At 49.0% G+C, this 111,316-nt stretch overlaps 2 protein-coding genes across 3 annotated transcripts; one reads left to right on the top strand and one right to left on the bottom strand.

Annotated features, from left to right (window-relative positions):
• The first annotated feature begins 22,282 nt into the window (after window positions 1-22,282).
• Window positions 22,283-45,954, top strand: LOC145361569 (complement C1q tumor necrosis factor-related protein 1-like). Of its 2 annotated transcripts, none has more exons than XM_080217404.1 (3): window positions 22,283-22,323; window positions 35,881-36,142; window positions 45,095-45,954. In XM_080217404.1, the coding sequence occupies exons 2-3, from the start codon at window positions 35,887-35,889 to the stop codon at window positions 45,640-45,642; spliced, it is 804 nt and encodes a 267-aa protein (XP_080073530.1). In that variant the 5' UTR covers window positions 22,283-22,323; window positions 35,881-35,886; the 3' UTR covers window positions 45,643-45,954. The 2 variants fall into 2 exon arrangements, with proteins under 2 accessions (XP_080073530.1, XP_080073529.1); XM_080217403.1 differs by lacking the exon at window positions 22,283-22,323 and adding an exon at window positions 26,523-26,881.
• Window positions 45,955-67,184: 21,230 nt separating this feature from the next.
• On the bottom strand, window positions 67,185-97,953 carry LOC145361799 (somatostatin receptor type 5-like). Its single transcript, XM_080217779.1, has 2 exons — window positions 97,797-97,953; window positions 67,185-68,553 (listed from the first exon to the last, which is right to left on the bottom strand). Exon 2 carries the CDS (start codon window positions 68,525-68,527, stop codon window positions 67,328-67,330), a length of 1,200 nt encoding a protein of 399 aa, XP_080073905.1. The 5' UTR covers window positions 68,528-68,553; window positions 97,797-97,953; the 3' UTR covers window positions 67,185-67,327.
• Window positions 97,954-111,316: the final 13,363 nt, after the last annotated feature.

Raw genomic sequence — 111,316 nt, 5'->3', positions numbered from 1 at the left:
CGCTGCCACTCTATTAGAAACCAGCATTCTGTCTCACCGCCAGCGATGCTGTGGAAGATCTGGTTTATTTATTGTTAACCGTCAAAATAAAAACAAAATTGTTATCAAGGTGATGAATGGTGTGAAAAAAAAAGCAAACTACTGCGGATGCTGGAACCTGAAAAGAGAAAATGCTGGAAAATCTCAGCAGGTCTGGCAGCATCTGCGGAGAGAGAGTAGAGCCAACGTTTTGAGTCTGGGTGACCCTTTGTCATTTTTTTTGTTTGCTCAACTGTGTGTGTTTTCCCTTTATTCAGTGTCAATCATCATAGAATCCCTACAGTGCAGAAAGAGGCCATTCGGCCCATCAAGTCTGTACTGACAACAATCCCATCCAGGCCCTATTCCCTCAATCCCAAATATTTAACCCCCTAATCTATGCATCCCAGGACTCTAAGGGGACAATTTAGCATGGCTAATATTGGACTGTGGGAGGAAACCGGAGCACCTGAAGGAAACCCATGCAGACACGGGGAGAATGCGCAGATCCGCACAGACGGCGACCCAAGGTCCCTGGAGCTGTGAGGCAGCAGTGCTAACCACCATGCCGCCAACTTAATGTCAGCCAGCTTGTGACACTAATAAATAAACTTTAAAACTTGAAATTTTCCTCCTAGCTTCAGTGCATCTTCATCCATCTCCCCTGTGCCCCGAGGGAGAGCTACATTATTGGATTGCCTTCTGGTTAAGAAATTAAACTGAGGCCTCATCTCTCATGGATGGGAAAGATCCTGTGGGAATACTTTAAATCAGAGCAGACTCCTGGCGTTCCGACCAATATTTATCTCTTCATTAAACACATCTTTCCTTATAAAACTGAAATATACAATGGGGGGGGTGGATTCTAACCCAGCCTGCTCCAGCAGCGCGATGGGCCTCAGAGACATCAGTGGAGGCTGTTTCACAGCCTTTCCGCTGGGCTCCTTCGCCTGTCTCCGGACCCAGGTTTTCATTAACTCCAAGCCAGGAATCGCCGCACAGCTGATTTAAATAATAAAATTTCAATTTAAATATCAATGGTGTTACCGTCGCTGAATCCCCCACTGTCAACATCCTCGGGGTTACCATTGACCAGAATCTTAACTGGACTCACCACTTAAACACAGTGGCCACAATAGCAGGTCAGAGGAAAGGAATACTGCAGAGAGTAACTCACCTCCTGACTCCCCAAAGCCTGTCCACCATCTACAAGGCACAAGTCAGGAGTGTGATGGAATTCTCCCCACTTGCCTGGATGGGTGCAGCTCCAACAACACTCAAGAAACTCAACACCATCCAGGACAAAGCTTGATTGGCACCACATCCACAAACATTCATTCCCTCCCCCATCTCAGTAGCAGCAGTGTGTACCATCTACAAGATGCACTGCAAGATTTTGCCAAAGATCCTTAGACAGCACCTTCCAAACCCAGGACCACTTCCATCTAGAAGGACAAGGGCAGCAGATACATGGGGAACACCCACCCCCTGCAAGTTCCTCTCCAAGCCACTCACCATCCTGACCTGGAAATATATCAGCCGTTCCTTCGCAGTCGCTGGGTCAAAATCCTGGATTTCCCTCCCTAACGGCATTGTGGGTCAACCCACAGACCGAGGACTGCAGAGATTCAAAAAGGCAGCTCACCACCGCCTTCTCAAGGGGCAGCTAGGGATGGGCAATAAATGCCGGCCCAGCCAGCGATGCCCATGCCCCACAAATGACGACAAAAAAAATTAGTGGGCCAGGGACTGAAGTTTGACCCCGCATGGAGGCTCCCCAGGAGGTCGGGGGCAGGAGGGGGTTGCCCCCTGGGCATCGTCAGCCTGGCCAGGCCAGTTTGGCTCCCTGGAACTGCCCAAGGGACAAACTGGCAATGCCTAAGGGGGCACATTGGCACTGCCCACCAGGCATCAGGCAATGCCAAGGGAAGGGTGGAGCAAGTGGGGCTGAGGCCGAGTGGAAGGGAAAGGTAAGGATAAGTGGGAATGATCGGTGGTGGGGGGTGGATGTCTTGCTGCCGCCCTGTTTTTAGCATTGGTGGTGGTGGTGGGTGGGGGTGGGGGTGGGGGGTGTGTGTTGGGGGGGGGGAGGTTGGGGGTAGTGAAGTGAAGTGGTGATTGGATGTGGCCATCCCAGTGGGAGCAATCGGGGAGATTAGGTTGGCAGGGATAGGTGGGACATTGGTGCTGGGTGGACAAGTTTGGGAGGGCAGCGATCAGAGAGTTGGGGGTCAGAGGGGCAGTGACAGGGGTGGGGGGTTGCGGGGCTGGCCCGCGAACGAACAGGCCAGCAATCAGGAGAATGGCAGTGTGGGGCCAATGCACATGCGCAGACCCTGGCACTGACAGATTGGCGCATGCGCAATGGCTCACTCAGCAGTACGCTGCCGGCCTCTCCAGCAGGGATAGGCCCCACCCACAGATGATTCACGTGATTCATGCTGGTTTACTCTGCAGAGTGTGGGAAATTCATTTTCCAAATCCTGTAAAAAAAAACCCAGCACGGCTTACTCCCATTTTTACACAAATTTGGCACTTCAAATTTTTATGGGAGAATTGCCCCCAGTGTGTTGTAAGTTTAGTTAAATTTATTTATTTAGTGTCACAAGTAGGCTTACCTTAACACTGCAATGACGTTACTGTGAAAATCCCTGAGTTGCCACGCTCCAGCGCCTGTTCGGGTAACACTGAGGGAGAATTTAGCATGGCTAATGCACCCTGACCAGCACATCTTTCAGACTGTGGGTGGAAAGCGGAGCACCCAGAGGAAACCCATGCAGACACGGGGAGAAGGTGCAGACTCCACACAGACAGTGACCCAATCTGGGAGTTGAACCCGGGTCCCTGATACTGTGAGGCCGCAGTGCTAACCACTGCATGCTAATTAGTTTGGATTTTGATCACCTCAACATAGGGAACTCAAGCCAGAAATCGAACACAAGTCCCTGTTGCTGTGACACAGCGGTGATAACCACCGTGCCACCCTGGGCGCCAACTCAACAAATTTACCATTGCCCGTCTGCCTTTACGGTTTGGCGGACGGGCAGATTGGTCAGGTGGCCTTTCCCGTTTTCGCTGCATCCTTGGCCCAGTGGTGGGATGACCTGTCCGGGCTGAAATAAAATGAACTGGGGACTGAGGTCTGGGTGTGATCATGTTGCCCGGACACCCGTGGCATTGGTTTTTCCATTGGTATTTATTTCCCACAGGTCCCTGAGACAACTCCGCAGAGACCGCCCCCCTGAGGCAGTCACAATGGGAGTGGCCGGCCTGAACCCACCCCTTTCTCCATGCCCACTGTCCGTGGCAACGCTACTCCTTTCTCAGCGCCCATCTCGCACGGGTTGGCCATGCGGAATGTCCGGCAGAGAGAAATTGCCCTCCGAAGCCAGAAACACATTTTGCGACTGTTTCTAATATAGTCTGTGCTCCCGAGAGGGGTGGGGAGAGGATGAGAAATTTAGGCCTTGACTTAGTTGGGTTCAGAACAAATTTCCTGAGTTAAATCCCTGGAATTCAACCCAGCTGGAGAGAAGGGGCCAGAGTGGCTCCCACCCTGTCGCCCAGTTGGATGAAGCTTTCCTTTTCAGAAACTTTCGTTTAAAATTTTTTTTAGAAGTTTATTTATTAGTGTCACAAGTACATTAACACTGCAATGAAGTTACTGTGAAAATCCCCCTGTCGCCGCACTCTGGTGCCTGTACACTGAGGGCAGAATTTAGCAGCTAACCAGCAGATGGTGAGAGGAAACCGGAGCACCCGGAGGAAACCCACCCAGACACGGGGAGAATGTGCAAACTCGAGACAAGGCAGTGACCTAAGCCGGGAATCGAACCCCGGGTCCCTGGCACCGTGAGGCAGCGGCGCTAACCACTCTGCCATCCACCGCTTGGCACCACCTCCCGCCGCTCCCAAACTTTAGAAACGAACTTTTTGTGTCAGTTTCACCAGGTGGGCCTGGGATTCCAAGAACAACAGGAGCAAAGTAAGCTTTGTCTGCCAAAGAATCCAGGCCTGTCCCAACAAGGTGGAGGCCAATAACAGTTCCAAGAAGGAAACTGAAGGAATATCCATCAAGAGAGGATCCGCAGCGTTTACTGAACTCATCAGCCACAACTGGAATCGGACATGGGGAATCTGATCGGCTTGTTCACTAACAATAAACAAGGCTCCTGATTTTTCACCACCTTCATCACTTATAACAAGCTAATGCTATTTATTATCTACTCTGGTAAAGACATCAAAACCTTACACAGTTTTAATCCCCATTTTTCAAAAAAAATCATAGAATCCCTATAGTGCCCAAGGAGGCCATTCGGTCCATTGAGTCTGCAATGGTTCAACATCTTAGCCAGCTCCACACCCGCTGCCTGACTTCTGTGATCCCTAATCCACCTTAACCTACACATCTTTGACCACTAAAGGTCAACTTAGCATGGCCAATCCACCTAACCTACACATCTTTGACCACTAAAGGTCAACTTAGCATGGCCAATCCACCTAACCTGCACATCTTTGGACACTAAGGCAATTTACCATGGCCAATCCATCTAATCTGCACATCCTTGGACACTAAGGGACAATTCAGCATGGCCAATCTACCTAACCTGCACATCTTTGGACACTAAGGGGCAATTTAGCATGGCCAATCCCCCTAAACTGCACATCTTTGGACACTAAGGCAATTTACCATGGCCAATCCATCTAATCTGCACATCCTTGGACACTAAGGGACAATTCAGCATGGCCAATCTACCTAACCTGCACATCTTTGGACACTAAGGGGCAATTCAGCACGGCCAATCTACCTAACCAGCCCATCTTTGGACATTAAGGGGCAATTTAGCATGGACAATCCAAACAAGTTACACACCTTTGGACACGAAGGGACAATTTAGCATGGCCAATCCACTTAACCTGCACATCCTTGGACACTAAGGGGCAATTTAGCATGGCCAATCTACCTAACCTACACATCTTTGGATACTAAGGGACAATTTAGCATGGCCAATCCACCTAACCTGCACATCTTTGGATACTAAGGGACAATTTAGCATGGCCAATCCACCTAACCTGCACATCTTTGGACACTAAGGGACAATTTAGCATGGCCAATCCACCTAACCTACACATCTTTGGATACTAAGGGACAATTTAGCATGGCCAATCCACCTAACCTTCACATCTTTGGATTGTGGGAGGAAACTGGAGCCTTATAGCACAGAGAGGGGCCCTTTGGACCATCGCGCTCACAGACCCTCCAGCTTGAAAGGTTTAACCAGTTGGAGGGAGTCAGCCAGTAGCAGACTGAGGGGCAGGCACTCTCAACAGGCTTTGAGATCTTCTTCTCCTGCCTGGTAGAGGGGGATGCTTGGATTTATTATTGTCACATGTATTAACATACAGTGAAAAGTATTGTTTTGTGCGCACTATACAGGCAAAGCATACCGTTTATAAAGAAGGAAAGGAGAGGGTGCAGAATGTAGTGTTACAGTCATAGCTAGGGTGTAGAGAAAGATCAGCTTAATGCGAGGCAGGTCCATTCAAAAGTCTGACAGCAGCAGGGAAGAAGCTGTTCTTGAGTCGGTTGGTACATGACCTCAGACTTCTGTATCTTTTTCCCGACGGAAGAAGGTGGAAGAGAGAATGTCCGTGGTGTGTGGGGTCCTGAATTATGCTGGCTGCTTTTCCCACGGCAGCGGGAAGTGTAGACAGAGTGAATAGATGGGAGGCTAGTCTAATGTCCATTCAGGGATGGAAATCTGCCACCCTTACCCGGTCTGGCCTACATATGACTCTGATCCACAGCAATGTGGTTAAGTCTTAACTGCTCTCTGAAATGGCCTGAGTGAACCACTCAGTTTAGGGGCAATTAGGGATGGGCAACCATTGATGCCTACATGCCATGAAAGAATCCAAAAAGTGAGGTTAGAACTACTTTAAACAAGCATTTGTTCACCTATATAGCATCGGCCAACTTCAAACTCTAGTCTACAAATCCTTCTGTGGCACGGTGGCACAGTGGTTAGCACTGCTGCCTCACAGCGCCTGGGTTTGGTTCCTGGCTTGGGTCACTGTCTGTGCGGAGTCTGCACATTCTCCCCGTGTCTGCGTGGGTTTTCTCTGTGTGCTCCAGTTTCCTCCCACACTCCAAAGATGTGCAGGTTAGGTTGGTTGGCCGTGCTAAATTGCCCTTTAGTGTCAGGGGGACCAACAAGGTAAGTAAGTGGGATTATAGGGATAGGGCCTGGGTGGGATGGTTGTCGGTGCTGGCATGATGGACCGAATGGTCTCTTTCTGCACCATAGTGATTCAATGATGAAGCCAGGGCCAATAATGAAGAGGAGGCAATGGCCTAGTGGTATTACCACTAGACTATTAATCTGGAAACTCAACCAATATTCAGGGGACCTGGGTTCGAATCCCACAACAGCAGATGGTGGAATTTGAATTCAATATAAAAAAATCTGGAATTAAGAACTTATTGATGACCCTGAAACCTTTATGAATTTTTGGAAAAGCCCACCTGGTTCCCTTTAGGGAAGGAAATCTGCTGTCCTTACCCAGCCTGGCCTAAATATGACTCCAGAGACACAGCAATGTGGTTGACTCTCAACTGCACTTGCGGAACTAGGGATGGGCAATAAATGCCGGCCCAGCCAGCGATGCCCGTGTCCCACAAATGAATTTTAAAAAATTAAATTCCCGATTAACGGCTCAATAAAGGACAGGCCTACGTGTTCAGGATACGCAGTGATCCCTCATGTGAGGGAGGGATATGTGGCCAATTAATGGTTAGAATCATATTCGTCCACTTTATTGTTCCTTTGGAATGTGCAGGATGCTGAGTTGAATCAAAGGTCATCCCTCCACATGATCGGGATAACTTTACCAACTTGAGTTGATGAATCACAGAGGGATCTGATCTTTGATCATGAATCACAGAGGGATCTGGGTGTCTTTGTTCATGAATCGCTGAGGCATCTGGGTGGGCTTTGTTCATGAATTGCAGAGGGATCTGGGTGTCCTTGTTCATGAATCGCAGAGGGGTCTGGGTGTCCTTGTTCATGAATCGCAGAGGGGTCTGGGTGTCCTTGTTCATGAATCGCAGAGGGGTCTGGATGTCTTTGTTTATGAATCACAGAGGGATCTGGGTGTCTTGTTCAATAATCGCAGAGGGAGCTGGGTGTCTTGTTCATGAATTGCAGAGAGATCTGATTGACTTTGTTTATGAATCGCAAAGGGATCTGGATATCTTTGTTCAAGAATTGTAGAAGGATCTGGATGTCTTTGTTCATGAATCGCAGAGAGATCTGGTCTTTGTTCATGAATTAGAATCATAGAACCCTACAGTGCAGAAAGAGGCCCTTCGGCCCATTGAGTCTGCACCAAACACAATCCCACCCAGGCCCTACCCCCGTATCCCTATATATTATACCCACTAATCCCACTAACCTACGCATTCCTGGACACTAAGGGGCAATTTCTTAGCACGGCCAATCAACCTAACCCGCACATCTTTGGACTGTGGGAGGAAACTGGAGCACCCGGAGGAAACACACACAGACACGAGGAGAATGTGCAAACTCCACACAGACAGTGACCCAAGCTGAGAATAGAACCCAGGACCCTGGAGCTGTGAAACAACAGTGCTAACCACTGTGCTACTGTGCTGCCCAAAGGGATTGCAGAGGGATCTGGGTGTCCTTGTTCATGAATCGCAGAGGGATCTGGGTGTCATTATTCAAGAATTGCAGAGGGATCTGGGTGTCCTTATTCATGAATCGCAGAGGGATCTGGGTGTCATTATTCATGAATCGCATGAAGTTGGAATACAGGTGCAGCATTTAATAAAAAAGCCAAATAGGATGTTAGCATTTATTGCAAATAAAAATCCATAATAGTAGAAGTGTTGTTGCAATTGTATCGGGTGTTGGTGAGACCACATCTGGAGTATTGTGTCCAGTTTTGATCTCCTTACTTGAGGAAGGATGTGGTGGCATTGGAGGCAGTTCAGAGGAGGTTCACCAGATCGATTCAGGGGATGAAAGGGTTGGCGTACGGGGAGAGATTAAACAGTTTGGGCTTATACTCGCTGGGGTTTAGAAGGATGAGAGGGGGATCTGATCTAGGGATATAAAATACTAAAAGGGATTGATAAAGTAAATGTAGACCAAATGTTTCCCCTTGTGGGACAATCTCGAACAAGAGGTCACAGGTATGGGTCGAAAGGCAGTAGATTTAAAACTGAGATGAGGAGAAACTACTTCTCACAGAGGGTGGTGAATTTGTGGAACTCGTTGCCCAGTAGCACGGTGGAGTCTGATTCATTGAATGGTTTCAAGAAGGAGATGGATATATTTCTGATAAAAAAAAGGGATAAGAAAAAGGGGGACCAGGTGAGGAGATGGATTTGAGACCAGGGAGAGATCAGCCATGATCTGATTGAAGGGCACAGCAGGCTTGAATGGCATGTCCGCTACGGCTCTCACTAGATGCACCACAGAAGGCATTCTTTCTGGTTGTATCACAGCTTGGTATGGGCTCCTGCTCTGCCCAAGACCGCAAGGAACTATGAAGTGTTGTGAATGTAGTCCAATCCATCATGCAAACCAGCCTCCCATCCATTGACTTATCTACACTTCCCGCTGCCTCAGGGAAAAGCAGCCAGCATAATCAAGGACCCCATGCACCCCGGACATTCTCTCTTCCACCTTCTCCCGTTGGGAAAAAGATACAAAAGCCTGAGGTCACGTACCAACCGACTCAAGAACAGCTTCTTCCCTGCTGCCATCAGACTTTTGAATGGACCTACCTAAGTTGATCTTTCTCTACATCCTAGTTATGACTGTCATACTACATTCTGCACTCTCTCCTTTCCTTCTCCATAAACGGTATGCTTTAAGATCATAAGACCATAAGACATAGGAGTAGATATAGGCCACTCAGCCCATCAAATCTGCTCTGTCATTCAATCATAGCTAATATTTTTCTCATCCCCATTCTCCTGCCTTTTCCCCATAACCCCTGGTCCCCTTATTATTTGAGAACCTACCTATATCTTAAAGACACTCAATGACCCAGCCTCCACAGCCTTCTGAGGCAAAGAGTTCCACAGATTCACCACTCTCTGGCTGAAGAAATCTCTGTTTTAAAGGATTGTCCCTTTAGCCTGAGGTTGCGCCCTGGGGTTCTAGTTTTTCCTACTAGTGAAAACATCCTCTCCACGTCCACTCTATCCAGGCCTCACAGTATCCTGTAAGTTTCATTCAGATCCCCGCCTCTGCCTTCTAAACTCCGGCGAGTACAGACCCAGAGTCCTCAACCATTCCTCATATAACAAGCTCTTCATTCCAGGGGTCACTCTTGTGAACCTCTTCTGCACCTTTTCCAAAGTTTTGTCTGTATAGCACGCAAGAAATAATACTTTTTACTGTATCCCAATATATGTGACAATAATAAATCAAATCAAAATCAAATCAAATCAAATTTGCCTACTTCTGCTCCTAATTCCTATGTTCCTGAGTGAAGTATACTCGGATAACCTCCTGTTGGTTCCAATCCGACCATCATCTTCCAGTGGAATCTGTGTCCAAAGCTTGCATAATCAGATTTAGCTGCCAATGACCCACGTTGGCCTGTAGTGTGGGATCTGTCATGTACCCGTGGTGAGGGAAGGGTTCTCCAGAGTCCATCGCAAAAAAGACTCCAATCAAATAAACATTCCATCCGGGGAAAAGGCCTGTGATCTCAGTCCTGCTGGCAACGTGCATGGAGGCTCCAGCTGTCTGAGAATATTGTCCTCATCCAAACCTCCGGCAAAGCAACATTCCCCACCTCCCCCAGCCCATCCACCAGGATTTCTCGGAATCTCTGCTGCCCGTCAGAACCCGGATTGTCAAAGACCCCGGGGAGGGGGGAGAAGCTGACGGAGGAAACTCACCATGGTGTCGGAACACGTCGTCGTTCTACCCCCTCCCCCCTTCCAATTTCTAACTGAACCCTTTTCTAAACACTGTGTACTCCGAAAGCAAAAACCACACTCGAACCGCAAAGAAGACGGCTGTCTGCCAAGTGACAATACTTGTAACCTGAGTCAGATAACTCAAAGACTGACATCTGGGAAAGGTTCGAGAGTTGGAGATTGCTCGGGCTTCGCAGTTTCTTCAGGTCTGAACTCAGGACAAATCTAACTCTCCCGCCAAACATCTTTACCTTGATTGCTGATCAGGCAAGGTATTCAAAGTGGCCCATTTAACAACAACATTCAATATTTTGTTTATACTATCATGGGTGTCGCATTTATTGCCCATCCCTAGTTGCCCTTAGAAGGCAGTTGAGAGTCAACCACATTGCTGGGGCTCTGGAGTCATGGAATCCAACAGTGCGGAAGGAGGCCATTTGGCCCATCGAGTCAATCCAACCACAATCCAACCCCCAGGCCCTATCTCCATAACACCAAGCATTTACCCTAGCTAGTCCCCCTGACACTAGCATGGTCAATCCACCTAACCTGCACATCTTTGGACTGTGGGAGGAAACCGGAGCACCCGGAGGAAACCCACACAGACACGGGGAGAATGTGCACACAGAAAGTGACCCAAGCTGGGAATCGAACCTGGATCCCTGGCGCTATGGGGCAGCAGTGCTGTGCCGCCCACTCCTGTGGACGACTCATATAATCATAGAATCAGTACAGAAGGAGGCCATTCAGCCCATCGAGGCTGCACCGACCACAATCCCACCCAGGCCCTATTCCCATAACCCTCATTCATCCTGCTTATCCCCCTGAATAGGGTCAAATTAGCATGGCCAATCAACCTAACCCGCACATCTTTGGAATGTGGGACGAAATCCGCACAGACACAGGAAGGAAGTGTACACTCCACACAGAAAGACGTTTCCTCCAGGTTAAAGTCCAACAGGTTTATTTGGAATCACGAGCTTTCGGAGCGCTGTTCCTGCATCAAGTGAGTGATGGAGGGATGATGCAGGAACAGCGCTCCGAAGGCTCGTGATTCCAAGTAAACCTGTTGGACTTTAACCTGGTGTTGTGAGACTACTGACTGCGACCACCCCAGTCCAACGCCGGCATCGCCACATCAAACCCCACACAGACGGTGACCCGAGGCCGGAATTGAACCTGGGTCCTTGGCGTTGCGAGGCAGCAGTGCTAACCGCTGTGCCACCACGCCACCCCTCCTAGAGCAACTAGGGGTGGGGCAATAAATGTGGGCCCAGCCAGCGACCCCCCCCCCCCCCCCCCATCCCACCCCCCATGCCCCAGGGATGAATAAAACAAAATTAGGAAAATGTACAAAGTCTGCCTCACAGCGCCGGGGACCCAGGTTCAATTCCAGCCTCGGGTCACTGTCTGTGTGGAGTTTGATGTGGAGATGCCGGCTTTGGACTGGGGTGGGCACAGAATTCTCACAACACCAGGTTAAAGTCCAACAGGTTTATTTGGAATCATCAGCTTTCGGAGCGTTGCCCTTTATTTATCCGTCCATCACTCACCTGATGAAGGAGCAGTGCTCCGAAAGTTCGTGATTCCAAATAAACCTGTTGGACTTTAACCTGGAGGAGATGTCTTTCTGTGTGGAGTGCACACTTCCTCCCTGTATCTGTGTGGATTTCCTCCCACGTTCCAAAGACGTACGGGTTCAAAGTTGTCCTTCTGTTAAGTGCAAAAACCTCTAATTCAACATTATCTGAGGTGGCTACAATTAACAAAATTCCATCCCACAGCAAGCACGCAGGATCCTGAGGCGTTTTATGCAACATCTGGCCTAGTGCTTCATGTCGTTAGTGTGTGCCTAAACTGGACAAGATACTGGGCAAGACGACAGCTCAGTGACTATCACTGATTGCTGCGCAGACACATGGATTTGGGCCGGTGTCTGTGGGAGTTTGCGCATTCTCCCCGTGCTGGCGTGGGTTTTCTCCGGGTGCTCTGGTTTCCTCCCACACCCCAAAGATGTGCTGTTAGGCTGATTGGCAGGAATAAATTGTCCCTAAATCAGTTTTCCCTCAATCTGGATGGCCATAAAACATTAGATAGGGGTCATGGGTGGAGAGGGGGATTGGTGGTGTTGAGATGGCAGCGCGGGCTCGTTGGGCCGAAGGGCCTGTTTCCCGGGCTGTTTTTGTTCTTTGTTCATGCACCACAGCTGGGTGGTCTTATGGCCTTCCCGCATTTTGCCTTCATGGAGGCCACTCAGAGGTTTAGTGCGTCACCCTGGACCTTGGCATGTACCAGCCTGCAACACTCGAACATTGAAGCCCCACACTTGGTTACAGATATGGCATTGCCAGTGTGGCTGGGGCTGTGCCAAAGGGGTAGGGCCTGAGTGGGGGATTATGAAAGGGAGCTTATACAGGTGGGGGTGGGGGGGGGATCTATGCAGGAGGGGCTACGAAAGGGGTGGTTGTGAAGGGGTGGGGCATGAAGAGGGGATAGGTCATCATGTTGGGGGATCCATTGGGAGGGACCAATGCCCCGATGCTGTTTTAAGTTTATTTATTACATTACATTAACACTGCAATGAAGTTACGTTAACTTATATTAACGCTGCAATGAAGTTACTGTGAAAATTCCCCTCATTGCCGCACTCCGGCGCCTGTTCGGGTACACTGAGGGAGAACTTAGCACGGCCAATGCACCCTAACCAGCACGTCTTTCAGACTGCGGGAGGAAACCGGAGTGCCCGGAAACCCACGCAGATACGGGGAGAGTGTGCAAACTCCAGACAGACAGTGATACAAGACCGGAATTGAACCTGGGTCCCTGGCGCTGTGAAGCAGCAGTGCTAACCACTGTGCCACCGTGTTGCCCATGTCGGTGATCCGTGTTGGGGAGGAGTTGGGAAACATGCCACCGATGAGGGAGGCTTCCTGATGTCCATGGTGCGGAGGAAGAGTGTCTCCCAGTGCACTCTGAGATCGGGGCGCTCTTCCAAAATTGCACCCGATCACTTTGCAGCCAAGTTCACTGGCACGTTTAGGCCTCAGTCCTGTCAGAAGCATTGCAGGAATCGCCGTTTTACCAAACAGTGACTAAGTGTCAATGATTGTAGTGTGGCCTGGTGGACATCAGTCCACTTTCTGGCTTTAGAACACTGTGTCATTTTTTTCGGAAAGTTGCCTGGATTGGGGAGCATGCTTTATGAGGATAGGTTGAGGGAGCTCGGCCTTTTCTCCTTGGAGAGACGAAGGATGAGGGGTGACCTGATAGAGGTGTAGAAGGTGTTGAGAGGTATTGATCGAGTGGATGGTCAGAGGCTTTTTCCCAGGGCTGGAATGGCTGCCACAAGAGGACACGGGTTTAGGGTGCTGGAGAGTAGGTACAGAGGAGATGCCAGGGGTAAGTTTTTCACTCAGAGGGTGGTGGGTGCGTGAAATGGGCTGCTGGTAACGGTGGTGGAGGCGGATTCGATAGGGTCTTTTAAGAGGCTTTTAGATAAGTAACTTGGTAAGATAGAGGGTTACAGATAAGCCTAGAAATCTCTAAGGTAGGGACATGTTCAGCACAACTTTGTGGGCCGAAGGGCCTGCATTGTGCTGTAGTTTTTCTATATTTCTATGAACGTGGAACTGTTGATTCAGCAGCAGCCGGCCGCTATGTGAGTTTATATAACTCCTTGAGTAATTATCTCATAGGAGAGAAATGTTACAGTCTCCTACTTACATCTGGGGGTAACACCAGCCAGGAAGGAACTGGCTTCCTTATTGGGGGCTCCAGCTGTGCAAACCTGTGTTAACCTAATTACGGCCGTGTAAGATTAGAAGACGCCACCATAAATTATTCTTGAAGTATATACAGCGTTGTTAAACCGTCGAATGAAACAGCCAATCTTTACAATGCGACACTCCGGTGAATTGGATAAGTGGCGATCTGAACATTGCAGCACTCTCGGGAATTGGATGAGTGGTGATTTGAACACAACCAGCTCCTGCTCTCAGTACCATGGCTCATTGGTACCATTTTCTCACAGAATACAGTCTAGAAGGAAACCATTCGGCCCATCGAGTCTGTGCCGACCACAATCCCACCCAAGCCCTATTCCCGTGTATTTACCCTGCCCAACCCCCTTGACACAAGGGTCAATTTAGCATGACCAATCCACCAAACCTGCACATCTTTGGACTCTAAAGACCACTGACCACAATTTCACCCAGGCCCTATCCCCATTAGCCCATGTATTTACCCTTGTTAATCCCTCAGCACTAAGGGGCAATTTAGCATGGCCAATCCACCTAACCTGCACATCTTTGGACACTAAAGGACAATTTAGCATGGCCAATCCACCTAACCTGCACATCTTTGGACACTAAAGGACAATTTACCATGGCCAATCCAACCAACCTACACATCTTTGGACACTAAGGGGCAATTTAGCATGGCCAATCCATCTAACCTGTGCATCTTTGGACTGTGGGAGGAAACTGGAGCACCCAGAGGAAACCCACACAGACACAGGGAGAACATGCAAACTCCACACAGACAGTGATCCAAAGCCAGAATTGAACCCGGGTCCCTGGCTCTGTGAGGCAGCAGTGCTAACCACTGTGCCGCCCTTCGAGTCTCGCCCTCTGGGGCGAGCACTCCGATCTAAGCCAATTCTGAGTGAGTTGCAATGCCGAAGGGACCTACACAATGGTGAGCTCACCCATGTCTTCCGCATCCAAGCTCACATCGAGTTCCAGTCACCCATCATCCTCGTGCCTTGTGCTTTTTCATTGTGCTGTAGTGGCATGTGGGCAACATTTGTTGCCCAAGCCTAACTGCCCTCAAACTGGGTGGCTTCAGAGGATATTTCAGAGGGCAATTAAAAATCAACCATATTGCTGGAGGGTCTGGAGGGTCACCAACTGCGATTAAATGAATTCCTGGAGGGTTTGGCACATGACTTGTCCTGACGGCAAGCCAATAGTTGGCCAACACATCCATCCTCGTGACGTACTGCCTTCCTAGGCCAAAGCAAAAGGATTCCTTACCCAATTGGATGATGTTTGATTGACAAACAAGAATCTTCCGAGTTTCTCCAATAGCGTTGAGAACAGCCATTTCAATTCTTGGAATCTCGATTAGGTTCCACTAACCCCATCTCACCCCCAGCTCTCTATTATTTCACAGTAAAATCTTTGTTACTCGTTTCTCGGCCTTCTGGCTAAGATCAAGTGTGGTTCTGGTGTCTTGAACTTGGTTGTAGTCATGAGGTTACACTGAGGCTTCATTTGAAGCCACTTTTTAAAGACGTCTCGGCCTTTAGGCTAAGATGCAAATGAGATCAAGCCTTGGAGGAGGTGCAACGCCTGTTCCAATCAGCTTGGACTATAGAGTGGATGTGGGGAGGATGTTTCCATTAGTAGGAAAAACTAGAACCAGAGGGCACAACCTCAGGCTAAAGGGACGATCCTTTAAAACAGAGATGAGGAGGAATTTCTTCAGCCAGAGAGTGGTGAATCTGTGGAACTCTTTGCCGCAGAAGAGGACGGGTCATTGAGTGTCTTTAAGACAGAGATAGATAGGTTCTTGGTTAATAAGGGGATCGGGGTTATGGGGAAAAGGCAGGAGAATGGGGATGAGAAAAAAAATCACCCATGATTGAATGGTGGAGCAGACTCAATGGGCGGAGTGGCCTAATTCTGCTCCTATATCTAATGGTCTTATGGATCATGTAGATCAAGCCCAAGACAGGAAGTGGCCATCCTGTATTATCAGCTTGGATCTGGGATATCTCACTTGTCGAGATTCTGAATTGGATATATAAACAAAAAAAATCTTTATTATTTGTCATACATCGCTGGGGCCATTTAACAGAGATCGCCAATTATCAGTACGATACAATGCAAGACTGAACTAATATGCAGGTATTCAGTAACTAACGAACAATTCTTTTTACTTCCAATCTTTAACGTTAAAAGATAAATGAAAGTATCAGTCCAAAGATGTGTGGGTTAGGTGGATTAGCCTTGCTATATTGCCCCTTGGAGGATTAGCGAGGGTGAATGCATGGGGTTACTGGAATAGGGCCTGGATGCGATTATGATTGGTGCAGACTCGACGGGCCAAATGGCCTCCTTCGGCACCGTAAGGTTTGATAAATTAAGACGGTGTTCGGGATAACTTTGTTTCTGGTTGGTAAAGTGATGATTCCCATTCCCGGGAAATTTTCGGTTACAAGAGAGCTCCAAATGATAAAGTGCCAGGTAACACAAGGTTAGTTGTGTCAACCATCAGAAACAATCCCTAAAATTTTAGCCATGGAGTGCGGGCATCGCTGGCTAGGCCGGCATTCGATACCCATCCTGAATTGCCCCTTCTTAAGATGGAGGTGGTGAGCCATCTCATTGGTGTAACCGAGTGGCTGGCTAGGCCCATTTCAGAGGGGCAGTTAAGGCTCAACCACATTGCTGTGGCTCTGGAGTCACATGTAGGCCAGACCGGGTAAGGACAGCAGATTTCCCTCCGTGCCTGCCCCTTTAAGGGGTGGGTTCACAGCAGGTCATGTGACCAGCTTGGCCAATCGAGCTGAGTGCAGGTTGTGCCTTGTCAGTTTGGAGCGGTGGGCCCTGATTTTATGGGCACACCTGCCCTGGAATCGGGGCAAGACTCGCAGAACGGCATTCTCCATCAGCCTCGGGCACAGTCTTACGAGCCTCGGGCCACCATGCCAGTAAAATTCTAGCCACGGACTACGATAGACTTCACCTCTCTCTCTCAGTTCATAGTTACTTACCTTAATAGACTACTTAAGTTGATTTATTAGTGTCACAAGTAGGTTTACATTAACACTGCAATGAAGTTACTGTGAAAATCCCCTGGTTGCCACATTCCCGTTCAGGTACACTGAGGGAGAATTTAACACAGCCAATGCACCCTAACCAGTCCGTTTTTCAGACTGTGGGAAGAAACCGGAACACCGGGAGGAAGCCCACACAAACATGGGGAGAACCTGCAGACTCCGCACAGACAGTGACCCAAGCCGGGAATTGAACCTGAGAACCTCACGCTGTGAGGCAGCAGTGCTAACCACTTGGGCATTTATTGGTCTATTTGCTGCTCGCCAGTTTTTACAAGATGCCACACTCTCCCTGAAAGGACACTAGCGAACCAAATGTCTTTTTTAACAACAGTCCAGTAAATGTCATGGTCACCATGACTGAGACCAGCTTCCCATTCCAGATTTAGTTAATTCACTGAATTCCTTCAGCTGGGTGGCACGGTGGCACAGTGGTCAGCATTGCTGCCTCACAGCGCCGGAGACCTGGGTTCAAATCCCCGTTTGGGTCACTATCTGTGTGGAGTCTGCACAGTCTCCTCTGTGTCTGCATGGGTTTCCTCCGGGTGCTCAGGTTTCCTCCCACAGTCCAAAGATGTGCAGGTTAGGGGATTAGCCACGCTAAATTGCCCCTTAGTATCTAAAGATGTGCAGGTTAGGTGGATTGGCCATGCTAAATTGTCCCTTAGTGTCCAAAGATGTGTAGGTTAGGTGGATTGGCCATGCTAAATTGTCCCTTAGTGTCTAAAGATGTGCAGGTTAGGTGGATTGGCCATGCTAAATTGTCCCTTAGTGTCTAAAGATGTGTAGGTTAGGTGGATTGGCCATGCTAAATTGTCCCTTAGTGTCTAAAGATGTGCAGGTTAGGTGGATTGGCCATGCTAAATTGTCCCTTAGTGTCCAAAGATGTGTAGGTTAGGTGGATTGGCCATGCTAAATTGTCCCTTAGTGTCTAAAGATGTGCAGGTTAGGTGGATTGGCCATGCTAAATTGTCCCCTAGTGTCTAAAGATGTGTAGCTTAGTGGATTAGCCATGCTAAATTGTCCCTTAGTGTCTAAAGATGTGTAGGTTAGGTGGATTGGCCATGCTAAATTGCCCCCTTGTGCCCAAAGATGTGTAGGTTAGGTGGATTGGCCATGCTAAATTGCCCCCTTGTGTCCAAAGATGTGTAGGTTAGGTGGATTGGCCATGCTAAATTGTCCCTTAGTGTCTAAAGATGTGTAGGTTAGGTGGATTGGCCATGCTAAATTGTCCCTTAGTGTCCAAAGATGTGTAGGTTAGGTGGATTGGCCATGCTAAATTGTCCCTTAGTGTCTAAAGATGTGCAGGTTAGGTGGATTGGCCATGCTAAATTGTCCCCTAGTGTCTAAAGATGTGTAGCTTAGTGGATTAGCCATGCTAAATTGTCCCTTAGTGTCTAAAGATGTGTAGGTTAGGTGGATTGGCCATGCTAAATTGTCCCTTAGTGTCCAAAGATGTGTAGGTTAGGTGGATTGGCCATGCTAAATTGCCCCTTAGTGTCTAAAGGTGTGCAGGTTAGGTGGATTGGCCATGCTAAATTGTCCCCTAGTGTCTAAAGATGTGTAGCTTAGTGGATTAGCCATGCTAAATTGTCCCTTAGTGTCTAAAGATGTGTAGGTTAGGTGGATTGGCCATGCTAAATTGCCCCCTTGCGTCCAAAGATGTGTGGGTTAGGTTGATTGGCCATGCTAAATTGCCCCTGAATGTCCCAAGATGTGTTGGTTAGGGTGGATTGACCATGGTAAATATGTGGGGTCACAGGGATAGGATGCAGGGGGGGCCAGGGTCAGATGCTCTGTCACAGAGTTGGTGCAAACTTGATGGGCTGAATGGCCTCTTCTGCATTCTAGGGTATCTATGATTCTAAGCTGTGGTGGGATTTGACTAAGTCTCTGGATTTTTAGACCCAGTTTCTGAATTGTTAGTTCAGTAACTATGATATCATATCATATTGGTTAGATTCTAGCCTGTGACAGCACTTCCTTGTATCCATTATTTTATACATACATATATATATATATATAAAGTATTTGAAACCCTTGATTTGATTCCAACTCATGACTTGCTCCCAGATATCCTAAATAGAAACCATTTGGTTCTCACAGTCAGCCCTTCCGTTGAACTATATATAAACCAGCCAAATCTCTCAGTTTGAAGCAATGTCCTGCTATCCATTATTCGCAATAAAAAAACCTCCTGCTTCCTCCAGGCTCCAGGTTTGTCATCACTCCCAGATACCTTCTCTCGCTCACACACAGATGCGAGTTTATCTTTATTTTGACTCTTTTATGGAATTTGAGCCAACTTCGCCCATCGCCCTTGAGAAGATGGCCTTCCTTGACCTGTGGTTGGAGCCAAACCCCATGGACAGTAACACGTCAAGAAGGGCAGCCTTATAAATATCTCCCATTTTCCACAGGATTTCCGTATGACAACCCCCCCCCGCCACTCCCCCCCATCCCCCCCACTCCGCCCTGCCCCGGTCCATAGAGTCCTAGAGGTTTTCAGTATGGAAACAGGCCCTTTGGCCCAACTTGTCCATGCTGCCCTTTTTCTTGAACCACTAAGCCAGTCCCAATTGCCCGCATTTGGCCCATATCCCTCTATACCCATGTAACTGTCCCAATGTTTTTTAAAAGACAAAATTGTACCCGCCTCTACTCCTACAGCTAACAGCTTGTTCCAGACACTCACCACCCTCTGTGTGAAAAAAATGCCCCTCTGGACCCCTCTCACCTTAAATTGGCATACTGTCCTGTCTGGAGACAGTACACATCTCTTTAACCGATGCTTAGTACTATCTCCACTCACATTGTCTGAACCTTTAAGAATTGATTAGCTGTAAAGACCCATATTCTAATCAGTATTCTGTAAACTGAGTGTGTGCCTGTATGTGCCCTGTTTGTGACCAGAACTCTCCACTCACCTGACGAAGGGGCAAACCCCGAAAGCTTGTGGGTTTACTATCAAATAAACTTGTTGGACTTTAACCTGGTGTTGTGAGACTTCTTTCTACGACCTTAAACCTATGCCATCTACTCCTAGACTCCCCTATCTTTGGGAAAAGATATTGACTACCTAGCTGAACTGTGCCCCTCATTATTTTATAGACCTCTATAACTTCGCCTCTAAGTCTCCTACACTCCAGGGAAAAAAGTCCCAGTCTAACCAGCCTCTCCTAATAACTCAAACTATCAAATCCCGGTAGCAACCTAGTAAATCTTTTCTGCACTCTTTCTAGATTAATAATGTCCTTCAGTGCTTTCCATTTCTCTCTTCATGTTGGCATCTTTCATTCGCTCCCCCTGCAGTATAAATATCTCCCACTTTCTAAAGGTTTTAGCTTTGACAAAGGGTCATCTGGACTCGAAACATCAGCTCTTTTCTATCCTTTGCTGCCAGACCCGCTGAGATTTTCCAGCATTTTCTCTTTTGGGGTCACCACTGCCTTCTCAAGGATGGGTGTGTCTCTAACAACACACAAGAAGTTTGATACTATCCAGGATGAAGCAGCTCCGCTTAATTGGTGCACATTCACTCCCCCCACCACCAATGCTCAGTAGCAGTCTTTAAAGTTTATTTATTAATGTCACAAGTAAGGCTTACATTAACACTGCGCTGAAGTTACTGTGAAAATCCTCAAGCTGCCACACTCTGGCACTTGTTTGGATATACCGAGGGAGAATTTAGCACAGCTAAAGCAACTAACCAGCACGTCTTTTGGACTGTGGGAGGAAACCGGAGCACCCGGAGGAAACCCACACAGACACGGGGTGAACATGCAAACTCTGCACAGACAGTGATCCAAGTCAGGAATCGAACCTGGGCCTCTGGTGCTGTGAGGCAGCAGTGCTGACCACTGTGCTGCTGTGCCCACCTACAAGATGCACTGCAACAATTCACCAAAAGATCCTCAGACAGCACCTTCCAAACCCATGACCACTTCCATCTAGAAGGACGAGGGCAGCAGATACATGGGAACACCCACCCCCTGCAAGTTCACCTCCAAGCCACTCACCATCCTGACTTGGGAATATAATTGGCCATTCCTTCGCAGTTACTGGGTCAAAATCCTGGAATTTCCTCCCTAATGGCATTGTGGGTCAACCCACAGCACGGGGACTGCAGTGATTCAAGAAGGCAGTTCACCACCACCTTCTCAAGGAGCAACTAGAGATGGGCAATAAATGCTGGTCTAGCCAGCGACACCCATGTGCCATAAAATTAATAAAACAAAACGGCTGCAGTCCGTCTGATCTCGATACATGCATGTGACCCAACAACAGTGATGGAATAATAATATATTTCTGAGCCAGGATGGTGTGGGACTCGGAGGGGAACTTAGGGATAGTCCTTGTCCTTCTAGGCAGTTGAGGCTGTTGGGTTTGGAAGGTGCTGTAGCACTTCAGCCTCACAGTGCCAGGGACCTGGGTTCGAATCCTGGCTTGGGTCACTGTCTGTGTGGAGTCTGCACGTTCTCCCCGTGTCTGCGTGGTTTTCCTCTGGGTGCTCCGGTTTCCTCCCACAGTCCAGAGATGTGTCGGTTAGGTGGATTGGCCATGCTAAATTGCCCCTTAGTGTCCAAAGATGTGTCGGTTAGGTGGATTGGCCATGCTAAATTGCCCCTTAGTGTCCAAAGATTTTCAGGTTAGGTGGATTGACCATGCTAAATTGCCCCTTAGTGTCCAAAGATGTGAAGGTTAGGGGGATTGGCCATGCTAATTTGCCCCTTAGTGTCCAAAGATTTTGCAGGTTAGGTGGATTGGCCATGCTAAATTGCCCCTTAGTGTCCAAAGATGTGTAGGTTAGGTGGAATGGCCATGCTAAATTGCCCCTTAGTGTCCAAAGATTTTCAGGTTAGGTGGATTGACCATGCTAAATTGCCCCTTAGTGTCCAAAGATGTGAAGGTTAGGGGGATTGGCCATGCTAATTTGCCCCTTAGTGTCCAAAGATTTTGCAGGTTAGGTGGATTGACCATGCTGAGTTGCCCCTTAGTGTCCAAAGATGTATAAGTTAGGTTGATTGGCCATGCTAAATTGCCCCTTAATATCCAAAGATGTATAGGTTAGGTTGATTGGCTGTGCGAAACAGCCCCTTAATATCCAATGATGTGTAGCTTAGAGGGGTCTGCAGGAAAAATGGGTGGTGTTGTGGGGATAGGGCATGGGATAGGATTATTGTTGGTGCAGACCCAACGGGCTGAATGGCCTCCTTCTGCACTATAGGGGTTCTATGGTTTTCCCTGACCGTCTATAGTGATATAGTGATGGGCCGAGTGGCTTCCTTGCAGGGAATCTAGGAATGTATTGTATGATGCTAGTTATTAAACAGCAACGTCCTCCAGGAGTTAACGACTGATTAACTGGAGACAGATTGTTACCATACACTCTGTGTTCTCAACAGTCTGTGTGTGCCTAATGATCTTAGTTTCCTTCCGGCTTTGTGATTGGAACCATATGCGGGTACACGTATGCTAAATCTCCTCTGCTCCATCAAAGGTAAGAAGATGTGGAGTTTCTTTTCCCGTTTTCAATCATGTGCTTCCCTTCCACGGTTCGAAAGCTCCCTAACGATGGGGCTTTACAGCGAATGTTTCCCTAGCTCCCGTCACCTTTCATGTGCTCTCAGTGGACAGTGGGAGAAGCAGAGAGAGAGAGAGAGAGTCTTCTATCCAGTATCTCCAGCTCAGCACTTTTTCCAGCTGACAGCACGCAAATATTTTAACTCCTCAAATGCCGCTGATGGTACTGTCCTCTTAACCTGAGAGGCTCCACTGTCCCAGCGAGCTCTTAGTGTACACTAAAGGGGCTTGATGTAGAGCGGAGGGTTCCCCCCACCCCTTCTTGGATGTTCAAGAAAGAGTGGCACAAGCAGCACAGTGATTAATGCTGCTGCCTCACAGTGCCAGGGATCCCAGTTCGATTCCGGCCTCGAGTGAATCTGTGAGTGTGTGTGTGTGTGTGTGTGTGTGTGTGGAGTTTGCATGTTCTCCCCATGTCTGCGTGGGTTTCCTCCAGGTGCTCCAGCTTCCTCCCACAGTCCAAAGATGTGTAGGTTAGGTGGATTGGCCATGCTAAATTGCCCCTTGGTGTCCAAAGATGTGCAGGTTAGACGGATTGGCCATGCTAAATTGCCCCTTGGTGTCCAAAGATGTGCAGGTTAGACGGATTGGCCATGCTAAATTGCCTCTTAGTGTCCAAAGATGTGCAGGTTAGGTGGATTGGCCGTGCTAAATTGCCCCTTGGTGTCCAAAGATGTGCAGGTTAGGTGGATTGGCCATGCTAAATTGCCTCTTAGTGTCCAAAGATGTGCAGGTTAGGTGGATTGGCCATGCTAAATTGCCCCTTGGTGTCCAAAGATGTGCGGGTTAGGTGGATTGGCCATGCTAAATTGCCTCTTGGTGTCCAAAGATGTGCGGGTTAGGTGGATTGGCCATGCTAAATTGCCCCTTGGTGTCCAAAGATGTGCGGGTTAGGTGGATTGGCCATGCTAAATTGCCTCTTGGTTTCCAAGGATGAGCAGGTTAGGTGGATTAGCCATGGTAACCTTACATATTTACCCTGCTAACCACTGACATTAGGATCAATTTAGCATGGCCAATCAACCTAACCCTCACATCTTTAGACTGTGGGAGGAAACCGGAGCACCCGAGGAATCTCACACAGGCTTGGGGAGAACATACAGACAGTGATCTGAGGCCGGGAATCGAACCTGGGTCCCTGGCACTGTGAGACAACAGTGCTAACCACTGTGCCATTGTGCTGCCCCCTTACCACTGTGCTGCTCCCCCTACAGGAAGAGGCAATTTGCCATGGCCGATCCAACTAACCTGTACATCTCTGGACACTAAGGGGCAATTCAGCATGGCCATGGTTTGGTATGACCTAGCTGATTGGGAGGGTGGTTGCCCAGTACACCAAATTAAGATGAGGCAGGAACCCAGCTCTCCGGCAATCCCTGGCGGAAAGGGCATACGTGTGGAGATTGGGTCAAGATAGGGCGATCGAAGTCAAGACACTGAACCCCATGTTGGGTGGAAATTCTTCTTAACCAATCACACAGAGATGTCACTCACGCACCCATCTAGTGCCCCTGCCTGAAATACAGAGCTATCAGAACCAATCAATCTTCAAATCAGGAGGGACAATGACAGGCACTCGAGTCGATCCCACCAGCTTGATACCCTCGTCTAGGCCTCTGGATTACTAATCCAATGCCATTAGCTTTACACCACATCCCCTACAGCCACACATCAAGAGTGAGCTATTCAATAACAGCCAACGTCAAGATTGTACATGACCCCAGGTCTACTCTGACAGTTTCCCTGTCTTTGTTCCTTGAAAAATGTCTCTAGACGTTACTCAGGCAGACAACTAAACAGAATGAGGACAGCCTACCACGCTCACCATTGCTCCCCAGAACCCTCTTCAGGGTGGCACAGGGGTTAGCGCTGCTGCCTCACAGCGCCAGGGACCCGGGTCTGATTCCCGGCTTGGGTCACCGCCTGTGTGGAGGCTGCATGTTCTCCCCATGTCTGCCTGGGTTTCCTCCTGCGCTAAATGTGAAGTTGATATTCTTTCTGTTTCTTACTTACCCTGGTGACTGGGATAGTCTGCAAATGTCTTCAGGCAGCTAAGACCTGGCTGAGTCCAGGCACTAGGACTGATTTTTGTCTTTTCTCGCGCCCAGTCTCTCTCGAATCCCAGGGCAGCATTTTTTTACAGTCGGACTGTACGTATCCCGTTACAGCTCTGAGAAAATGTAAGTTCAGCATTTTCCAGCAAGGGAAAATCATTCTGACAACACCCCCCGCTTCCCCCTTCATATTTCCAAATGGTGTTGACACTCTGTCTGGCCTCGGTGGGAGGTTTTTCTTCCCTGGGATGTTGAAATCCTCCTTTATTAAGGGTTTCTTCTTGAAATTATTTAAAGCGGGGAGTCTCGCTCACTCTCTACTCCGAGCCGTTCTGTTGAAGAATGGCACGTGAGGATTTCGGGACACGCCAGGGGGCTGGAGGCCCAGAGATTTTAATACCTGGTATCTTGGCACAGTGGCTAGCCACTGCTGCCTCACTGTGCCAGGCACCAGGGTTCGATTCTGGCCACGGGTCCCTGTCTGTGTGGAGTCTGCCCGTTCGCCCCATATCTCCGTGGGTTCCTTCCAGCCACTCCCGTTTCCTTCAACAGTCCGAAGATGTGTAAGTAGATTGGCCATGCTAGATTGTCCCTTAGTGTCCAAAGATGTGCAGTTTAGGTGGATTGGCCATGCTAAATTGCCCCTTAGTGTCCAAAGATGTGCAGTTTAGGTGGATTGGCCATGCAAAATTGCCCCATAAATCCAAAGATGAGTAGGTGAGATGGGTTGGCCATGCTTAATGTCCAAAGTCGTGCATTGGCCTTGCTAAGTTCTCCCTCAGTGCACCTGAACAGGCATTGGAGTGTGGCGACTAGGGGATTTTCACAGTAGCTTCATTGCAGTGTTGATGTAAACCTACTTGAGACATGAATAAATAAACTTTTTGGATGACCTGATGTCCGGAATGCACCATGCCTGTAGCTGGGATTATCCTACACTCTTTGGACACTAAGGGGCAATTTAGCATGGCCGATCCACCTAACCTACACATCTTTGGATACTAAGGGGCAATTTAGCATGGCCAATCCATCTAACCTACACATCTTTGGACACTAAGGGGCAATTTAGCATGGCCAATCCACCTAACCTACACATCTTTGGATACTAAGGGGCAATTTAGCATGGCCAATCCACCTAACCTACACATCTTTGGACACTAAGGGGCAATTTAGCATGGCCAATCCACCTAACCTACACATCTTTGGACACTAAGGGGCAATTTAGCATGGCCAATCCACCTAACCTACACATCTTTGGACATTAAGGGGCAACTTAGCATGGCCAATCCCCCTAACCTGGTATGGGGAGAACGTGCAAACTCCACACAGACATTCACCCAAGGTCGGAATTGAACCCAGACCCCTGGAGCTGTGAGGCAGCAGCGCAGACCGCCGTGCCGGGAATTAAAAGTCTCTCTTGGCCTCACCACGTTGCCCCTCCTCCCCCACCCCGCCCCACCCCAGCGCCAGCACTGTGCCACCCATGCCACCCCAAATGGTGACCACCTTCAGATGTTGGCTGGGAAGTGTTTTGGACACCTTTTGTCTTCACGAATTACAGATTCTTCGAAGGTAGTTTGGAGCCTGTGGCCTACGGGGAGCCGATTGCTGGGTTCAGTCGGATTATCCTTTCCCAGCTCCCTTCCCCCACCTCCTGACACACACACACACACACACACACACACACACACGCAGCTGGATCTCATTTTGTTGGGATAAAGTGCAGCTGGAATAAGTTTACTTTGAGCTCGAAGATTTTGTCATTTTTTTTCTCTCTCTCTCTCTCCAAAGAGGCTCGTAATGCGGGCCGTAAACAGCGGACTCTGTTACTCTCTCCTCCCCCTTCTCACCTCCCCCTCCCACCCAATCCCTCAGGTCAAAGAAAGCCACTTAGCCAAAGAAAATAATCAAACCAATTAGACAGAACAAGCTCGCTATTTTTCAGCTGAGTCTTAAGAATTTTGGCTTCTCTCTCTCTCTCTCTCTGCGTCTCTGCACAGTTAAACCAGGACAGATACCTCAGTGCGGCATTTCCAGTGGGGCGATCCCACGGATAGACAGAGTGAGGAGGAGAAATGAAAGAGTGAAAGGGAGCGAGACAGAGAGAGAGGGAGAGATAGAGAAGCCATCCAGATATCCCAGCACAGATAGGGTTCAGGAACCCGCTGCCAAGTTACAGAAGGAACAAACTCATGAAGTATTTCTTTGTGTTACGGGTTGGATATAGCAACTGCAGAAGTTGTTGAACAAAGAGTGAAGAATTGGCCATTCCGTTTCCTCCCAAAAAAAACAGGAGTGTGGAAGAAACAAAGAAAGAGAGAAATATTCCCACTTTTATTTTCCTTTCATTGATCTTTTCCCCCGCAACCCCCTCCCTGGCTTGTGTTTGGAGAGGATTTACTCTGGAGGAGCCTTGGCTGGGTGAGTGTGTTCATTTACTTGGCTATCTCTCGTGTTGTCTGATTTGCCACCCAGCAGACCTTCTGCCTTGACCGCGTGGGCTGGCAGGTGCCTGCTGGTGGCTTGTCCCCCACCACCCCCACCTCCGAGTGAAGGGGAAGGAGCTGGAGGCTTTCGGAGTCCATTGGGGATGTTGTGGCGGGGGTGGGGTGGATGGAATTCCTGGTGGGACTTGTTGGCAATAGCAACGCGCAGTAAACAGCGACCCCTCCGTGTTAATGACTTCCTGCGGGATGTTCGTAAAATCCACCAGAATTCCTAGAGCGCGGTGGGGGGGGAGGCCGTTCGGCCCATCTAGTCGGCACCGACCACACAATCCCACCCGGGGTTCTATTCCCATAGCTTCCTCATGTCCCCCCTGCTAACCCCCCAGACGCTAAGGTTAATTTAGCATGGCCAATCCACCTAACCTGCACATCATTGGACACTAATATACGCAATGGGGCCATGGTAGAGGAGAAGGGTCTTACTGAATGCATAGTTACTTCTCCTTCTTGAGGCTTTAGCTTTGCAATCAGCGTATCAGGACCTCGCGCAGGGCCCAGATCATCCTGCCTCTCTTTTGATGTCCATTATTGAATTCAACTTTTACCAGTTGCTGTGGCGGGATTCGAACCCAAATCCCTGGGGTTTTCCTCTGGGTTCCTCACCCAGCGACAATACTGCCGTGCCACCACTTTGCGCACGAGCACAAGGACTAATGAATTGTTCATTCTTGCGTGCAATGTGGGTGTCGCTGGCAGGGCCTGCATTTGTTGACCATTCCTAACTGTCCCTGAACTGAGTGTCTCGATCAGGGGGCATTTTAAGAGTCAACTACGTTGCTCTGGAGTCACATGTAGGCCAGACCGGGTAAAGGCGGCAGATTTCCTTCCCCCAAGGGACATGAGTGAACCAGATGGCTTTTTCCGACAATGGTTCCACAGTCATCGTTAGATTATTAATCCCAGATTTTTTAAATTCAAATTTCACCATCTGCGGTGGTGGGATTCGAACTCGGGTCCCTGGATTACCTCGGGTCAATGGTCAAGTGGTAATACCATCGCCTTCCCCGAATGGTTACAAATTTCACCATCTACCATGGTGGATTCGAACCGGGTCCCCAGGAGCTGTACCCTGGGTCGCTGGATTACTAGCTCAGCGATAATACCACTTCGCCACTGCATTCCCTATGAGTGCACAGACTAATTATTTATACCTTTGTGTTGAGTGGTCGGTGCTGGATTTGCTGGAACATATAAGGCTCTCAAGCCTGGTCAAATATTGATATGTCTCCCAATACTATTCCTAGGATAACAGCAGGGTCAGACAGCAAACTGGGTGATGGATCTATCTTCATCGAATTATAGAATCCCTACAGTGAAGAAGAAGATCGTTCAGCCCATTGCGTCTCTAACAAAGCATCTTATCCAGGCCCATGGTCCCACATATTTACCCCGCTAATCCCCCTAACCCACATATCCTGGGACACTAAGGGGCAATTTAGCATGGCCAATCCACCTAACCTGCACATCTTTGGACACTAAGGGCAATTTAGCATGGCCAATCCCCCTAACCTGCACATCTTAGACACTAAGGGGCAATTTAGCATGGCCAATTCACCTAACCTGCACATCTTTGGACACTAAGGGGCAATTTAGCATGGCCAATTCACCTAACCTGCACATCTTTGGACACTAAGGGGTAACTTAGCATGGCCAATCCACCTAACCTGCACATCTTAGACACTAAGGGGCAATTTAGCATGGCCAATCCACCTAACCTGCACATCTTAGACACTAAGGGGAAATTTAACATGGCCAATCCACCTAACCTGCACATCTTTAGACACTAAGGGGCAATTTAGCATGGCTAATCCACCTAACCTGCACATCTTTGGACACTAAGGGGCAATTTAGCATGGCCAATTCACCTAACCTGCACATCTTGGGACACTAAGGGGCAATTTAGCATGGCCAATCCACCTAACCTGCACATCTTAGACACTAAGGGGCAATTTAGCATGGCCAATCCACCTAACCTGCACATCTTTGGACACTAAGGGGCAATTTAGCATGGCCAATCCACCTAACCTGTGCAGCTTTAGACTGTAGGAGGAAACCTGAGCACCACGTAGACATGGGAGAACACCACCACCTCCCCACCTCCTTTGGGCTTCCACTCCATTCTCCCACCCACTCCCCAAGTTCCTTCAGAGATGGTTTTAGGAGAATTAAGAATGAGGGGTGGGGGGAGGGGTTGGGGAAAGCTACTTCCAGAAGACAGCCCCTAGTGGTTCAATGCACAGCCACCAACCCGTGAGAGGGGGAGGGGAGAAGGACGCTGAGGAGCTCAGAAGATGCCACACTAGAGAGTAACAGAGGCTGAGAGCCGGGCTTTCCAGCAACACCCGTCCCAATGTCGGAAAATCCCGCCTGAGGTAAACGGGCCTTTGCGTGGTCTGTGTCATTCCGGCTACAATTCCCACGGCGGGCGAGACGGGACAGGGATCTGGCTTGCAGGAATTTTCGGAGATAGGGAAGGGATTGGGGAGGGGTGAGAACAGGTTTTAAACACAAGGAGCGGAACGTTAAATTTGTGACACTGGGTCACCAAGGGTCAAAGTGGATCAATGGACAGGGGAGGGGGGTGAAAAATACTTGTGGGGCATTCTTAGATGAGAGGTCATAGCCTTATAATAAGGGGTAGCAAATTTTGAACAGCGTTGAGGAGAAACTACTTCTCCCAAAGGGTTGTGGAATTCACTACCCCAAAGTGCGGTGGGTACTGGGACAGTGAGTAAATTTAAGCAGGAGTTAGACAGATTTTTAAAGGGTTGAAGGGAGGAGGCAGGAAAATGGGGATGAGGAGCATATCAGCCATGATCGAATGGCGGAGCGGACTCGATGGGCCGAATGGCCTAATTCTGCTTCTATATTTTATATTTTGTTCTGTGCCTTGGATCACTTGAAGGCGGAAAAGGAGAACGGGAAGCCGGCCGGGCCTGGGAACCATCCCAATATCCAATTCATCGGAACGTCCTGATGATGTCTCAGGGCGCTATATAAATGCAAGTCCTGTTTTGCTTTCTACAAAACTCTGGGGACGGTGGGGGGGGGGAAGGGAGAAATCACTTTTGCCAGATTAAATCATAATTGGCCCTTCAAACAAGGGCTAGTGTTTGGTCGCAAAGATTGTTTTCTCCTCCAGGGCCCAGCAGGGATTGGTTCTAATCTCTAAGCATCTTCCTGTTTGTGAGCCCTTTGATCTCTGCACATACGGTGCCATCAGATGGAAGTGATTTTCGGCAGTTAATTAAGTTGGATGAAGGGAGGCAGCCTCGCCTCGGGTGCCCCCAGCTAACGCTGCAAGAGGACTGAGTGCCCCAGACAAGTGAGGCCTAGGCCTCAGGCTGCTCCCAGGCCTACCTCGACAGCCTCAGTTGCACAGATGTGGAAGAGAGCGCAACTGTAACTTCAGTCGTCAAATCCCACCTGACAACAGCTGGATTCGCCACGTAAAACCTAGATGGAATTCAAAGCTTAGACAAAAAAAAAATGCTTCCGCTGGGAGACTAGAGGGGAAAGGGGGGTGTTAGCAGGCTAAAAATTATATCATATGTTTCTATCAGAGATCAAAAACATATGCAGCAACAATCTCACTGCTTAGAACATCTTCCCCTCGACACCTCTGTGTCTCTAGAATTCTACTGATTGCTACCTCTGGTCTCTACAAACTTCCAACATTCCTGATATATAAACCCGCCAGCATTCTCCTTCAGTGAACTTCCCCAGTGGTGGAACGTCCATCATTAACACACAGGCGCTGTACTAACAACAAAGCTTTGGACAAAGAGTCGTCTGGACTCGAAACGTCAGCTCATTTCTCTCCTTACAGACGCTGCCAGACCTGCTGAGATTTTCCAGCATTTTCTCTTTTGGTTTCAGATTCCAGCATCTGCAGAAATTTGCTTTTATCTCTGACAGAGCAGCCCACCCACACCCCCCCTATCCGCCCTCCCACACCTTATCCTCCCCCCAACTCACGCCCCCCCCCCCATCCCCCACCCCACCCTCTCCCCACCCCCTCCTCCCCACCCTATTCCCAAAACCCCGATCTTGGCCAAACTACCTAACCTGCACATCTTCGGACACTAAGGGGCAATTTAGCTTGGCCAATCCACCTAACCTACACACCTTTGGACACTAAGGGACAATTTAGCTTGGCCAATCCACCTAACCTACACACCTTTGGACATTAAGGGACAATTTAGCATGGCCAATCCACCTAACCTACACACCTTTGGACACTAAGGGGCAATTTAGCTTGGCCAATCCACCTAACCTACACACCTTTGGACACTAAGGGACAATTTAGCTTGGCCAATCCACCTAACCTACACACCTTTGGACATTAAGGGACAATTTAGCATGGCCAATCCACCTAACATGCACATCTTTGGACACTAAGGGACAATTTAGCATGGCCAATCCATCTAACCTGCACATCTTTGGACACTAAGGGACAATTTAGCATGGCCAATCCTCCTAACCTACACATCTTTGGACACTAAGGGGCAATTTAGCTTGGCCAATCCACCTAACCTACACACCTTTGGACACTAAGGGACAATTTAGCTTGGCCAATCCACCTAACCTACACACCTTTGGACATTAAGGGGCAATTTAGCATGGCCAATCCACCTAACATGCACATCTTTGGACACTAAGGGACAATTTAGCATGGCCAATCCACCTAACCTGCACATCTTTGGACACTAAGGGACAATTTAGCATGGCCAATCCACCTAACATGCACATCTTTGGACACTAAGGGACAATTTAGCATGGCCAATCCTCCTAACCTACACATCTTTGGACACTAAGGGGCAATTTAGCATGGCTAATCCACCTAACATGCACATCTTTGGAGATTAAGGGGCATTTTTATGATGGCTAATCTACCTAACCAGCACATCTTGAGACACAAAGGGACAATTTAGCATGGCCAATCCCCCTAACATGCACATCTTTTTGATTTGATTTGATTTATTATCATCACATGTTTTGGGATACAGTGATAGGTATTGTTTCTTGCGCGCTATACAAAGTGTACCATTCATAGAGTACATAGGGGAGAAGGAAAGGAGAGGGTGCAGAATGTAGTGTTACAGTCATAGCTAGGGTGTAGAGAAAGGTCAGTTTAATATATGATAGGACTATTTGAAAATCTGATGGCAGCAGGGAAGAAGCTGTTCCTGAGTCGGCTGAGCCATGTTTTTAGACTTGTGTATCTTTTTTTCTGGCAGAAGAAATTGGAAGAGAGAATGTCCAGGGTGTGTGGGGTGATTGTATAGGCTGCTTTACTGAGGCAGTGGGAATTGATGGATGGGAGGCTGGTTTGCGTGATGGACTGGGCTACCTTCACAACCCTTTGTAGTTTCTTGCACTCTTGGTCAGAACAGGAGCTATACCAAGCTGTGATACATCTGGAAAGGATGCTTTCTATGGTGCAGCTGTAAAAATCTTTGTCTGTGGGAGAAAACTGGAGCACCGGGTGGAAACCCAGGCAGACACGGGGAGAACGTACAGACTCTGCACTGACAGTGACCCAAGCCGGAATTGAACCTGGCTCTTTGGCACCGTGAGGCAGCAGTGCTAACCTCTGTGCCACCGTGTCGCCCTCTGGCCATCACCTCAACCAATCAGAATCTACTTGCCAACCAATTAGCCAATCCTTTTCTCATGCAGCATATCTTGCTGCTCCCTTTGAAATTTGACATTCTTGCATCTGTCCTGATGAGTGCAAGGTGAAAAGTTTTGACAGCATGTCTCTTTTTCAGCAATCTTTTGCGTCAATGGTGTTTGGAACTTTAAAGGCACTCAGGCCTCTCTGGGACTATCAGAGGGCCCAAGCTATTCCTTCTTTGAATGTATCTGTCCTTTTCAGAAGAAATAATAATGAGTCTGCCATTGATCATGCCAGTCCCTAGTGAGATATAAAGTAGACCGGGAGCAGTCACACACTTGGAATGTTTCCAATCATTGGTGGTCTCAACCAGTGACCACGAAGCAATAAATCCCATGTCAACATCTTTCCTGACTGGTTCTTACGCTGATGACTCGTTCTTGTGGTAATTGCTAGCTCAGTAAAGTGGCGCAGTGGAAAGCAAAATGTTGTTTAATTTGGCAGCAAGGCCTAGGATCTTAGCAATATGCAGCCAGCTTGACATGAGACAGATGGACATGACAGATGGGGTGGCACAGTAGTACAGTGGTTAGCACCGCAGACTCACGGCGCCATGGAACCAGGTTCATATTCCAGCCTTGGGTAACTGTCTGTGTTGAAGTTTGCATGTTTGCTCTGTATCGTGTGGGTTTCCTCCGGGTGCTCCAGTTTCCATCCACAGTCCAATGATGTGCCGATTAGAGTGGATTGGCCATGCTGAATTGCCCCTTAGTGTCCAAAGATGTGCAGGTTAGGTGGATTGGCCATGCTAAATTGCCCCTTAGTGTCCAAAGATGTGCAGGTTAGGTGGATTGGCCATGCTAAACTGTCCCTTAGCGTCCAATGATGTGCAGGTGAAGTGGATTGGCCATGCTAAGTTGTCCCTTAGTGTCCAAAGATGTGTAGATTAGGTGGATTGGCCATGCTAAGTTGTCCCTTAGTGTCCAAAGATGTGCAGGTTAGGTGGATTGGCCATGCTAAATTGTCCCTTAGTGCCCAAAGATGTTCAGGTTAGATGGATTGGCCATGCTAAGTTGTCCCTTAGTGTCCAAAGATGTGCAGGTTAGGTGGATTGGCCATGCTAAATTGTCCCTTAGTGTCCAAAGATGTGCAGGTTAGGTGGATTGGCCATGCTAAATTGTCCCTTAGTGTCCAAAGATGTGCAGGTTAGGTGGATTGGCCATGCTAAATTGCCCCTTAGTGTCCAATGATGTGCAGGTTAGGTGGATTGGCCATGCTAAATTGCCCTTTAGTGTCCCAGGTTAGGTGGATTATCAGGGTAAATATGGTTACAGGGATACAGCCTGGCTATACTGTTCCATCTGAGAGCTGGTGCAAACCCTATGGGCCAAAAGGCCTCCTTCTGCGCTGTAGGGTATGAATATTTTTTTTTCCTTTAGTGTTCAATAGTTCACAAGCGCATTGTTGTTGCCAGTTTTCACGTTCAGTTCTTTTATTCCAGTGAGTTGGATGATGGTTGGGATTCTAACCCCCACCCACAACTCCACCCACCACACCAACATCCTCCCACCCCCCCACCACCTCTCTCCCACCTCCACAACCCCATGGGTTTTCCAGCAAAGGAGGCACCCGCCATTCCAGTCCCACTAAAGACTTTGTCCATGGCTGACAAGCTTTGACAGCGATGTCATTAGGGTGCAGACTGTTTTACTTCAGTTGGTACTCTGAGCAGGCATTGGATAAACCTGTCGTGTGTTACTTAGAATCTACGCGTGCAAACCACAGCATTTTCTTTTTGTGTAAAAGCCCACAACTTAGTTAAAACATTACACGTCTCTTCATGGTATTTTAGTAATCCAGGTTCAGATCCCACTGTGGTAACTGGTGGAATTTAAACTTGACTAATAAGTCTGAAATATAAAACTACCATTAGTAATGGCGGTAACAATCATCAATAGAAACCCATCTGGTTCACTAATGCCCTTCAGGAAATCTGCCATCTTTACCTGGTCTGGTCTACATGGAATCATGGAACCCCTGCAATGCAGAAGAAGGCCATTCGTCCATCAAGTGTGCATTGACTCTGCGACAGAGAATTCTATCCAGGCCCTTTCCTGTAATCTCATGTATTGACCTTGCTAATCCCCCTAGCCTACACATCTTTGGTAGAAGCAGAGAGATTATTTCCACTTAGAATGGAAACAAGAACTAGAAGGCACAGCCTCAAAATACGGGGGAGTCAATTTAACAAAGAACAACAAAGAACAAAGAACAACTCAGCCTGGGAAACAGGCCCTTCGGCCCAACGAGCCCGCCCCGCCATTTTAACATTACCAGTCCCCTCTCCACCCATGACCCTTGTCTATGCTTATGGCATTCCACATTGAGGGAAGACTAATGTAGGGACAATTTGTTACACCAGTCAGCCTAACAGCACATCTTTGGGGTGTGGGAGGAAACCGGAGCACCCGGAGAAAACCCACGCCAGCACGGGGAGAATGCGCAAAACTCCCGCAGGCACTGGCCCAAATCCACGTATCTGCACAGCAAACAGTGATAGTCACTGAGCTGTCATGTTGCCCGTCAGCTAGTCCAGTTTAAGCGTACACTCATGGCGTGAAGTACTAGGCTACTCTCGAAGAGCAGCTCTCGTACGACCCATCGCGTGTATGCCCCTTGTTGGACAACAAGGCGGACCGAAACAGAGTTGAGGAGGAACTTCTCCCAGAGGGTAGTGAATCTTTGGAATTCTCTGCCCATTGAAGCATGGAGGCTACCTCGTTAAATGTGTTTAAGTCACGGGTAGATAGATTTCTGACCAATAAGGGAATTAAGGGTTATAGGGAGCAGGCGGGTAAGTGGAACTGAACCACTACCATATCAGCCATGATCTTACTGAATGGCGGGGAAGGCTCGAGGGGCTAAATGGCCTACCCCTGCTCCTATTTCTTATGTTCTTATGGCACTGAGGGGCAATTTAGCATGGCCAGTGCTAACCACTGTGCCACTGACCCTTGTCGATGGTTGGAAAGACCCATCTGATTCACTAATCTCCCCTTTAGGGAAGGAAATCTGCCGTCCTTACCCGGTCTGGCCTACAGTCCAGAGCCACAGCAATGTGGGTGACTCTCAAATGCCCTCTGAAATGGCCAAATGAGCCATTCAAGGGCAACTAGGGATGGGCAATAAATGTTGATGTAGCCAGTGATGCCCATTTCCCACGAATGAATAAAACAATGAATAAAACCACCCCCCCCCCCGATTGTTTTTACCTCTCCTTTTGCCTTTTACAGTTAGTAATGGTGACTAGAAGACTTCTGGGGCCAGTCCTCCTCTTCATTTGTCTGATGCCCATATCCGGAGCCCCGTCCAGCGAGCCTACGGAAGAGGAGGCAACAACTCAGGGCAAATGCATCCGGTGCTGCAACCCACATGAGTATCCCACGCATCCCCCCATCGAACCCAACCCGGCGCCAGGCCCATACCAGGGCAGTTACTACCCACCGTACCCTATGCCACAAATCCATCCTCAAATCAATATCACCATTCTCAAAGGTAAATGATCAACCTTGGTCGACGGCTGTGCAAGTTAGTGCCAATGTTTCAGATCTCTCGTGTACGGGCTGGCACAGGGGCACAGTGGTTAGCACTGCTGCCTCGCAACGCCAGGGAGCCGGGTTCGATTCACTGTCCGGGTGGAGTTGGCACGTTCCCCTCAAGCCTGCATGGGTTTCCTCCGGGTGCTCCGGTTTCTCCCCACTCTCCAAAGATGTGCGGGTTAGGTGGATTGGCCATGTTAAATTGCCCCAATGTCCAAATATGTGCAAATTAGGTGGATTGGCCATGCTAAATTGCCCCTTAGTGTCCAAAGATGTGTAGATTAGGTGGATTGGCCATGCTAAATTGCCCCTTAGTATCTGAAGGTGTGTAGATTAGGTGGATTGGCCTGCTAAATTGCCCCTTAGTATCAGAAGATGTGTAGATTAGGTGGATTGGCCATGCTAAATTGCCCCTTAGTGTTCAAAGATGTGTAGATTAGGTGGATTGGCCATGCTAAATTACCCCTTAGTGTCCAAAGATGTGTGGGTTAGGTGGATTGGCCATGCTAAATTGTCCCTTAGTGTTCAAAGATGTGTAGATTAGGTGGATTGGCCATGCTAAATTGCCCCTTAGTGTCCAAAGATGTGTAGATTAGGTGGATTGGCCATGCTAAATTACCCCTTAGTGTTCAAAGATGTGTAGATTAGGTGGATTGGCCATGCTAAATTGCCCCTTAGTGTCCAAAGATGTGTAGATTAGGTGGATTGGCCATGCTAAATTGCCCTTTAGTGTTCAAGGATGTGTAGATTAGATGGATTGGCCATGCTAAATTGCCCCTTAGTGTTCAAAGATGTGTAGATTAGGTGGATTGGCCATGCTAAATTGCCCCTTAGTGTTCAAAGACGTGTAGGTTAGGTGGATTGGCCATGCTAAATTACCCCTTAGTGTTCAAAGATGTGTAGATTGGGTGGATTGGCCATGCTAAATTGCCCCTTAGTGTCCAAAGATGTGTAGATTAGGTGGATTGGCCATGCTAAATTGCCCCTTAGTGTTCAAAGATGTGTAGATTAGGTGGATTGGCCATGCTAGATTACCCCTTAGTGTTCAAAGATGTGTAGATTAGGTGGATTGGCCATGCTAAATTGCCCCTTAGTGTCCAAAGATGTGTAGATTAGGTGGATTGGCCATGCTAAATTACCCCTTAGTGTTCAAAGATGTGTAGATTGGGTGGATTGGCCATGCTAAATTGCCCCTTAGTGTCCAAAGATGTGTAGATTAGGTGGATTGGCCATGCTAAATTGCCCCTTAGCATCTGAAGATGTGTAGATTAGGTGGATTGGCCATGCTAAATTGCCCTTTAGTGTTCAAGGATGTGTAGATTAGGTGGATTGGCCATGCTAAATTGCCCCTTAGTGTCCAAAGATGTGTAGATTAGGTGGATTGGCCATGCTAAATTGCCCCTTAGTGTTCAAAGATGTGTAGATTAGGTGGATTGGCCATGCTAAATTACCCCTTAGTGTTCAAAGATGTGTAGATTAGGTGGATTGGCCATGCTAAATTGCCCCTTAGTGTCCAAAGATGTGTGGGTTAGGTGGTTTGGCCATGCTAAATTGTCCCTTAGTGTTCAAAGATGTGTAGATTAGGTGGATTGGCCATGCTAAATTACCCCTTAGTGTTCAAAGATGTGTAGATTAGGTGGATTGGCCATGCTAAATTGCCCCTTAGTGTCCAAGGATGTGTAGATTAGGTGGATTGGCCATGCTAAATTGCCCCTTAGCATCTGAAGATGCGTAGATTAGGTGGATTGGCCATGCTAAATTGCCCTTTAGTGTTCAAGGATGTGTAGATTAGATGGATTGGCCATGCTAAATTACCCCTTAGTGTTCAAAGATGTGTAGATTAGCTGGATTGGCCATGCTAAATTGCCCCTTAGTGTTCAAAGATGTGTAGGTTAGGTGGATTGGCCATGCTAAATTACCCCTTAGTGTTCAAAGATGTGTAGACTGGGTGGATTGGCCATGCTAAATTGCCCCTTAGTGTTCAAAGATGTGTAGATTAGGTGGATTGGCCATGCTAAATTGTCCCTTAGTGTCCAAAGATGTGTAGATTAGGTGGATTGGCCATGCTAAATTGTCCCTTAGTGTCCAAAGATGTGTAGATTAGGTGGATTGGCCATGCGAAATTACCCCTTAGTGTTCAAAGATGTGTAGATTAGGTGGATTGGCCATGCTAAATTGCCCCTTAGTGTCCAAAGATGTGTAGGTTAGGTGGATTGGCCATGCTATATTGCCCCTTAGTGTCCAAAGATGTGTAGATTAGGTGGATTGGCCATGCTAAATTGCCCCTTAGTATCTGAAGATGTTTAGATTAGGTGGATTGGCCATGCTAAATTGCCCCTTAGTGTTCAAAGATGTGTAGATTAGGTGGATTGGCCATGCTAAATTACCCCTTAGTGTTCAAAGATGTGTAGATTAGGTGGATTGGCCATGCTAAATTGCCCCTTAGTGTCCAAAGATGTGTGGGTCAGGTGGTTTGGCCATGCTAAATTGTCCCTTGGTGTTCAAAGATGTGTAGATTAGGTGGATTGGCCATGCTAAATTACCCCTTAGTGTTCAAAGATGTGTAGATTTGGTGGATTGGCCATGCTAAATTACCCCTTAGTGTTCAAAGATGTGTAGATTAGGTGGATTGGCCATGCTAAATTGCCCCTTAGCATCTGAAGATGTGTAGATTAGGTGGATTGGCCATGCTAAATTGCCCTTTAGTGTTCAAGGATGTGTAGATTAGATGGATTGGCCATGCTAAATTACTCCTTAGTGTTCAAAGATGTGTAGATTAGGTGGATTGGCCATGCTAAATTGCCCCTTAGTGTTCAGAGATGTGTAGGTTAGGTGGATTGGCCATGCTAAATTACCCCTTAGTGTTCAAAGATGTGTAGATTGGGTGGATTGGCCATGCTAAATTACCCCTTAGTGTCCAAAGATGTGTAGATTAGGTGGATTGGCCATGCTAAATTGTCCCTTAGTGTCCAAAGATGTGTAGATTAGGTGGATTGGCCATGCTAAATTACCCCTTAGTGTTCAAAGATGTGTAGATTCGGTGGATTGGCCATGCTAAATTGCCCCTTAGTGTCCAAAGATGTGTAGATTAGGTGGATTGGCCAAGCTAAATTACCCCTTAGTGTTCAAAGATGTGTAGATTAGGTGGATTGGCCATGCTAAATTGCCCCTTAGTATCTGAAGATGTGTAGATTAGGTGGATTGGCCATGCTAAATTGCCCTTTAGTGTTCAAGGATGTGTAGATTAGATGGATTGGCCATGCGAAATTACCCCTTAGTGTTCAAAGATGTGTAGATTAGGTGGATTGGCCATGCTAAATTGCCCCTTAGTGTTCAAAGATGTGTAGAGTAGGAGGATTGGCCATGCTAAATTACCCCTTAGTGTCCAAAGATGTGTAGATTAGGTGGATTGGCCATGCTAAATTGCCCCTTAGCATCTGAAGATGCGTAGATTAGGTGGATTGGCCATGCTAAATTGCCCCTTAGTGTTCAAAGATGTGTAGATTAGGTGGATTGGCCATGCTAAATTGCCCCTTAGTGCTCAAAGATGTGTAGGTTAGGTGGATTGGCCATGCTAAATTACCCCTTAGTGTTCAAAGATGTGTAGATTGGGTGGATTGGCCATGCTAAATTGCCCCTTAGTGTTCAAAGATGTGTAGATTAGGTGGATTGGCCATGCTAAATTGTCCCTTAGTGTCCAAAGATGTGTAGATTAGGTGGATTGGCCATGCTAAATTACCCCTTAGTGTTCAAAGATGTGTAGATTAGGTGGATTGGCCATGCTAAATTGCCCCTTAGTGTCCAAAGATGTGTAGGTTAGGTGGATTGGCCATGCTATAATTGCCCCTTAGTGTTCAGAGATGTGTAGATTAGGTGGATTGGCCATGCTAAATTGCCCCTTAGTATCTGAAGATGTGTAGATTAGGTGGATTGGCCATGCTAAATTGCCCTTTAGTGTTCAAGGATGTGTAGATTAGATGGATTGGCCATGCGAAATTACCCCTTAGTGTTCAAAGATGTGTAGATTAGGTGGATTGGCCATGCTAAATTGCCCCTTAGTGTTCAAAGATGTGTAGAGTAGGAGGATTGGCCATGCTAAATTACCCCTTAGTGTCCAAAGATGTGTAGATTAGGTGGATTGGCCATGCTAAATTGCCCCTTAGCATCTGAAGATGCGTAGATTAGGTGGATTGGCCATGCTAAATTGCCCCTTAGTGTTCAAAGATGTGTAGATTAGGTGGATTGGCCATGCTAAATTGCCCCTTAGTGCTCAAAGATGTGTAGGTTAGGTGGATTGGCCATGCTAAATTACCCCTTAGTGTTCAAAGATGTGTAGATTGGGTGGATTGGCCATGCTAAATTGCCCCTTAGTGTTCAAAGATGTGTAGATTAGGTGGATTGGCCATGCTAAATTGTCCCTTAGTGTCCAAAGATGTGTAGATTAGGTGGATTGGCCATGCTAAATTACCCCTTAGTGTTCAAAGATGTGTAGATTAGGTGGATTGGCCATGCTAAATTGCCCCTTAGTGTCCAAAGATGTGTAGGTTAGGTGGATTGGCCATGCTATAATTGCCCCTTAGTGTTCAGAGATGTGTAGATTAGGTGGATTGGCCATGCTAAATTGCCCCTTAGTATCTGAAGATGTGTAGATTAGGTGGATTGGCCATGCTAAATTGCCCTTTAGTGTTCAAGGATGTGTAGATTAGATGGATTGGCCATGCGAAATTACCCCTTAGTGTTCAAAGATGTGTAGATTAGGTGGATTGGCCATGCTAAATTGCCCCTTAGTGTTCAAAGATGTGTAGAGTAGGAGGATTGGCCATGCTAAATTGCCCCTTAGTGTCCAAAGATGTGTAGATTAGGTGGATTGGCCATGCTAAATTGCCCCTTAGCATCTGAAGATGTGTAGATTAGGTGGATTGGCCATGCTAAATTGCCCTTTAGTGTTCAAGGATGTGTAGATTAGATGGATTGGCCATGCTAAATTACCCCTTAGTGTTCAAAGATGTGTAGATTAGGTGGATTGGCCATGCTAAATTGCCCCTTAGTGTTCAAAGATGTGTAGGTTAGGTGGATTGGCCATGCTAAATTACCCCTTAGTGTTCAAAGATGTGTAGATTGGGTGGATTGGCCATGCTAAATTGCCCCTTAGTGTCCAAAGATGTGTAGATTAGGTGGATTGGCCATGCTAAATTGCCCCTTAGTGTCCAAAGATGTGTAGATTAGGTGGATTGGCGATGCTAAATTACCCCTTAGTGTTCAAAGATGTGTAGATTAGGTGGATTGGCCATGCTAAATTACCCCTTAGTGTTCAAAGATGTGTAGATTAGATGGATTGATCATGCTAAATTGCCCTTTAGAATCGGGGGACTAGCGAGAGTAAATGCATGGGGTTATGGGATTAGGGCCTGGGTGGGATTGTGGTCGGTACAGACTCGATGGGCCAAAAGGCCTCCTTCTGCACTGTAGGATTCCATAAACGCATAGGGCAAACAAAAACTTGCTTTCAACGTTTTTGGGACGCAGTTTTCTGGCTGCGCTCGCCCAAAAAATCTCACTTGAGCTGAATGATCTATCCATGATCTGCCCTTCGCCTGTTCCGATTCCCATGGCAGGAATATCCCACCCCCTTGGCCTTTGTTTGAATATCCTCCCTGTAACATTTTGCAAATGGCACAGTGGGTTAGCATCGCTGCCTCTGAGCTAGAGTCCCAGGTTTGAGGCTCACCGAGACTGGAGTCACATGTAGGCCAGACCAGGCAAGGATGGCAGATTTCCTTCCCTGAAGGACATTAGTGGATCTGAAGGAATTTTCCAACAATGGTTTCATCGTCATCTGTAGATTCTTAATTCCAGATATTTTTCCACTGAATTTAAATTCCCACCATCTGCCGTGGCAGGATTCGAACCCAGGTCCCCAGAACATTAGCTGAGTTTCTGGATTAATAGTCTAGCGATAACACCACTAGGCTGTCACCTCCCCAGTCTGTGCATAACGCGACCAAGCTGATTGAATGCAAATGGGAGATGGTGTCATTGTGGTAATCTCACTGAACATGTAATCCAGAGACCCTGATGTTCAGGGGAACTGGGGTTCAAATCCTTTGAGAATAATTGGTGGAATTTAAATCCTGTTAATTTGCAAATGTGAAGATGGTGGTCATTGTTGTAAAAACCCTATCTGGGTCACCAATCCCCTTCAGGGAAGGAAATCTGCCGTCCTTACCCGGTCTGGCCTACATGTGACTCCAGAGCCACAGCAATGTGGTTGATTCTCACTGCCCTCTGAGATGGATCTCGGAGTCCCTGAGAGTCACTCAGTTCAAGGGACAATTAGGGATGAAATAGACAATAAATGCCTTGCCAATAACACCCAAATCCCATGAAAGAATAAAGAAAAACATATTCCCTCCAATCCATATCAATGCCACGAGGTAACGGGATAGTGTCCTGTAAGGGATGAGGTAAATCCAATTATAGAATCATTATAGAATCACAGGGGCAATTTAGCATGGCCAATCCACCTAACCCGCACATCTTTGGACACTAAGGGGCAATATAGCATGGTCAATCCACCTAACCTGCACATCTTTGGACACTAAGGGGCAATTAGCATGGCCAATCCATCTAACATACACATTTTTGGATACCAAGGGGTAATATAGCATGGTCAATCCACCTAACCTGCACATCTTTGGACACTAAGGGGCAATTTAGCATGGCCAATCCACCTAACCGCCACAACTTTAAATACTAAGGGGCAATTTAGCATTCCCAGTGAACATAACCCACGTATCTTTGAAATGTGGGAGGAAACTGGAGCACCTGGTCGAAATCCACGTGGACACGGGGAGAAGGCGCAAACCTCACACAGACAGTGACCCAAGGCTGGAATTGAACCCGGCTCCCTGGCACTGTGAGGCAGCAGCTCTAACTACTGAGCCACCGTGCTGCCCCTTATCCATCCTCTCCTGTTCCATGCCCTCAGACCATTTCATGTTGGAGCCAGACCCCCTTTGAACTCCAAGGAGTAGTGCCCCAACCTGCTCAACCTCTCACCATCAAACAAACCCCCTCCCTTCAGTCCCAGGATCAGCCAGCTCTGAGCTGCTTCCGATGCGAGTATATCCCTCTCTAGCTCAGCCCGCTCTCTGAATCCATGTTATATAAATCACCTCGGATGACAGTCTGTGCTGCAGAGAAACATCCATCTAATTCCACCGCCCCGTGAGGCTCTGACAGAAACTGGAGATTATCGTTGTCAGGTTATGATTTACAGCAGGTCAGTCTTTAATTGAATTATATAATACGCTCCGATAAAGCCCTGTGACCTTTCCATAATGTTACCCAGTTAAAAATTCCAGTGAATTATGGTCCCACAGCCCACAGTGAGTTATAGCCTGACTTTGTCGATTTAATATTTTCAAATCTAACCCTGTCAAAATTCTCATAAACATCGTTATCCATCTGTCATTGAGGCATTAAAGCCAGGCCCAGCCTTTGGATTTACAGACAGGCTGGGGTTGGGAGTGTTGAAGATCGAGCAGGAGGGACAGAAGGTGTTTTCCCAACGGCCTTGCCACTGGTATCCCCCTAAAAACTACGTTAACTAAAACTCCACCCTCTCCCCCCGCCATTATTACCCAGCCATTATTGCATCTGCTTGTGGGATCTTGCTGTGTACAATTTGGCTGCCGTCTTTCCAACATCCCAACAGTGACCACACTGCAGAAGCACCTCTTTGGGCTCCAAAACTCTCTCCCCACTATCCCCCCTTCCACTGGCTCGAGGTACAAGCATCATAGAACAGAATCCCTATAGAGGGAGGCCATGTGGCCCATCGAACCTTCACCAAAAACAATCAGGCCCCATCCGCGCAACCCCACATATTTATCCTGTTAATCCCCCGACACAAAAGTACAATTTAGCATGGCCAACCCACCTAACCTGCCCATCTTTGGACATTAAGGGGCAATTTAGCATGGTCAATCCACCTAACCTTTACATCGTTGTAGTGTGGGAGGAAACCAAAGCACTCGGAGGAAACCCTTGCAGACACAGGGAGAACATGCAGAATCAATATGATTTGATTTGATTTATTGTTGTCACATGTGTTGGAATGCAGTGAAAATTATTGTTTCTTGCATGCTATACATCGTGTACCGTTCATAGAGAAGGAAAGGAGAGAGTGCAGAATATAGTGCTACAGTCACAGCTAGGGTGTAGAAAAAAATCAACTTACTATATAGTAGGACCATTTAAAAGTCTGATGGCAGCAGGGAAGAAGCTGTTATTCACCAGAATTCCATCATCCTGCCCGCCAGGTGAATTGGAGTGGGCGATGGGAAGGTCTTGGAAGGGATTTTACAATTTCGGGAAGAGTGAGGTTATAAAATCCTGCCAATTGGGTTGGTTAATATGTGATGTCAGACTTTTGTATCTTTTTCTGACAGAAGAAGGTGGAAGAGAGAATGTCCGGGGTGCGTGGGGTCTTTAATTATGCTGGCTGCTTTGCCGAGACAGCGGGAAGTGTAGACAGAGTCAATGGATGAGAGGCTGGTTTGCGTGATGGATTGGGCTACATTCACGACCCTTTGTAGTTCCTTGCGGTTCACGGTCAGAGCAGGAGACATACCAAGCTGTGATACATCCGGAAAGTGAGCTCCCCCTGGTGCATCAACTGGGTCCCTGGTGCTGTGAGGCAGTGGCGCCAACCACTGGGCCACTGTGCCACCCATGTGATGAGCAAGCCCAAAGAGCAGTGAGGCCTACTCCAGCTCCTATTGCTGAGTTCTTGTCAGCTTGTGTTCTTGTGTACTCACCGTGAGTTTGTAACCCAACCCGTCACTGCCCCAACCTGGGGAAAGGCGGCTCTGAAGCCGATCGCTAACTGTCTTGTTTCTTTCAGGGGACAAAGGTGAAAGGGGCGACCGGGGGCCACATGGGAAGCTGGGCAAGACAGGGCCGATCGGATTACAAGGTCCGACGGGATCTAAGGGAGACCGCGGGCAGGCGGGCATCCCTGGGGACTCCTACAAGCAGCACTACTCGGCATTCTCAGTGGGCCGCAAGAAGGGACTACACAGCAGCGACTACTACCAGACACTGATCTTCGACACGACCTTTGTGAACCTGTACGGTCACTTCAACATGTTCAAGGGCAAGTTCTACTGCTACATCCCAGGGATTTATTACTTCAACCTCAACATCCACACGTGGAACTTTAAGGAGACCTACCTGCACATCATGAAGAACGACCAAGACATGGTCATCTGCTACGCCCAGCCTAGTGACCGCAGCATCATGCAAAGCCAGAGCATCATGCTGGAACTTCAGGAGAACGACGAGGTGTGGGTCCGCCTCTATAAGCGCGAGCGGGAGAACGCCGTCTACAGTGACGACGTTGACATTTACGTCACCTTCAACGGTTACTTGATCAAACCCAACTTAGACTGAACTAGGCACGGAAAACGCTGGAGAAACTCAGCCAGCCCCACAGTGGGGAGAGGACGGAGCCGACGTTCCGAGTCTGGATGACCCTTCGTCAGAGCAAAAGGAAATCGGACGCGACTTACAAAAAATCTCCACGGGTCCGACAGCATCTGCGGAGAGAGAACTGAACCAGCGTCTATATGGGGTTCATCCAGACTCGGAACGTTGGCTCTATTCTCTCTCCGTAGGTGCTGCCAGACCTGCTGAGGTTTTCCAGCACTTTCTGCTTTTGTTTCAGATTCCAGCAGTATCTTGCTTTTATCGGACAAGATTTATACCGTGAGGGTGGGGTGGGTGGAGGGTGGGGGGGGGGGGGGGGGTGGGGGGGGGGTGGTGCTATAATTGGACAAAGGAAAATAGTGATGATGAAGGCTGAGAATGGTGTTAAAAGCATCCATTAAGCCATTGGAATATGTGAATGGCAGGACAAAGGGGCAGATTGTTAGGGACTGAGAATGTGGCAGTTGGCTCTCAAGGAAGAGGGTGGGGGGAGTGGGGGAGTGGGGGGGGGGGTTGCGTTGGTGGCTGTAATTGGAGAAAAGAAATGTAATTTTTATCCATTCATGGGACATGGGCATCCCTGTTTGGGCCAGCATTTACTGCCCATCCCTAGTTGTCCTTGGAGCGCAGTTGAGAGTCAGCCACATCGCTGTGGCTCTGGGGGTCACACGTAGGCCAGACCAGGTAAAGACGGCAGATTTCCTTCCTTAAAGGACGTTAGTGACCCAGATCGGTTTTTCCGACAATGGGACGTCAGCAGATTTTTAATTCCAAATTTTTTTTTTATTGAACTCAAAGTCCACTATCTGCTGTGGCGGGATTTGAACCCGTGTTCCTAGAGCATTAGCTGAGTTTCTGGGTTAATAGTGTAGCGATAATATCCCTATTTGGTGATGATGATGATGACTCAACAACCTCATCACACAAACTCTCCCTTCCACCTTCATCCCATTTCCATTTATTTTATTTCATTCCTTCTTTTCATTCTTATTTCTATCTTTCTACTTCTGAAATCTCCATCTTGTCTCCAAATCCGCACCCCCCCCACCCCCCCTGCACTCCCCACCCCCTTCCCTTCAGGGCCAACTGCCACATTCCTCAGGCAATAATTTGTACCTAACAATCCATTGTATTAACGTTTAACGGGCAGAGTTTTCCAGTCCCGCCTGCCATGGGAATCGTAGCGATGGTGGGGGGGGGAGGAATGGGCGGATTAACTAAAAGTCTGGTGACCTCGGACAGGATATTCCGGCCTAGGGGGCCAACGCGACCAGCAAATCCTGCCCAATTTCTCCCATGGCATCCCAGAATGGAACCAAAGTCAAAGGTGGTTTTCAACGAATCAGGGCTACTTCAAGGAAGAGGGCGTATAATTCTTCCCCCTTCCCCATCTTCCCACGCCCCCTGCTTTTCAAAATTGCAGCTTCCTCCCTCCATTTCCCTTCAGTAGGCTCTGCATTTGCCTAGCGCCTGTCACACATTCCGATGAATGCTTTCTCAGCCTTTATCACCGCCACTCATTTTTCCCTTCGTCCAAATATAGCCCTTCCCCCACCCCCACAGTGCAAACCTCGCCCAATTTTCTTTGTCTCCAGCCCTGATGAAGGGTCATCTAGACTCCAAAAGTTGGCTCTATTCTCTCCCCACAGATGCTGCCAGACCTGCTGAGATTTTCCAGCGTTTTCCATTTCTGTTCCCGATTCCGGCATCCGCAATGTTTTGCCCTTATGGACTGAACCACCTCTCTTTTTTTTAATCTTTTACTCTCTCTCCGTGGGAAAATTTTGGCCGGAATTCCTCGGCCATTCCCGCCCCGCTGCCACCGCCCGCGAGGAGGGCGAATTTGGCGCTCAACGGGGTTCATTCATTCGCTGCAGCGGGACTGGAAAACCCCGCCGGCACGAAAGGCCAGAGAATCCTGCCCATTTTCCATCAGGGACGACCACTAAATTATAAATGGGATAGTTTCCTCAGCCTTCCGAAACAAAAACGTCTCAATTTTACACCAAAAAAAGCATAATTGCTATCAAAAAATAATTTTATATATATATATACTTCTTTAAAGTAAAAAAAGACGTAAAAATTATGTGTAAATATAAGTCCCGCATCTCTATCCGATTGGATGGATGCTTCACAAAAATCCATTCATGGGATCTTACAGCCCCAAGATCGGAAATTCCCAACGGATTCAATGGCCCTTTGCATGGTCCGACTGCCCCCGACCCCGATTCCCGTGGCGGGACGGAAAATTTGCCTCGCCATGTTAACGTTCAATGGGCAGAATTTTCCCTTCCTATCCGCCAAGGGAATCGTAGTGGAATGGGGAGGGGAGGGGAGGGGGGTGGTGGTCAGACAATGCAAAGGTCCATTGATCTCATAAGAAGCCCTACAGTACAGAAGCAGGCCATTCGGCCCATTGCTTCGACCACAATCCCACCCAGGCCCTATTATTGTACCATTTACCCTGCTAATCACCCTGACACTAAGGGCCAGTTTATCATTGCCAATCCACTTAATCCGCACATCTTTGAATATTAAGGGGCAATTTAGCATGGCCAATCCACTTAACCTGTACATCGTTGGACACTAAGGGGCAATTTAACATGGCCAATCCATCTAACCTGCACATCTTTGGACACTAAGGGGCAATTTAACATGGCCAATCCATCTAACCTGCACATCTTTGGACACTAAGGTGCAATTTAGCATGGCCGATCCACCTAACCCACACATCTTTGGAGTGTGGGAGGAAACCGGAGCACCCGGAGGAAACCCATGCAGACATGGGGAGAACGTGCAGAATCCACACAGACAGGGGCCTGAGGCTGGAATCGAACCTGTGTCCCTGGCGCTGTGAGGCAGCAGTGCTAACCCACTGTGCCACCTTGGGGGCAGAAATTTCCAGCCTTGGACCGAGCCTGGGAAAATCCTGCACGATGTCTCCATGCCAACCTGGACACGGGACCAAGCTCAAGGGTGTTTTTTAATGAATCCAGGTTAACTCGAGGAACAGAGTTATATTATACTGCAGATATAATTCACCCCCTGCGCCATCACCCTCCCATCCCCTCATGCCCTCTGCTTTTGAAACTCTCAATTCCTTCGCCATTCCCATTGAGAAGGTACTGCATTTGTATAGTGCCCTTCATGACCTCGGGAGATGCCGCTGACCTTTCCAGCCACTGAGAATACTTTTGCAGAGACTGTTGTGATGTAAGAATCACGGTGACCCACCTGCACAGTAATGCCCGCCCTGAAATGGAGGGCCATCGGGTACAGGCAATAAATGCTGGTCCTGCCAGCGATGCCCACATCCTGTTACAAGTATATTGAAAAAAAAATGACTTGTCCGGGGTTAGTACCACTGTGCCACCGGCTACCAGACTGCGTCTTACAGAATACTGAGAGGCCTAGATAGAATGGGCATGGAGAGGATGTTTCCACTAGTGGGAGAGACTAGAACTCGAGGGCACAACCTCAGAGTGAAGGGATGCTCCTTTAAAACTCAGATGGGGAGGAATTTCTCCAGCTCAGAGATTGTTGAATCTGTGGAACTCATTGGCCCGGAGGGCTGTGGAGGCCAGGTCATTGAGTGCCTTTAAGACAGAGATAGATAGGTTCTTGATCAATAAGGGCGTCGAGGGTTATGGGGAGAAGGCAGGAGAAATGGGGATAAGAATCAGGATTGGATGGCGGAGCAGACTCGATGGGCTGAATGGCCTAATTCTGCTCCTCTATCTTGTGGTCTACCCAAATTTCACATCATTAAGGGGACAGTATTCAAAGAAAGAGCGATGGGATGGGTAGATGGATGATGGGGTGAGGCCATGTGGAAGTGTCTACTGCTTTTCCCCTCTCCCAATCTCAATAAGATGGGTCAACACCTCAGGTGAGACACCACCCTTGGCGCTTCCTGCTCCCCTCGTGTCCAGCACATCAAGAGTGCCCACGCTCAGGCCCATTAGCAACAGGAAGTTCCCCTGACAATGCGGCTTTGAAACCCAATCTACTCAGTTGATCTCACTGCGATATGGCTAAGATTTGCTCTCTTGAATAGGTTAAAAAAGGTTCCATTTCCTCAAATAATCTCGTTATCAACCTAACTAACACACACCACAGCGAAAATAGAAAATGCTGGAAAATCTCAGCAGGTCTGACAGCATCTGCGCCGAGAGAATAGAGCTCTGACGAAGGGTCACCCAGACGCGAAACGTTGGCTCTATTCTCTCCTCACAGTTGCTGTCAGGCCTGCTGAGATTTTCCAGCATTTTCTGTTTCTGTTTCAGATTCCAGCATCCGCAATATCTCGCTTTAAACATATACCACACTTCGGAGACGCATTGCTTATGCTGAGGTGTACAGATTGTTGTATATTTTTGTATATTTCCGAGCAGGGATGTCATTGGTGCTTTACAGCCTGTCAAAATATCTCTGCCGTGTTTTGCTTACAGCTCAGCTTCTGAAAGCTTCTGCAGCATCTGTTCACTTTACTCTGAGTCCACGCCCAGGCTCAATCAATCAAGCACAGTAAGCGTAGATCAATTACCGGGCTCACAATCGAAAAATTGATTGCTCTATATGTGTTAATTTGAATAGTTGTTAAGCAATGTCATAAATTTAGCCTCAGAATGGTTTGTTAGATCACACTAATGCTTCTGATGTTATCCATAATCGATCGATTAACGTAGTTTGTTTTATATATGTATATATACTGAGAACATCTGGATTGCCCTTCCTAAGCCTTGCTCTCTGTTTCTCTTTCTTAAAGACACTCCTTCAAACTACCTCTTTAACAGAGCTTTTAACCACGTGCCCCCACGTGGCTTGGTGCTAAATTTTGATTGCCCACGTGAAACAACGTGGGACGCTTTACTTCATTAAAGGTGCTACACAAACACGGGCGACTGGCGTTGACTGAGAATGGGTAGACTTGCGTCACAGGCCCGCCGAGTGGTCGGAGGCTGCAACTGCGGCGTGACGGGTTGACATGGTTAAATTCGAGCGGGGGAATGTCGACGGCGCGACTTGGAAAAGATAAATAGTCTCGGGGCGAAAGAAAGGAAATGATGTGGGGAGTAATCGCAGCTGCGGGAAAGTAACCCCAGTGGGACTGAAGTGCGCAAACGTTTTAATAATATATAAATGTGTGAATTGGGAGCGGAGGGAATTTCCAGAGAGTGTTTTTTTGCGGTTCCATGTGCAAAAGTTTGCTGCAAATAATCCACAACGCTTTGTATTCAGGCCAAAAGGCCGGGAATGTTCAGATCCATGAAGCTATCCGCACACTGTATTACTTGCTAAGTGGTTGGGTGAAAGCGGCAGGACAATGGGAATGTGGGGGAATATTTGGAAAGACTCATCAGGGACATGCCCCTTGGAGAATAGTTGGATTGGGTCATTAGTAGGCCCAATTTGTGGGGCTAATGTCTGGCCGAGAATTTGTCCACCCACATGTTAGCCTGATGTCTTTCTGTGTGTTTGGAGGAGATAGTTCCCAGCAGTGACATACATATATATATATTTTCTTTGCAGTACCTGAATGATTTAGTGTCTCCCCCCCCGGACGGGCGACTGGCCACTGCCCCCCTTCATTTCCAACACGGAGACGTTGATCGGATTAAACAGCCCGGACATGAACCTCCAGCGATCTCCGTGCTCCCTCACTCCAGCGCTGGCTGCCTGGCCTCTGGCTCTCTGGGACCAGTCCTCTGGAACTCCATCACTAACCCTTTCTCTCTCCTCTCCCCCTTCCTCCCATTTTCTCTGTTTCTCTTGCAATCTCCCTTTCTTTCTCTTTCTTTCTGGCCTCCCTTTCTTTCTCTTTATCTCTTTCTTTCTTTTATTTCTGTCCCTCTCTCTCCCTCCCTCACTCTCCCTCTCTTTCTTTCACTCCCTCTTTCTCACTCCCTCTCTCGCTCTCTCTTTTTCTCCACCCTGCCACTCTTTCACTCCTCCCTCCCATTCTCTTTCACCCCCTTTTTTCTTTTTCTTTCTCTCCCTCTCTCTTGTTCTCCCTCTTTCTCTCCCTCTCTATCTTTCTCTCTCGCTTTCCCTTTCTCTTCCTGCCCAGCTCTCTCTTTCCCTTCCCCTCTTTACTTCTCTCTTTCTCTCCCTCTCTCTTGTTCTCTCTCTTTCTTTCCCTCTCTCTCTTTCTCTCCTTCCCTCACTTTCTCTCCCACCCTTTCTTTCTCTCCCTCTGTCCCCTCCTAAAGACACTGCTTAAATCCTACCTCTTTGACCTCGATCTAGGTTGTGTGCGCTAATGTCACGTGTTAATAATTGTCTGATTAAGCTCATGTCCAGTGCCTCAGGACGTTTTTACTACATTAAAGGTGCTATATAAATACAAGTTGTTCTTGTTTTCTTTCGACAATTCAGGTAAAGTCCCATGTCCGCAAGGAACCAATAGAGCAGGCGGTAAAGAAGGAAAAAGGTATGTTGGCCTTCATTACGAGAGGTTTGGAGTACAGGAACAGGGATGTCTTGTTGCAATTATACAGGGCCTTGGTGAGGCTACACCTAGAATATTGTGTGCAGTTTTGGTCTCCTTTCTGAAGAAGGATGTTCTCTCCCTCGAGGGAGTGCAGTGAAGGTTTACCAGGCTGATTCCAGGGATGGCGGGACTGATGTATGAGAGAGAGATTGACTAGATTGAAATTATTTTCGCTGGAGTTCAGGCGAATGAAGGGGAGAATCCCATAGAAACTTATAAAATTCCAACAGGACTAGACAGGGTAGACGCAGGGAGGGTGTTCCCGATGGTGGGGGGAGTCCAGAACCAGGGGGTCACACTCTGAGGATTCAGGGGTAGGTCATTTAGGTCGGAGATGAGGAGACATTTCTTCGCCCAGTGAGCCTGTGGAATTCATTCCCACAGGAAGTAGTTGATGCCAAAACATTGAATGTATTCAAGAGGTGGCCGGATTTTGGGGCGAATGGGATCCAAGGTTATGGGGAGAAAGCAGGATTAGGCTATTGAGTTGGATGATCAGCCATAATCGTAATGAATGGTGCAGCAGGCTCGAAGGGCTGAATGGCCTCCTCCTACCTTCTACGTCTCTGTTCCAGTGACCATTGGCCAGAAACTGGAGAAGATCAGATTCGTCTCTGACTATGAGAGGCTCAGCGATTACGTACTGGGTTTACAGCCCTCCCCGGGGTCAGAGGGGGAACAGCAAGGCTTCACTCGATTACTCCTGGGCTGAGGGGATTGCCCTCGGTTGAGGGGCTGAGTAAATGGGGCCTGGCGTTTAGGACAGTGAGAGACAATCTCGTCGAAATTCTGAAGGGGGAGGGTTTGACGGGTTGGACACAGAGGGATTGTATTCGCTGGTCTTGGAACCTAAAACACTAGGCCACGGTCCTGGGATATGAGAGACAATTTAGCACTAAGATGAGGAGAAATTTCTTCACTCAGAAGGTTGTGAATCTTTGGAATTCTCACCAACATTGGATTATAGAATCCCTACAGTGCAGAAGGAAGTCATTTGAGTTTTGATTTAATTGGATTTGATTTATTATTATCACATATATTAGAATACAGTGAAAAGTTTTGTTTCATAGAAATCATAGAATCCCTACAGTACAGAAAGAGGCCCTTCGGCCCATCGAGTTTACACTGATTACAAACCCACCCAGGCCCCACCCCCACATCCCTACACATTTTACCCACTAATCCCCCTAACCTATGTATCTCAGGACACTTAGGGGTAATCAACCTAACCTGCACATCTTTGAACACTAAAGCGACAATTTAGCATGGCCTGTCCACCTAACCTGCACATCTTTGGAGCGTGGGAGGAAACTGGAGCACCCAGAGGAAACCCACGCAGACACGGGGAGAATGTGCAAACCCCGCACAGGCAGTGACCTGAGGTTGGAATTGAACCTGGAACCCTGGCGCTGTGAGGCAGCAGTGCTAACCACTGTGCCACCGTGTTAATCCATCATTAAACATATTTAAGGCTGGATTTTTGTCTCTCATGGAATCATGGGATGTGGGAGCAGGTGGGTAAGTGGAGTTGTTCCCAAGATTGGGTTCAACTGGCTCTGGAGTCTCCTCCTGCTTGTATTTCTTGCGTTCCCAAAGCCTGTCCACCATCTACAAGGTACAAATCAGGAGTGTGATGGGATACTCCCCACCTGCTTGGATGGGTGCAGCTCCAACAACACTCAAGAAGCTCAACGCCATCCAGGACAAAGCAGCCCCGCTCGATTGGCACTCCATCCACAAACATCCACCCCCTCCACCACCGACGCTCGGTAGCAGCAGTGGTACCATCTACAAGATACACCATAGTAGTTCACCAAGTTTCCTTCAACAGCACCTTCCAAACCCATGACCACTTCCATCTAGAAGGACAAGGGCAGCAGATACATGGGAACACCCACCCCCTGCAAGTTCCCTCCAAGCCACTCACCATCCTGATTTGGATAGAGATCGGCCATACCTGTTATTGGATCAAAATCCTCGAACTTCCTCCCTAACAGCACTGTGGGTGTACCTGCCTGAGAGGGACCACAGCAGCTCAAGGTTCAGTTCACCACCAACCATCTTCTCAAGGGCAAAGAGAGATGGGCAATGAATGCAGGTCTGGGCAGCTACATCCCGTGAAAATATGTCAAGATGAAAAATTTTTTGCAAAAATTATCATTACTCTGTTCCACATTACTCTCACCCAACAGGGGAAGGTGGAAGCGAGAATGTCAGGCATGCGTATAGTCCTTAATTATGCTAACTGTTTTTCCGAGGAAGTGTAGGCAGAGTCAATGGATAGGAGGCTGGTTTGTGTGATGGACTGGGCTTCATTCACAACCCTCTGTAGTTTCTTGCGGTCTTGGGCAGAGCAGGAGCCCATACCGAGCTGTGATATAACCAGAAAGGATGCTTTCTATGGTGCATCTGTAAAAGCTGGTGAGAGTCGTAACTGACATGCCAAATTTCCTTAGCTTTCTGAGAAAGTAAAGGCGTTGCTGAGCTTTCTTAGCTATAGTGTCGGCATGGGGGGGACCAGGACAGGTTGTTGGTGATCTGGACACTAAAAACTTGAAGCCCTCGACCATTTCTACTTTGTCCCCGTTGACAGGGGCATGTTCTCCATTAAGCTTCCTGAAGTCGATGACAATCTCCTTCCTTTTGTTGACATTGAGGGAGAGATTATTGTTGCTGCACCAGTTCACCAGATTCTCTATCTCATTCCTGTACTCTGTCTCGTCATTGTTTGAGATCCAATCCACTACGGTGGTGTCATCAGCAAACTTGAAAATGGAGTTGGAGGGGAATGTGGCCACACAGTTATAGGAGTAAGAAGAGGCTTAGTAAGGGGCTGAGAACACAGCCTTGTGGGGCATCAGTTTTGAGGGTGATCATGTCTCTCACATACTCTCTCTCTCTCTCTCTCTCTGTCTTACACACACACACACATACATAGACAGACATACACACTCTCTCATACAGAAGCTCATAGACACACTTACACAGACACACACATACACTCTCCACACACAAACTCATAGACACACACACATCCTCTCTCTCTCACACACACACACACACACACACACACTCCCTCTCCCTCTCTCTGTCACACACACACACAGTCCCTCTCTCTCTCTGTCTCACATACAAGCACACACTCCCTCTCTCTCTTTCTGTCTCTTTCACACACACACATGTCTCTGTCTCTCTCTCACACACACACACACAGACACACATTCCCTCTCTCTCTGTCTCTCTCTCTCACACATACACACTCCCTCTCTGTCTCTTGCACACACTCCCTCTCCCATACATACACACACACACACACACACACCCTCTCTCTCTGTCTCTCACACATGCACTCCCACTCTCTCTTACACACACACACACACACACACACAAAACACACACACACTCCCTCTCTCTCTCTGTCTCACACACACACTCCCTCTCTCCCTTACACACACACACACACACACACACACCCTCTCTCTCTCTGTCTCACACACACACACACACCCTCTCTCTCTCTGTCTCACACACACACACACTCCCTCTCTCTCTCTGTCTCACACACACACACACTCCCTCTCTCTCTCTGTCTCACACACACACTCCCTCTCTCCCTTACACACACACACACTCTCTCTCTCTGTCTCACACACACACACACACCCTCTCTCTCTCTGTCTCACACACACACACACACCCTCTCTCTCTCTGTCTCACACACACACACACACACCCTCTCTCTCTCTGTCTCACACACACACACACTCCCTCTCTCTCTCTGTCTCACACACACACACACTCCCTCTCTCTCTCTGTCTCACACACACACACACTCCCCCTCTCTCTCTGTCTCACACACACACACACTCCCCCTCTCTCTTACACACACACACACACACTCTGTCATACACAAACTCATAGACACATGCATGAACGCACAGACACATACATACGGTCTCTCACACAGACACACAGAAAATATGGGCTTATTACAAGAAATTGTTGCTATTTATCTGTTTAAATCACAGATTGGCCAAGATTTGGGGCTAAGATGGGTCATTGTTTATGCAAGGAATTTAGCGCAGGTAAACAAACTCAGGAATGAACAGTGGGCCATGACTGCATGAGGAAGATGTGTTTGAGTGATAGTGACAGGGCCGCTGTGTATCTCTGTAAAGTAGAAGCTGGAAAAACAACAGAAACCATTCTTGACAGAGAAGCAGCTGGTGAAAGGTTTCCCTGTCTTCCCTCTTCAGCCACTGAAACGCCTGCTGAGAAATTCTATTTCAGCCTCGGGTCACTGTCTGCATGGGGTCTGCACGTTCTCCCCGTGTCTGCATGGGATTCCTCCCGAATGCTCCAGTTTCCTCCCACAGTCCAAAGATGTGCAGGTTAGGGTGAATTGGCCATGCTAAATTGCCCCTTAGTGTCCAAAGATGTGCAGGTTAGGTGGATTGGCCATGCTAAATTGCCCCTTAGTGTCCAAAGATGTGCAGGTTAGGTGGATTGGCCATGCTAAATTGTCCCTTAGTGTCCAAAGATGGGCAGGTTAGGTGGATTGGCCATGCTAAATTGCCCCTTAGTGTCCAAAGATATGTAGGTTAGGTGGATTGGCCATGCTAAATTGCCCCTTAGTGTCCAAAAATATGTAGGTTAGGTGGATTGGCCATGCTAAATTGCCCCTTAGTGTCCAAAGATGTGCAGGTTAGGTGGATTGGCCATGCTAAATTGCCCCTTAGTGTCCAAAGATATGTAGGTTAGGTGGATTGGCCATGCTAAATTGCCCCTTAGTGTCCAAAGATGTGCAGGTTAGGTGGATTGGCCATGCTAAATTGTCCCTTAGTGTCCAAAGATGTGTAGGTTAGGTGGATTGGCCATGCTAAATTGCCCCTTAGTGTCCAAAGATGTGCAGGTTAGGTGGATTGGCCATGCTAAATTGTCCCTTAGTGTCCAAAGATGGGCAGGTTAGGTGGATTGGCCATGCTAAATTGCCCCTTAGTGTCCAAAGATATGTAGGTTAGGTGGATTGGCCATGCTAAATTGCCCCTTAGTGTCCAAAGATGTGTAGGTTAGGTGGATTGGCCATGCTAAATTGCCCCTTAGTGTCCAAAAATATGTAGGCTAGGTGGATTGGCCATGCTAAATTGCCCCTTAGTGTCCAAAGATGTGCAGGTTAGGTGGATTGGCCATGCTAAATTGTCCCTTAGTGTCCAAAGATGTGCAGGTTAGGTGGATTCTATCGGCAGGGTAAATACTTTGGGGTCACGGTGATAGGATCTAGTTGGGTTGCTGTCAGTACAGATGGTCTCCAGCTGTACTGTTGGGATTCTATGATGGCAGGAAGGGTATTTAAATGGGTAGGAGGGTAGCAGGTGGGACCCCCCCCCCACCCCCCCCCCCCCCCCCCCCCACCCCGTGACCCTGATTAAATCCATGAGGGGCAGACCCATAGATGGCTATCTTACTCCACCCCTCCCCTCACTGTACTAACCCCAGTGGTGGTGTGGAGGGGGCTTAACCGCGATGGGGGAATGACAAGCAAACCCTGTGTGGAGTTGCTGGTGGGCACCGAGGGGCAGGTGGGGAGGGGGTGTTCTGGGTAATGACCTATCTCCAGCTCATGGTGACACTTACATTCCACTTCCTGCTTCCTGACTGCCTCGGTAACCCTTAGCGATGGGTATTTGCTCCTGATTTTAATAATATTTCAATCATCAACGCATCGCAGAGAATCTACTGCCCTCTAGTGAAATTGTGCATTGCAGTCTGGATAGCTCTCTCTCTCCATCCCTTTCTTCTCTTCCCCCTCTCTCCCTTCATCTTTCTTTTCATCTCGCTTTCCTCCTTCCTTCCTCTCTCTCTATCTCTTTATCTCCCTCCCCCTCCCTCTCTCACATTCCCTCCATCCCCCTCCTCTCTCTTCCACCCTCTCTATCCCCTTATTCTCCCCCCCCAACCCTCACCCCCATCTATCACACTCACTCTGTCCCCTTTCCTCTCTATCCCTTTACCTCCATCTCTCTCCCTCTCTCACATTCCCTCCATCTCCCTCCTCTCTCTTCCACTCTCTCCCCATCTCTCCCTTTCCCCAACCGTCCTCTCCCCATCTCTCCCTCTCCCCATCTCTTCCTCTCCCCATCTCTTCCTCTCCCCATCTCTCCCTTTCCCCACTCTCCCTCTCCCTATCTCTCCCTCTCCCCAACTCTCCTCTCCCTATCTCTCCCTCTCCCCAACTCTCCTCTCCCTATCTCTCCCTCTCCCCAACTCTCCTCTCCCTACCTCTCCCTCTCCCCATCTCTCTTTTCCCCATCTTTTCCTCTCCCCATCTCTCCCTCTCCCCATCTCCTCCTCTCCCCATCTCTCCCTCTCCCCATCTCTCCCTCTCCCCATCTCTCCCTCTCCCCATCTCCTCCTCTCCCCATCTCTCCCTCTCCCCATCTCTCCCTCTCCCCATCTCTCCCTCTCCCCATCTCTCCCTCTCCCCATCTCCTCCTCTCCCCATCTCTCCCTCTCCCCATCTCTCCCTCTCCCCATCTCTCCCTCTCCCCATCTCTCCCTCTCCCCACTTCTCTTTCTCCCTCTCTCTCTCTGTCTCAATCTCTCCCTCCTTCTCTCCCTCTATGATGAATGTGTTCCTTGGGAGATTGGCAGGTGGACAATGGGATTATCCATTATCTTCACTACACACTGTGTTCCCTTGGGTAAATCAAAACAATTTAACTGAGATTATATCACATCCCATTGGACTGGCTTCCACCTGCGCAGTGGGAGATAGGATTTTAATGCCATTGAGATGCGATTGATTTCTGAAACATGTATCAGAGTGTGCAAGAGAAATATTAATGTCATTGACTCTGGGACTAACATAGCTCAAATAACTCAAAATTAAGATTTAGACAAAGACTGCGTGGAGGGTGGGGGCTGGGGTTATTTGATCTCTGCAATTCTTGACAACTTAATGGAAGATGAGTGGGGCACTAGTTTGGTTTTATTAAAGAGTAGCAAAGTGTATTTCACACCAACAAGATAACTGGGGGTTTACCCAGGCACCCATCCCAGCTCCCCCCCCGCCCCTCCCCTCCCGCCACATCCTCCCAGAGAGAGACTGTGAGCGATCTGATTAATATTGATGAGCAAAAGTGACTTTGAGAAGCAGAAAATGCTGGAAAATCTCGGCAGGTCTGACAGCATCCGGAGGGAGAGAATAGAGTAAGAAGTCTCACAACACCAGGTTAAAGTCCAATGGGTTTATTTGATAGTAAACGCCACAAGCTTTCGGAACGCTGTTCCTTCTTCAGGCGAGTGGAAAGTTCTGATCAGAAACAGGGTATATAAAGGCACACACAGTTTACAAACACTGATTAGAACATAGAACATTACAGCGCAGTACAGGCCCTTCGGCCCTCGATGTTGTGCCGACCAGTGGAACCAATCTAATGACCCTCTAACCTAAACTATTCCAATGTTATCCATATGCCTATCCACTGACCATTTGAACACCCTTAAAGTTGGCGAGTCCACAACTGCTGCAGGCAGGGCATTCCACGCCCTTACTACCCTCTGAGTAAAGAATACAGTCTTAACAGCTAATTAGGAACAGTGTTTCCGAAAGCTTGTGACGTTTACTATCAAATAAACTTATTGGACTTTAACCTGGTGTTGTGAGACTTCTCACTGTGTTTACCCCAGTCCAACGCCGGCATCTCCACATCGGGAGAGAACAGAGCCAGCATTTTCAAGTCTGGATGACCCTTTGTCAGAGCCCTGATGAAGGGTCCTCGAAACTCGAAATATTGACTCTATTTTCTCTCCACAGATGCTGTCAGGCCTGCTGAGATTTTCCAGCATTTTCTGTTTCTGTTTCAGATTCCAGCATCCGCAGTATTTTACTTTTAACGTATACCTCACTTTGGAGGCACATTGCTTATGCTGAGGTATATTTCTGAGCACAGATGACATTGGTGGGTTATAGTACGTCAAAATATCTCTGCCATTGCAAAATGTAGGTGCTCTTGCTTACAGCTCAGCTTCTAGAAGCTTCTGCAGTGTCTGTTACTTTCCTCTGAGTCAACGCCCAGGCTCAATCAATCGGGCACAATGAGCGTAGATCAATTATCACAACTGAACAGTCCATCGCTCTACAGGTGTTAATTCAAATTGTTGTTAAGCAATGTCGTAAATTTAGCCTGAAGATTGTTTCAGATTCCAGAATCTGCAGTATCTTGCTTTTACCCTTATGATACTGACAAGGATAGGCTGGGGGATGTTTGACGGTGGCACAGTGGTTAGCCCTGCTGCCTCATAGCACCAGGGACTAGGTTCGATTCCCGGCCTTGGCCCACTGTTTGTGCAGAGTCTGTTCATGAGATTAGAGAGAGACAGAGACAGAGAGAGAGAGACAGAGAGACAGAGAGAAGGAAGGAATGTGTCCGGAGCTGCTGGATGAAAAATCCAGAGGGACAGAGAAGGAAAGGAGAGGGCAAGACAGAGAGAGAGAGAGAAGGAAGGGAGAGTGAGAGACAAAAGGGAGGGAGGGAGGATGGTGGGGTATGGGAGAAAGGGCAGGAGAGAGAGAGAGAGAAGAAAAAGAAGGGGAAGAGAAAGAGTGTGAGAGGGAGAGGAAAGGTGGGAGAGAAAGAGAGAGAGGTAGGGAGGAAGACAAAGAAGAGGGAGGGATTGTGAGTGACTGAGAAAGGGAGGGGTGTGATAAGGGACCCCTGGATCTGTTTGGGTTTCCCCCGGGTGCTCCAGTTTCTTCCCACAGTCCAAAGATGTGCAGCTTAGGTGGATTGGCCGTGCTAAATTGCCCCTTAGTGTCCAAAGATGTGAAGTTTAGGGGGATTAGTGGGATAAATACAGGGATAGGGCCAGGGTAAGATGCTCTGTCGGAGAGTCAGTGCAGAGTTGATGGGCAGAATGCCTCTATCTATTAATCCAGAAACTCAGCTATTGTTCTGGGGACCCAGGTTCGAATCCTGCCACAACAGATGGTGGAATTTGAATTCAATAAAAAATATCTGGAATTAAGAATCTACTGATGACCATGAAACCACTATGGTCATCAGTAGATGGGGCGGTGCGGTAGCACAGTGGTTAGCACTGCTGCCTCGCAGTGCCAGGGATCCAGGTTCAATTCCCTGCTTGGGTCACTGTCTGTGTGGAGTTTGCACATTCTCCCCGTGTCTGCATGGGTTTCCTCCGGGTGCTCCGGTTTCCTCCCACAGTCCGAAAGATGTGTGGGTTAGGTTGATTGGCCATGATAAATTGACCCTCGCGTCAGGGGGAATTGGTGGGGTAAGAATGAGAGTTAAGGGAATAGGGCCTGGCTGGAATTGTGGTCAGTTCAGACTCAATGGGCCGAATGGCCTCCTTCTGCATTGCAGGGATTCTATGATTGTCAGAAAAACCCCATCTGGTTCACTAATGTCCTTTAGGGAAGGAAATCTGCCGTCCTTACCCGGTCTGGCCTACATGTGACTCCAGAGCCACAGCAACGTGGTTGACTCCGAACTGCCCTCCAAGGGCAACTAGGGATGGGCAATAAATGTTGGCCCAGCCAGCCACGCCTGTGTCCCATGAATGAATAAAAAGCACTCACACACATTCTTTCTTTCTCTCTCTCTCACAGATATTAATAAATGATGGTGAGAAACAATGAGCTGAACCTTCCCTCCTCTCATTCCCTCCCTGCCTCCGTCCTCCTCCACTTGCCCTCTCCCCTTACCTCCCTACCCCCTCCCTTCTCCCCCACCCTTCTCCTCCTCCCCGCTTTCCTCCTCCCCCCCGACCTCCCCGTCTCCCCTCCCCTTCCTCCCCTCCCCTCACCCTCCTCCTCTCCCCCACCCTCCCCTCTCCCCTCCCCTCACCCTCCGCTCCCCCCCACCCTCCCCCTCTCCCCTCCCCTTCCTCCCCTCACCCTCCTCCTCTCCCCCACCCTCCCCCTCTCCCCTCCCCTTCCTCCCCTCCCCTCACCCTCCTCCTCCCCCCCACCCCTCCCCATCCTCCCCTCCCCTCACCCTCCTCCTCTCCCCCACCCTCCCCCTCTCCCCCTCCCCTTCCTCCCCTCCCCTCACCCTCCTCCTCTCCCCCGCCCTCCCCACTCTCCTCCCTCCCCCACTCCCCTCCTTTCCCTTAACCCTCTGTTTGCCTGCGGGTTAATGCAGCAAACACGTCGCCAGCGAGACTGACAAGCTGGCAAGGTGTTGGGGCAGAGATTTCCCAGCTCTCACTCAGCGCTGGGCAGATAACATTCACCCAGTTCATATCCTGCAGGCTGAGATTATGAATCCAAATCTAATTCTGCTCCAATCTCTGATATTAGCTACATCTGCAGATATGAATGTTCCTTCTCCTTCAGTGATCGTGGTGAGGATCACAGACCGGATTTAATGTGCTGTTTGCTGGAATACCAGCAGCTCAGAGCTGTGTAATGAGGCCTGGCTTATTGCACTATCGGATGGTTAGTTCATTCAGCTATTGAGTGGTCGCTGGGGGTTCGCCCAGCCAGGAGCTGGGCTGCTTAAGTAACGCTTGTCAGAGCTGTCTGCTTAACCACCCACCCTGCCCCTGGACTCAATATCTGTCCAGTTCACTGTGGCTATTCACTGCGGAAATAGTCACTCAACTGCTTGATGCCTAGACTCAGACTCCATCTGGATCTGTCCCCACTCCTCCTCGTCTCCCCCTCTCATAGAATCCCTACGGTGCAGAAGGAGGCCATTCGGCCCATCGGGTCTGCACCGACAACAATCCCACCCAGGCCCTATCACAATAACCCCACATAATCATCCTGCAAGCCTCCCAACACTAAGGGGCAATTTAGCATGGCCAATCCACCTAACCTACACATCTTTAGACATTAAGGGGCAATTTACCATGGCCAATCCACCTGACTTGCGCATCCTTAGACACTAAGGGGCAATTTAGCATGGCCAATCTCCCTAACCTACACATCTTTAGACATTAAGGGGCAATTTAGCATGGCCAATCCACCTAATTTGTACATCTTTGGACACTAAGGGCAATATAGCATGGCCAATCCACCTAACCTACACATCTTTTGGGCACTAAGGGGCAATTTAGCATGGCCAATCCACCTAACCTACACATCTTTGGACACTAAGGGGCAATTTAGCATGGCCAATCCACCTAACCTACACATCTTTGGACACTAAGGGGCAATTTAGCATGGCCAATCCACCTAACCTACACATCCTTAGACACTAAGGGGCAATTTAGCATGGCCAATCCACCTAACCTACACATCCTTAGACACTAAGGGGCAATTTAGCATGGCCAATCCACCTAACCTACACATCTTTGGACAATGGGAGGAAACCGGAGCATCTCGAGGAAACCCACACAGACATGGGGAAAATGTGCAGATTCCACACAGACAGTGACCCGAGACTGGAATTGAGCCCGTGTCCCTGGCGCTGTGAGGCAGCAGTGCTCACCACTGTGACGCCATGCTAGTTGTGTGGAAAGTCTATCGCTAGCACAGCACCAGTTGGGCCAAATGGCCCGTTTTTTCCTGCTGTCAAGTTCGATGCAATTCGAGATAATTCCCCGTCGTCAAGATGGAAGATTAAATGTGAGGAGATGGGCGCGTTGAAGAAACTAACAATTAACTCTAACCAGGATGATGTCCCAGTTAATACACAAGCGCGCCTGTTCTGAATGTCAAAAGCATTAAATGAGAAACCTCATTAGCCGAGGCGGCTGTTGAACTCAAGTTGTCGCTCATTTGCATCTTATCAAACCTCAAAGTTCTAATTGAAAATCCTCCCTAAATGGCTGCCGTCGCTTAGCGACCGTACAACAGAGCAATTGGAAATTGAGTGGGGGGGTGGAGGGGGGGGGGGAGATGTGGGGAGGGAGGGAGAAGTGGGGGGAGGTGGAGGTGAACGGAGGAGCGAGAAAGCGGAGAATGTTGGAGAGAGAGAGAGGGAACGATGCATCTTCTCCCTCGCTGCCCTTCAGCTCCCCCGCCGCTTTCGAGCAAAGCCTCACTCACAGATAGAACATTCCGGAACTTCTCTGTCAGCGATCCGAGAGAAAAGGCCGGGCAAGGTTTCGGGGGTGACGCCCTGGGCGGGATGTTCCAGCTCCGCTCGCTTCGAGGCTGGAGATCGCCACTCGAGGTTGATGGATCTTTGCATGGTCTGTCCCCCCTCCCATCCACCACCCCCCCCACCAACCCCGCAACCCTGCACCCATGACGCTTGCACCCAGGGGTGGGGTAAAGATCCCGTGTTTTGGAGTCCCAGGCCGGAATTCTCCAGCCATCCACGCCAGTGGGATCTTCCAGTCCCGATGACGGTGGGGTGGATTTGACGGGATATCCCACTGACAGCAGCGGGACTGGAAGATCCCACAGCCAACGAGCTGCACGCTGCCTTTCCACGTGGCTGAGAGGCCGGAGAGACCCGTCCATAGATTTTTACAGCACAGAACGAGGCCCTTCGGCCCACCGTGACTGCGCCAGCCATCAAGTACCCATCTTTCGGCATGCCGGCACAGTGGTTAGCACTGCTGTCTCACAGTGCCAGGGACCCGGGTTCGATTCCCGGCTCGGGGTCGCTGTCTGTGCGGAATCTGCACATTCTCCCCGTGTCTGCATGGGTTTCCTCCGGGTGCTCCGGTTTCCTCTCACAGTCCGAAAGACGTACTGGTCAGAGTGCATTTGCCGTGTTAAATTCTCCCTCAGTGTACCCGAACAGGAGGTGGCGGCTAGGGGAATTTCACAATAACTCCATTGCAGTGTTAATGTAAGGCCTACTTGTGACACTAATAAATAAACTTTAAACTTTAAGTGTACCATAGTCACAAATATAGTGTCGGCACAAGTGTGGCGTAGTCACAAGTGTAGTGTGATCACAAATGTAGTGTGTAGTGTGATCACAAGTGTGGTGCAGTCTGCACATTCTCCCCGTGCCTGCGTGGGTTTCCTCCGGGTGCTCCGGTTTCCTCCCACAGTCCGAAAGACGTCCTGGTTAGGGTGCATTGGCCGTGCTAAATTCTCCTTCAGTGTACCCGAACAGGCGCCAGTGTGTGGCGACCAGGGGAATTTCACAGTAACTCCATTGCGGCGTTAATGTGACACTAATAAATAAACTTGAAACTTTAAGTGTACCATAGTCACAAGTGTAATGTCATCCCAGGTGTGGTGTAGTCACATGTGTAGTGTGACCATAAATGTGGTGTGATCACAAGCGTAGTGTAGTCACAAGTGATGTAGTCACCAGTGTAGTGTTATCACAAGTGTAGTGTGTAGTGTGATCACGTGTAGTGTGTAGAGTTATCACAAGTGTAGTGTGTAGTGTTATCACAAGTGTAGTGTGATCACAGGTGTAGTGTGTAGTGTGATCACGAGTGTAGTGTGTATGATCACAAGTGTAGTGTGTAGTGTTATCACAAGTGTAGTGTGATCACAAGTGTAATGTGTAGTGTGATCACAAGTGTAGTGTGTAGAGTTATCACAAGTGTAGTGTGTAGTGTTATCACAAGTGTAGTGTGTAGTGTTATCACAAGTGTAGTGTGTAGTGTTATCACGTGTAGTGTGATCACAAGTGTAGTGTGTAGTGTGATCACAAGTGTAGTGTGTAGTGTGATCACAAGTGTAGTGTGTAGTGTTATCACAAGTGTAGTGTGTAGTGTGATCACAAGTGTAGTGTGTAGTGTTATCACGTGTAGTGTGATCACAAGTGTAGTGTGTAGTGTGATCACAAGTGTAGTGTGTAGTGTTATCACGTGTAGTGTGATCACAAGTGTAGTGTGTAGTGTTATCACAAGTGTAGTGTGTAGTGTTATCACGTGTAGTGTGATCACAAGTGTAGTGTGTAGTGTGATCACAAGTGTAGTGTGTAGTGTGATCACAAGTGTAGTGTGTAGTGTGATCACAAGTGTAGTGTGTAGTGTGATCACAAGTGTAGTGTGTAGTGTTATCACGTGTAGTGTGATCACAAGTGTAGTGTGTAGTGTGATCACAAGTGTAGTGTGTAGTGTGATCACAAGTGTAGTGTGTAGTGTTATCACGTGTAGTGTGATCACAAGTGTAGTGTGTAGTGTGATCACAAGTGTAGTGTGTAGTGTGATCACAAGTGTGGTGTAGTCACAAGTGATGTAGTGTAGTGCAGCAGGAAGCCATCGGAGGAATTTCACACTCATTCCCTCTCAAACCCGTCACTGGGCCGTGATCCTCCGTGTTCACATTCTCACCGCACGTAGATTACAGAACAAAACCTCCCTCTGTCGCCTGACCGAGCGCGTTGACGGGATCCTCTGGATTGACAGACGACGCACGAGAAACTGGTCACTTGAAAAGTTTAATAAACCGGGAGGGAGAGGCAATCATAGGGCAAACTGTTATAAAAACCAACTGGCATGCATAAGGTTATCCGAGAGTGCGGCACAGACACTGTCACAGTGCTGGATAAATACTGTGATACAAATACAGGTACCCGGCCCAGGTCTAATGCACAGGAAAAGGTGGGTGATGGGATAGCAAAGCTCGGGAGAGGTAGGCTTCACCAATACAAACAAGCAGGGTGGGGGGAGATCCTGACTCTCGTGTGCCTCACCTCATCATACTTGCAATGTCCAATGTCTTAATGTACTTCCAATGATCCCCTTGGCTCCCTCTCCCCTCCATCCACCTCCTCTCCTATCCCCTCCTGAAGACTTGGAGGCCCCCCCCCACAACCCCAACATCCATATCAACAATGCCCTTGTCTTTGACCAAAGGGTCCGTGACTGTGGGACTGATCCAACCACACACCCCCTCCCACCCCCTCCCCAAAGCAAGGGGCCCCTTGCTGGGATCTTTCTCGGGGATTGGGTTAACAACTGCCCCCGCCACCCTGCTGTCCAGCCTCTTAACACCCCCGCGTCTTGTGTCGGGGAAATCCGATTGGGCATTTGCCCTCCCCCCAACTCCCACCCTCTTGCCTTCCCTCCCAACCTAGAGGCACTGAGGCCAAACATCGGAAGGGCCAGACAGAGTACGAACAAAGGGGGCCCTCCCAATAAATCCTGTGAACTCAATATCGGACAGTAAAGTTCCCATTGGAGTAATTGGCCTAGAGGGTTTAGTAACGTCAGGTTTATCCAATGACAGAAAAGCAAGGTGGACGGTCACAATATTTCACCACGGGATTACAAGTCGCTGATCTCCAGTGTCCCATTATTGGCTGAGTTTGGTAAGATTTCGTTGGGTATCTTTTGCTCTGAGCTGCCACCCAGGAGGTTGTCCTGTGCCTGGGCATTCTGGGCAATGTTGTTGATGTGCCGCATCTCCATGTAGGTGCTCCCCGTCGCCCGGCTGGCAGGCTTCTTGTCGTCCACCTTCCTGGTGGCCCGACACAGGATCTTGCGGAAGCCCTGCTTGAAGTTGTCCGACAGGAAGCCGTAGATGATGGGGTTGGCGCAACTGTTGGCGTAGGACAGCACCACCACGAAGAAGTAGAGGCCCACCAGGGCGGGCTCCGAGGGCATGGTGGACACCAGGTTGACCACGTTCATCACGTAGAAGGGCAGCCAGCAGAAGACGAAGACCGCCACCACGATGACCACCATCCAGGTCACCCGGCGCTCCGACTTCTTCCTCTTGGTGGAGGTGGCCCTCACCTTCTTGCCCGAAGATTTGACCTTGATGACAATGAGGAGGTAGCAGAGGCAGATGACCAGCAGGGGGCCAAAGAAGCCCAGGGTGGCCGTGTAAATGATGAAGGCGGTCGACCAGATCATGACGGGCTCCGGCCAATTGATGTTGCAGGTGTGCATGCCCGCCTTCACGTCCGAGAAGACGACGACAGGGAGGACCACCACGAAGGAGATGGCCCACACCATGGCGTTGATGGCCTTGGCCACGTGGGGCTTGCGCCAACGGATGGACTTCACCGGGTGGACCACCGCCAGGTACCGGTCGATGCTCATCACGGTGAGGCAGAAGATGCTGGTGAACTGGTTGATCCCGTCCACGGTCATTACCAAGCGGCACATCAGCGAGCCGAAGGGCCAGTAGGACAGGGCGTTCTGAATGGCCAGGAAGGGCAGCCCCAGCATGAAGAGCTCGTCCGCGATGGCCAGGTTCAAGATGTACAGGTTGGTGACGGACTCCATCTTGGCATAGTGAAGGATGACGTGGATGACTAGAGTGTTACCACTGAGCCCGATGACGCAGACGGTAAAATATATGGCTGGGATCAGTATGGCCCCATCCCCGGCAGGGCTGGGCGGCTCCAAGGTGCTGTTGCTGGATGCGTTTTCGATGGAAAACGTCGGAACGCTGTAAAACCCGGGACTTGCCGAGGGTGTCGCAAGATAGGACAAGGGTTTCTCCATGGCTCCCAGCATGTGTTGCCTCCAACTGCGATGGATTCCTGAGGAAAACAAAACCAAACCAAATTCATGTTGTGGAGATAATGGCATTGGGCACAGTCAGAAGTCTCACAACACCAGGTTAAAGTCCAACAGGTTTATTTGGTAGCTTTCGGAGCCCAACTCACCTGATGAAGGGGTAGTGCTCCAAAAGCTCGTGCTACCAAATAAACCTGTTGGACTTTGACCTGGTGTTGTGGGATAACTTACAAATTCATATTAGCAAAGGATTAAGGTTAAAGTTTTATTTATTAGTGGCTCAAATTAACACTGCAATGAAGTTGCTGTGAAAATCCCCTGAGTCGCCACACTCCGGCGCCTGTTTGGGTACACTGAGGGAGAATTTAGCACGGCCAATGCATCTAATCAGCACGTCTTTCGGACTGTGGGAGAAAACCGGAGCACGCGGAGGAAACCCAAGCAGACACTGGGAGACCCCGCACAGACATTGACCCAAGTCGGGAATCGAACTCAGGTCTCTGGTGTTGCGAGGCAGCAGTGCTAACCATTGTGCTACTGTTGTGGTGACTGTACAACGTTCAGCACCATTCGCAACTCCTCAGATGCTGAAGCAGTCCGTGTCCAAATGCAGCAAGATCTGGGCAATATCCGAGCTTGACAAGTGGCAAATAACATTCACACTTCACAACAAGAGAGAATCTCCAACAAGAGAGAATCTAATCATTGCCCCTAGACGTTCAATGGCATTACCAATGCTGAATTCACCAATATCGACATCCTGGGGATTAACACTGACCAGAAACTCAACTGCGACCCAGCCATATAAATACAATGTCTCCCAGAGCATGACGTGGAGATGTCGGCGTTGGACTGGGGGTAAACACAGTAAGAAGTCTCACAACACCAGGTCAAAGTCCAACAGGTTTATTTGGTAGCAAAAGCCACTAGCTTTCGGAGCGCTGCTCCTTCATCAGGTGAGTGGGAGTTCTGTTCACAAACAGGGCATATAAAGACACAAACTGTAACAAAGAACAGCTTTGTAAATTGAGTTTGTGTCCTCATGTGCCCTATTTGTGAACAGAACTCCCACTTCCCTGATGAAGGGGCAGTGCGCTGAAAGCTAGTGGCTTTTGCTACCAAATAAACCTGTTGGACTTTAACCTGGTGACGAGTAACTCACGCCCTGACTCCCCGAAGCCTGTCCACCATCAACAAGGCACTAGAATGGAGTGCCCACCACTTGCCTGGATGAGGGCAGCATTAACTGTGTTGCTCTCTGTTGCAGACCTGCTGAGTTTATCCAGCATTTTATTGTTTTTATTTCAGATTTTGGGTATCGGCGGTGATTTTCTTTAATCCAGGGTTTAGGACGTTGATAGGAAAGAGGTTAACAGTCCCTGAAAGGTCACAATCGGTGCTCTTTTGGTCAGAGTACACCAAGGGTCTGGGAATGGCACTGAAGCCCTCCTCAGACTGTCTGTGTGAAGTGGGATAACATGCTGAATATTAGGAGAATTGAAATAGTGTTGAGGCAACTCAATGGAGGAGAAAAGATTATTTATTGCACTTTCTTTAATTTTCCATTGGGTAGGTTAGAAGTCATAGAACATAGAACACTACAGCACAAACAGGCCCTTCGGCCCACAAGTTGCACCGATCATATCCATACCTATCAGGGCATAGAACTATCTATAACTCCCAATCCCATTAAATCCCATGTACTCATCATATAGAATCATAGAAACCCTACAGTGCAGAAAGGCCATTTGGCCCATCGAGTCAGAATGATAGGGAGTGGGATAGCGTGATTGGGACTGGATATAGCTCAGCATAACATTGAGGGCCGAAGGGCCTGTACTGTGCTGTAATGTTCTATGTTCTATGTAACAACAATCCCACCTATCCCTCTAACCCTGTGTATTTACCCCTCTAATCCCTCTAACCCACACATCCCAGAACACTAAGAGACAATTTAACATGGTAGAACCACCTAACCTGTACATCTTTGGACTGTTGGAGGAAACCGGAGCACCCGGAGGAAACCCACACAGACACGGGGAGAACATGCAGACTCCACACAGACAGTGACCCAAGACGGGAATCGAACCTGTGTCCTTGGAGCTGAGAGTCAGCAGTGCTAACCACTGTGCCCCCGTGTCCCATGTTCTGCAACGTACTTCCATCAATTTTAATGACAAAGTTTACAGTTTTCTTACTGTCACAAGTAGGCTTACATTAACGCTGCAGTGAAGTTACTGTGAAAATCCCCTAGTTGCCACATTCTGGTGCCTGTTTGGATACACTAAGGGAGAATTTAGCACGGCCAATTCACCTAACCCGCACATCTTTGCACTGTGGGAAGCAAGTGGAGCACCCAGAGGCAACCCATGCAGACATGGGGAGAATGTGCAAACTCCACACAGACAGTGACCCGAGACTGGGAATTGAACCCGGATCCCTGGCACTGTGAGGCAGTAGAGCTAATCACTGTGCCACCATGTTGTATATTTTAGAGCAAAAAAAGTTTCTCATGGCAAAGATGTCGATGGAATGTGATTCCAATGCAAGGCTGCTCCCAGTGTACCCAGGCAGTGAGTCAGTGCACGCCAAATTAATTCATTGTCTGAAAGTCTACGTGACAATTAGGCCAGATAAAACACAATGACTAAGATCAGAATATTCAGCATTCTCAATTCAATTATATTCCAGCATTGAATTTGAAGGAGAATCGAATTTTGATTTGCTGCACAATTTTAAACAGATGTTAGTTCAAGGCAAGTTCACAAAATTATAGATTCCCCTACAGTGCAGAGGAGGCCATGTGGCCCATCGAGTCTGCACCAAACACAATCCCATCCGGGTCCTGTTCCCGTAAACCCACATATTTACCCTGCTAGTCTCACGACACTAAGGGGCAATTTAGCCAATCCACCTAACCTGCACATCTTTGGACACTAAGGGGCAATTTAGCACGGCCAATCCACCTAACTTGCACATCTTTGGACACTAAGGGGCAATTTAGCACAGCCAATCCACCTAACTTGCACATCTTTGGACACTAAGGGGCAATTTAGCATGGCCAATCCACCTAACTTGCACATCTTTGGACACTAAGGGGCAATTTAGCATGGCTAATCCACCTAACCTGCACATCTTTGGACACTAAGGGTTAGGGGAGTCTAAAACTAGAGCGCATAGGTTTAAGGTGAGAGGGGAGAGATACAAAAGTGTCCAGAGGGGCAATCTTTTCACACAGAGGGTGGTGAGTGCCTGGAACATGCTGCCAGAGGTAGTAGTAGAGGCGGGTACAATTTTATCTTTTAAAAAGCATTTAGATAGTTACATGGGTATGATGGGTAAAGAGGGATATGAGCCAAATGTGGGCAATTGGGAATAGTTTAGGGGTTTAAAAAAACAGGGCAGCATGGACAAGTTGGGCTGAAGGGCCTGTTTCCATCCTGTAAACCTCTATCACCCCTCATCTCAGTCCTAAACAGCCTGTATCCTGAGGCTATGTAGGCCAGACAGGTTAAAGATGGCAGATTTCTTTCCCTAAAGCAGCGTTCGTGAACTCGATGGGCTTTTACAACAGCTGATGATAGTGATTTGGACACCGTTACTGTGTTTTTAATTCCAGACCTTTTCTCTTGATATGCAAATTGGTTTTAAATTCCACCAGCTGTCGTGGCGAAGATTCGAACCTAGATTTCCAAGAACATCAACCCGGGCCTCTGGACTGAAACCCACCAGTACCTCTGCTTTCTCAGGAGGCTAAAGAAATTCGGCATGTCTGCCAAGGCTCTCACCGTTTACAGATACACCATAGAAAGCATCCTTTCTGGATGTATCACAGCTTGGTATGGGCTCCTGCTCTGCTCAAGACCACAAAAAACTACAAAGGGTTGTGAATGTAGCCCAATCCATCACACAAACCAGCCTCCCATCCATTGACTCTGTCTACACTTCCTGCTGCCTTGGCAAAGCAGCCAGCATAATCAAGGACCCCACGCACCCCGGACATTCTCTCTTCCACCTTCTTCCATTGGAAAAAAGATACAAAAGTCTGGGGTCACGTACTGACCGACTCAAGAACAGCTTCTTCCCTGCTGCTGTCAGACTTTTGAATGGACCAACCTTATATTAAGCTGATCTTTCTCTACACCCTAGCTCTGACTATAACACTACATTCTGCACCCTCTCATAGAATCATAGAATCCCTACAGTGCAGAAGGAGGCCATTCAGCCCATTGAGTCTGCACTGACCACAATTCCACCAAGGTCCTATTCCCGTAACCCCACTTATATACCCTGCTAGTCCCCTGACGTTAAGGGTCAATTTAGCATGGCCAATCTACCTAACATGCATATATTTGGACACTAAGGTGCAATATAGCATGGCCACTCCACCTAATGTGCATATCTTTGGAGTGTGGGAGGAAACCCATGCAGACATGGGGAGAACATGCAAACTCCACACAGACAGTGACCCGAGGCCAGAATTGAACCCGGGTCCCTTACGCTGTGAGGCGGCGGTGCTAACCACTGTGCCACCGTGCCGCCCTCTCCTTTCCTTCTCCCCTGGTGTACCCTATGAACGGTATGCTTTGTCTCTGCAGCAGGCAAGAAACAACACTTTGCACTGAAACCCAATACACGCCACAATAACAAATCAAATCAAATATGTACTCTATGAACGGTATGCATTGACGGTATCACGCGCAAGAAACTACAGGCAAGATTCTCCAATCTCCCAGCTAGGTGTTTCCCGCTGGTGGGATATGGTGGGATTCTCCAATCCCGCCACTGTCAGTGGGAATTCCCATGGATACCACACCACACTGGCGGGAAACCCACGCGCTGGGAAGGGTGCACTGCGACGGGACTGGGGAATGGCCAGAGAACCCCAGCCAATTCCATGTGATAATAATAAAATCAGATCAGATCAGATCAATATCGGGACACCGCTGTCTCAGGTAGATTTCTCCGTTTCCCAGGTTATGCGGATGACAGAGCCCGCACGGCCGATAACTATTTACACATTACACAAACCGAAGCTTCCTGTTTGAAAGTGAGAGCGAGCAAACCCATTTGGTAGCCGGCTCAAGAGTGAGAATACACCTGGTTGCTATGGACTGCGGCCAAGATTGTCGGAAGAGGATACTTAACTAATACAAACGCAAATAACGGGCAATTGGATCCTGGAGTCATAAATTAGAAAGGGCCCCTATTAAAATGGTCAGGAATCCATGCCATCAATCCAACCCTACTCCAGGTAAATGTCAGATCTTTACTGCCTCGGTCCTAAGCCTCTCTTATCCGATACAAAACTCTCTGTTTCCTCTCTTGTGTCTGCCTGCCAGCTGGTTAATAACTATATTGTGGCAGCTATCGAGATTATGTGTGGAAACAGTCCCAGGAGGAGCCCTTTTTCACCGCAAATCATCCCACTTTGCTGCCTAGCTACTGCCTGATGGTGCGACAGTGCGACTACAGTCAACAGATACTGGATAGATACGGCTCCAGCAACACTCAACTTGGAATACTGTGTGCAGTTACTGGTCACCCTATTATAGAAAGGATGTTATTAAACTCGAAAGAGTGCAGAAAAGATCTACTAGGATGCTACTGACACTTGATGGTTTGAGTTGTAAGGAGAGGCTGGATAGACTGGGGCATTTTTCTCTGGAGCGTAGGAGGCTGAGGGGTGATCTTATAGAGGTCTATAAAATAATGAGGAACACAGATCAGCTAGATAGTCAATATCTTTTCCCAAAGGTAGGGGAGTCTAAAACTGGAAGGCATAGTTTAAGGTGAGAGAGGAGAGATACAAAAGGGTCCAGGGGGACAAATCTTTTCACACAAAGGGTGGTGAGAATCTGGAACAAGCTGCCGGAGATCGTAGTAGAGGGGTGTACAATTTTGTCTTTTAAAAAACATTTAGATGATTACATGGATTCAATGGGTGTAGAGGGATATGGGCCAAATGTGGGCAATTGGTACGAGCTTTGGGGTTTGAAAAAAAAGGCGGTATGGACAAGTTGGGCCAAAATTGCCCCCTAGAGTCAGGGGGACTAGCTAGGGTAAATGCATGGGGTTAAGTGAATAAGGACTGGATGGTATTGTGGTCGATGCAACTCAATGGGCTGAATGGCCTCCTGATGGAATTCTATAATTCTAGGTCACGTACCAACTGACTCAAGAACAGCTTCTTCCCTGCTGCCATCAGACTTTTGAATGGACCTACCTTTTATTAAGCTAATCTTTCTCTACATCCTAGCTATGACCGTAACACTACATTCTGCACCCTCTCCTTTCTTTCTCCCCTATGCAGAATGTAGTGTTACAGTCATAGCTTGGGTGTAGAGAAAGATCAATTTAATGCAGTGTAGGTCCATTCAAAAGTTTGATGGCAGCAGGGAAGAAGCTGTTCTTGAGTTGGTTGGCACGTGACCTCAGACTTTTGTATCCTTTTCCCAATTAATTAATTATTGGGGTTTCCTCTGGGGGCTCCAGTTTCCTCCCACAGTCCAAAGATGTGCGGGTTAGGTTGATTGGCCATACTAAATTGCCCCTTAGTGTGAAGGAAACCAGCAGTGAGTGCATGAGGATTAGATACACGGGGTTACGGGGATAAGGCCTGGGTGGGATTGTTGCCCATCAGTGAAGACTTGATGGGCCAAACAGTCTCCTTCTGCACTCTAGGGGTTCTTTGACAAGACCTGTAAGGCCTTTGACAAGGTACCGCACGGTAGGTTGTTGTATAAAGTTAAATCTTCCGGGATCCAGGGTGAGGTATATAAATGGATACAAAATTGGCTTCTTGACAGAAGTCAGAGGGTGGTTGTGGAGAGTTGTTTTCCAAACTGGGGGCCTGTGACCAGCGGTGTGCCTCAGGGATCAGTGCTGGGCCCACTGTTATTTGTCATTTATATTAATGATTTGGATGAGAATATAGGGGGCATGGTTAGTAAGTTTGCAGACGACGCCAAGATTGGTGGCATAGTGGATAGTGAAGAAACTTATCTCATTGCAATGGGATCTTGATCAATTGGGCTGGTGAATGGCAGATGGAGTTTAATTTAGACAACTGAGAGGTGATGCATTTTGGTAGATTGAACCAGGGCAGGACTTGCTCAGTTAATGGTAGGGCGTTGGGGAGAGTTACAGAACAAAGAGATTTGGGGGTACATGTTCATAGCTCTTGAAAGTGGAGTCACAGGTGGACAGAGTGGTAAAGAAGGCATATTTGGTTTCATTGGTCAGAACATTGAATATAGGAGTTGGGATGTCTTGTTAAAGTTGCACAAAACATTGGCAAGACCACACTTGGAATACTGTGTGCAATTCTGATCACCCTATTATAGAAAGGATATTATTAAACTAGAAAGAGTGCAGAAAAGGTTTACTAGGATTGAGTTATAAGGAGAGGCCAGATAGACTGGGACTTTTTTCACTGGAGCGTAGGAGGCTGAGGGGTGACCTGATAGAGGTCTATAAAATAATGAGGGGCTAGCCAAGGTAGATAGTAAATATCCTTTCACAAAGATAGGGGAGTCTAAGACTTGTTTAAGGTGAGAGGGGAGAGATGTAAAACTGTCCAGAGGGGCAATTTTTTCACACTTGGGCGGTGAGCGTCTGGAACAAGCTGCCAGAGGTAGTAGTAGAGACGGGTACAATTTTATCTTTTAAAGAGCATTTATATTGCTATATTGGTATGATGGAGATGGAAGGAGATGGGTCAATTGGGATTAGCTTAAAGGTTGAAAAAAAGAAAGGGCGGCATGGACAAGTTGGGTCAAAGGGCCTGTTTCTATGCTGTAAACCTCTATGAAACACGGACAATAGGTAGAAAGTGGGAGAAATAGTGCCTTCATCTTAGTGTGAATGCTGCTGCATATCACATAAAAAAAAATTTGAAGAACTGTAAATATCCAGCGAGACAAACCAAGCCAGAGTAGTAGTAACATGCAGATGTTGTTACGGAAAATCATATAGTCTGTTATTCAAAACCAAAAAAAATCATCACTGAAGATCAGAAAGGCGCTGAGGCAGTTGTCAGTTCCTCAGTGAGGGGAACATATTAATCACCAGCTCATAACACCCATTCATCACTCTTCAGCCACAGGAAAATAATTTCCCGTTCTGATAAAGAGCAACAGCTCAGTGCCCCCAGACCAAGGACAAGTATCGCACTTTTAGGTCAGGCTGACCAGTGCCGGAAACTGCACATTGTACATTCCTCTGAGCAGTTTGTCTATCATTTCTGAGGGAGTATCGCTCTTATTCGAGGGAACGTTGCTCTCATAAGGATTATTTTTTCCTGTGAATTCCCGGCACTTCTCATTTGCATACCAGCCCGGCGGTGGGCGGGGCGCGGCTGCCAGTCAAAGCCCCCGGGTGGGCGGGGCGAGCAGAGGCAGGCTGCTCTGGGCTGAGTGAAGCTCCAGCAATGGAGGGAATTGCCTTTCTCCCCATCTTTCCCCAACAGAGACTAGGTACTCAGCCTATTTACTTAACCACTTCACCACCATCGCAGGGCAACTGCTTTACACACAGCAAGATCCCATAAACAGCCACTTGATTGTGACTGGATGGTGGACAGGGATTCTCTGACCTCCCCCTGCTGGCAAGAACAGGGAATTTGACACTCAGCCAAAAATTCATTCACTGCATCGGGGCTGGGGAAACCCCAGCAGGTTGGATTTTTTTTGAAGAATGTCATTTTTTTTAAAGGTATTAATGGAGGGGTGTGTTTGAACTGGGGGCTCTGAGGGGGGGGGGGGGGAACAGGGGAATGGGATAGGGGGGAGCCATGACACTGTGGGGGGGGGGGCCTTCAGATGGAGCCATGCCTATGGTAGATGTTGAGAAATGCCCCCTGGAGCAAAATTAATAGCTTAAGGCCCGGTCACAAAGGCCAGCGGATCCCATCAAACAGCGGATCCGTCCTGCCATTCACAACATGCATGGTACAGACTACACCCAATGCGTTAGCGTGTAAATCCCCAAACTCACAGTGCCCAGTACTGATTCCACGAGTGAGCAAGGTTTGCTCAGTAATCCTCACTGAGCTGAATATTACCCTGGCAACTAGTTGAAGATAGACGGTCGGGCTCACTGTCAGGGAGTTAACACCTTCCCACTGCTGGAAAAAGTGACAGGTTCTCTCCACACACACACACTCACATGCACACACTCACACGCACACACGCACACACACCATTCACACACACACATGCTCACACGCACACACACACACCACTCACACACACACACACACATACACACACTCTCACACACACATACACACACACACACATACACACACACTCACACGCAAACTCACCCACACACACACACACACTCACCCACACTCACAAACACACATTCACACACACACACTCAAACGCACACACACACACACACACTCACACACATGCTCACACGCACACACACCATTCACACACACACATGCTCACACGCACACACACACACCACTCACACACACACACTCACATACACACACTCTCACACACACATACACACACACACATACACACACACTCACACGCAAACTCACCCACACACACACACACACATTCACACACACACACTCACACCCACACACGCGTACACACACTCTCACACACACACACTCACACACACACTCACACACAAACAGACACTCAAACAAACAATCACACACTCACGCACAAACTCATTCACATACTCACTCACACACATACACACACACTTACACACAAACATACACATACAAACACACACACACACACAAACTCACACACACACACACTCAGTCACACACACATACTCACACACTAACACAGGGACACACACACACACCCACACGCACTCACACATACAGACACAGGAACACAACAGCCCAAATGTGTGCGGGAACAGAGAATATCAGATAAACTGGCAGAATAGAGAATCTCCACTGTGGACACGTAACTGTGTCCTTAACTGTGTAATTGCCCCTTAGTGCCCAAAGATGTACAGGTTTGGAGGATTAGCCATGCTAAATTTTCTGTCGCTGTTCCAAGGTGTATCGGTTAGGGAGATTAGCAGGGTAAATGGGTGAGGTCACGGGGATAGGGCAGGGGGTGGGCCTGGGTAAGATAATCCGTCAGAGAGTCAGTGCAGACTCGACGGGCCGAATGACCTCCTTCTGCACTGTCGGGATTCCAGCAAGTTGTGATACCCGTGTATGACAGACAGAGGGAGCACCTGAGCAGTACAAGGACACGTGGGATATTTTAAAACCGGGGAATCTTCCTCACCAAGAGGGTGAACAGGAATTACTAGCGGGCAAAAAAAATCAGTGAAGATCTCAAAATTCAGGTGTTGCAGCTCTGGACGGACATTTCTGGGTCAATCTCTCCGCTCTGGTGGCCCTTCATCTGCAACCACTGCCGTATCATTTCAACCGCCCCCATCACGAGAGGATCTTGAACAAGAAGAGATTTAAATGTCCACCGCCAGGGAGAGTTTACCTCCGAGAGAGTTCAAAACCACCTCTGCCACCTCTGTACACAATCCTGATGGACCCAAACCCCTTCCCGTTCACTCCCATTGTACACAATCCCAATCCCAAACCCCTTCCCGTTCACTCCCACTGTACATAATCCCAATGGACCCAAACCCCTTCCCGTTCACTCCCATTGCATACAATCCCAATCCCAATCCCAACCCCAACCCCTTCCCGTTCATTCCCACTGTACACAATCCTGATGGACCCAATCCCCTTCCCGTTCACTCTCATTGTATACAATCCCAATCCCAACCCCAACCCCTTCCCGTCCACTCCCACTGTACATAATCCCAATGGACCCAAACCCCTTCCCTTTCACTCCCATTGTACACAATCCCAATCCCAAACCTCTTCCTGACCACTCCCACTGTACACAATCCCAATCCCAACCTCTTCCCATTCTCTCCCATTGTACATAATCCAAATGGACCCAAACCCCTTTCCATTCACTCCCACTGTACTCAATCCCAATCCCAAACCCCTTTCCATTCACTCCCACTGTACTCAATCCCAATGGACCCAAACCCCTTCCCATTCACTCCCACTGTACACAATCCCAATGGACCCAAACCCCTTCCTGTTCACTACCACTGTACGCAATCCCAACGGACCCAAACACATTCCTGTTCACTCCCACTGTACACAATCACAAAGGACCTCAAATCCCATTCACTCCCACTCCCAATTCCAATGCTTGCTGACATTCCTTGTCGGCTAAGTCTCTGCGTTCAAGTCAATCCAATTGGCACAGTCCATTCACTAGTTCGGATGTCTTGGAAGCCTCGCTGTGCAAGGTGAGGTTACTGATCGTAGGGGAGGCAGTGGCGCACTGGTATTGTCACTGGACTAGTAATCCAGAGACCCAGGGTAATGCTCTAGGGGCCCCAGGTTCGAATCCCACCACGGCAGATGGTGAAATTTGAATTCAGTTAAAAAAAATCTGGAATTAAGAATCTACTGATGACCATGAAACCATTGTTGGAAAAACCCATCTGGTTCACTAATGTCCCTTTAGGGAAGGAAATCTGCCATCCTTACCTGGTCTGGCCTACATGTGACTCCAGAGCCACAGCGATGTGGTTGACTCTCATGGAATGGAGGGTGGTTAGGGATGGGCAATGAATGCCAGCGATGCCCACATCCCATGAATGAATGAAATAAAAATTCACAGAAGCTGGAGCTAAGCCTTGCTGATCCCACTCTCACGCTGCGAATGAGGTATTGGGGGGGGGGGTGGGATTAAAAGCTTGAGGCCTCCTATTTGCTGAGATTAGCTTCCTAACATTATTCACCTTTATAGGAAGCAGATGGCATTTGGAAAAGGTGCGAATGGAGTAATTAATCTCCCAGACTGCAAGATCCATAAAACTACCATAAAACTGAGTGTAGATCCTGCCTCTTGATTTAATTTACTATTGCTACATGTATTGTTATTGTTGTGTGCCATACAGACAAAGCATGCCGTTCATAAAGAAGGAAACCATAGAACCATAGAAAATTACAGCTCAGAAACAGGCCTTTTGGCCCTTCTTGTCTGTGCCGAACCATTTTTTGCCTAGTCCCACTGACCCGCACTTGGACCATATCCCTCCACACCCCTCTCGTCCATGAACCCGTCCAAGTTTTTCTTAAATGTTAAAAGTGACCCCGCATTTACCACTTTATCCGGCAGCTCATTTCACACTCCCATCACTCTCTGCGTGAAGAAGCGCCCCCCCCCTCTAATATCCCTTTAAACTTTTCTCCTTTCACCCTTAATCCATGCTCTCTGGTTTTTTTTTCTCCCCTAGCCTCAGTGGAAAAAGCCTGCTTGCATTCACTCTATCTACGCCCATCAAAATCTTATACACCTCTATCAAATCTCCCCTCATTCTTCTACGCTCCAGAGAATAAAGTCCTAACCTATTCAATCTCTCCCTGTAACTCAGCTGCTCAGGTCCCAGCAACATCCTGCAGAAGCGAGAGGGTGCAGAATGTAGTGTTACAGTCATAGCCATAGAGAAAGATCAACTTAATATGAGGCAGGTCCATTCAAAAGTCTGATGGCAGCAGGGAAGAAGCTGATCTTGAGTTGGTTGGTACGCGACCTCAGACTTTTATATCTTCTTTCCAACAGAAGAAGGTGGAAGAGAGAATGTCCGGGGTACATGGGGTCCTTAATTATGCTGGCTGCTTTTCCCACTTTTGTATCTTTCCCCTGACAGGAGAAGGTGGAAGAGAGTACGTCCAGGGTGCGTGGGGTCCTTGATTATGCCGGCTGCTTTTCCGAGGCAGCGGGAAGTGTAGACGGAGTCAACGGATGGGAGGCTGGTTTGTGTGATGGACTGGGCTACGTTCATAATCCTTTGTAGTTTGGGCAGAGCAGGAGCCATATCAAGCTGTGATATATCTGGAAAGAATGCTTTCTATGGCGCACCCATAAAAGTTAGTGAGAATCGTAGCGGACATGTCAAATTTCCTTAGACTTCTGAGAAAGTAGAGGCACTGGTGGGCTTTCTCAACCAAAGTTTTGGGATGGAGGAACCAGGACGGGTTGCTGGTGACTAGAACACCTAGAAATTGAAGCTCTCAACTGCAGCAAACTGAAAGCCATGAGTCCATAAGACCATAAAATGTAGGAGCAGAATTAGGCCACTCGGCCCATCGAATCTGCTCCACCATTGGATCATTGCTGATAAATTTCTCAATCCCCTTTCCCCGTAACCACTAATCGAGATTCTATCTATCTCTGTCTTAAGTGCTCTCAGCGACCTGCCCTTCACAGCCCTCTGTGGCAATGAATTCCACACATTCACCACCCTCTGGCTGAAGGAATTCCTCCTATCTCGGTTCTAAAGAGTCAATCAACGCTGCGCTTTAACCTGAGATTGCAGCTCCAGTAAGGTCCATCAAGAAGGCAGTCATTTTCAGAATAGGCCCCATTCTAACCTGTTCCACCTGTAAAATAGCTGTGACTGCACTGCGGAGGAGGTTCACCTGGATGGATTCACCTGGATGCAGGTTTAGCCAGCAGTTAGGAAGGCAAACGCAATGTTAACATTCATGTTGAGAAGGCTACAATACAAGAGCAGGGATAAGAACATAAGAACATAAGAAATAGGAGCAGGAGTAGGCCAACTAGCCTTTCGAGCCTGCCCCGCCATTCAATAAGATCATGGCTGATCTGTCGTGGCTCAGTTCCACTTTCCCGCCCTCTCCCCATAACCCTTAATCCCCTCTCTTATCAAAAACCCATCAACCCGCGTCTTAAAAATATTTAGCGAGGCAGCCTCCACCACTTCAACGGGCAGAGAATTCCAGAGATTCACCACCCTTTGAGCGAAGAAGTTCCTCCTCAACTCTGTTCTAAACCGCCCCCCCCTTTATCTTGAGGCTGTGCCCCCTAGTCCTACTGTCCTTTCTGAGCGGGAAGAGTCTCTCCACCTCTATCCTATCCATCCCATTCATCATCTTATACGTCTCAATGAGATCTCCCCTCATTCTTCTAAACTCTAACGAGTACAAGCCTAATTTATTCAGCCTCTCCTCATAGCTCAACCCCCTCAACTCCGGCATCAGCCTAGTAACCCTCCTCTGCACTCCCTCCAAGGCCAAAATATCCTTGCGTAAGTACGGCGCCCAAAACTGCACACAGTACTCCAGCTGCGGCTCTGAGGCTGTATAAGGCTCTGGTCAGACCCCTCATCTCTGTTCTAAATGGTCTACCCTGTATCCTCAGACTGTGAGCCCTGGTTCTGGACTCCCCCACCATCAGGAACATCCTCCCTGCATCTACCCTGTCTAGTCCTGTTAGAATTTTATAAGTATCTATGAGATTCCCCTCATTCGTCTAAACTCCAGTGAAAACAATCCTAACCTAGTTAATCTCTCCTCATATATCAGTTCCGCCATCCCTGGAATCAGCCTGGTAAACTGTCAATGCACTCTCTTCAGTGCAAGAACATCCTTTTAAGCATTCTTTCTGGTTGTATCACAGCTTGGTATGGGCTCCTGCTCTGCCCAAGACCGCAAAGAACTATAAAAGATCGCGAATGTACCCCAGTCCATCACTCAAACCAACCTCCCATCCATTGACTCTGTCTACACTTCCTGCTGCCTTGAAAAAGCAGCCAGCATAATTAAGGACCCCTCACCCCCAGACATTCTCCCTTCCACCTTCTTCCGTTGGGAAAAAGATACAAAAGTCTGAGGTCACGTACCAACCGACTCAAAAACAGCTTCTTCCCTGCTGCCATCAGATTTTTGAATGGACCTACCTTGCATTAAATGGATCTTTCTCTACACCCTCACTATGACTGTACTCTGCACTCTCTCCTTTCCTTCTCTGTGAGCAGTATGCTTTGTACAGCGTGCAGGAAACAATACTTTTCACCGTATGTTAATACATGCGACAATAATAAATCAAATCAAATCAAAAACACTTCCTTGGAGCAGAGGAGACTGAGGGGGGGCCTTATTGAGGGTGTACAAGATTATGAAGGACATAGAGAGGGTAGATCGGAAAGAACTTTTTCCATTAGTAGAGGAGTCAATAACCAGGGGGAGTTAAGGTAAAGGGAGCAGGAGATCCAGAGGGGACTTGAGGAATTTCACCCAGCTGGGAATCTGGAACTCGCTGCCTGGGAGGGCGGGAGAGGCGGGAGCCCTCACAACATTTAAGAAACATTTAGATGAGAACTTGAAAGTCCATAGCGTACAAGGCTGCAGGACAAGCGCGAGGAAATGGGATTAGAATAGAGAGGTGCTTGATGGCCGGCACAGACACGATGGGCTGAAGGGCCTCTTTTTTTGTGCTGTAAAATTCTATTTCATTTCAACTGGTCAGCCCACATGAACAACCTGGTGGTGTGTCCTGCACTTTGGGACTGTCCCAAAGTATCTGAAGGGAAGAAAGGACTTGCGTTTACATAGCACCTTCCACAGCCTCAGGGTGGAAGTGTTTTATGACCAGGGAAGTAGCTTGGAAGCGTGGTTGCCTCTGGAAGGTAGGAAGTGTGGCAACCGATCTGCGCACAGCAAGATCCCACAAACAGCGATGTGACGACAGTCAGAGCACCCTGGAGGGGAGGGGCTTCGATCCCCTCTCCCCACCTCCCACGTTTGACAGGAATGCAGGGTTTCTCCTTGGGAGTGGGAGCAGGCGGGGGCATGGAGGAATGGTGGGGCGGGGGAAGGTGGGGGAGAGCTGAAGCACTTCAGAAGTAGAACCTGAGAAGTGAACGTTAATCAAAGTCCTTATGTACAGAAAGTGCTGGAAAAATGCAGCGAGCCTGGCAGCACCTGTGGCGAGAGGAAGCGAGAGGCTGCGACCTTCCAGCCCCATTGCTGTGGGACACACTGGGAGATATTCGACAGCCCAGCCAAAAATCCGTTGACTTTCAGCAGGACTGGAAAATCCCTGCGATGGGTGGGACTGGAAAGTCCCAGCGGCAGGCAGGACTGGAAAACCCAAGCAGCAGGTGAGACTGGAAAATTCCGGTGGCAGAAAGGAAATACCAGTGGCGGTCAGCACTGGAAAATCCCAGTGGCAGACGAGACTGGAAAATCTCAGTGGCAGACAAGGCTGGAAAATTCCAGCAGTGGGTGGGGCTGAATAATCCCAGTGACAGATGGGACTGAAAAATCCCAGTGGTAGGCGAGACTGAAAAATCCCAACAGTGGGTGGGACTGGAAAATCCCAGCAGTGGGTGGGACTGGAAAATCCCAGCAGTGGATGAGACTGGAAAATCCCAGTTGCAAGCAGGACTGGAAAATCCCAGTAGCAAGTTGGACTGAAAAATTGCAGCAGGAGGCAGGGCCTGGAAAATCCCAGTCATGGGCAGGCCTGGAAAATCCCAACAGTGGGCAGAACTGGACAATCCCACTCTTTTGAATCCAATATGACTCTGGAAGAATATGTCTGCAGCAAAACTTCTTCATTCCTGAACTTCAATCGCGTTGCAATAAAGGTCAACATGCCATTAGCTGTCGTGTTGGTTTGAGAGTAATAGGAATGATGGACTCAAAATGTTAACTCTGCTTCTCTCTCCACAGGCGCTGCCAGACCCGCTGAGTTTTCCCAGCACTTCCTGTTTTTATTTCAGATGGTAAGAAATCTCACAACACCAGGGTTAAAGTCCAACAGGTTTATTTGGTAGCAAAAGCTACTAGCTTTCGGACCGCTCACTGCTCCTTCGTCAGGGGAGTGAGAGTTCGTAAACAGGGTATATAAAGACACAAACTCAATTTACAAAATAATGGTTGGAATGCGAGTCTTTACAGGTAATCAACTCTTAAAGGTACAGACAATGTGAGTGGAGAGAGGGTTAAGCACAGGTTAAAGAGATGTGTATCATCTCCAGCCGGTGAGATTTTGCAAGCTCAGGCAAGTCGTGGGGGGTTACAGATAGTGTGACATGAACCCAAGATCCCGGTTGAGGCCATCCTCATGTGTGCGGAACTTGGCTCTCAGTCTCTGCTCAGCGACTCTGCGCTGTTGTGTGTCGTGAAGGCCGCCTAGGAGAATGCTTAGCCGAAGGTCAGAGGCCAAATGCCCGTCACCACTGGAGTGTTCCCCCCATTACTCACATTCTCTGTACCTTTAAGAGTTGATTACCTGTAAAGACGCGCATTCCAACCATTATTTTGTAAATTGAGTTTGTGTCTTTATATACCCTGTTTACGAACTCTCACTCCCCTGACGAAGGGGCAGCGCTCTGAAAGCTAGTGGCTTTTGCTACCAAATAAACCTGTTGGACTTTAACCTGGTGTTGTGAGACTTCTTAATGTGTTCACCCCAGTCCAACGCTGGCATCTCCACATTATTTCAGATGTCCAGAGTCTGCAGTATTTCGCTATTATTTTTGTACTATATCCCCTTTGCCCACGAGTTTAGTGGGGGAGCTAAAATGATTAAAATAAACTCACATTATCAGCAATCACAAACATTCGCAAATGCCTGCTTCACAAGAGAACTTTTTTTTTTGTATTCATCTGTGGGACATGGGCGTCACTGGCTGGGCCGGCATTTATAGCCCATCCCTAGTTGCCTTTGTTTAGAGTTTAGTTGAGAGTGAACCACACTGCTGTGGCTCTGGAGTCACATGTAGGCCAGACCGGGTAAGGACGGCAGATTTCCTTCCCTCATTAGGTTGGGTTTTTCCGACAGTGACAAAGAACAAAGAAAATTACAGCACAGGAACAGGCCCTTCGGCCCTCCAAGCCTGCATTGACCATGCTGCCCATCTGAACTAAAACCCCCTACCCTTCCGGGGACCGTATTCCCATCCTATTCATGTAAAATCACTATCGTATCTGCTTTACTTCCTCCCCTGGCAGTGAGTTCCAGGCACCCACACAATGTTTTTAGGCTATTTTTTTACTTTCTGTGGGTAGTGAGTTCCACACATTCACCACTCGCTGGGTGAAGAAATTTCTCCTCACCTCAGTCCTAAAAGTTTTATCCTTTATCCTCTGACATTCCCCCCATTTGCTCAGGTTCAAATTAATTTGCAGCAAGTTGATGCTGGGTAATTGTGAAACGCTGCTGTCAAAGCTGGGAGGTATTTCAGGATGGGCTCTTGATATTAAAGCTAAATCTGGTTGCTTCAACCCTGTGTCTGTATCGGGGGTGAGAGAATGAAAAGAAGCAATGATTCTGACTCACTGTCACCGAGTGTGAAGTCAGATTGGACAGACACTGGGGAAGATCGCAGCCAGATCGGGTCTGTGCAGCCCCCTCTCATACACACACACACGCACACTCATACATGTACTCACACTCACACACACACACACACGCACACTCATACATGTACTCACACTCACACACACACACACGCGCACTCACACTCACACACACACACACACATGCACTCACACTCACACACTCATACACACACACACACTCACACACGCACTCACACTCACACACACACACTCACACACCCTCATACACACTCACACACACACACTCACACACCCTCATACACACACACACACACTCACACACACTCATACACACACACAAACACTCACACACACACACACACTCACACACTCATACACACACTCACACACACTCACACACACACTCATACACACACACACACTCTCACACACACAAACACTCACACACACACACACACAAACACTCACACACACACTCACACACACTCTCACACACACACACCCGCGTGCGTACAAATGTATAAACACAAAGCCACTCCCACTGATGTAAATGTCCCACACACACACACTCACACTCACACTCACACACACACACTCACACACACACAGAGACACACACACACACTCAGACACACACACACACTCAGACACACACACACACACTCACACTCATACACACTCACACACATGCGTGCATACACATGTACAAACGCAAAGCCGCTCCCACTGATACAAACATGTCCCACACACACACACACACTCTCACACTCTCACACTCACACACAAACACTCACATTCTCACATACACACACTCACACACACTCACACATTTTCACACATAGGCACTCACACTCACACACATTCTCACACACACACACACACTCAGACACACACACATGCATACTCATACACACACACAGTAGTTGAAATGTTTCTATGCATTCAGTAATACATACATGCCTGCACACAAACACTAATGCCACACATATACGAAAACACACAAACACACACACACACCTGCAAAACAACATGCACTCACACACATATACGCACTGGCACTATGGCATATACATGTCTGCATGTATACACTAATGTACACACATGTAAACACATGCATTTGCGCAAACCCTTATGCACACAGTAATGCAAACACACGCCTATATACACACACATGCAGACTGTTGCACACACACATATTCACACACACACACACACACACAGTGTCAGGCTATCTCTGGGAGGATGGCTTCCCCCCCTCCACCTAGCCTCTACCCCCCACCCCCCCACACCCCGATACCTAACGTAGCTCATTTTCAGAATGTTTCGGAGCTCAGTGGGTCCGGAGCCCGTCCCTGTGGAAGAGCAAGGAGCAAAGTATTTGCTGTTGATATGCCTGATAACAGGGTCTTAAACTGCCGGGAGTGCAATGTTGACACTGGCTTGATTCCAGCTGCACCAAACATGAACATTTATCGCAGGAAGGTTGGGAATGCCATCAATCTCATGCCGTATCTGTAAGACCCCAAACTGTAGTGTTCGAGAACAGGAGGAGGCCATTTGGCCTGACGTGTCAGTGCTAGCCCATTTAAGGAGCTGGCTAATTTAGCTCCTGACAGTTTCCCCACTATCCAACAAATCAGTCCCCATGTCCAATTGCCTTTGGAAAGTTCCAATGGGAACGGAGAGAATGTTCCGGATTGTTGTGTTGATCACACACACACACACACGTTTCAAATTCCACCATTCCATTCCATCACAGTAACTTCACTGCAGTGTTAATGCCAGTTGACTTGTGACTAATAAATGAACTTAAACATGAGGCACGCATATCTGATGCGAAGCTAAACTGAGGCCCCCTCTGTCCTCCTGGGCGGGACGGGAGGTGCGGGGGTGCTGCAGAAGTTCCCATGACGCTATCTGGAGGAAGAGCAAGGGGGGGATTCCTCAGCCACTCATTTATCCATCATCCAGTCGTTTAAAATGCGCAGTCCACCCAAGCACAAGGTTCAAGACTCACCATGGTGAATCGCTCCTCATTGTTGCACCATCAGAAGCTTTGACAACGGGCTCCTAAGCTCTGAGATCTCTCCCCCTCCAAACCTCTCCGCTGCTTTATGACATGGGAACATAGGCCTGAGGAGCAGGAGTAGGCCATTCAGCCCCTCAAGCCCACTCCGCCATTCAAGGGAGGTGAAGGCCTAGTGGTGTTATCGCTAGACCATTAATCCAGAAACCCAGCTCATGTTCTGTGGGACCCGGGTTTGAATCCCGCCACGGCAGATGGTGGAATTTGAATTCAATAAAAGATATCTGGGATTAAGAACCTACTGATGACCATGGAACCATTGTCGGAAAAACGCATCTGGGTCACTAATGTCCCTTTAGGGAAGGAAATCTGCCGTCCTTACCCGGTCTGGCCTACATGTGACTCCAGAGCCACAGCCAATGTGGTTGACTCTAAACTGCCCTCGGGCAATTGGGGATGGGCAATAAATACTGGCCCAGCCAGCGATACCCAAGCCCCATGAATAAAAAAAAAGATGGCCCTGGGCATTGGTTAAAACCCCACAACCCTAACAAAGCTTACGTCCAACTTTGTTTTCTTCAGTCCAGTGATGGGGCTTCACCGGTCTGCTTCATACTGACCCTGACCTCCCGCACACTGCTCCCGGTCTGCTTCACACTGATCCTGACCTCCCGCACACTGCTCCCGGTCTGCTTCACACTGATCCTGACCTCCCGCACACTGCTCCCGGTCTGCTTCACACTGATCCTGACCTCCTGCACACTGCTCCCGGTCTGCTTCACGCTGATCCTGACCTCCCGCACACTGCTCCCGGTCTGCTTCACACTGACCCTGACCTCCCGCACACTGCTCCCGGTCTGCTTCACACTGATCCTGACCCCCTGCACACTGCTCCCGGTCTGCTTCACACTGATCCTGACTCCCTGCACACTGCTCCCGGTCTGCTTCACACTGATCCTGACCTCCCGCACACTGCTCCCGGTCTGCTTCACACTGATCCTGACCTCCTGCACACTGCTCCCGGTCTGCTTCACGCTGATCCTGACCTCCCGCACACTGCTCCTGGTCTGCTTCACACTGACCCTGACCCCCTGCACACTGCTCCCGGTCTGCTTCACACTGATCCTGACCACCCGCACAATGCTCCCGGTCTGCTTCACACTGATCCTGACCCCCTGCACACTGCTCCCGGTCTGCTTCACACTGATCCTGACCCCCCGCACAATGCTCCCGGTCTGCTTCACACTGATCCTGACCTCCTGCACACTGCTCCCGGTCTGCTTCACACTGATCCTGACCCCCTGCACACTGCTCCCGGTCTGCTTCACACTGATCCTGACCCCCCGCACAATGCTCCCGGTCTGCTTCACACTGATCCTGACCTCCTGCACACTGCTCCCGGTCTGCTTCACACTGATCCTGACCCCCCGCACACTGCTCCCGGTCTGCTTCACACTGATCCTTACCTCCCGCACACTGCTCCCGGTCTGCTTCACACTGATCCTTACCTCCCGCACACTGCTCCCGGTCTGCTTCACACTGATCCTGACCCCCCTGCACACTGCTCCCGGTCTGCTTCACACTGATCCTGACCTCCCGCACACTGCTCCCGGTCTGCTTCACACTGATCCTGACCTCCCGCACACTGCTCCCGGTCTGCTTCACACTGATCCTGACCCCCCCCGCACACTGCTCCCGGTCTGCTTCACACTGATCCTGACCTCCCGCACACTGCTCCCGGTCTGCTTCACGCTGATCCTGACCCCCCCGCACACTGCTCCCGGTCTGCTTCACACTGATCCTGACCCCCCCGCACACTGCTCCCGGTCTGCTTCACGCTGATCCTGACCTCCCGCACACTGCTCCCGGTCTGCTTCACACTGATCCTGACCCCCTGCACACTGCTCCCGGTCTGCTTCACACTGATCCTGACCCCCTGCACACTGGTCCCGGTCTGCTTCACACTGATCCTGACCTCCCGCACACTGCTCCCGGTCTGCTTCACACTGATCCTGATCTCCTGCACACTGCTCCCGGTCTGCTTCACACTGATCCTGACCCCCTGCACACTGCTCCCGGTCTGCTTCACGCTGATCCTGACCCCCTGCACACTGCTCCCGGTCTGCTTCACACTGATCCTTACCTCCCGCACACTGCTCCCGGTCTGCTTCACACTGATCCTGACCACCCGCACAATGCTCCCGGTCTGCTTCACACTGATCCTGACCCCCTGCACACTGCTCCCGGTCTGCTTCACACTGATCCTGACCCCCCGCACAATGCTCCCGGTCTGCTTCACACTGATCCTGACCCCCCCCGCACACTGCTCCCGGTCTGCTTCACACTGATCCTGACCTCCCGCACACTGCTCCCGGTCTGCTTCACACTGATCCTGACCTCCCGCACACTGCTCCCGGTCTGCTTCACACTGATCCTGACCTCCTGCACACTGCTCCCGGTCTGCTTCACGCTGATCCTGACCTCCCGCACACTGCTCCCGGTCTGCTTCACACTGACCCTGACCTCCCGCACACTGCTCCCGGTCTGCTTCACACTGATCCTGACCCCCTGCACACTGCTCCCGGTCTGCTTCACACTGATCCTGACTCCCTGCACACTGCTCCCGGTCTGCTTCACACTGATCCTGACCTCCCGCACACTGCTCCCGGTCTGCTTCACACTGATCCTGACCTCCTGCACACTGCTCCCGGTCTGCTTCACGCTGATCCTGACCTCCCGCACACTGCTCCTGGTCTGCTTCACACTGACCCTGACCCCCTGCACACTGCTCCCGGTCTGCTTCACACTGATCCTGACCACCCGCACAATGCTCCCGGTCTGCTTCACACTGATCCTGACCTCCTGCACACTGCTCCCGGTCTGCTTCACACTGATCCTGACCCCCCGCACAATGCTCCCGGTCTGCTTCACACTGATCCTGACCTCCTGCACACTGCTCCCGGTCTGCTTCACACTGATCCTGACCCCCTGCACACTGCTCCCGGTCTGCTTCACACTGATCCTGACCCCCCGCACAATGCTCCCGGTCTGCTTCACACTGATCCTGACCTCCTGCACACTGCTCCCGGTCTGCTTCACACTGATCCTGACCCCCCGCACACTGCTCCCGGTCTGCTTCACACTGATCCTTACCTCCCGCACACTGCTCCCGGTCTGCTTCACACTGATCCTTACCTCCCGCACACTGCTCCCGGTCTGCTTCACACTGATCCTGACCCCCCTGCACACTGCTCCCGGTCTGCTTCACACTGATCCTGACCTCCCGCACACTGCTCCCGGTCTGCTTCACACTGATCCTGACCTCCCGCACACTGCTCCCGGTCTGCTTCACACTGATCCTGACCCCCCCCGCACACTGCTCCCGGTCTGCTTCACACTGATCCTGACCTCCCGCACACTGCTCCCGGTCTGCTTCACGCTGATCCTGACCCCCCCGCACACTGCTCCCGGTCTGCTTCACACTGATCCTGACCCCCCCGCACACTGCTCCCGGTCTGCTTCACGCTGATCCTGACCTCCCGCACACTGCTCCCGGTCTGCTTCACACTGATCCTGACCCCCTGCACACTGCTCCCGGTCTGCTTCACACTGATCCTGACCCCCTGCACACTGGTCCCGGTCTGCTTCACACTGATCCTGACCTCCCGCACACTGCTCCCGGTCTGCTTCACACTGATCCTGATCTCCTGCACACTGCTCCCGGTCTGCTTCACACTGATCCTGACCCCCTGCACACTGCTCCCGGTCTGCTTCACGCTGATCCTGACCCCCTGCACACTGCTCCCGGTCTGCTTCACACTGATCCTTACCTCCCGCACACTGCTCCCGGTCTGCTTCACACTGATCCTGACCCCCCTGCACACTGCTCCCGGTCTGCTTCACACTGATCCTGACCTCCCGCACACTGCTCCCGGTCTGCTTCACACTGATCCTGACCTCCCGCACACTGCTCCCGGTCTGCTTCACACTGATCCTGACCCCCTGCACACTGCTCCTGGTCTGCTTCACACTGATCCTGACCTCCCGCACACTGCTCCCGGTCTGCTTCACACTGATCCTGACCTCCCGCACACTGCTCCCGGTCTGCTTCACACTGATCCTGACCCCCTGCACACTGCTCCCGGTCTGCTTCACACTGATCCTGACCTCCTGCACACTGCTCCCGGTCTGCTTCACACTGATCCTGACCCCCCCGCACACTGCTCCCGGTCTGCTTCACACTGATCCTGACCCCCTGCACACTGGTCCCGGTCTGCTTCACACTGATCCTGACCTCCCGCACACTGCTCCCGGTCTGCTTCACACTGATCCTTACCTCCCGCACACTGCTCCCGGTCTGCTTCACACTGATCCTGATCTCCCGCACACTGCTCCTGGTCTGCTTCACACTGATCCTGACCCCCTGCACACTGCTCCCGGTCTGCTTCACACTGATCCTGATCTCCCGCACACTGCTCCCGGTCTGCTTCACACTGATCCTGACCCCCTGCACACTGCTCCCGGTCTGCTTCACACTGATCCTGACCCCCCGCACACTGCTCCCGGTCTGCTTCACACTGACCCTGACCCCCCTGCACACTGCTCCCGGTCTGCTTCACACTGATCCTGACCCCCCGCACACTGCTCCCGGTCTGCTTCACACTGATCCTGACCTCCCGCACACTGCTCCCGGTCTGCTTCACACTGATCCTGACCCCCTGCACACTGCTCCTGGTCTGCTTCACACTGATCCTGACCCCCTGCACACTGCTCCCGGTCTGCTTCACACTGATCCTGACCTCCCGCACACTGCTCCCGGTCTGCTTCACACTGATCCTGACCCCCTGCACACTGCTCCCGGTCTGCTTCACACTGATCCTGACCCCCTGCACACTGCTCCCGGTCTGCTTCACACTGATCCTGACCCCCTGCACACTGCTCCCGGTCTGTTTCACACTGATCCTGACCTCCCGCACACTGCTCCCGGTCTGCTTCACACTGATCCTGATCCCCTGCACACTGCTCCCGGTCTGCTTCACACTGATCCTGACCTCCCGCACACTGCTCCCGGTCTGCTTCACACTGATCCTGACCTCCCGCACACTGCTCCCGGTCTGCTTCACACTGATCCTGACCTCCCGCATACTGCTCCCGGTCTGCTTCACACTGATCCTGACCCCCTGCACACTGCTCCCGGTCTGCTTCACACTGATCCTGACCCCCTGCACACTGCTCCCGGTCTGCTTCACACTGATCCTGACCCCCTGCACACTGCTCCCGGTCTGCTTCACACTGATCCTGACCTCCCGCACACTGCTCCCGGTCTGCTTCACACTGATCCTGATCCCCTGCACACTGCTCCCGGTCTGCTTCACACTGATCCTGACCCCCTGCACACTGCTCCTGGTCTGCTTCACGCTGATCCTGACCCACAAGGCTGTGTTCCCAGCCCTCTACTATACTCCTTATACACCTATGGCTGTGTGGCCAAATTCCCCCTCAGTTCAATTTTCAAGTTTGCTGATGACACCACCGTAGTGAGTCAGTTCTCAAACAATGACGAGGCAGAGTACAGGAATGAGATAGAAAATCTGGTGAACTGGTGCGGCAACAATAATCTGTTCCTCAATGTCAACAGAACAAAGGTGATAGTCATCGACTTCAGGAAGTGTAAAGGAGAACTTTGTCAACAGGGACAAAGTAGAAAGGGTCGAGAACTTCAAGTTTTTAGGTGTCCAGATCATCAACAACCTGTCCTGGTCCCCCGAGTTAAGAATACCCACCAATGCCTCTACTTTCTCAGAAGACTAAGGAAATTTGGCATGTCAGCTACGACTCTCACCAACTTTTACCGATGCACCATAGAAAGCATTCTCTCTGGTTGTATCACAGCTCGGTCTGGGCTCCTGCTCTGCCCAAGACCGCAAGAAACTACAGAAGGTCATGAATGTGGCCTAATCCATCACGTAAACCAGCCTCCCATCCATTGACTCTGTTTACACTTCCCGCTGCCTCGGAAAAGCACCCAGCATAATCAAGAACCCCACGCACCCCGGACATTCTCTCTTCCACCTTCTTCCTTTGGGAAAAGGATACAAAAGTCTGAGGTCACGTACCAACCGACTCAAGAACAGCTTCTTCCCTGCTGCTGTCAGACTTTTGAATGGAGCTACCTCTTGCTAGGGTGCTCTTTCTCTACACCCTAGCTATGACTGTAACACGACATTCTGCACTCTCTCCTTTCCTTCTCTATGAACGATATGTCTTGTCTGTATAGTGTGCAAGAAACAATACTTTTCACTGTATGCTAATACATGTGACAATAATAAATCAATTCAAATCCCGGTCTGCTTCATACTGATCCTGGAATGCTGCATTTCCCTCCCAGGAAGATTCCAGCATTCGGATTCTATTGAAGTTTTAAATATTAGTCAAGGATATAAAATATTTGATGAAAGTTTAAATGGGCAGCACGCTGGCACAGTGGTTAGCACTGCTGCCTCACAGCGCCAGCGACCCGTGTTCCATTCCTAGCCTTGGGTCACTGTTCATACGGAGTCTGCACGTTCTCCCGGGTGCTCTGGTTTCCTCCCATAGTCTGAAAAATGTGCTGGTTAGGTGTGTTGGCCATGCTAAATTCTCCTTCAGTGTACCCGAACAGGAGTGTGGCGACCAGGGGGATTTTCACAGTAACCTCATTGCAGTGTTAATGTAAGCCAAATTGTGATACTATTATTACTACATGTGGGAGCTTTTCCTTACTCAATAAGTTGTCCAAACCTGGAACACATTGCCTGATAGGGAGCTGACAGAATGACAATCCAGAAAATGGAATTGGATATAAGTTTGACATTCAGTGGTGTAACCATCACTGTATCCCCCACTGTCAACTTCCTTGGGGTTACCATTGACCAGAAACTCAACTGAACTCACCACATAAACACAGTGGCTACAAGAGCGAGTCAGAGGCTAGGGATTCTGCGACGAGTAACTCACCCCCTGACTCCCCAAGGCCTGTCCACTTGTCCAAAGGACAAGTTAGGAGTGTGATGGCATACTCCCCACTTGCCTGGATGGGTGCAGCTCCAACAACACTCAAGAAGCTCAATACCTTAAAAGACACGGTGGCACAGTGGGTAACACTGCTGCCTCACAGTGCCAGGGACCTGGGTTCGATTCCCAGCTTGGGTCACTGTCTGTGTGGGGACACGTTCTGCATGGGTTTCCTCTGGGTGCTCCGGTTTCCTCCCACAGTCCAAAGATGTGCAGGTTAGGTTGCTTGGCCATGCTAATTTAACCCTAGTGTCAGGGGGATTAGCAGGGCAAAATTAAGGAGTTATGCAAATAGGGACTGGGTGGGATTGTGGTCGGTGCAGACTCGATGGGCCGAATGGTCTTCCTCTCCACAGTGGGAGTCCTATGATTCTTTGATCCTGTGACAAAGCAGCCCCGTTCGATTGGCACCACATCCACAAGCATCCATTCCCTCCACCACCGATGCTCGGTAGCAGCTGTGTGTACCGTCTACAAGATGCACCGCAGCAACTCACCAAAGATCCTTGGACAGCACCTTCCAAACCCATAACCACTTCCATCTAGAAGGACAAGGGCAGCAGATACATGGGGAACACCCACCCCCTGCAAGTTCCCCTCCAAGCCACTCACCATCCTGACTTGGAAATATATCGGCCGTTCCTTCGCAGTTGCTGGGTCAAAATCCTGGAACTCCCTCCCTAACGGTATTGAGGGTCAACCCACAACACGTGGACTGCAGCGATTCAAGAAAGCAGCTCACCACCACCTTCTCAAGGTGGCACGATGGTTAGTACTGCTGCCTCACGGCTCCAGATTCCTGGGTTTGATTCCCAGTCTCAGGTCACTGTCTGTGTGGAGTTTGTACATTCTCCCCGTGTCTGCGTGGGTTTCCTCCGGGTTCTCCAGTTCCCTCCCACAATCCAAAGATGTGCAGGTTAGGTAGATTGGCCACGTTAAATTGCCCCTTAGTGTCAGGGGGACTAGCTAGGGTAAATGCATGGGGTTACTGGGATAGACCCTGGGTGGGATTGTGTTCGGGACAGTCTTGATGGGCCAAATGGCCTCCTTCTGCACTGTAGAATTTAATGAAGGGGCAATTAAAGATGGGCAATAAGTGCTGGCCAGCCAGCATGAACTACGAATGAATAAAAGACTGGGTAAGATGCACTTAATAGCTGTTAGAAAGAACAGCACAGGTTAGATGGGCTGAAAGGACAACTCCCTATGTTAATAACTTACCCTTTGTGAGTGCCAATGCTTCATTGTTCGGGAACACCGAACTCTGATAACCTACGCTCCATTCTCCCGACCTCATTTGAGTGAACAAAATTGACAGCGCCCTTTCCTTCAGCCCACTTAAGAAAGTATATAATTTCCCACTTATCCTCCTGCTCTTCGCGTGTCTCACAGGCATCGACTGATGGATAAGGGGACGCACCACAGTGGGCGTTAGAAATTTGCAGAGAGAGACAGAGGGGGATTAAAAAAAAGTTTACAGGCGAAACAGGAGGAATTTTCAATGGGCTGAGTCATTTGCAAACAAATTTCGGATTTCCCGTCCCTTCCTTTTTAAATGCCCAGAACTTTAATCGGTGATAGGGCAGGTCAATGAAACATCACGGGCGGAATTCTACAGCCACTTTTGTGTAAAATCCCACCAAGGCAAACGGATCTTCTCATTGTTGGCGCCCCTCGCCCACTCCGATTCCCGCGGTGGGCACGATGGTAAAATTCCGGGTGAAGAATTCCTAAAGTTAAAGTAATTTTATCCCAGCCTCTTCAGAGATTTTTTTTTTGATTGGGGAGTGGGCAGGGATTATCGGTAAGATTTTTTTCCCCCAGTGCTGTTTGAAAGTGGGGCATCTTTGCATCCGGTGTCAGCATGGAGCCTGGTACCCGAGACAAGGTGCGATGCAGGTTAGCCATCTCCCTGTGCAATGCCCTCCCCTCAAGGCTAAAACTATTGGAGCCTGAAAGAAAGGTGTCCACACTTGTCTTACCTTGCTTGCCGGCGATCAGTCCCTCTTGTGTCGCTGTGCCTGGATTCAGGCAGAGAAAGAGTCTTAAATTTTCTGCCTGTTCGAGTCTCGCACGTTCTGTCTTGAGCTTGTTTCTCGCACATACACACACACGCAAAAAGAAAAGACCGGGGCTTATACAAACACGCTGACACAAGAGGCACTATTCCTAATCTTTGCAAACAGTGCCTGAGCTCTCTGACACTCTCATAAATATTGCCACAAATTGTGTCAATCTCTTTGATTGGCAGAGAGGAGATCCGTTCAGGAGCTTGACTGAAAGGGGCCAATCAGGTCCCTTGTAGTCAACAAAAGGACCAATCGGTCTGGCGTGCGAGGGCGGAGAGTTGACAAGATTTATCCTCCTGACTCCACAAGGTTTTAGAAGTTTTCTGTAACGCTCATTTATCATTTATATAAAGCAGCCTCTTTGTACCTATTTCACTTTGTCTACCCTGAATGCCTGCTGTTCTCATTTCCATGGCTACGCTGTCCTATCAAATAGATATTAAATGCCAGAGCTTTCTTTCTCCATCTCTCCTTGATGATCAACTCCAGACATCATCTCTAACACACACACAGACACACACACACACACACACACACACACACACACACAGAGGCAGTTTTACAAAAGAGGGTCAGGCCATTCGGCCCTCCCCTGGGTCTCTGCTGGCATTTATTCGCTCCAGGCAAGCTTCCCTTCCACCGTATCATGGAATCACTGAATTGCTACGGGCGCAGAAGGAGGGCTGTCACGGCGGTGCGGTGGTTAGCACTGCTGCCTCACAGCGCCTGGGACCCAGGTTTGATTCCCGGCTTGGGTCAACGTCTGTGCGGAGTTTGCCCATGTCCGCATGGGTTTCCTCCGGGTGGTCCAATTTCCTCTCACAGTCCGAAAGTCTAGGGTGGCACAATGGTTAGCGCTGCTGCCTCACAGCGCCAGGGCCCAGGGTTCGATTCCCGGCTTGGGTCACTGTCTGTGCAGAGTTTGCCTGTGAATGCATGGGTTTCCTCGGAGTGCTCTGGTTTCCTCCCACACTCCGAAAGACATGCTGGTTAGGTGCACTGGCCATGCTAAATTCTCCCTCAGTGTACCCGAACAGGCGCCAGAGTGTGGCGACTAGGGGATTTTCACAGTAACTTCATTGCAGTGTTAATGTAAGCCCACTTGTGACACTAGTAAATACACCCTTTGGCCCATCATACCTCTCTGAATAAGCATCATGACACGGTGCCCATTACCCTCGTATCCCCTGCACGTTGTTTCAGTTCAAATAATCACCTTATATTCTGGGGACCCAGGTTCGAATCCCACCACAGCAGATGGTGAATTTGAATTCAATACATAAAAAAAAAGACAGTAGGACTAGGGGGCACAGCCTCAAGATAAAGGGGAGGCGGTTTAGAACGGAGTTGAGGAGGAACTTCTTCACTCAAAGGGTGGTGAATCTCTGGAATTCTCTGCCCGTTGAAGTGGTGGAGGCTGCCTCGCTAAATATTTTTAAGAAGCGGGTTGATGGGTTCTTGATAAGCGAGGGGATTAAGGGTTATGGGGAGAGGGCGGGAAAGTGGAACTGAGCCACAACAGATCAGCCATGATCTTATTGAATGGCGGGGCAGGCTCGAAGGGCTAGATGGCCTACTCCTGCTCCTATTTCTTATGTTCTTATGTTCTTATGTAAAAGTATCGGGAATTACGAATTTACCAATGGCCATGAAACCATTGCCGATTGTCGGAAAATCCCATCTCTTTCACTAAAGTTTTAAAGTTTATTTATTATTCACAAGTAAAGCTTACATTAACACTGCAATGAAGTTATTGTGAAATTTCTCTAATCATCACAGTTCGGCGCCTGTTCGGGTCAATGCACCCTAGCCAGAATGTGGGAGGAAACCGGAGCACCCGGAGGAAACCCACGCAGACACGGGGAGAACGTGCAAACTCCACACAGACAGTGACCCAAGCCGGGAATCGAACCTGGGTCTCTGACATTGTGAACCAGAACGATAACCACTGTGCCACTGATATCCTTCAGGGAAGGAAATCTGCCGTCCTTACCCGGTCTGGCCTATATGTGACTCCAGGGCCACAGCCAATGTGGTTGACTCTCAATTGCCCTCTGAATAAGGGCAACTAGGAATGGGCAATAAATGCTGGCCCAGACAGCGACACCCTTATCACAGGAATGAATAAAAAATATAATAGTCCCTTTAATGTTTTGATTGAACCATACCTCCAGGCAGTGTATTCCAGACCCCAACCACTCACTCTGTGAAGAAGTTACTTATTCTCACCATTTTCCCTTCTTTTGCCAATCACATCTAATCTGTGACCAAGAGAGTCACCCAAGGCCGGAATCGAACCCGGGTCCCTGGCACTGTAAGCCAGCAGTGCTAACCCACTGTGTCGCCATTCCACCCCCGGACTATGAATTAACCCTATTCAACCATCTCAGCTCCAATCTTTCCGCCTTTTAACTTTGCTTTGAGATGCCGCTTAACACTGGCATTTCCGATCAAATATTTTGCCCGCCTTTCCTCATGTTTCCATCGCTGGCTGACAGTCAATGGGTGGGATTTTCTACGTATCTCTCCGCGTGTTTCCAGGCAGCGGACACAGCCCATTGGCCAACGAGCGAAGAGATCTTCTGGTTCCGCCATTGTCAGTGGGGTTTCCTGTTGAATGAACACCCCCAACCCCACCACTGGGGAACCCGGAGCAGGGTTGCGTCAACATTGGGACCAGACCTTCCCACTGGAGTGAACAACCAGAAAATCGGTCAATATCGAAACATCAAAGCTAAGGAATAGGCCATTCAGCCCTTCGAGCCTGCTCCACCATTTATTTTGATCATGGCTAATTATCAATATCCTGATTCTCCCCCCACCCCCCATATCCCGTGGTCACCTTTAGCCGCACGAATTAATGAAAAAAAATGTGGTTGACTCTCAATTAACCTCTGAAATGGGGGGCAGTGAGGGATGGGCCCAGCTAGCGTCACCCACATCCCACGAAGAAATTAAAAACAAGTCCATGAAATCAAAGTAGCAACACCCTCATGAATTGTCGGAAGGAGATCATGAAGAGCAAGGCTAAAGTTTATTTCTATTAGTGCCACAAGTAGGCTTACATTAACACTGCAGTGAAGTTGCTGTGAAAATCCTCTAATCGCCACACTCCGGGCGCCTGCTCGGACACAGAGAGGAAGAATTTAGCACGGCCAATCCAGCACGTCTTTCGGAGGAAATCGGAGCACCCAGAGGTAACCCATGCAGACATGGGGAGGATGTGCAGACTCCACACAGACAGGGACCCAAACCAGGAATCAAACACCGGGAGCGCTGACGCTGTGAAATCATAGAAATCCTACAGTACAGAGAGAGGCCACTCGGCCCATCGAGTATGCACTGACCACAATCCCACCCAGGCTCCGTACCCATATCCCTCCATGTTTTACCCGCTAATCCCTCTAACCTACACATCTCAGGACACTAAGGGGCAATTTAAGCATGGCCAATCAACCTAACCCTGCACATCTTTGGACTGTGGGAGGAAACTGGAGCACCCGGAGGAAACCCACGCAGACACGGGGAGAATGTGCAGACTCTGCACAGACAGTGACCCGAGCTGGGAATCGAACCCCGATCCCTGGTGCTGTGAGAAAGCAGTGCTAACCACTGTGCCACCTGACAGATTCTGGAGAATAGAGTACACAACAAGGGGAGTAAGCCACTCTGAGTGATTGTATACCAGAGTTAAGAGCATATTTGCGTGTGATAATGGAGATGTATTTACTTACTGGAAGTAAAGTAATTTAAGCATTCTGATAACAGTAAGGTTTTATTTCCTGACAGATTACAAAAGCAGTTTCTGTTTTCCAATTGTTTTTCAGCTTTTATTTTCCTCAGCCTCTTCAACCTGTCATCATTTTCTGTAACCATTTTAATTTTTCAGCAATCCACTTAAATCGGTGCCCGTGTTAAAACGGCAATGCAGGGGGCAACACCAACTAACCCCATTAAGGGTAACAGCAGATTGAGTGAGTGAGTCATCAGTCTGTAACGGCGAGAGAAAAGGACGATAACTCAGGCAAGCGTTTTGCTAAAGGCAGCTGCTGCCTCTAATAAAACACTCACAGTGTCAGGGTCTGACCACCCTCACCACCAGCCCCTCACTCCCCCAACCATCCCTCCTCCCTACCCCACCCCACTATCTATTTGGAGTGTTTGATGGGGACAGTGTAGAGGGAGCTTTACTCTGTATCTCACCCCGTGCTGTACCAGTCCTGGGAGTGTTCGATGGGGGATAGTGTAGAAGGAGCTTTACTCTGTATCTAACCCCGTGCTGTACCTGTCCTGGGAGTGTTCGATGGGGGATAGTGTAGAAGGAGCTTTACTCTGTATCTAACCCCATGCTGTACCTGTCCTGGGAGTGTTTGATGGGGACAGTGTAGAGGGAGCTTTACTCTGTATCTCACTCTGTGCTGTACCTGTCCTGGGAGTGTTTGATGGGGACAGTGTAGAGGGAGCTTTACTCTGTATCTAACCCTGTGCTGTACCTGTCCTGGGAGTGTTTGATGGGGGGACGGTGTAGCGGGAGCTTTACTCTGTATCTAACCCCGTGCTGTACCTGTCCTGGAAGTGTTTGATGGGGACAGTGTAGAGGGAGCTTTACTCTGTATCTAACCCCATGCTGTACCTGTCCTGGGAGTGTTTGATGGGGACAGTGTAGAGGGAGCTTTACTCTGTATCTCATCCTGTGCTGTACCTGTCCTGGCAGTGTTCGATGGGGGACGGTGTAGAGGGAGCTTTACTCTGTATCTAACCCCGTGCTGTACCTGTCCTGGGAGTGTTCGATGGGGGATAGTGTAGAGGGAGCTTTACTCTGTATCTAACCCCGTGCTGTACCTGTCCTGGGAGTGTTATTGTTGTAAAGCTGGGAAGAGTAAATAAATCTCTCTTCATCTCAGTCCTAAGTGAGGGGCCTGGCTTTAATTGCAGCCTTGGGTCACTGACTGTGTGGAGTCTGCACATTCTCCCTGTGTCTGCCTCCGGGTGCTCCAGTTTCCTCCTACAGTCCAAAGATGTGCAGGTTAGGTGGATTGGCCATGCTAAACTGTCCCTTAGCGTCCAAAAATGTGCAGGTTAGGTGGATTGGCCATGCTAAATTGCCCCTTAGTGTCCAAAGATGTGCAGGTTAGGTGGATTGGCCATGCTAAATTGTCCCTTAGTGTCCAAAGATGTGCAGGTTAGGTGGATTGGCCATGCTAAATTGTCCCTTAGTGTCCAAAGAAGTGCAGGTTAGGTGGATTGGCCATGCTAAATTGTCCCTTAGTGTCCAAAGATGTGCAGGTTAGGTGGATTAGTGTGGTAAAGTATGGGAGCTTATGGAGGTGGGGTAGAATGAGCCTGGATGGGGTGCTGTGTCGGAGGGTCAGTGCGTGCCCGATGGGCCGAATGGATCCCTTTCTGCACTGTGGGAACGACGAGTATAAAATTCCTGGCACGGCAACTGACATCATCGCCCCGTCTTTGGGGAAGAAGTGGTTTCCATGGTGACCGTCTATGTCCTATGGCTTTCCTCGCAGTGTTGCTGTGTGAGCGGGAGACGGCGGGGAGTGTGTCTGGAGGTGAGGTTTGCCAGGGCACGCGGGGTTAGCCACGTACTGCTTTCAAATGAGTCCAACACTGCGGGCAAGACCTGACAGTGCGCTCTGAAGCCCTTCGGATTAATGGCTGTCTCTCTCTATTAGTGGCAATTCACGCCCCCACATATTGTCAGCCTCAGTAACTCCCACGGCACTCATCCAGATAATGTCAGCAGTCACTTGCTGTGTAAACGATTAACTGACAACACGGCCCAGCAAAAATTAGAAGCAGCTTCCTTTACTTTTCATTTAAAAGCAAAATACTTTCTGGAGGATTAATTTTTCTAAGGCTGGCCCCCCCCCCCACCCACCCTGCACTCCAGTGTTGGGGAGGGACGGTCGCTAAGCAGGGAGATTGATGAGATTTGCAGTGGAATATTTTGGTCACGCTCGCCCCAGGGTCTGTGTCTCGCCCGCTACGATTCCCCTGGCTGTTGGGACAGGAAGATACTGCCCTTACTCACCACACAACTTGCCTTCGTATAGCACCTTTCTCATAGAAACATTCGGCCCATCGAGTCTGCACCGACAACAACCCCACCACCACCCCACCCCCACATATTTACCCTAGCCAGTCACCGCCCCCGACACTAAGGGAGAATTTAGCACGGCCAATCCACCTAGCCTGCGCATCTTTGGAATGTAGGAGGAAACTGGAGCGCCCGGAGGAAACCCATGCAGACATGGGGAGAGTGTGCGGACTCCACACAAGACAGCGACCCAAGACAGGAATCGAACCCGGGTCTCTGGCGCTGTGAGGCAGCAGTGCTAACCACTGTGACACCACAATGGAGCAAGCCATCCCAGGGTGTCAAACAAAATTTGAGACCATGAGGCAAATGAAGAGTTGATTTTGATTTGATTTCTTATTTAATGTTGGCAAGTGCGAGGTGGTCCACTTTGGTAGGAATAATGGTAGGAAGGATTATTACTTACGTGGCGAAAAACTGCAGCAGGCGACGGTGCAGAGGGACCTCGGGGTCCTTGTGCATGAGTCGCAAAAACCCAGCTTGCAGGTGCAGCAGGTGGTCAGGAAGGCGAATGGGATGCTGGCCTTCATAGCGAGGGGGATTGAATATAAAAGTAGGGAGGTCTTGCTGCAGCTGTATAGGGCATTGGTGAGGCCGCAGCTGGAGTACTGTGTGCAGTTTTGGGCGCCGTACTTACGCAAGGATATTTTGGCCTTGGAGGGAGTGCAGAGGAGGTTTACAAGGCTGATACCGGAGTTGAGGGGGTTGAGCTATGAGGAGAGGCTGAATAAATTAGGCTTGTACTCGTTAGAGTTTAGAAGAATGAGGAGAGATCTCATTGAGACATATAAGATGATGAATGGGATGGATAGGATAGAGGTGGAGAGACTCTTCCCGCTCAGAAAGGATAGTAGGACTAGGGGGCACAGCCTCAAGATAAAGGGGGGGGCGGTTTAGAACGGAGTTGAGGAGGAACTTCTTCACTCAAAGGGTGGTGAATCTCTGGAATTCTCTGCCCGTTGAAGTGGTGGAGGCTGCCTCGCTAAATATTTTTAAGACGCGGGTTGATGGGTTTTTGATAAGAGAGAGGATTAAGGGTTATGGGGAGAGGGCAGGAATGTGGAACTGAGACATGACAGATCAGCCATGATCTTATTGAATGGCGGGGCAGGCTCGAAGGGCTAGATGGCCTACTCCTGCTCCTATTTCTTATGTTCTTATATTCTTATGTTCTTATATTGTCACATGTATTGGGATATAGTGAAAAGTATTGCTTCTTGCACGCTATACAGACTACGTATTACGTTCATAGAGTGCGTAGGGAAAGGAAAGGAGAGGGTGCAAAATTTAGTGTTACAGTCATAGCCAGGGTGTAGAGAAAGATCAACTTAATATATATAAGTCCATTCAAAAGTCTGACAGCAGCAGGGAAGAAGCTGTTCCTGAGTCGGTTGGTGCGTGACCTCAGACTTTTGTATCTTTTTCCCGATGGAAGAAGGTGGAAGAGAGAATGTCCGGGGTGTGTGGGGTCCTTGATTACGCTGGCTGCTTTCCCGAGGCAGCGGGTAGTGTAGACGGAGTCAATGGATGGGAGGCTGCAACCATTCCCGGGTTTGTTTTTGACATATTTCCACCCAGTCTCTAAACTCCCATCTCCCGAATCTGCCTCGCGTTCCTGCAGATACACATGTTGTTATATAATGGGAGAAAACTTCTTCCAGCCCACAGTGGGTTCGCACTGCTGCCTCACAGCGCCAGGGACACGGGTTCGATTCACAGCTTGGGTCATGTTCTCTGCATGTTCTCCCCATGTCTGCGTGGGTTTCCTCTGGGTGCCCCAGTTTCCTCCCACAAGTTTGGAAGACGTGCTGGTTAGGGTGCATTGGCCGTGCTAAATTCTCCCTCAGCGTACCTGAACGGGCACCAGATTGTGGTGACTAGGGGATTTTACACGGTAACTTCATTGCAGTGTTAATGTAAACCGAATTGTGATACAATCAAATCACATTTCCCCGCAACTAACGCCAGTCAGCCAACTACATGGGCCAGACAGGCAGAAGGACAATATTCTTCCTCATCTGAAGGAGTTGTTCCCAGTGCCTCCAATGAAGACTTTTCTTTCTTTGTTAATGTCCAACTGACTAACCTGGTGAAACATAGGCCGGAGAGACACAATGCTGAAGAGACAGGCACTTCCCCCGGCCTGCTATCGGAGGCCCTCTGAAATGTGTAAAGATGGCCGACAATCTGAGGAGGGTAAATCTGGGGATGAAAAATGAAATAATTCCAGGCGGGACGTCAATAGAATTTGACAAGATGAAGACTTGGCGTCTCGAAGCCCCTCTGGTGACCTCAGGATTCCGCCAAGTGCTTTCCGGCCGATGAATTTAAGAAATGCCAATGTACGCACAGCAAGATCCCACAAACACCAATGAAATTCTATCGAAATCACCAATTTTACTGAGAGTTTGTGAGGGGTAAGATAACAACCAGGGGACAAGCAAGCACCCACTCCCCCCCTCCCGCTCCCACTCCTCATCTTTAGTCTTGTCCCCAAGGATGTATTACATCCACCAGAGAGGCCAGGCAAAGCCTGAATCGAATGTCCCATCAGGTGGCACAGTGGTTAGCACTGCTGCCTCATGGCACCAGAGACCCGGGTTCGATTCCCAGCTCGGGTCACCGTCTGTGCGGAGTCTGCACGTTCTCCCCGTGTCTGCGTGGGTTTCCTCCGGGTGCTCCGGTTTCCTCCCACAGTCTGAAAGACGTGCTGGTTAGGGAGCTAAATTCTCCCTCAGGCTCTGGAGTGTGGCAACTGGGGCAATTTTTCACAGTCACTTCATTGCGGTGTTAACGTAAGCCTGGTTGTGACACTAATAAATAAACTTAAACCAGAACCAGGGGTCACAGTCTGACGATTCAGGGGTAGACCATTTAGGACGGAGATGAGGAGACATTTCTTTGTCCGGTGAGTCTGTGGAATTCATTACCCAGGAAATAGTTGATGCCAAAACATTGAATGTATTCAAGAGGCGGCTGGATTTTGGGACGAATGGGATCCAAGGTTATGGGGAGAAAGCAGGATTAGGCTATTGAGTTGGATGATCAGCCATGATCGTGATGAATGGCGGAGCAGGCTCGAAGGGCCAAATGGCCTCCTCCTGCTCCTATCTTCGATGCTTCTGTGATCCTCCGTAAAAGAAGCTTCACAAAGTGAGTGAGTGCCCACGCCATAAGCAAGCGGACCTCATTATGTAGGGGGTCAGCCAGTAATTAAACTGGGGCCTTGCCCCACTGTCGTCAGGACTGCGAGATGTGCCTTCCCTGTCTCTCGTTCCCTGACTGAACGCAGCAGGGTGCAGGGATAAATATATCCTGGCATTTACCAACACTGAATGGTTGGGATCAGGGAGCTGTGAGTTAAAATTGACAGTCACTGATGCAGAAAGCCAGGGTGAGATGAAGACGGGGTCAAGGGTTAATAGGCGCATCAAAGTGAATCAGATCTCAAGGCGGTGAATTGCTGCCAGTGACTTTATTGTAACGAAACAGAGCTAAGAGATTAGTTGTTGTGGGAGATCGGGCTTTTGGATAAAACGCCAGCCCAAGGCGAGGGTGGGGAGGGGCTTGGAACTGGTCAAGAGCTTCAAGTTTTTAGGCGTCCCGATCACCAACAACCTGTCCTAGTCCCTCTGCGCTGTCACTGTAGTTAAGAAAATCCACCAATGCCTCTACTTTCTCAGGAGGTTAAGGAAATTTGGCATGTCCACTACAACTCTCACCAATTTGTACAGATGCACCATAGAAAGTATTCTTTCCGGATGTATCACAGCTTGGTATGGTCCCTACTCTGCCCAAGACCGCAAGAAACTACAAAGGGTTGTGAATGTAGCCCAGTCCATCACGTAAACCAGCCTCCCATCCATTGACTCTGTCGACACTTCCCGCTGCCTTGGGAAAAGCAGCCAGCATAATCAAAGACCCCGTGCACCCTGGACATTCTCTCTTCCACCTTCTTCCATCAGGAAAATGGTACAAAAGTCTGAGGTCACGTACCAACCAACTCAAGAACAGCTTCTTCCCTGCTGCCATCAGACTTTTTGAACGGACCTACCTCACATTAAGTTGATCTTTCTCTACACCCTAGCTATGACTGTAACACTACAATTTGCACTCTCTCCTTTCCTTGTCAATGAATGGTATGCTTTGCCTGTATAGTGCACAAGAAACAATACTTTTCACTGTGTGTTAATACGTGTGACAATAATAAACCAAATCAAATCAAATCAAAATGTTACTCATTAAGTCAATATTTGTTGCCTGTCTCATGAACTGTAGGTCGCTCAGAGTCAACCAAAGCTGTTGGTCTGGAGAAGACAGACCAGCCAGATCAGATTCCTTTCCTTTTGGTGAACCGTGGGGCAGCACTGTGGCAGAATGCTTAGCACTGCTGCCTCATAGTGCCAGGGACCCGGGTTTAATTCCAATCTCATGTCACTGTCTGTATGGAGTGTGCACATTCACTCTATGTCTGCGTGGGTTTCCTCCGAGTGCTCCTGTTTCCTCACACGCTCCAAAGATGTACAGGTAAGGTGGATTGGCCGTGCTAAATTGCCCCTAATATCAGGGGACTAGTCGGGTTATGGGAATATTGCCTGGGTGGGATGGTGAACACAATCGATTCGATGGGCTGAATGGCCTCCTTCTGCACTGTAGGGATTCTAACGACATGGGTTTTATCTTTACGATATGTGACAAGTATGTTGATCATTAGACTTTTAACTCCAGATTATTATTGAATTCAAATTCCACCATTTGCCTTGGCGGGATTCGAACCCGGGTCCCCAGAGCATTACCCTGGCTCCTGGGATATTAGCCTAGTGACAACACCACTATGCCACTCAGTGAAGACTATTTTTCCTGGTAGCAAATCCATTAAGATCGGTCAGCAATATAAAACTGTGATCAAAGAAAGCTTTTATTTATTCATTCACAGGATGTGGGTGTCGCTGGCAAGCCAATATTTGGTGCCCAACCCTAACTGCCCCTTGAACTGAGTGTCTCATCTGGCCATTCCAGAGGGCAATTGAGAGTCAACCACATTGCAGTGGCTCTGGAGTCACATGTAGGCCAGACTGGGTAAGGACGGCAGATTTCCTTCCCTAAAGGACATTAGTGAACCAGATGGGTTTCTCTGAAAGTCAATAATGGTTTTATAGTCATCAGTAGATTCTTAATTCCAGGTTTTTTTTATTAAGTTCAAATTCCACTATCTGCTGCGGCAGGATTTGAACCCGGGCCCCTGGAGCATTAACTGAATTTCTGGATTAATAATCCAACAATAATACCACTTGGCCATCGCCTCTGCATTACGTCGCGCCTTTCATGATCTTGAACTGTCCAGAGTGGGGTGACACAGTGGTTAGCACTGGCTGCCTCACAGTGCCAGGCTCCCAAGTTCAATTCCTGGCTTGGGTAACAGTCTATGCGGAGTTTGCACGTTCTCCCTGTGTCCGTGTGGGTTTCCTCCGAGGGCTCCAGTTTCCTCCCACAGTCCGAAAGATGTACTGGTTAGGTGCATTGGCCATGCTAAATTCTCCTCTGATGTACCCGAACAGGCGCTGGAATGTGGCGACTGGGGGATTTCCACAGTAACTTCATTGCAGTGTTAATGTAAGCCTTACTTGTGACTAATAAATAAACTTTAACTTTACTCTGGCACAGTGGTTAGCACTGCTGCCTCACAGCGTTAGGGACACGGGTTCGATTCCTGGCTTGGGTCACTGTCTGCGTGGAGTCTGCACATTCTCCTCGTGTCTGCATGGGTTTCCTCCGGGTGCTCTGGTTTCCTCCCACGGTCCAAAGATGTGCGGGTTAGACTGACTGGCTGGGCTAAATTGCCCCTTAGTGTCTAGCAGGGTAAATATGTGGGATTACGGAATGGGTGGGATTATGGTCAGTGCAGACTCAATGGGCTGAATGGCCTCCTGTAGGGTTTCTATGTTCTTGGCCTTCAGCACTGGCGAAGGGTAATCCAGACTCGAAATGTCAGCTCTCTTTTCTCTCCGCTGATGCTGTCAGACCTGCTGAGATTTTGCAGTTTTGTTCTGTTCTTGTGAGATTAATCTTCCCTTAATCTCACTGCTGTTTACGGAGTGCTAATGTCTGCAAGATGGCTTCCATATGGACAAGTAGAGGAAACTGTTCTGCATGGCAGTTAATTGTGTGTGAAGTACTCTCAGTGTAACACTTGTTTGCTCAGTGTTATCTAAACAACACCCCCTTTTTTTCAACTCAGAGCAACAGCGCGCGTCACAGAGTCCCTTCTAGATTCATAAAAACTTGTCATAACAAAGTCCGCAATGGTGAGTTTTTAAACCCACGTCCACCGATTCCGCCTGCATGTCCCAGAGTCTCGGAAAAGCAGCCAGCATAATCGAGGGCCCCGCCACGCACCCCCGATATCCTCTCTTCCACCTTCTTCTCTCGGGAATAAGATACAAAGGTCTGAGCTTACGTACCAACCGACTCAAGAACGGCTTCTTCCCTGCTGCCATCAGACTTTTGAATGGACCTACCCATCTGTGGGATTCCCTGACCAGAGAAGCAGTTGAGGCTATATCATCGAACGTTTATAAGGCAAAGATAGATAGATTTTTGAACAGTAAAGGAGTTAAGGGTTATGGTGAGCGGGCGGGTAAGTGGAGCTGAGTCCACAAAGTGATCAGCCAGGATCTTATTGAATGGCGGAGCAGGCTCAAGGGGCCAAATGGCCGACTCCTGCTCCTAGTTCTTATGTTCTGATGTACCTCACTCTAAGTTGATCTATCCCTGCACCCTAGCTATGACTGTAACACCGCAACCTGCACTCTCTCGTTTCCTTCTCTATGAACGGTATGCTTTGTCTGTATATTGCGCAAGAAACAATACTTTTCACTGTATGCTAATACACGTGACAATAAATAAATCAAATCAAATCAAATCAAAAGAATCAGTATTTCCCACCTTCATTCCAACTCTATCTGGGAAGGAAACTAGTAATAATAAGTCCACAAATGAGAATCTCTGCCACTAAAGGCCGGCACGATGGCATACTGGTTAGCACTGCAGCTCACAGCGCAAAGGACTCAGGTTCGATTCCCGGCTTGGGTCACGGTCTGTGCAGAGTCTGCACGTTCTCCCCATGTCTGCGTGGGTTTCCACAGGGTGTTCTGGTTTCGGAACATAGAAAATGGCTGCAGGAGTAGCCATTAGGGCCTTTGAACCTGGATACTAAAGGACAATTTAGCATGGCCAATCCACTTAACCTACACATTTTTGGACGCTAAGGGGTAACTTAGCACAGCCAATCCACCTAATCTACACATTTTTGGACACTAGG

This window comes from Carcharhinus amblyrhynchos, chromosome 35, assembly GCF_965287045.1.
Source record: "Carcharhinus amblyrhynchos chromosome 35, sCarAmb.v2.hapA, whole genome shotgun sequence".
Taxonomy (NCBI): Eukaryota; Metazoa; Chordata; class Chondrichthyes; order Carcharhiniformes; family Carcharhinidae; genus Carcharhinus; species Carcharhinus amblyrhynchos.
Note: the sequence above shows the minus strand (reverse complement) of the source record. Positions and strands in the feature narration are given on the sequence as shown.

Coding starts and splice junctions, on each gene's coding strand:
- LOC145361569 (XM_080217404.1), top strand. CDS start 35,887: ATGGTGACTAGAAGACTTCTGGGGCCAGTCCTCCTCTTCATTTGTCTG. Junction 36,143..45,094: donor CAATATCACCATTCTCAAAG/GTAAATGATCAA, acceptor TGTTTCTTTCAG/GGGACAAAGGTGAAAGGGGC.
- LOC145361799 (XM_080217779.1), bottom strand. CDS start 68,527: ATGCTGGGAGCCATGGAGAAACCCTTGTCCTATCTTGCGACACCCTCG.